The sequence below is a fragment of the Mytilus californianus genome, unplaced genomic scaffold, assembly GCF_021869535.1.
Source record: "Mytilus californianus isolate M0D057914Y unplaced genomic scaffold, xbMytCali1.0.p SCAF_9, whole genome shotgun sequence".
NCBI lineage: Eukaryota > Metazoa > Mollusca > Bivalvia > Mytilida > Mytilidae > Mytilus > Mytilus californianus.
Window position 1 is genome coordinate 93,485,547 of NW_026262745.1, and position 144,179 is coordinate 93,629,725.

Here is a 144,179-nt window from a genome sequence, read left to right on the forward strand (position 1 = left end):
GCGCGTTTTGTCTCCCGAAGACTTCATATCTTCAAATCATTCATATCTGACCATGTACAGCATGTACAATGACTAGTAGACCTTTGTTAGTAATTCTAATAAATTTGAAAACAAATTGTCAAATTCATTTTAAACATAGACCATTATAGTTGTCTTTGTGTTACACGATTATATTTTGATCATCTATTTTTATGTTTGATAGTAGTACATGTATCGATTGAACAGTATTAATAAATGACACTGTAACTCGTTCTGAGTTTCAAGATATGGTCCAAAAAATCATGTCAAAATAATGTTTGTTAAGACCTTGTTACAATCGGATACCATATTAACACTGATATAACTTTACAACGAATATCTAAAGAAAGAAAAATGAAAAATCTATACTTACCCAAAGCTACAATAAATAGAAAGACATTCAAATTTAATTTATTAAACAGTAACTGTCGTAATCAATCAAGTAAAATGTATAAGTAAATACAGTAAAAATACCATGGAAGGGACATTTAATGCTATTTTTGAAGATATAAAATCAATAAATAAAAAATGTAAAGAACGTAAAATTATATTTGAAATACTAACTTCAAAAACATTTCCTCGCACGCTTCAAGGAAAACGTTTGATAAGGATACTCATTTAATATGTTTAAGAACACTTGACCTAAATAAAAAATCAAACTACAAAAATTCGAACGGAAAGCCCTTTACAATTGGCAAAATCAAAAGCTCAAACACATCAAACGAATGGAAAACAACTGTCATATTCCTGACATGGTACATCAACTTTTTTGCTTAGACACTGGTGACGTTTTACAAAGTCTGAGTTGCAGCTGCAAGATCTTGAATACTGAATGAGTTGGGAAAGGTATATCCCATATGCAGGTGCAGTTGGTATATTGCTACTAAGGTGGGGGAAATTGATAATTTCAAAATTAAAATCGTCTCGTTTGTCATAGATTCTGGTACCGAGAAGACCGCTGATGTCAAATTTGAGTTTTAAGTCTAAAAATTACTCTTTATAAATGGTTGTCAGTTAATGGATCATGTTGTCTTTAATACAAACATATGGTATGTTTACACAAAGGTACAACGAAACCAGAAAGATTACACTTGATGAATTTCCGTTCAAATAGTTACATAAAAATCCTTAACATGCTCATTTTTGAACACGATAACACTTAATTTAAAATATATAATTGGTTTAAACTATGAAGTTGTTGTGATTTAATGAGTGTAGTACTTTGGGTCTGTAGTGTTACAATTCTTGCTTTGTTAAGAAGCTATGTTGATAAGCCTCATATCTACAAAGGTTCGTGTAGTTAATTTTACTGTAACAGGATGCACATCGATGTTATGCAGGTATCGTTAATGTTATTGAATTGATATACTTATAATATCACGAATCAACATTCATCTTGATATACGGAGATGCCAGTAAATTATGTTTTGATTGAATCAAATAAAAGAAGTGGAGTAGTTATCTATGTGAGGTTTGATAAGGGCCATTCTGTTTTGTTATTATTTTATATTCGAAACATGGAGCATATCCTTATATACCTGTGAACCAAAAACAGGTTGATTTTGATATTTTCGATACAACCACAGCTCATAGACGTTGATCAATAAACGTTTCAACTAACGAATAAAAATGTATAAGTCAACAATGACCTGAAATGTGATTTATCAAATCATTTTGAGACATTTTTATATTAAAGACTTAGAGCAACTAACGACAAAAATAAAAAAAAATGACAATACAAATAAATGAAAAAGATATACCACAGCTTCACGAATATCCGCAGGCTTAAGAAACCGTATTCCAAACATAAATGCAACTACAGTCAATCGAAATTCGCCTTCTCAAGTCAGCGGTTTTCTTAATTATGACAAAGTAGGCAATGTCTCTCCAGAAAGATTATTTAACAAAAAGCAAGTGGGTATCAACAAATATTCCTGTGCAATGCCAGCAAATGGCAAATCTACTCTCGAGAATTTTCGAATACTACTGTATGGCAATCAGTGAATAAAAGAGCCTTTTCGCTCATTCCCTGTGACATAACTTGAAAACCCAAAACCTCATTTATCTAGTAAATTTAACCAATCAACGTGTGGTTTTTAATATGAAGGACAAACGGGATGGGCATTTTTAAGCGAACGTCTTAACATCTACCAACAACCAAAGAAAGCACAAACACAATATTAGATTCAGAAATATGAACCAATCAAACCGTTCAAAATTATCAAAGACAATAAAATTAAAAATTAAATGATTCCCCTTGAAACTGCGAACTGTCTTATATTAAACTACATACAATAATTTAACTCGGTCTTCACGAATCAATATTGAGGATATTCGAATATCACATTTTGAAAATAATTTAGAAATTAATTAAGTGTTACCTCATACATGTCATACGCCCATTTCTAGAATTAGGAAATAATTCAGAGACTCGAAAATCGTTTTTGTTTGAAACAGCCGAAAAACAAAATGTAACATTGACGTTGACGCATCATTTAAGTTCTTAAGAATAAAATTATTAATAATTTTACATTCAAAACCATGTTCTCCACAGAGAGTAGAACATTGAAAAGGTATAATAAAAGAAACACGAACTCCAAGGCAAACCCAAAAAGGTGAAGTCCATAAAAACTGACAAAATCAAACATTTGACTTTATCAACCAACGGAATGAATGGAAAACAACTGTCATATTCCTGACATTGAACATGCATTTAAAAAAATGGTGGATTACACCTGGTTATATTGCAAGCTAAACCTCCCACGTGTATGATAGTTGTTTATAGTTCCGTTATATTGACAAATATTAATGAACAACCAAATTAGACGTAACAAGTTAATGCGACAATAATTTTGATCCAGTAGCCAAAACCTTGTTAACTGTCCCATCATTAACCACATTTAGTAAAGATCCGCCAAAATTCCAAATAATTGATAAAGTCAGCTACATTTTGTGTTACCTTTATGCTATTTTTTGCGTTAAATAACTGTCCTTTCCTAGATTTAGATATTTCAGTTGCACACAGGAAATCTTATACAAATATTATCGACGGAAGGGACAGTTTTACATTTCCATTTATTATTTTGTTCTTATTTGACGTTGATCTTCCTTTGGCCTTATCTAACGATGATTGTACGTCTTTATTCTTCGCTGGTCACGTGTCTGTAATGACGTTATAGATTTCAATGAAAGTAATATATGTATCACTGGTAAGTTATAATTACGTCAAGGATTTCGTTAAACAAAGTACTGAAAAACTTTACCAAATTCTTTCATCGATACAAATATTAGGTTGAGAAGATTTTCTGTACATGTTATTTATGACAGCATGATACTTTACAACTAACAGGACGGATTGGAGTTGATTTTACATAAGACGAATAAATAATCTCTTGAATCGTTTAATTGAAGTCAAGAGCTGGCATGTGAATAACTGCTAGTAGACCTTTGTAAATATATGTTGATCATTGCCATTTTGCTTTTTTTTTCCTGTTACCTATTCTAACATCTGACTTGGACTTCTTTTAAACTGAGTTTAACTGTGCGTGTTGCTGTGTGTGTGTTTACTGCACATTGTCTAGAAGTATAGGGTAAGAATTAAGATCTCAAAAAGTATGTTCAACTCCGCTGCATTTTTGCGCCTGTCCCAAGTCCTGGAATCTATAGCCTTTGTTAGTCTTTTGTTGTTGTTTTTTTTAATCATTTTGGTTCATTTGTATGTTTCCGAAATACATGTAAGAATGGCGTCCATTTCGTTTATTAGTCAATTTTCTTGTTTTAATTTTATGCTCGATTTGAAATTTGTCAGCCTTTATTCCACGGTTTAATTCACCGTTTTCTACAATATGAAATGCCTGTACCAAGTCATGAATATGACAGTTGTTTTCCTTTCGTTTGATGTGTTTGAGATTTTGATTTGCAATATTATAAAGGACTTTCCGTTTTTTATTGGATTTCGATATTTTTGTTATTTTACTTTTTCACTGGTGGATATTTATCTCATTTACATCTACTTTTTTTTATATTTATATAGAAGGTATATATATACAATTATTTATAATCATAACAATAAGACAACTTGTTTAGGTATAGAGATTATATTTGTCGTATTTACGTAAAGGTGTTTAATTACAAATAGTCATTTAAAAGGTTGAAAGGAGTCTAATATCTGAAATTAGCAACCAAAACACATTGATATAAGAAGATGTGGTATGAGTGCCAATGAGACGACTCTCTATCCAAGTCAAAATTTATAAAAGTAAACCATTATAGGTAAAAGTACGGTCTTCAACACGGAGCCTTGACTCACACCGAACAGCAAGCTATAAAGGTTCCAAAAATTACTAGTGTAAAACCATTCAAACGGGAAAACCAACGGTCTAATCTATATAAAAAACGAGAAACGAGATACACTTATGAACCACATCAACAAACGACAACTACTGAACATCAGATTCCTGACTTAGGACAGGTGCAAACAATTGCAGCGGGTTTAAAGTTTTAATGGTACCCAACCTTCACCCTTATCTATAACAATAGTGTAACATCACAACATAGAAACATGCATGCTTATGTTTTAAAACAACATTGTATACTGTGTAAGCCAATACAAATGTTGCCATATTAAATTGATAATTGTTATAATCAATCTGGATAATATTGATATCAGTTTTATTTATGATAGGCGTTCTTACTCAAAACATAAGCAACATAGATATTCATCAGTGATGGTACAGATAAAAACATATATACTTAAATGAATTAGAAGGCATCCACAACATGAACAATCAGAATGCATTGCTGGATTGCATTAGTTGGTTGGGCTGGTAATGAAATGGAGATTGTTGATGCTTTCATTGACAAGGATTTTTTTATCAATAAAAAAATCAAATGCTAGATGTGCCACAATAACAATTCAACAATACAATTCAAAGTTGTTATTTGCAAAGATTTAGAATGCACACTATTTTATTTTTATATAAAAACGAACACACATTGATTAAGTCTATCGAATTAAATCTTATATTGTGAACGCCCGGTGTTTACATTTGATGCGAGAAGCATACCTATGACACCTTGTTTAGTTGCCATGCAAAGACGATAACATCATTTCGCGGAATTTTCGTTTTATGAAAGTTTACACCGAAAAATAAATTGAAATGGACTGATTTGTTTATATTGCATTAGAATAGAGATAAATATATTGTATCTGAATCTTGGCCTACGTAAACTGTTGGTTTTGATGTCGCAAATTGAGGATACATTGTAGTATAAATAAGTTAGGCGTAACTCGGAACAGCCAGTTTTGTGTATTTATACGCTTGCGCTAAAAGTAGATATACTGTGATTATATTGGTTCACGATATATACGTCGTCATATTAGAATTCAGGATAACAGTTTGTTGATGAAACAAACTAGGTAAGGATTTAACATCTATCTATTTAAACCATGAGTTATGTCGATAAAACTTTACATTAAAATCAAAGTTGTTTGAAATAAGGATATCCTGATTTTTCTAATTAGTATTTACAAATTACTTTATGATTACAGTATGTTGCGAAACCAACAGATGGTGGGATCATTTTAAAGACATGTTTTTTTTTTATTTCCTGATCAATATTTCAAATTGAGATATTAGTAGATATGACAACTGCTCAACTTATGATGCAGGGACCGCGCTAGGCGTCGCCAATGTCGCAAATTGCGATTTTTTTTTCATCTTGCGACAAAATACGGCTGCTGGCGATATTTTTGGAGCCAACATTTTCCTATGCCAAAATTTTCATTTCTTGACTGTAACGGAATATTATCGATCTTGATTTGAATAAATAGTAAAAGCCAAAAAATAAATTGTAGAAAATTTCACCTGGCGACAAGTTTATGACTGTTAACGAACCGAAACTAATCAACACCTACAACATGTGCCATTATCTGTTGTTACAGGTAATCCGTTTATCGGAGGGGCCATTTATGATCACCAACATTAATTCATTCGAATAGATCGGTCAGTAGGCATTTTTCATTACATTCGAAGAAATTTTCCTACGTCAACACAATTTACACCGTTTACCATAGATTCATGAAGAAAACGTAATTGACAGAAAGACGAAATCTATAATAAACTTGTTTAAAAACATTGTATTACTTGTATTCCGTAAAAAAGTGTAAATTCATACGTAATTTGTCTTTGCCTGCCCTTCATTTTTGATACAAAAATAACCAAACCGGCCGCTATTGGTGATCGTATTTACTTCTATTGCACACTGTGTATAATCCTCTGAAGAAGGAGAACACCGGAATAAAGAAAGATAACTCAATTTTAATTTTGCTTAGTATTGAGATACGTACTCAAGATATGTCTACATACTTCTGACTTAATTTATAGGTTTAGGAGGTCTTTTGTGTTATGGGCAAATTTAAGAGGGTCTTGGTAGCAGGATGGGTAGGGTCCTTTGGTCATCATTTTCTGTATTCTTTATTTTTTATACAAATTTTCACAGTTCTGTATGTCTAAACACACATTATTCTCTTGTCGTCATTTAATTGCGGATTTTTTTTCTATTCTTTATTTTTTTATTTAAAAACATTTTCTCTATTATCATAATTATGTAGCATATACATACCATAAGCTAAGTATAAGGACTTGAACATTGATCAATAGTCATTATATAAATCCCATTAGTCACTGTTTGGAGACATAAACATTCAAATAAAAACATGCAATATGCTGTTTTGTGGAAAAAACAGCTGCTTTGTTTCAATCTTTATTGTTATAGTTTTATTGTATTGTAACACTAAATTAATTCATGAGCCAAAAAAAAAATGTTTTTTGGGTAAAGAAAATACAGAGAATCTTCAATGGTTTCATTTCAGAAGGTATAACAAACACATTTCAAGACTAAATATGCGTGACGATCGAGCAAAACAACATACTACAACAAAAAAACTAAATAGAATTGAGAATTTCTTCCATGACCGAAAAGTAAGAGCCATCAAGAGATAAAGTATAAAGCAGCCACAAAAATGTGTTATGGTAATACATAGACTAAAAATTAAATTATAAAGTATTCATCTTTGATTGTTCGCGCCAGAGAGAGTCAAACAGTAAACAATTATTGCTTTAACATATATCAACTTAAGGACCCTTCTGAATAAATAAATAGGGAATCGTATGAACTCAAAAATCAAAAAAGAAGAGAGACCGGGTCCGTTGACAGGGTAAGTGTCTATGCATGCATCACCTACCATGCTACTCTGCAATCAGTCAACATGTTACAATTATATGGCTGTTCCAAAAGAGGGACGAAAGATACCAGAGGGACAGTCAAACTCATAGATCGAAAACAAACTGACAACGCCATGGCAAAAATAAAAAGACAAGCAGACAAATAATAGTACAGATGACACAACATAGAAAACTAAAGACTAAGCAACACGAACCCCACCAAATATTGGGGGTGATCTCAGATGCTCCGGAAGGGTAAGCAAATCCTGCTCCGCATGTGGCACCCGTTGTTTTGCTTATGTTATTACAAATCCAGTGAGTAGTCTAATTCGGTAGGTCACATTCGTGAAAAGGGAAGGGTATTGTAGTTACGACATAAGGAACATATCCGATATCATCTGTGAAACGGTTATTCCATAACGGTCAACCAACTCGTGATGGCGACCGTAAAATTTACAAAGGGATGATTTCAACTTCACCATTTGGAACTCTTGGTTTAATAGCTTCCTTGTGAGCAGCAATCCTCTATCAAGAAAATCATGATAGGGAATATCGTATCAATTGGGAGATATATACTCCGTATGCAGGCGCTGGAAATCATCTCTTGTGTCGTAAAGTTTTGTTTTCAACCGACCATCATTGTCAATTTTTAGATGTAAGTCAAGATATGAGGCAGAGTTAACTGTATCTGTAGTATCCTTTATCTCTAGTTCGATGGGATAGATTCGTTTAACATAGTCACCAAATTTTGTATTATTTAGTGAGAGAACATCATCTATATAGCGGAAGGTAAAGTTAAAGGATATTGCTAACTTTTTATCTTTCTTCCTAAGAAGTTCCTGTATGAAGTCAGCCTCATAATAATAAAGAAACAAGTCGGCAAGAAGAGGGGCACAATTGGTTCCCATTGGAATTCCGACAGTCTGTTGAAAAACACGTCCTTCAAACGTAACAAATATGTTGTCAATCAATAAATCAAGCATCTTGATAATGTCAGTTTCAGAGAATTTTTTGTTTGAATCAGAGTGATTCTTTACAAAGTAGGATTTGTCCCTCCCCAAGACAAGATACTTGTATCTACGTTTGCCATTCTTTTTAATGAAACTTAGTAATGCCAACTCTTTCAATTTGTCTTTTAGTTTGGAATGGGGAATACTTATGTAAAGTGTAGAAAAGTCAAATGTTTTAATACTATTTCAAGATGAGAGAGTCTTAGATTGTATGTACTCTAAAAGATCTTTGGAATTTTTTAGTATCCACATCTGATTCACGCCACCTCTAGAATAGGCAGTTCCACAATAACTTTGGAGCCCGGCTTTGATTGCTGATAAAATAGATGTTGATAATTTAGAAAGAGGTTTCGTGGAGCACTTGGAAAACCCAGCAACATACCGTTGTTTGAAAGGACACTTATGTAGTTTAGGTATCCAATAAAGTGATGGAAGATCCAGTTCTTCATCTTTGGTTGAAATTCCAAAGGAACATAGAACAGACCTATGATTATCCAGGATTTCCTCTTTGGTAAGTGTCGTGAGGGTATATGTTGAGTTTCCAAATGAATTGTCAATACCTAATTTATTTATCAAGCAGTTTATGTAATGATATTTACACACAAAAACGATGTTGTTTGGGGCTTTATCTGTGGGGACAACAACATATTTGTCATGGAGGTAAGAAAAGTGTTTTGCAACATTTGGGTCTTTAAAAATTGACGTAGCGTGGGTAGTGATAGACCCAGTTAGTTTCTTAGTTCGGATTTGTATCAACGATCTCACAGCCTTAATCCATTCGGAAAGATTATCTACGTCTTCTTTCTCGCGTTTAGCCCATTGCCTGGCATAATCCTCGACTGAATCCATCAGTATTTTGAAGTTATGTTTCCAATTGATGGATTTAGGCTCACGATATTTCGGACCTTTGGATAGCAAATTTCACAGGAGTTAGGAGCCTTTATTTCAATAGGTTTCATTAGTTGCTTTCTATCTTTTTAGTTTTTCGATAATGTTTTGCAGTTAAATCAGACTGTTTTCTCTTGCTCAACCTGTCACTCCCGTTGTGTAATTTAAATGAAAGTCCAATCATAAGTCATGCAAGGTAGCATGCGAATAAGATCAGATTCATTCTTAAGTTAAACAATTTCGACTAAACATTGTAGTTTTATTTGTTTAACAAAATTAATAGGTTGTACACAATATGTTTGATTGAGGTCAATGAGACAAGACCGTTACGATTAAAATAAGAATTAAGAAAACAATTAGATATTAACATACATTTTCGGCCGAAATTACACAATATGATAGACAATAAGGTTTATGTGTTGTATATGATATTGCGAGTATAGAAAGAAATCACATTTATAACTTTTAATCCAAAGGTATTTATCATATTTTAAAAGTTCTTTTCGGTTATTTCTTAAAACAAATCAAATGGACATAAGTAAATGAAAGTATAAAAATTGAATATTTTCTTCTATACATTTAGCGCTGTATCCTTATAATAAATGAATAGATACCAATCAATATCCATTATTTATAAAGGTAAGCATTTATGTATCCTTTATAAAATCCCCATGACAAAAGTCGCATGATTGTAAAAAAAATATTTTGTTTGCCAAGTTGCGTTTTGTTTTTGGTTGATTGTTCATGTTCCTTTTGTTATGTTTCATATAAAAAACGATTTATTTAAAGGTTAGACAATACTTAGTCATGTTATATGAATATGTCAAGCCCAAGATTTAGATGATGGTTTTAAATGTTCATAAAACATGACCAAGTATGTTCTGGACAATTTAGAACATATTCGTGCCTTTGAATAACATTAGACATTCATCTTTTTCCCTTGGAATAAACCAAACCCTAGTATGAGTTCACTTTAAAGTATAAACATTGTTAATAATAGGGATGTAAACCATATGTAATGATCGAATAACTCATCAATTATACTAATCTAATTTAATATCAGACGCGCATTTTGTCTCACCAAGACTTCATATCTTCAAAGCATTCATATCTGACCATATACAGCATGTACAATAACTAGTAGACCTTTGTTAGTAATTCCAATAAATTTAAAAACAAATTGTTAAATTCATTTTTAACATAGAGCATTGTAGTTGTCATTGTGTTACACAATTAAAAACGATTATATTTTGATTATCTATTTCTATGTTTGATAGTAGTGCATGTATCGATTGAACAGTATTAATAAATGACACTGTAACTCGTTCTGAGTTTCAACATCAATGTCCAAATAATCATGACAAAATAAAGAACAAAAGAACCTAGTAACAATCAGATACCAGATTAAATCAGATATACTATACAACGACTATCTGAAGAAGAAAAATTAAAAAAAAATGTATATATTAACAGACCATAGCTACTATAAATAGAAAGACATTCAAATTTTATTTATTAAACAGAAACTGTCAATCAAGTAAAATGTAAAAGATAAATGCAAATACAGTAAAAACAACATGGAAGGGACATTTAATGCTATTTCTGAAGAAAAATAAAAACAATAAATAAAAAATGTAGAGAACGTAAAATTATATTTGAAATACTAACTTCAACAACATTTCCTCGCACGCTTCAAGGAATACGTTTGATAAGGAAACTCATTTAATATGGTGAAGAACACTTGACTTAAAATAAAAGTAAAACAACAAAAATACCGAACGGAAAGTCTCTTAACAATTGGCAAACTCAAAAGTTCAAACACATCAAACGAATAGAAAAACAACTGTCATATTCCTGACATGGTACATCAACTTTTTTGCTTAGACACTGGTGACGTTTTACAAAGTCTGAGTTGCAGCTGCAAGATCTTGAATACCGAATGAGTTGGGAAATGTATATCCCAGATGCAGGTGAAGTTGGTATATTGCTACTAAGGTGGGGAAATTGATCATTTCAAATTTAAAATCATCTCGTTTGTCATAGATTCTGGTACTGAGATGACCGCTGATGTCAAATTTGAGGTTTAAGTCTAAAAATTACTATTTGTCAATGGTTGTCAGTTAATGGATCATGTTTTCTTTAATATATGTAATTTATGTATGTAACAGGAAAGTTTTTCTGAAAATGGTATGAGACGGTTTCAAAATGAAATAACGGGAGATCATATTTTTATTTACACAAAGGTACAACGAAACCAGAAAGATTACACTTGATGAATTTCCGTTCAAATAGTTATATAAAAATCCTTAACATGCTCATTTTAAAACACGATAACACTTTATTTAAAAGATATAATCCTTATATACCTGTGAACCAATAACAGGCTGATTTTGATATTTTCGATACAACCACAGCTCACCGTTAGACGTTGATCAACATACGTTTCAACTAACGAATAAAAATGTAAAAGTCAACAATGACCTGAAATGTGATTTATCAAATCATTTTGAGACATTCTTATATTAAAGAATTAAAGCAACTAACGACGAAAATAACAAAGAAGTGACAATACAAATAAATGAAAAAGATATACCACAGCTTCACGAATATCCTCAGACTTAACAAACTTTATTCCAAACATAAATTCAACTACAGGCAATCGAAATTCGCCTTCTTAAGTCAGCGGTTTTCTAAATTATGACAAAGGAGGCAATGTCTCTGCAGAAAGATTATTTAACAAAAAACAAGTGGGTATCAACAAATATTCCCATGCAATACTAGCAAATGGCAAATTTACTCTCGATTTTTTTCGAATACTACTGTATGGCAATCAGTGAATAAAAGAGCCTTTTCGCTCATTCCCTGTGACATAACTTAAAAACCCAAAACTGCATTTATCTAGTAAATTTAACAAATCAACGTGTGGTTTTTAATATGTAGGACAAACGGGATGGGCATTTTTAAGCGAACGTCTTAACATCCACTAACAACCTAAGGAAGCACAAACACAATATTAGATTTAGAAATTCCTACCAATCACACCGTTCAAAATTATGAAAGACAATAAAATTAAAAATTTAAATGATTCCCCTTGAAACTGCGAACTGTTTAATATTAAAATACATACAATAATTTAACTCGGTCTTCACGAATCAATATTGAGGATATTCGAATATCACATTTTGAAAATAATGTAGAAATTAATTAAGAGTTACCTCATACGCCCATTTCTAGAACTAGGAAATAATTCAGAGACTCGAAAATCGTTTTAGCTTGTAACAGCCGACAGAGTTGAAATAAAATGTAACATTGACGTTGATGCATCATTTAAGTTCTTAAAAATAAAAATATGAATAATTTTACATTCAAAACCATGCTATCCACAGAGAGTAGAATATTGAAAAAGTATAATAAAAGAAACACGAACTCCAAGGCAAACCCAAAAAGGGGAAGTCCATACAAACTGACAAAATCAAACATTTGACTTTATCAACCAACGGAACGAATGGAAAACAACTGTCATATTCCTGACTTTGAACAGGCATTTAAAAACAAAATGGTGGATTAAACCTGGTTATATTGCAAGCTAAACCTCCCACGTGTATGATAGTTGTTTATAGTTCCGTTATATTGACAAATATTGATGAACAACCAATGCGACAATAATTTTGATCCAGTAGCCAAAACTTTGTTAACAGTCTCATCATAAACAGTAAAGATCCGCCCAAATTCCAAATAATTGATAAAGTCAGCTACATTTTGTGTTACCTTTATGCTATTTTGTGCGTTAAATAACTGTCCTTTCCTAGATTTAGATATTTCAGTTGCACACAGGAAACTTTATATGAATATTAACGACGGAAGGGACAGTTTTACATTTCCATTTATTGATTTTACTTTTTTGACGGTGATCTACCTTTGGCCTTATCTAACGATGATTGTACGTCTTTATTCTTCGCTAATCACGTGTCTGTAATGACGTTATAGATTTCAATGAAAGTAATATATGTATCACTGGTAAGTTATAATTACGTCAAGGATTTCGTTGAACAAAGTACTTTAAAACTTTACCAAATTCTTTCATCGATACAAATATTAGGTTGAGAAGATTTTCTGTACATGTTATTTATGACAGCATGATACTTTACACCTAAAAGGAGGGATTAGAGTTGATTTAAAATAAGATGAATACATAATCTTTCGTTCAGTTTAATTGAAGTCAAGAGCTGGCATGGGAATAACTGCTAGTAGACCTTTGTTACTATATGTTGATCATTGTCATTTTGCTTATTTTTTTCTGTTACTTATTCTAACATCTGACTCGGACTTCTTTTAAACTGAGTTTAACTGTGCATGTTGCTGTGTGTGTGTTTACTCCACATTGGCTAGAGGTATAGGGTAAGAATTAAGAACTCAAAAAATATGTTCTCAACTCCGCTGCATTTTTGCGCCTGTCAAAAGTCAGCAATCCCTAGCTTTTGTTAGTTTTTTGTGTTTTTTTTAAGCATTTTGGTTCATTTGTATGTTTTGGAGTTTAGAATGGCGTCCATTTCGCGAATTTGTCAATTTTCTTGTTATGATTTAATGCTCGATTTGAAATTTGTCAGCCTTTATTCCACGGTTTAATTCACCGTTTTCTACAATATGAAATGCCTGTACCAAGTCATGAATATGACAGTTGTTTTCCTTTCGTTTGATGTGTTTGAGATTTTGATTTGCGATATTATAAAGGACTTTCCGTTTTGAATTTCATTTCGATTTTGATATTTTTGTTATTTTACTTTTTCACTGATGGATATTTATCTCATTTACATCTACTTTTTTTATATTTATAAAGCATGTATATATGTATCTATGGCAGATTCCTAATCTATGGTAAATGTGACGTCATGCCATCTCCAATCTATGGCAGATTTTTTACAATCCTTATGGCAACTTTTTAGTTTCCGAATCTATGGCAATTTGTTTAGTTTCATAGTCTATGGTGGATTTCTAGTTTTCAAAACTATGACAGATTTTTTGCAAAGGTCGGACCAGTCAGTACATATCTGACCAATGATTTCGATGTTGAAATGTCCAAAGGTAGCGATAGAGCTGCTTTTAAGTAAAAGCCAATATAAGAAAAACGGATTAGGATTATTAATAGGAAGCATATCGATAACTGTTTGTAAAACGATTACATACTTTAGGGTTAAAATCATGTGCCCTGGAAGAATAAGTATTTCCTACTTTGTGCATGGTATCTGTTTGACCCTTCATTTAACCAAGTCCCTTAACGATACAAAAAGCAGTTTGAATTGTTAACTAATGTCGATTTGAGCGCTAAATAATGTAAATCTGTTTTGACTGATGACGATTTATGTCCTGTAATAAACAATGACTGGCCTCAAACACGTGACTCTCTAAAAAGAAATCCTTATTTCTCTACCAGTACAGTTATTCGACATATTTATAGCGGAAAATAATAATATCTATTAGAAATATATGACATAATCATTATTTCCAAATCTCAAGAAAGATTATTTGCTACAATAGTACAGGTAGTCACTGTTGCTACAATAGTACAGGTAGTCACTGTTGCTACAATAGTACAGGTAGTCACTGTTGCTACAATAGTACAGGTAGTCACTGTTGCTACAATAGTACAGGTAGTCACTGTTGCTACAATAATACAGGTAGTCACTGTTATATAGCTGACAAAATACTTTCCGTTGTGTTACTTCTGACAGAAAAATAACAAAAAAGCAAACCAAAATGCAGAGTAAAAGCTCGTACAATTAAGGGTGAGGGCAGCACCAGCAACACGAGAATAAAAAAACAAGGGTAGAAAAAAAAACACTTTATTTATTGATTAGGATCCTTGCAAACTTGCTTTTCTAGCTTTTTATTTTCCTTCTGTATAACAACACCGTCGTTTTCAGCGCCAGCTTCGACGTGACATGACGTCATTTAATTGTGACGGATAATTACGTAATATCCAAATCTGCCACAGATTTGGAGAAAACAAAAAACTGCCATAGATTTGTGATTCTTTTGGCGTTTGTGACATATATTTACCATAGATTAGGAATTTGCAGGCATTTGCCATAGATCTGGAACCCACCATAGATTTGAGTCCTACATATATATATATACAATTATTAGACTTGTTTATATACAATTATTAATATTCATAACAATAAGACAACTTGTTTAGGTATAGAGATTATATTTGTCCTATTTAAGTAAAGGTTTTTAATTACAAATAGTCATTTAAAAGGTTTATAGCAGTCTAATATCTGAAATTAGAAACCAAAACACATGCATGCTTATGTTTTAAAACAACATTGTATACTGTGTAAGCCCAAAATAAAGGCAACAATAGTATACCGCGGTTCGAAATTCATAAATCGATGGAGAAAAAACAAATCCGGGTTACAAAAAATACGTGTAACGTTTAAAAATACTTTTACGACAATATGAACACATGTTACGTAGATTGCTGCCATATTAAATTGATAATTGTTAGAATCAATCTGCATAATATTGTTATCGGTTTTATTTATGATAAGCATCGTTACTCAAAACATAAGCAACATAGCTATTTATCAGTGATGGTATAGATAAAAACATATATACTTAAATGAATGAGAAGGCATCCATAACATGAACAATCATAATGCATTGCTGGATTGCATTAGATGGTTGGGCTGGTAATGAAATGGAGATTGTTGATGTTTTCATTGACAGGGATTTTTTTATCCATAAAAAAATCCAATGCTGGATGAGCCACAATAACAATTCAACCACACAATTTAAAGTGTTATTTGCAAAGATTTAGAATGCACACTATTTTATTTTTATCTAAAAAACATATATACTTAAATGAATGAGAAGGCATCCATAACATGAACAATCATAATGCATTGCTGGATTGCATTAGTTGGTTGGGCTGGTAATGAAATGAAGACTGTTGATGTTTTCATTGACAGGGATTTTTTTATCCATAAAAAAATCCAATGCTGGATGAGCCACAATAACAATTCAACAACACAATTTAAAGTGTTATTTGCAAAGATTTAGAATGCACACTATTTTATTTTTATCTAAAAAACGAACACACATCGATTAAATCTATCGATTTTTTATTTTGATTTGATTTTTGGTGTTTTAACGCCACTTTTAAGCACCGCTTTTGGGCTATTTCATGGCAGCCAGTTTTTATTGGTGGAGGGAGCCGGAGTGCCCGGAGACAAAAAAACGACCTACGATAGGAAAACTGACAATCCTACTCAATTAAGATTGGAGAAGAGTGCACCCGCACGAGCGGGGTTCAAACTCAGTGTTGACTGGCTAGTGATTAGAGTAGTAACTACTTAGACAAACACACATCGATTAAGTCTTATATTGTGAAATAAATGTATACCGATTATTCAAATGCAATGTTGTTGCATCGATAATTCTGATTGAGTGACAATCTTCGTTAAATTCTCATTCTACGTGTGTGTATCTAACAGAATAAACCAGTTTCAATTCCAGAATTTACTGATAAGTGTCTTCATTGATAATAATCAAAAACATTTACAATTTTCTTAAGCTTATATATGATGTCATAGATGCAACAAAAGGGACCATTGTATCGCGTAATGTTTATTTACGCTTGAAGCTTGGCCTACTTCAAACTTCCGTCACCAGGTTAACATTTCACGTAGGCCACGCTTCGCGTAAAACACAGTTATAACTTTATTCTGATACACGCTTGTCGGGTTAATAAAGTAAGAAATAATTCTTTGCTGTCTTAATTCTCAATCCATGGTTAAATGAAAACAAATCTACGGCTGCCATGAATTATTTCGATTCTAATAGGACAAATTCGGTAATTTTGTTAACCGTGAAAACCCTATACACACGATACTGCTTTGGTTGTTCTGTTTTACCCCCGTATGATAATATTAGTAATATTATATTATTCAATAATAAATTTAAAAAAAAACACACAATTTTTACCTAAATAGGTTTTATTAATGTAATTTTATTTCAATCTGAGGCGTACAAGCAGCTTTAAAACGCCCGGTGTTTACATTGGATGCGAGAAGCATACCTATGACGTCACCTTGCTTAGTTGCCATGCAAAGACGATAACATCATCTCGCGGAATTTTCGTTTTATGAAAGTTTACACCGAAAAATAATTTGAAATGGACTGATTTGTTCATATTGCATTGGAATAGAGATAACTATATTGTATCTAAATATTGGCCTACGTAAACTGTGGGTTTTGATGTCGCAAATTGAGAATACCTGGTAGTATAAATAAGTTGGGCGTAATGTGGAACAGCCAGTTTTGTGTATTTATACGCTTGCGCTAAAATTAGATATACTGTGTTTATACTGGTTGACGATATATAGGTCGTCATATTAGAATTCCGGATAACAGTCTGTTGATGAAACAAACTAGGTAAGGATTTAACATCTATCTATTTAAACCATGAGGTATATCGATAAAACGTTACATTGAAATCAAAGTTGTTTGAAATAAGGATATCCTGATTTTTCTAACAAGTATTTACAAATTACTTTATGATTGCAGTTTGTTGCGAAATCAATAGATGGTGGGAACATGTTTTGTTTTCTTAATTTCCTGATCAATATTTCAAATTGAGCTATTAGTGGATATGATAACTCCTCAACTTATGATACAGGGACCGCGCCGGGAGTCGCCAATGTCGCAAATTGCGATTTTTTTTCATCTTGCACCAAAATACGGCTGCTGGTGATATTTCTAAAGCCAACATTTTCCTATGTCAAAATTTTCATTTCTTGACTGTAACGGAATATTATCGATCTTCATTTTAATAAATAGTAAAAGCAAAAAAATAAATTGTAGGAAATTTCACAGGCGACAAGTTTATGACTTTGTTTACGACCCGAAGCTAATCAACAGCTACAATATGTGTCATTATCTGTTGTTTCAGGTAATCCGTTTATCGGATGGGCCGTTAATGATCATCAACATTATTTCATTCGAATAGAATCGGTCAGTCGGCATTTTTCATTATATTCGAAGAAATTTTCCTACGTCAACACAATTTGCAACGTTTACCGTAGATTCATGAAAAACACGTAATTGACAGAAAGACGAAAACTATAGTAAACTTGTTGAAAAACATCGTTTTACTTGTTTTCCCGTAAAAAAGTGTAAATTCATACGTAATGTGTCCTTGCCTGCCCTCACATTCGATACTAAAATTACAAAACCGGCCGCTATTATGGATCGTATTTACTTCTATTGCGCACTGTGTATAATCCTCTGAAGAAGGAGTACACCGGAATCAAGAAAGATAACTCAATTTTAATTTTGATTAGTATTGAGATACCTACTCAAGATATGTCTACATACTTCTGACTTAATTTATAGGTTTAGGAGGTCTTTTGAGTAATGGGCAAATTTAAGAGGGTCTTGGTAGTAGGATGGGTAGGGTCCTTGGATCATCATTTTCTGTATTCTTTATTTTGTATACAAATTTTCACTGTTCTGTATATCAAAACACACATTATTCTCTTGTCGTCATTTAATTGCCGATTTTTTTGTATTCTTTATTTTTTTATTTACAAACATTTTCTCTATTATCATAATTATGTAGCATATACAGACCATAGGTTAATTATAAGGACTGGAACATTGATCAAGAGTCATTAAATAAGTCCCATTAGCCACTGTTTGGAGACATAAACATTCAAATAAAAGCATGCAATATGCTGTTTTGTGGAAAAACAGCTGCTTTGTTTTAATCTTTATTGTACACGTATACTTGTGAAATACTGACAAAAAATAAAAAAGTACACCTTTTTTCCATGTATATAATCCCTATGCTATAACTTCCTTAGTCTATCATGTTAAATGATGTACAGTGCATAAGAAAGAAAGTTAAATTGAAATTGAAAATTATTTCAATTTAGGTACAGGAAATCAAGATGATAGTTGGCTCCAAGTTTATAAAACTGGCGACAAAATGTATCAGCTGGCGATTTTTCTGGCTTCAACTTATTTGGAGCCAGAGCAGCCCCTGTGATGGTTAAGTATGCAGATAAAACTGATTATAAATGCATGCTAAATTGTTCATTTTATAAATATGTACCGATAAAACTAGTAGCATTAGCTCGAATAATTTATTTTGATTTTATAGAAATTCCTTATATAAGTTTTATTTATATGTAAATATTATTACGTGTTTAAATGTTAAAAATAACACGTTTGAAAAAAGGTTTTTTTGTTAACACTAAATTAATTCATGAGCCCCAAAAGAATGTTTTGTGGGTAAAGAAAATACAGAGAATCTTCAATGGTTTCATTTCAGAGGGTAAAACAATCAAATTTCAAGACTAAATATGCGTGACGATCGAGCATAACAATATACAACAACAAAAAACTAAATAGAATTGAAAAGTCCTTCCATGATCGAAGAGTAAGAGGCATCAAGAAAAAAAGTATAAAGCAGCCACAAAAATGTGTTATGGTATTACGTAAAATGGAATTATAAAGTCTTCATCTATGATTGTTTGCGCCACAGAGAGTCAAACAGTAAACAATCTTAGCATTAACATATATCAACTTAAGTACCATTCTGAACAAATAAAAAGGGAATCATATGAATTCAAAAAGCAAAAAAGCAGAGAGACCGGGTCCGTCGACAGGGTAAGTGTCTATGTATGCACCACCTACCATGCTGCTCCACAATCAGTCAACATGTTACAATTATATGGCTGTTCCAAGCCAGGAGCCTTTATTTCAGGAGGTTTCATTAGTTGCTTTCTATCATATTAGTTTTTCGATATTGTTTTGCAGTTAAATCAGACTATTTTCTCTTGCTCAACGTGTCACTCCCGTTGTGTAACTCAAATGAAAGTCCAATTATAGGTCATGCAAGGTAGCATGCGAATAAGATTAGATTCATTCTGAAGTAAAACATTTTCAACTTAAAATTGTAGTTTTATTTGTTTAACAAAATTAATAGGTTGTACAAAATATGTTTGAGTGACGGCAACAAGACAAGACTGCATCGATTAAAATAAGAATTAAAAAAAAGTTTAGATATTAACATACATTTTTGGCCGAAATTATACAATATGTTAGACAATAAGGTTCATGTGTTGTATATGATAATGCGAGTATAGAAAGAAATCACATTTATAACTTTTAATCCAAAGGTATTCATCATATGAGCTGCGTCGGATAGAAATCGACCTTATGCAAGTGCACGTATACATGTACACGTATAAGACTTTGATTGATTTTAGAACATTTAAATACGAAATAAAAGATAAATATTGGTCTGTTTTGTAGATTTTCCTATAACAGCTCAATTTTCAAACAGTAACAGGCTTTCCAAAGAGATTTTTTCAATCCGAAATAGGTTAACAGATGTATTGATAATCATTTGCATAAGGCCGATTTCTATCCGACGCAGCTCATATTTTAAAAGTTCTTTTCAGTTATTTCTTTAAACAAATCAAATTGACATAAGTAAATGAACAGGTAAAACATTTCATAAAAGGGAATTTTATAGTTTCTTCTATACATTTATCGCTGTATCTTTCTAATAAATGAATAGATACCAATCAATATCCATTATTAATAAAGGTAAGCTTTTATGTATCCTTTCAAAATCCTCATGAAAAAAGTCGCCTGATTCTAAAAAAAAATCATTGTGTTAGCCAAGTTGCGTTTTTTGTTGGTTGATTGTTCATGTAACTTTCTTTTTATGTTTCATATAAAAAAAAAGATTTATTTAAAGGTTAGACAATACTTGGTCAAGTTATATGAATATGTCAAGCCCAAGATGTAGCTGATGTTTTTAAATGTTCATAAAACATGATCAAGTATTGTCTGGCCAATTTAGAACATATTCGTGCCTTTGAGTGGCATTAGACATTCATCCTTTTCCCTTGGAATAAATCAAACCCTAGTATGAGTTCACTTTAAAGTATAAAAATGGTTAAACATAGGGATGTTAACCATATGTAATGATCGAATAAAATATAACGGAGATAGTTTTGTGAGCAAAAAAAGATACATTGTTTAAAGCTGTAGATTGTTTGTCTGCTTCGATGAAATTTAATACTATTATATCTTAAACTTTTAAGAAAACCAACACAAATCAGTTTTTTTTTTTTAAATATAAATATTAAAATTAAGATTGTCAAACATCAGATGCTTACGTTTTTTTTTTTTATAAATTAATGTTTAAAATAAATGTATTGTTTTTTTTTCCTTTGCTGTATATATTAACAGTTATTGTATCTTAAAGCAAAATAGCATTGACTCTAGTGTCTGGTATAATCTTAAGATTAAGCATTATTTTACCTTCACCTTTTCGCCTTTTCATTTATTCCCTTCCATATATGTAACATATATAACGTTTGCAATATTCAAAACAAAATGTTTAAATGATTTTCCATTAGACGAAAAGGGGTGGGTATGGTCGTTATGTAAAACTCATTATATTAATTATACTAATCTCATTTATTATCAGACGCACGTTTTGTCTCACCAAGACTTCATATCTTCAAATCATTCATATCTGACCACGTACAGCATGTACAATGACTAGTAGACCTTGTTATTAATTCTAATAAATCTAAATTCATTTTCAACATAGACCATTGTAGTTGTCTTTGTGTAACACGATTATATTTTGATCATCTATTTTTTATGTTTGATAGTAGTACATGTATCGATTGAACAGTATTAATAAATGACACTGTAACTCGTTCTGAGTTTCAACATTATGGTCCAAATGATCATGTCAAAATAATGTTTGTTAAGACCTTGTTACAATCGGATACTATATTAACACAGATATAACTTTACAACGAATATCTAAAGAAAGAAAAATGGAAAATCTATACTTACCCAGCGCTACAATAAATAGAAAGACATTCACATTTAATTTATTAAACAGTACCTGTCGTAATCAATCAAGTAAAATGTATAAGTTAATGCAAATACAGTAAAATACCATGGAAGGGACATTTAATGCTATTTCTGAAGAAAAAAAAAACAATGAATAAAAAGATGTAAAGAACGTAAAATTATATTTGAAATACTTACTTCATGTTTAAGAACACTTGGTTTAAATAAAAAGTAAAACAACAAAAATACCAAACGGAAAGTCATTTAACAATTGGCAAATCAAAAGCTCAAACACATCAAACGAATGGAAAACAACTGTCATATTCCTGACATGGCAGAAAAATTGGTACCGTTTATGTTATGGTACATCAACTTTTTTGCTTAGACACTGGTGACGTTTTACAAAGTCTGAGTTGCAGCTGCAAGATATTGAATACCGAATGAGTTGAAAAATGTATATCCCATATGCAGGTAAAGTTGGTATATTGCTACTTAGGTGGGGGAAATTGATAATTTCAAAATTAAAATCGTCTCGTTTGTCACTGATTCTGGTACTGAGATGACCGCTGATGTCACATTTGAGGTTTAAGTCTAAAATTTACTCTTTATCAATGGTTGTCAGTTCATGGATCATGTTGTCTTTAATACAAACATATGATATGTATGTAACAGAAAATATTTTTTTCTGAAAATGGTATGAGACGGTTTCAAAATGAAATAGCGGGAGATCATACGTTATTATTTACACAAAGGTACAACGAAACCAAAAAGATTACACTTGATGAATTTCCGTTCAAATAGTTACATAAAAATCCTTAACATGCTCATTTTTGAACACAATAACACTTTATTTAAAAGATATCATTAGTTTAAATTATTCAGTTGTTGTGATTAAATGAGTGTAGTACTTTGGGTCTGTAATGTTACAATTCTTGCTTTGATAAGAAGCTATGTTGATAAGCCTCATATCTACAAAGGTTTGTGTAGATAATTTTACTGTAACAGGATGTACATCGATGTTATGCAGGTAATGTTAATGTTATTGCATTGATATTCTTATAATATCACGAATCAACAGTCATCTTGAAATAAGGAGATACCAGTAATTTATATTTTGATTGAATCAAATAAAAGAAGTGGAGTAGTGATCTATGTGAGGTTTGATAAGGGCCATTCTGTTTTGTTATTATTTTTTAAATCGAAATATGGAGCATATCCTTATATACCTGTGAACCAATAACAGGTTGATTTTGATATTTTCGATACAACCACAGCTCGACGTTAGATGTTGATCAACATACGTTTCAATTCGCGACTAAAAATGTAAAAGTTAACATGCAATGACCTGAAATGGACTTATCAAATTATTTGGAGACATTCTTACATTAAAAACTTAAAGCAACAAATGACAAAAATAAAAAGAAGTGACAATACAAATAAATGAAAAAAGATATATAACAGCTTCTACTCAAGATTATTTTCCAATAATACTTTACTCAGAGAATAGAAGAGACTTTTCGCTCTCCATTTCCTATGACATAACATGAAGACATAAAGCCTAATGTGTCTGGTTAATTAAACCAGTCTTTGTGTGGTTAAAAATATGTAGGACAAACGGGCATTTTTAAAGCGAACGTCTTACATTTTGCGGAATACCTAACAAACCACAAACACAATATTAAATTTAGAAATTCCAAACCATTAAGAAATAACAACGCCAATACAATCAATAATTAAAAGATTCCACTTGAAACTTCGAACTGTCTTATATTAAACTACACACAACACGATTCCTCGGTCTACACGAAGAAATATTGGGGATATTCGAATATCACATTTTGAAAATAATTTAGAAATTAATAAAGTGGTTTTTCTTTAGTTTTTTTTTCTTCATGGATTGACAGGCATTAATACATATTCATCTACGATAGCTTATAATTAAGCAATCCAGATAAATAAGCATAGTCAAACAAATGAAAGGAAAAAAATAATACGATACGATATAACAGAAAAAAAATATGGACATTTTCACTAGTATAAAGATACTTGTAGTTACAGTCAAAGCATATTTATACATTAATAATTCATCTCATTAAAATCTAATCAGTGACTTTAACCCATGAGCTCCAGTATATGTTGTGTTCTTTTACACTCATATTTTTTTAGGATATATGCTTTTTTAAAGTAAAATGTTCTTTGATATAATTTTTAAATCCCTCTATATGAGGTTTTTCATCTTGCATCTTTTATCTGTACTTTACTAGTAAAATGACTTTATTTTTTTATAAAATTTAGTTTATAGTTTTCATAGAGGCCAAAAATTACAATATCCACATTTAGAGGAATTTTAATATCTGTTGCTTCATAAACACAAGCATTCAGATAGTGTCAGATGTCTGCTACAATAATACAGCCCCACTGTAAGTGTTCTATAGTTTCTGGTTCTTCCTTGCAAAATGTTTATAAATTTCACTGTACAAGGTTCATTTTAAAAAGTAAAGTATAAGTACCTAAAACCCGGTTAATAATTCGGTATTGAAAGGAACAGAACTTGTTACTTTTTTTGAAAACTTAGTAACACAATCATAATTTTTTTTCCAATCTCCAACATTTTTATTTAATATAATCTCCAGTTTTCGATCAGCTGCAATTACAACTGGTATTGGACCTAGCTTTAAACTTGTAGTATACATGTCTTTTGAACTGACATGAAGAAATGTTAAATATCAAAAGGTAAAACAGCTTTTAGCTTTTCCCCTTCAGTGTTGATTCTTATAGATTGTATGAATTTTTAATGATATTTTATTCCCATAAAATTGTAAAAATGTGGGTTTTAAATCATTCTCATATACCGAGTATTACAATTCCCATCACTGTCTCCGTCATGCAACCGTCTTTGCTTCTATTCACGTATTCAACCAAGACATCAATTAGTTACGGGGAGGGGGGGGTGTAAATTTACCATAAAGATATCAATATAATATCTATGGTACCGTTCACAATATGTCATCCATGGTCATTGGGTTGTTGTTATGTGAGACCTTTTCCAGAAACAACATGATTACGTGTTCTCTTAAGACTTGGTTTACAAGAGGTAAAAACCAATATTTCTAGTGGAACCTTTTGTCAGTTGTATAAAAATTGTGTCTCTTACCTTGGTGCACCACAGTTCGTTTACACCTGGGAAGCGTTTCCCATTATACACAGGCAGGTGAAGGTTTCAGACTGTGACATGTATCATCTTACATGGGTGGAACTCACTTATGAACTCAATAATGAATTGTTGACATTTGTCTTATTTTAGTTATTATCTAAATGTTATAAGAATATGATACTTATAGTTACAGAAAATACCCTTTTCTGAAAAAAGAACAATTACAAAATAATAAGACCAACTGCACAATATCATGAAATATTAAGACACAAGGAACAAAATTAAATAAATATGCTATAGTATTTGCCACAGACATATATCAACTATGAGTAAAATGGACTATATCTTTTGTAATAAATGATAAACTATATCTTGTGAACTATGTTCGGTCCTATGACTCCTTTTACCCTCAAGTCTGAGTGACTTGTTGGCATTGTTTCCACTATAAGAAAAATGAATATATTTTTGTTTATGACAGATACTTAAATATTACATTTTTCATAGTTGTTAACGATTGCATTATCGTTTACAAGTGAATATATATTGTAATGTATGAAGAAAAATTAAACAAGATACAGACATACTAGTATAAACGCCATAAAAATACAATTCATATTATATGTACACATACCAAATATTAATACATAAGTCGAATAACTGGGTTTTGAAAACTTTAATGAAATATGCTGTACTTAGTTGTTCAGCTATCCCGTCTTTGGCGTTTAAAAGTTCACACAATATTATGGCTAACAAATATGTAAACAAATTGTCAATAGGGATGTTATGGGTCAGTGTATCTGAACTGCAATCAAACGACACGAACAGCCAACAGGCATCTAGATTTCGACATGTATTCCTCCTAAATAGACGATGTATCTATATAAAGAGCTCGTAATAGTCCAGCGTAAATAGTAAAAGGTTGTGAATAATTTCAATAGACTACAGTATGAATATCCACAGAGAATTTATAAAAAACAAAATAATAATATACAAGAAAACATAATGCAACCACTACCCAGGTTCCTGATTTAGAACATGTAGGATTAAAAGAAAGACGAAAGATACCAGAGGGACATTCAAACCCAAAGTCCAAAATAAACTGACAACGCCATGGCTAAAAATGAAAAAGACCAACAGACAAACAATAGTACACAAAACACAACATAGAAAACTCAAGATTGAGCAACACGAACCCCACCAAAAACTGGGGGTGATCTCAGATGCTCCGGAAGGGTAAGCAGATCCTGCTCCACATATGACAACAGTTGTGTTACTTATGTTAATACAAACCCGGTAGTAAGTCTTATTTGGTAGTTCACATTCACGAAAAGGGGACGAGATTGTAGATACGACATTAGGAAATAAAGGCAACAGTAGTATACCGCTGTTCGAAATTCATAAATCGATTGAGATATAAACAAATCCGGGTTACAAACTTAATCTGAGGGAAACACATCAAATATAAGTGAACTACGACACAAAAGAAACACAACATTAAAATGTAACACACACAGAAACGAGCTATAATATAACAATGGCCATTTTCCTGACTTGGTACAGGACATTTTAAGAAAAAAATGGTGGGTTGAACCTGGTTTTTGGCTAGCCAAACCTCCCGCTTTTATGGCAATGTTAAATATAACATTAAAATGACAACATTACATGACAGGACTACAATACAAATAAATGGGAGAACATATAGGACAGAGAAACATACGAATAATAGCTAACAAAAGGTACCAGGTTTAAAATTTAAGACGCGCGTTTCGTCCACACAAGACTAATTAGTGACTCTCAGATAAAAAAAGTTCGAAAACCAAAACAAGTACAAAATTGAAGAGCATTGAGGACCGAAAGTTCCAAAAGGTTGTGCCAAATGCGGCTTAGGTTATATGTCTGGGATAAGAAAATCCTTAGTATTTAGAATAATTCATACTAATGCAAACAGTAAATTTATAAAAATGACTGTATAATAGATATACATGATAACACCGAAGTGGTGACTAACTAAAGAAAAAAAAACGGTTACATAAAACAACATAAACCAGCACATTAAAATTCACAGCCGAGTTAGCAAAAGAGATCAACGCAAAAAAAGAAGTGACGTCACTTTTGAATTTCTGAAATTTCCCCCAAAATAGGATAGAATTGGATAGAATTCAAGATTTGGTTTGAAATACTCATATAACATTTATGAAAGTGTCAATACTAATTAATATAAAATGTGTTAGTAATTAGATAATTAATAGTATTATCTAGGTATGTCGGTGTTTCTTCTAAATCAAACTGTAAACCAAATATATCGTATAAATTTAGTTGACCCAAACTAAAATCTAATTAATGAACTGGGTGATTAATTATCTTTACCATAACATCAAGTATACAACAGAAAAACAATAAGATTTACAACAATAAACGATAAGCCATTAGACAAAATCCAATGAGAATAACAAATACAACATCAAAACTAAATACACGAATTTCGGATAGAAAAGTACCGTGACACGTCTTATAGCAAAGCAATTCACACTCAGCAAAACAGTCACAATCGGGAATAAGTCACGTTCGGTAATTAAAAGATCAGACGACGTAATGTCAAACCACAATTTAACACGTGGTAAAAATGTCCTTAATTAGTTTTGACAAAGACACATCGTATGGATCGACCAATTCGTGATGGTGTCCGTAAAATTTACGGAGTGTCATAACTTTGTTGGAGCAGATTCTGGGTTAGGAGCACACTCCTGTATATGAAGTCCGTATAGTGTGAACATGCACGAGCATAACGTATCAACTGAAATATGTAAACACCATACGAAGGGGCAGAGGGTATGTTACTGCTGGGAAATGGGAACTTGATAATTGGGAAGTTGAAATCGTCCTTTTATCATAGATTTTCGTGTGAAGTCGTCCATCTGTGTCAATATTGAGGAAAACATCAATGTATGAAGCAGTCCTTCTAGTATCAGAAGTATCCTTAATTTCAAGTTCACTGGGATATATGAGATGTAAGTATTGGCTGAAATATGGGTTATTCAATGATAGGAGATCATCAATATATCTGAAGGTAAAATTAAAGAATTTCGCGAGGTGCTTTTTCTTTTTGTCTTTTAGAAGGTCCTGAATGAATTCTGCTTCATACGAGTACAAAACCAAATCGGCAAGTAGGGGTGCACAATTAGTACCCATTGGAATACCTGATGGAATATAAATCCTCCAAACTCAACAAATATATTGTCGATCAAAAAGTCCAGCATTTTGATAATATCATCTTCAGTATATTTTCTGGTAGATTCAGTGTGGTTCTTCACAAAATATGAATTATTGTAACCCAAAACAAGAAATTTGTATCTACGATTCCCATTATGGAACATATCCGCTATCATCTGTGAAACGGATATTCCATAACGGTCACCCAACTCGTAAAGGCGTCCTTAAAATTTACGAAGAGATGATTTCAACTTCACCATTAAATAATCTCTGTTATGTCCCACATATTCGAGGTTAAATATTTGCTAAAATAATTTCCGAAATATTAACGTAGTCTATTATTTTCACAACTGTTACAGTAATTTTAACAGTTTAAACAAAGTAAGTTTTAAGTCATTAATTTCAGTATTTAATCCTCCTAATCATAATGGAAATGGTTTTGACTCTACAGTACTCCTCTATGTGTTAATATCGTCTTATAAAATAAAACTTTCCGGTATATTATCAGAACTAATATGTGTCAATGTCATTAGCCGATACAGACAAATAAAAAGTATCCAAGAATGAGACGTTGATTATACGGAAATTGAATCAAAGTGATCATGTTAACCATAAATGTATTGTTTTCGTTTTTATGTCAATTTAGGTTAGGCCATCTAAATGTACACGTACGGGTCGGAAATCCGTAATAATGGGACATATTGAGGTTGCAAGAATTTACTTCCGGAAATTATTTACATTCATAGCATTACAAGTATGTAAAATAAAAAAAATGACCATGACTTCATGTTAAAGTATACTTTCAACGATTTTTTTACTTATAGACCACATTGCCCATTTAAGTAGTGGATAATGCTTCGCGAGTAAATTGAAAAAAAATACACCAAACAAAGGATATTAGTACCTAATAATTTCATTTTCATACTCATCTACAAATACATTTTCCAGTGTGCAAAATCCTCTACAACTAGTTTCTGATCAGAGTGTAATACAATGAGGATTTCATGTCAACGAAAATATGAAATTGGACGACGGAAATGATTTTCCAACCTGCAAATAAATCCGAATTAACTTAGACCACTGATTTTTTTTTTAACAAATCAGTTATGGGAGAGTGACATTTTCAAAAAACCTCTTAGTTAAGGACTTATATGCAGCAACCTAACACAAGGCTGTATTATATATCATTCGAAAACTCATCATCTGTACATTCCGTTTTACCTGGTCGTAAAACAATCGAACGGTGCAATTTCCGTTACATTATGATCAAAGGTCAAGGACGGAAAAAAAACTTTCTTGACCTAAACATTAGACATTTATTTGATTTTTGGACATAGAAATATCGAGATCCCCAAGATATATCTTGCTTTTATAGCATTTATTACATTGGTGGGGATTTTTAAAGAATTGTATTTTTTGTAAACATAGCGCGACTAACCTTTTTATTTTCATTTGATTTGGAATTATTGTATCCTTTTCTATGAGGCTCATTTGATATGTTGGAAAATTTTATCATACAAAAACCCGAAAAATGGCATTTTATTTACTTATAGCTAAAATTTGAATAAATGTCTGGAAAAGGTGCTGTCTATTCAAAACACGCTTTAAAAATCGAAATTTGTGCTTGATAAGCGAATGTTATTCTCTTCTCTTCCTTTTTTGCATACATTATGTTATTGTAGAGAAGGAAGAATATGCAATAATGTTGGTATTTTCAAAAAAATGAGAAACTGTCCATCCTTGGCCTTTGATGATGATTTGACGGAAATTGCACCGTACGATTTGTTTACCACTGTGCAAAAACGGAATGTACAGATGATGAATTTTGAATGATATATAATGAAGCTGTTTGTTAGGTTGGTTCATTAAAATTTAATTTTATGGTTAATGTCACTCCACTATTAACGCAATGGTTATACTTTGTTCCGCTTTTGACAATCTGACTTAGGCGTATTCTAAAAAACGTCTTCCATGTTTAAAGATAAACAAAATGTTAAGAATAATTAAAATTAGGAACTGTCTGTTAAGTTTTTATGTCATGCTGACATACGTTTCGAAGTTCCGCTTGAACTGTATACCATGTTCTTCAGTGAATGTTTAGCATTACATGATGTAGTGTAAACCACAGATATATAGCAACGACTTGCCACTATTGAAATATGGTATACGGAATTTATTTGGTGAAGCATCTTCTTTTCAAAATCATTATACATCATAAATGTTGAATGCGCTTCTGAATGTATGAACTAATAGCATTGATCCTTTCAGATAAAGTATCTAGTTTCGGCTTATCTGGCTTGCATTTTCCCCATTTTCTGCGTAGTCATTACCTGCATCCATAATTAACATGAAGTTGTACTTCCAGATAATGAGCTTTGAAATTCTTGATCCTTTGGCTAGCGACGATCTAACTTGTTCACTCTTTACAATCCAAAAGCCTCCAGCATTACCAGCGGGACTATATTTGTTTGGCAATAATGTACAAATGCAATCAGAAGATTCGATCTTACAAACCTGGGGGCAAAGTACTCTATTACCCTCTTTTGGTTAAAAATAGTGGAAGCAATAGTTTTGGTGTACATTTATGAAATGACAGGTGTTGCTTGATCTGTGAAGTAATCAGGTGTTGTTTTTTGCACAGATTTGTGGTGGAAAATATTGCTAATATTGATGTTATATATTGATGGCATCCAAACCCTTATCAACAATTTCATATTAAAAACTGCTAATTACTACTGTTTTCATCATCATGATCATGTTTGGAAGTGCTGGTTTGAATAGTCTATGGTTAGCAATATCAATAGTTATTGCAACCAATATGTACTTTGAATAATTCGTATAAATCAAGGAAGTGTATTGGGCCTCATGGAATAGTGAATTGAGCTAAGATAAAGGTACAGAAAAAAGTTAAGCTCGAATATAGAGAATTCCTAAAGGTTTATGAACAGAGGATAACAAACTATTTATAGACACGATGTGAACAGTGGGTAGTGAATGTGTTCATATTGCATCGATCAGAGGTGTTAAACATTTTCAATTTGTTGATATAACTCCACCTGGTACTAGACAAAATACCTACACCATCAATTTCTGTATCTACAGTCATAAGGGATAGCTGTTCCCAAATCCAAAAACCTTCTAATTGGTAGCGATATGGTGAACTCAAAATGAAATAATATTTTGAATGACAGATTTTCTCTAAATCTTGACTTTCATAGAAAAAATGGGAATAGTGAGGCTGGTGAAAGTGTTTATAGAGAAATTAATTGTTCTCAGGATCATTAACATTAGACTTGTGATCAATCATTCTTTCGTTAAGTCTTTTGTCGTGTTTCACCGACATTGATCAGTCCACAAAGAGTACAGGTAATATCGTACACAGTATTAGAAGCAGTTTAATGCAGATCCTTATGACTACTTGCATTGTCACATTTGGTGGTCACGTTACTTTGGTGATAGATATCAGTAATGAGTTTATCACAAGTTTACAGTTTTTACGATTACATTCAAAACTATGCTACAAAATGTCGTTGAAAATTAATATACCTGAAAGTTTAACAGAACAGGGCCTTGTCTATTTTTGTAGTACAAAGAAGAATCTGAAGACTGCACAAAGGTCGTTTCCATGGTATCTGTTAAGGTGATCATAGGGAAACGTATTTCATTTGGAGTTGTTGTGTCCGTGTGAGCTGAGATAAAATAAGGCGACGGTAGTTAACTGATGTTCAAATCTCGTAAATCGATTAGGAAGGGACTAGGTAACAAACAGAAACCATGCAAGGGAACAGCCTGAACTCCCAAAAGAGCAAAACCGGTTTGGTAGACAGGATAAGTTTCTCCTGCTTTGCATGCTTCACCCGCCATGCGAATTCATGCTCAGTAAAAATGTCAAAATGTGGAATAGGACACAATCGGTAAAGTTACAGATCAGACTATACGGATATCTAGACATCTAAGTCCACAACAAGTTACAGATCAGACTATACGGATATCTAGACATCTAATTCCACAACAAGTTACAGATCAGACTATACGGATATCTAGACATCTAAGTCCACAACAAGTTACAGATCAGACTCTACGGATATCTAGACATCTAAGTCCACAACAAGTTACAGATCAGACTATACGGATATCTAGACATCTAAGTCCACAAAAACGTGTCGCTACTAAGTTGTGACACCGACATATCGTCATTGTCCACCGATTCGTGATGGTGACCGTAATTTGTTCTTCCTCATTACTCTGTTGGATCAGTGATTGTGTAATGAGCACATCCCTGTCAATGAAGTCCGTATAGTGTGAACATACATGAGCGTTACATATCAACTGAGATATGTAAACGCCATACAATGGAGCAGAGGATATGTTACTGTTGAGAAATAGGACGTCGACAATTGAAAAGTTGAAATCATCACGTTGTCATAGATTGTAGTTTGAAGTCGTATATCTGTGTTAATATCGAGGAAACGATTAAGATATGGAGCACACGTTCTACTTTTCGTAGTATCTTCAATTTCGAGTTCACTGGGATGTATGAGATGTAAGCACTTTTTGAAATTTGGGTTATTTAGTGAAAGAACATCATCAATATATCTGAAAGTGAATTGAAAACTTTGCAAGATGGTTTTACTTTTTTACTTTGAGGAGGTTCTGTATGAACTCTTCTTCATATCGGTACAAAACAAGTCGGCCAGAAATGGTGCATAGTAAGTGCCCATTGGAATACCGACTGTCTGCTGACATATTCCACCAAATCAACAAATAAGTTGAATTTTGAAAAACAGTCCAGCATTTTGATAATTTCATCTTCAGTGTATATCCTGTGGAATCACTGTAGTTCTTTCCAAAGTAAGATCTTTCATGCTGAATAGCAAAGACTTTGTATTTACATTTCCAATTTTTGTAGAAAAAGCTCTGTTTAATGATATGAGGTATTTGATATTTTATTAAGCATGGGGAATAGTAGTGTCAAACGTACAACAATCAAATGTTTTAATAGTACTGCACAATTGTAAACATTGTGATTATAGATTTTGTAGTCGATCCTTAGAATTTTTAAGAATCCACATCTGATTGACACCGCTGATTGAACATACCTCATTACAATATTTCTAAAGGCCATCTTTTACTGTTGCAAGAATGGTGATAAGAACTTTAGAAATATGTTTACTTGAACATCTTGACGAACCGACTATAAATTGTTCTTTGGAGTTTTCAGTTTTTATGGACTTCCCGCTTTTTTTGATTTACCTTAGAGTTGGGTGTTTTTGAAAATAATTTTTTATAAGGATTTTTGTAAAGTTTACGTATCCAGTGTAAAATTGGAAGATTTTTGTCATCCTTTTAATGTTAGTTCCAAAGAAGAGAAGGACGGATTTGTGATATTCCTAAATCTCTTCTTTCGTGAATGATGTAGGGGTACATGTATATGTGGGATTCCCAATGTTGGTGTGATATCCAAATTCCTAATAATGGCTTTGCATACAAAACAATATTGTTGGATGATTTGTCTGCTGCAACAACAACATATTTGTCGGTAAGGAATGATCATGCATCCAGAACCTTGGGTTTCTTAAAAGCGTCATAAACCCGTAACCTCATTGTACATTGTAAACTTAATCTATACAGATAATCAAAGTGTTCAGTTTTGGCTCACCTGGCTGCGTTTTACCCATTTTTTGACATAGTCCTTAACTGCATTAATCAGTTACCTGAAGTTGTTTTTCAAGTTGATTGGTTGCGGAATTCAATAGTATGGACCCTTGGCTAACAACTCTTTACATTGTTTATCATTTATGATACCATGATCTCCAGTAATAACATGACCAACAGGGTTATATATGTATTTGGACGAGGCACAAGAGCAATTTAGGAAGTTTGTTATTAAATGTAACTCGGTTGATTGTACAATTATTGCAACGCTTTTACGTTAGATATTTGCTTATTTGTGATGTAACGTTTAGCCTTGAAACTTTGACATTTAATTTACTGTATGTATACATGGTATACTTTATATCTATATATCAATATGATATCAGTACTTACAAAGGTTCTTTCCTAAAAAAAAACCAGAACAACATTGAATAATAAGAGAGACTGCACATTATCATTAAATATTGAAAAACGAGGAGTAAAAATATATATATAAGTTATATTATTTGCCATAAACCTATATTAACTATAAAATAAGTTAAATCGATATTGTATTAGATGATACAGTAGTTTGTTTGAACCATTTTTTGTGAACTATGATCTATCCTATGACTCCTTTAACTCACAAGTCTTATTTGTTAGGAATGTAAGATAGAATGAATATATTTATGTTATGTCAGATACTCAAATATAATATTATGTACCGTTGTTAATAATGTTATCGTGTCCAAATGAATATACTACACATCAGTATCCATGCAATAAGAAGATTTATTCAGTAAATGTATTTCTTTAAATTATATAAATATGGGTACTTACTCAGAAATTATTTCTGTCCTGAAATTTAGATCAATTAAAGTTAACATTTTTTTTAAATCAATACACATAAAAAGGAATGTAAGACAATATAATAGACAAACCTATTTCCTGTTTTATATAATTATGGTCAATTGCAATTATGCTAAGCGGTGTAATTGTACCATTTGCTGTGTCCATAACAAGTTCCGTGTAAAAGTGTTAAACTACAAAACATTAGGATATTACATTCTTCTCCTCGGAAAATGAATAAATATCTCTAAGTTTTCTCCTCGTGTAAAGCTCTGGTCCTTGTGCGGTTTTGGCTATACGTTTTGTCTGTTTTGGTTTTATCAGTTCTTTAATTTTTTAATAAATTTTTGTTTTTAGAATATTTTGGCCGCGAACATCAATGAAGAGACATTTATTGTCAAAATCCGCTAGTATGGCAGTAAAATTAGTACCGTTTATGTTATTATACAAGTTTTAAATCTCACATCAAATTTAGAATAAAAAAATATACTTTTAGCCCATGTGGAAACATCAAAAACAACTTTGTAATCAATAACAAATAATGGAACATGAAACAAACTATGATATCCTTTGAGTCTACACAAAAACACGTTTTAATGCACACATTTCAAAGTTTAATTCATGTGTAGAAAAATCAGGTTCTAAAACATTGTAGTGAGACGAGATGTATCGCCAAAGTTAGAAAAGCAAGCGTCAACCATCATTTAAAATAAGGAAATGTGGTTTAATTCTTGTCTTTCATTTTTGCTTATGTGCTTTGTCTATATGCCATTTTGTTTTTCTCTGTTCACATAGTTTTGTGCTTTTATAGTGTTTGAGATTGAATCACAATGTTGACTGCTATACCCACATTGTTGATTTTTTTCACTTATTATGTATGTTTGTTTTGCTTACACATTGTTGTCAATATAAGGAATTGCATTCGACTGTCATACAAGTGAAAGGTTTAACTAGCTTTAAAACCGGGTTTAATCCATCATTTTCTACAGAAGGAAATACATGTACCATGTCAGGAATATGACAGTTGTTTTCCTTTTATTTTATGCGTTTGAGCTCTTGATTTTGTCATTTGGTAAGGGACTTTCCATTCTGAATTTTCCTTTGAGTTCGGTATTTTTGTTTTATTACTTTTGATTGCTAATGAAACAACTATCCCTCATAGTTTAAATTAGGAAGATAAAACCCCCTTGTCGTTCAATTATTCTGATTTAAGCCTTTAAACGTTTATATTAATATTTGTGTACTTATTGTCATAAAACAAAATAGAAGCAAACACATTGGACAATAAAAAAGGTCAAAGGGAATATAATGGGTTAAGAAAACTTAAACGGCAACCAAACAACACCAATAACCAACAGGTATCTAGATCCTAATATGTGTTCGTCCTTCAAATTAAGAAGCAGTAGTTTACCGATGCCAAAATCCCTTTAATCGATTAGGACGACAAACCAAAGTAACAAAAAGGTAATCACATTACCTCCATAATGAAGCGTACACTTAGTACCTGTCTCCTGCTATCCTGCATCACCCGCCATGCGAGTCCACACTCAGTAAATATGTCACAATCGGTAAAATTACAGTTTAGACGACTATTCTGGTATCCAAGGATCTAAGACTGCGATAACATGGCGCTATTGAATTGAGACACAGACATATCGAATCAGTCAACCCATTCGTGGTGGTGATTGTAAACTTCTGCAGTGTAGATTTTATAACACAGTTTGTACAGTTTATTGTGTAAAGAAGACGCCCCAGCTAATGAAGGCCTCAAAAAGAGTAAATACACGAGCGTATCAATTGATATATGTCAACGCCATACGATGCGGCAGACAAGTATCGAATTATAAAATGACAAGCTCTTAGTAGTCCCGAGGTTTGAATAAGTTGAAGAAACTACTAGTATCAATAGGAACCCAAAATTGTTAAAAAAACAATGGAATAACAATCTGAAATAATACAACCACTGACTTTGTTCCTGACTTATAGTATGTTTTATATCCCTAATATTAGAGGTTACATATTCACTTAAACAGTGTTCGAAATATTAGATAAGTCTGATATTATCACAACAATACTGTCAAAAGTTAAAAAAAAGAAGTTTCATACACTCTTGATTTATAAATTCACTTATTTCGTCCACCTAATCATGGTGGAAAAGTTTTTGACCCAAGAACAGTCCGAATACATAAGTACATAATACGTATTTCCTTGTATATTACATCAACTAAAATGTGTAAATATTAGAGTCAGACGATAAATCTACTGCCTAAGAATGAGACGTTGTTTTACGAAAGTTGAATCAATGTGTCTGTAATTGACAATGAAGGTCATGCATTGATACTCATCACTTCTTTAACATAAAAACAAATTTTGTTTGAAGCAAATACTTGCTATGTGGTTAACCTTTATCTGTTTTTCAAATTTGAATTTCTTATTTAATGATTAACACAACTTGGTTTTATATACTCGTCCCACAGAAAACTACATAACATAACACTTACCTGCATTGGGCGCATCTGTATCTGTATTGTTTAGCTGTTGTTGTAACTCTATAAAATATCATATTACAAGATTTAAATATTTCAAGGGAGATGTCTAACTTTTATAGCATCAGTTCAAATAACATTTTAACGTAACTTTTTGATTGATTATTCATCTTTAACTTTACTCGGACATTTTACCCTCATGTCAATTTTTTTCACCACAATTGACTAATCTTTCAAGAAAGCCATTTGATGTCTTCAAGCTCTTTCCTGGACAAAGTTTTATCATGAATACTCAATAGCATAATATGTAGGACAGCCACACTGAACGGTATTTATATATACATAAAAGAAGATGTGGTATGATTGCCAATGAGACAACTCTCCACAAGAGACCAAATGACACAGAAATTAACAACATATATTTACATTGTTTATGTATGTCGTGCAACGCATCAGTCCAGTCAATCAAAAGTAAACCATCTATATATTTCAAACCAACTTCGCCTAAATTAGTTGGAACAGTTGATAACGATCAAAAAGAAAACTTATTCATAATTCAATATATTTCACGGTTATGCCAAACCACTGACTAGTTTCAAGGGTATGTCATATAATAATGTCATGTCTACTAGAGAGAAAAAGTCTTCACCATTTGCGTAACTTTGTATACTTTATGCGCGTTTTGATTATATTATACTCATCAGGTCCAATGGAATATAGACCAATTGGACCAACACAAATTACGGAGATGAAGAATAGTACAATTTATCATAAGTTGCGTTAAATTTGACTAAGGAAGACAAACTAAGTGTTTCGATTGATTTTGTCATTGTAGGAAAAGTCAGTTCACATAAGATTTGAACATAGCAATGAGAACAATATAAACAAATGTGTTTTATGTCTATTATAAATACAAACCGGACGTTCTTCCTAGGTTTTAGGTTTGCTTCTATTTTGACATTTTCTCTCAAATAAATAAATTATCTTGTCAAAAAAGTTTCCAAATTTGTATTAAAAGTACTATTTGAAATAGCGGGAACCTTCTCAGTGGTTGTTTTTAGGTATGTCCTGCTGAGTTTTGTTGTCTTATAACGGATATGATAGTATTTTGGTAGTAATTGTAATATTAAGCTTGAACAGCCCTTGGATGGTGTAAACTTCCTAAAAAAAGGCGTATGGTGTAATGGTGTATGGCATATAGTGCAATGGTAGAAGGTGTATGGTGCTATGGTGTATGGTGCTATGGTGTATGATGTAAGGGGAATGGTGTAATGGTGTTACGTGAGATCGGGAATGATATGAATGAATGGTGTACGACATTTAAAACTATGCAAAATATTGATAAGAACTGATTTTTAATTGTATACATTAATTTACAATATTGTGATCAAAATTCGTTTTTCAAAATAAATAAATAATTTTGTAGTCGCACGCTTTCTTTTTAAATAAAATTGCATTATGGTGTAATGTGTAAGGTGTATGGTGCAAAGGTGTAACGTGTATGTTGTAATGGCACAGGGTGTATGGTGTAATGGTGTATGGTGTTAGTGGGAAGTTTACACCATCCAAGGACTGTACTAACACTTATAATTTATATAATCATTAGCTCAGATGAGTTTTTTTTATGTTTTAACAATATTTTAGTGTACATGTATTTCAGAAGATTTGATCAAATTATAGAGACCTATGTATGCATGATTAAACACTTCAATTTTGTAAATGTTTAATATTAATAAGGACAATATTAACTAAAGCAAATCTTTTATTGGAAGTATTTGAAATTTTATCTGTCAGATAAAAATTAATTCATTTGTGATAATGTTGTCTATTTTTGTTCCTTTTTTTTTGTAGTAACGTCCTGGATCCTACCAGAAATTTAGAACAATCCATAATCATTCTAGTACAAATCTGAATATCCAATTTCTGTCAGTAGATATTGGAATTCTGATTTGTACTGGATTTTAATTAGATACCACATCTTCATATATCTAAGTATAACATAGTTCTAATTTGTACTGTAAACATACACTGTTTTCTGCTCTTCTGGACGGATTGTTGTGTCCTTGACACATTTCCCAATTTCCATTCTCAATTTTATATACCGTTGGTTCTATACAGTAAACGTATAAATGAACTAACTGTACAACTATTGATAATGCTGATAGTGTTTATCAACACTTCAATATTGAGAATATAACTAGGCATTGCATTACTACAAGTTTTATTTAATCTGGAAACTTGATAATCTGATATATAAATATAGAATATAATTTGAAAAAAAAGATCCGGAAGATGCCATTCTTATTCAACCCTTTATAGTCGAAGAGAAATTGACAAACCCCAGGGCAAAAAAAACCCGAAATAACACATAAAACCAATAACAGTTTTCAAAACACTTCATAGAAATCAATAACTAAGAACTAACTTACCTAAATGTTAATTCCCCAAACAGTTTCTCTATTTCACTTTCTTCTGCCTTCTTTTTATCATATTTGATGGATGGCATAATTGGAACCTTCGTTTCTTCGATTTGATCGATTTGTGACTTTATTTGTTTTAGTTTTTGTAATATTTTCGTGGTATCTTTTATCCCCTGTGTATCTTGATAGAACTTTTGCTGCTCTTTTGCGTTATCCAAAGCTATTTTGATCTCTTCGCCAAACGACTGTAAGGTTTGAACATTCTTTGTGTCTTTCTCTTTCACCGTATTAATAAGACCTTCAACTTTCTTATCAATCATTTCTTTTAATCCTTTGCCTTCTTCTCTTATAGCCTGGATAACTTCTTTAACATCAGCTTGATATGCATGGGTACCTTGATCAATCTCTGCTATTTTTGACTGAAGCTTTCTAATCTTCGTTTCGATGTCAGTTTTTCCCTCAGCGTTGATACCTTCCAATGATTCCTTGATCTCCGATAGATCATGTTTTCTGTGATTTTTAATAGCACATATCTTACAGACTGGTGTATCACATTCTATGCAATAATATATAAAGTTTTCATCATGTTCTTTACAGTATAGTTTGACTTCCGGGATGATATTTGGGCCACTTAAAAATGTGTGATTCTTGCTCATCTTTGTCCGTAAATGCGATATTTTACATCCATCACAAAACAGCTGGTCACATTGTTCACAGTAGTTATGCCCAGGACTTGATACACATATTTCGCACGTTTTAGAAGCAGCCTGTGCCATTCTGGTTGTTTATAATGTTGGTTGTTAAGTGTATTCCAGGTAGATGTGTAACAGTAAATTATAAATAGATGAACAATACCGAAATGACATCAAAATTACGAATCAAATTAAAAGCATATAACCAATACTTACGTTATTTTTATGTTTCTTATAATTTATATTATTTGCATTAGTATTAGAATTAATATTAACGATTATAATTATTTATATTATTAATAACATATGCTACATGATGCTAGTCTTTAATTTATATATTTCATAGTGTTATCTGAATATTCATTTATTGTTTTCATTAATATTTTTTTATTTGAATGGCATATAATTCCTTTTTAATAAGATATTTGTTTTCAACATTTAGAATTAAAAAAAAACATGCCAAGCGGAAAATGAAAAATTGCAAGTCAAATTAAAACATGTTAAAAAATCGCGAAAAGACAAACGGCTTAGCAACACGAATTTAGAACCATAAAATATAAATATATTTTATTTTTGCTAGTCTATTCTGAATAATAAAACAAAAATTGATGCATTAAAAAATATTCTGAATGAGAAATAAACTCTTTAGATCATGCTTCTTTGGTTTATTTGAGATATGTAGGCTTAATGTGAAAATGCAACAATTATGGTAAATAAAGGCAACAGTAGTATACCGGTGTTTAAAAGTCATAAATCGATTGAGAGAAAACAAATCCGGGTTACAAACCAAAACCGAGGGAAACACATCAACAATAAGAGGAAAACAAATGAACAACAGGAACACCGAAGTGTAAAAGCGGGCAATTTAGCTTTGTAACCGACCGATCACAATAGATCAACCAAAGAACATCTTCCCTTGACTCCATTTATATCTTCAGCTTTATAACCTGTCGTTTGTTTTTTTGCGACCATAGGTTTTTTTTACTTAACTCAACTTCAACCTTTTCCATACAATTTGTGATGTAAGAATATTACTTGAATGAAAAGGGTATATCATCAAAAACTAAATAAATAAAGAACAGTCAGTAAGTTTTTTTTTCGTCCCAATTTTGCCAGTGAGTGCTTAAGTCCTTTCTGTGTTGTGTATACATGTTTGAGCATCAAAAACTGTTTAATTAGAATAAAACCCAAATCCCCTCTCTATTATATGAAATAAAGAATAAGAGATGTAGTATGGTTGTCAATCTATCTATCAGAGACCAAATGACGTTGATGTAATATGTTAAGTCACCTACTTATTTTGTTGGTGAAGGTTACATTCTTCCTCTTAAAAAGAACTGAGTGGCACATAATAGGTTATATTTGTCAACATAAAAACTATATTTACTAAACAAGGAATATATAATGCAAAGTTTTTAAATGGATTTTTCAGTACAAACAAATCGTCGATGTTTCTTTGATGACTTAGTTTACACAACACAGGTTTCTGAAAAGACCTTCATCGGGTATGATTGAGAGTTTTGAACGCCCAAAAATATAAACTTTTAGAGTAAAAATGGAAAAATGACTAATATAGATGCTGGAACATGACCAATTAATATAAAGTTAAAGTAAAAAAGATCTAACTGGTCATCGACAGTATAACATTTCCTTGTAGTTTTGTGAAGGATAAGAGGCTACTTGAAATGCAGTTTGGTGAGGATTTATTAAGCTATATCAAATTGTTAGGGGTGGACAGGAGGGTCCCTGATTCTCACTTACCTTCCCCCTTCTTCCACATCCCTCACTTAACTTACAGACGAAAATCGGTCAAATTTCTTTTTCTAGAATACCCCCATGTACTCCCGCTCTTCCCCCAGTTTACCGTTCACATGTTCCCTTAACCCTGTCCACCCCCTCAATTGACGTTTATTTGATCATAGTAGATGTTTGAAAAATTGTATACCCTTATAAATATCAGAAATGTGAAACAGGAAGACACTTGGAGTTCGGTTATTTTGTTTTAATTTTTTTTAACATTCAACATGCTACTCGTTTCATCCAAAAAACAAATATTTCTTAAATTTGCCGATAAACAAGTTAAGGTTTCATACCGCCAAACAAAGTTGACCATAGAAAGTTTTAGCAATATATTCTATTTTTGTCCTTATATGGTCATCTAGCTCATCGAATATTTATCTTCAGCTTTCATGCATTTTTTTGGTTTTGGGCGTTCCGCTTTGGCATCAATATTTATAATTTTCGTTTTTCTCAACGTAACTCTAGATGGTAACATAAACAACAAATTCTTCAAATATGTTAAATTTGTTTTGTTTTTTTTCTCAATCGATTTATGAACTTCGACTAGCGGTATACTACTGTTGCCTTTATTTTGCATGTCTTACTTCCACACTGGCGTAGGAGCCCAGGGCTAAGGGGGCAATTCATTTATTGACCCCAAAAAATAATTTATACAATTAAAAAAAAGAAAATGATAGGGCACTGTTTAACTACTAGACTATTAAGACTGGAGAAGGTTTTTTTTATTTTTGTTCGTCACTTTCAGAAGTTTGCCTCCCCCTTTTCAGACTACTCCTATGCCACTGTTCCTTATTGAAGATGGCTTTTTTTTATCTCATCTCTGATCAGGCGAAGTTAACTAACTTAACACAACCCTTTGTTTTATAAATTGTGCAACTTTTAACAATTAAGTTTTACAAAACACCACGCAATTAAAATTCGTATATAAATAGAAATATCCGAGGTGTAGGGATAGTTTAATAATTAGGACAACAGGTGAAATTACCTACTTCGAGTAAGAATTAAAACCAACCTGATTTTTTAAATACTAGACTACATATTCACAAATAAACTAAACTTATCCAAACAATAGCTCTTATTGTTTTTACATTAATCTGCAGGGTGTATCAATATACAAATAAGTGACACATTGTCGAAGATACTGCTTTATTAGTCTATCTGATCCAAATTTTAGAATATTTAAAAGGAATAAAAATTATATGTGTCGTGTAGTTCCCACTACTATCAATCTAGCAAATGTCTTGCTTCAAAGTCATAGATAAGATAAACTGTTAACACAGAGATATGTCTCGCCTATTTGTTATTTTGATAATGCAAATGTTGAAATTAAAATAACAATACTTTAACATGTAAGTTATGCAAATATTAAAAGTCAATGAACTATGACTAAAGGTACAGGGCTACACAATCTCCATGGAAATGAGATGTGCAATGTTAATACAACTGCATACCAAATACCATTGACTTTTCATAGGTCATTCCCTTTAAAGAAACCAAAACACAAACATTAACTTGTAAACTAAGCAAAATTTTCAAAGTAAATAGACCATGACTGAAGGGGCGGGGCCAAATAATCTCCATGGAAATGAGATATGCCAATGCTTAAACAACTGCATACCAAATATCATTTACCTACCACTAGTGGTTCCCCATAAACTGATCTAATCACAAACTAATACATGAAAACTAAGCTAAGTTTCAAAGTCAATAAACCATGACTGAGGGGGCGGGGCCAAATAATCTCCATGGTAATGAGATGTGCCAATGCTAATTCAACTGCATACCAAATATCATTGACCAACCACTAGTGATTCACCATAAACTAGACCTAATCACAAACTAATACATTGTTGACACCAACGCCGGAAACAGCATACCTATGTCTCGCTTTTTGACTCCGTCAAGGCGAGACAAAGACTGGTAACAAAATCAGAACAAAAATTACATTACACAAAAGCTAACATTAAAAGTAAGACTATTAATTTTTGAGCTAGTGTACTGTAAAGATACTAATAAACATGGGAGTGATACAATGAAATAGCATATCTACTTGTTGCCTTCTGACTAACCCTGTGCTTGATTTCTCATCTTAAAACAAATTTTTGCCTTGCAACAAAAACATTCAGGAAATAGACTGTTGTGTCAAATCCTATTTCTGCTGGCTTATTCTGTCAACTGTGTAATAAGATTGACAAAAGATTGAGTTAAAAAAAGATCAGAACATGGGAAGTTACTATTAAAGTTCAATCATGCCTTTCTGAATTGCAAGATTTATTGTGTAAATCCAGATAATAGGGGGAAACATGTCATACTTCTGAATAATTTGTAGATATGCTGCTATGTCTTTTTTTATCATGCCAAAGCCTGTACGTATCTTGGGCATATAGTGATACTGTCATTCTGTCATTCAGAAAACAAGCAGTTGTCCAGCCTGTTTCATCATGTCTGCAGAAAGTGATCAGATTTATGTGACTATAATGGGTCATATGTGAAGGCTGACCCTCATCTCTATTAAAGAAGAAAAGTATGAAAGATATTTAAGAATATCTGGAGACATGGTTAGCTGAAGGGCAATCATTAATAGGTTAAGATACAGATTCAATAAATTTTATTGATAAACTATGGTAAAATTACTTTGCTACCTTAGTGTTGTTAACCTTAATTTTTTACATGTTATTTAAAAACATAATGAACATATTTTAAAATAATCTAAGTCATAAAAGTGAAAAATTTTGACTGATTTCATTTTGCCAAAAAACTTAGCAAAGGTCAATACTCAACCATATAAATATATTTATTGCACAGTAAAAAGAAATTCAAAATGTACCTCCATAACAAGACAATGGCCTGTTTCATTTACTGTGGATTCATTCATTTTCCTAGATACCAATTTATGTGGATTCATGGAATACTGGTTTTTTTCGTTTCTATCTAATTTCATTGTTTTGCCAAAGTATACATACAAACCTATAGAAATTGAGCACTTCGTTGGACATTTAAATTGCCATTTACACATACCCACAATATCCACGAAAATTGGTATCCAAGGAATAATGAACACATTTACACAGCATTATGATACAATAGGCTCTCAAGAGCCTGAATCGCTCACCTGTAACTTTTTGCTGAAAATCTTTCATCAATGATTATTTTTGCTTTTCAATATTTATTAATGAGTGGCTTAAAAATGCTATTTAAATGTTCTTTGTATCTGTCATATTTTTTTCAAAGCAAACAAATGCATTTTACCCCTATGTTCCATTATAGCCATAGAGGCTATGTTTCTTGAAATGCAAGGAAATAAAATACAAAATTATACTAGAGACTCTGAAACTCATTCAACCCAAGATTGGCTCAAAATAATTCAGCAATTTCAAGCAGATTTTTTTAAAGTAAGGCAAGCAAACTAGATGAACAAAGTGTGATAAATTGTCTTTAAAGGGCAATAACTCCTTAAGAGGTCAATTGAGAATTTTGGTCATATAAAAACTTTTTTGTAGATCTTACTTCGCTGAACATTTTTTCTGTTAACAGTTTATCTTTATCTTCAATAATATTCAAGATAATCACCAAAAACTGAAAATTTCCTTAAAATGACCAATTTAGTGGCAGAAACCTAACAATGGGTTGTTCCGTTAGGCTGAAAATTTCAGGGCTGATAGATGTTGACTTATTGAACATTTTAATCCCATGTCAGATTTGCTCTAAATGCTTTAGTTTTTGAGATATAAGCCAAAAACTGCATTTGACCCCTATGTTCTATTTTTAGCCATGGCAGCCATGTTTGTTGATGGATCAAACTTCGGATACAATTTATTAACTAGATACCTTAAGGCGAAGTGTACGTAATTGCACGCCTCTAGCGGAATTCAGGATAAAAAACGTGCGTCGTTAGTTACGCGGGTTATCTCCCCTACTCCAAGAAAGGAAAAATGGGCACATGAAAGAAAAATGACTTCATGCGGTCTATCATGAATCCAAACAAGTATTCATGTGCTATCTCAAAACTTCAAAGAAATTTTTATAATGACACCAATCAGAAATCTGAGTATCCTATTGTGAGTTAGTCTGACTCTATTACCACTGTTTTTGTTTTAGACACGCAGAAGCAGGTACACAATACGACTCGTGTTTATTTCAACAGAAGGTAAAAACGCCTAAACAACAAAATTATAACCAAAATAAACAAATAAACCAGTGACAATTCTGCTTCTATTCGTATCAAATTCATTAAAATCAAACCAGAATTGACCCCACAATATTTTTTGAAAAACCATAGTTTTGAAAATGAAATTCAGTGTAGCGTAAAATTGTAGGTAACGAATAATCATATTGCATGTGAATTTGTGTGTTGAACAAGAAAGACGTTGGCATGTCCGATTTTATGCAATTGATGTTTTATATTTTATTATCTATGTTAAAAGTATAAAAGATACTAAGGGTAATCGACCACTAGTACAACATTTATAAGCCGAAGAAAAAGCCAACAGCAAAAAAAAAAACCCATCAGATTCCGTCCACAAAACATTACACACTCAAAAACTAAGAATTGAGCACTATTACTTTTATCTCAGAATAAGTAAAATCTATGTCATCCAAATCTCAGTTTTCAAGGTGCAGAAAATAAACAGGTGTTTTCTATTCCGTCCGCAATTTTTGGGGAAAGTAAAATCTAAATTTAGAACCATGGTTGAAACTGAAACTACACATGTATGATAAAAATAGAACGTGTTATTTTTTCTATATCAAATTCCAATTTCGAAGGGATAGCGAAATTTGTTTTCTTTTGTTGTGGTTTTGTTTATCATTCAGCAGTAGTATAAGGTAGGGGAAGAAGGGGGAGGGGGTGAAGAAAATAGGGTCTATAATGTCGGGGCTTTTTATAACCGACCATACGGTATGGATTTTTCTCATTGTTGAAGGCCGTATGGTTGCCTATAATAATTACATCCACATGATTTAAGGTAGCTGGGGTGTCTAAATATTGGACGATAGATTTTTCTTCAACTTCTGTAAAAGACTTCGGGGTCAATGTAATTTCAAATTTCAATACAAAAACTGGGGATCACGGACCTTGTTTTTTGTAATAACACATTGAAATTAACGAAATTTGGGTTATTTTATATTGTTAATATAGAGGAAACTTAAGTTTTCCTTATTGCGGAAACATTAAACGATAGAATTGGCTAAAATTTGATGAGAGAATTGCTTTTCATTAATAACTCCGAAATATCAAATAAAAATAGGGGCTCACGGGCCTTATTTTCTTGAAAAAATCCCCAAAAATTTTAAATATACTTTACGACACTTAATGTTTTGATAGTTCAATCTTTAAATTTCAAGTTTAAGGTATTTTGTTGTATATTAAATGATACTTGGTAAAATATTTTTAAAACAAAAAAGTATTTTTGCAACATGATCAGAACGGACGCTCAGAAAAAGACACCCGGTCTACCATAAACTGTGGCAGATAGTTGTCTAATTTGCAATCATACCACATCTCCTTATTTTCATATTATATTAAGAAACTGCAATTCATTTGCATTATATACAGGAACAATTTGTATGGCACTACACTAGGTAGACTCGTATAGCATCGCCCTTGGTACATTCTTATAGCATTACACCAGTACATGTATAGTATTACACCAGTACATTTATAATATAACACCAGTACATTTATAGCATATCACCATGCACAAAGCTTTAGCATTACACTATACACAATGCTATAGCATTATACACAATATACACAATGTTAAGGCTAACACTGGGAATGATCTGTGCTACGGGAAGTTATATCAAAAACTCCGATCTGTTTTACTTTGCTAAAATTCATATGCGTGTTCTTCTTTTGACCTTATTACAGCCATAAAAATTCTAAAGATAATATGCAGATGCAGTTTTCTTATTTTTTGGGAGTCATGCATGTGGATATTTAACAAATAATGGTACAAGAAATTATTTCCTTTTTTACTTAAAATCTCCAGCAAACATTATATCATGCTTTGTCGTGTAGTTAAAGAAAAGGGAAAGCGATTGAGACAGGAAATTTTAAAAATAAAATTGCAGAGTTGTGTCACGTGCACGTGTGTGAACCTGACAAATAAAATATGTTTTGTGCGCAATACCTCGAATAGCGCCGGTAATGGTGAGGATGAAAAGAAGCAGCAAATTATATTCACTTTTTTAAAAAACAAACATGCAGAAATAAGATTTTAAAAAGACGTGTATACGCGATAATTATAACCGATTATTTAAATACATATAGAATCATTCTGTCAACGCTGTGTTAACCGGGACAATTTCGAACTTGATATTTGATTCATAAATATTAGAACAATACAATATAAAAATAAGAAGATGTGGTATGATTGCCAATGGGACAACTCTCCACAAGAGTCCAAATGACACAGAAATTAACAACTATAGGTCACCGTACGGCCTTCAACAATGATCAAAGCCCATAGTCAGCTATAAATACAAGCATTTCAAAAAAAGATGTGGAACCCTGTCAAATTAAGAAAAGATTGAGTTAAAGTCTATACAGTAACTTTCTTTCACTTGCAGTATATTTATTTGCCAATTTGCTTTTTTTTTTTTGGCAGCAGAAATATCCTTAAAAAATACTCAGTTTATTTCCTTATCAATTGATTACGCTTGAGCATTTGCAATAATTAGGAAAATGGGTTATAAATCATTCGTAAATATAAATCAACATGTAGACATCTTATACGTTCAGGAATTTCACATCCAATATTTTATGGTAATATTCTTTACAAAGCACAAAAATGTCGGCATTCACCTCAAAAGCTAACCAAACCTTTAAACAGACTTATTCGGAAAGGATATAGTTACGATACTGTTGTCAGGTCATTAAGGATTGCATATTTTGGTATTAATATTGATTCACTCATAGGGTCTCTGCATCGGAAATAAACACTATTATTCTAAAACCAGTTGTTGGCATGATACGGGTTATGTTCTTCTCATATATTTTATGATTGTATGATACTAAACCCCTAACGGGAGGGATTGTTCTTGATTTTCATAAGATGAAGACATAATCTATCAATCAGTTTAACTGAGCTCTGGAGCTGGCATGTCAGTAACTGCTAGTAGTCCTTTGTTAATTTATGTATCATTGTCTTTTTGTTTATTTTCTTTTGTTACCTATTCTGACATCGGACTCGGACTTCTTTTAAACTGAGTTTTACTGTGCGTATTGCTATGTGTTTCTTTATTCTACATTGTTAGAGGTATAGGGGGAGGGTTGAGATCTCACAAAACATGTTTAACCCCGCCGTATGTTTGCGCCTGTCCCAAGTCAGGAGCCTCTGGCCTTTGTTAGTCTTGTATGTTTTTTTTAATTTTAGTTCATTTATATGTTTTGGAGTTTAGTGTGACGTCCATTTTCACTGAACTAGTACACAATTTTATTTAGGGGCCAGCTGAGGACCACCTCCGGGTGCGGGATTTTCTCGCTGCGTTGAAGACCCATTGGTGGCCTTCGGCTGTTGTCTGCTCTTTGGTCGGGTTGTTGTCTCTTTGACATATTCCCCATTTCCATTCTCAATTTTATACACACTCACGATTTTGTTACGACACTACATACGGTATAATAGCGTTATAGAGTAGAAATTGTGATGACGTTACAGTAGACATCAATAACGTCGCCGAATGTTTTTATTTTTTCCGCTAAAAATCAAACTTCCACAGGATATAGCTTGAAAACTAGCACGGTTGCTAAGGACTTTCTTTGCACCAATGGGTTCGTTGTTCATTTTTGAATCGCATATCGATTTTTAAAAAAATTCTGTGGACCAACGAATTAGAAAATCTTGATAAAGCAAAAATATCAGCCGATTTTTATGATTTTCCCTATATATCCTTTGTATTTTTGGCGTATCAAGCTGTTAATTTCAACAGCTTGTATCTGAAAAACGAAAACGGTTACCCCCTTTTTTTATTTTATTGTCTGATGTATTTTTACAAGCAGAATCCACATGTAAAATTTTAAAAAATTCTGTGGAGTAGTTAATTACGTACACTTCGCCTTAAGGAACATTAAGTTAAATTTAGAAGTATTAGGCCCAGTAGTTTCAGAGGAGATTTTAAAATGTAAGCAAACATGATGAACAAATTGTGTAAAATTGTCTTTAAAGGGGAATAACTCCTTAAGGAGTCAATTGACAATTTTGTTCATATAAAAACTTTTTTGTAGATTTTACTTGCTGAACATTGCTGTTTACAGTTTACCTCTATCTTTAATAATATTCAAGATAATAACCCAAAACTGCCAAATTTCCTTAAAATTACCAATTTAGTGGCAGAAACCCAACAATGGGTTGTTCAGTTTGTCTGAAAATTTCATGGCTGATAGATCTTGACCTATTGAACAATTTAACCCTATGTCAGATTTGCTCTAAATGCTTTAGTTTTTGAGATATAAGCCAAAAACTGCACTTGACCCCTATGTTCTTTTTTTGTAGCCATGGCGGCCATGGTTGTTGATGGATCAAAACTTCGGATACAATTTATAAACAAGATACCCTAAGGAACATTCAGTTAAAGTTTATAGGTATTTGGCCCAGTAGTTTCAGAGGAGAAGATTCTTGAAATAGTTTACGTCGACAACGACAGACGACAACAAAAGACGACGACGACGACAAAAAAGTGATGGCACAAGCTCACATGGGGCCCTTCAGGCCAGGTGAGCTAAAACTGAAGAAAGCTTTTCTTATAAGCAGCTGAACCACACAAAATATACTGTGGACTCATTATTGGTCACGAGGTTCTAATTTCTGTTCAAGTCTTAGACATAGGTGAACCACAATTAAAATGTTCATCAACAATACCAATTTCCTAAGTTTCAATGCAGAATGCTTTTGATCCATAAAATTAAGTATAAAGAAAATATACTATTTTACTATAAACATTGGTGTCAATTAAATTAAAATAATATTGCACAATCTTTTTTTCAGTAGAGCTGATTTCTTCTCAGATATCAGACTGCAGCAACCAGTCATTCTTTTTTTTTTCTCTCTCATAAACATGACATAAAAGATAAATATCCTTAGTGATTATAGATAGTCTTTAGTTAACTTTTTTTAATGCCAGACAGATAACTATATGGTAATAATTAATTGTTCGTTGATTACAATAGTCATCTGAATTTCATAAACTGTTAGCGGTAACATAAATGTCTTTTCTTGTCTGTATCAGTCATTCAGTCCGGCATCCAAACCTACATTAAACTAGACAGTGCTGAATAATTGACAAAACAGCATTTTGTGAACTAAATCTACCACCAACATCTGTGTATCCATGAAGCATTGTCTATAAATTCATAACTATAGAGGTTTAAAAAAGCTGTTACTCCCAGTGAGTAGTCTCCTCTTCTTTGTGGCTCCCTCTGTGGATGAGCTTATTTCACTATTATTGTTTGTTCGAGATTTCCTTTTAGGAATCATTGGCTCAATAAATTCATTCGCACTGCTATTTTGTGACAAAATATTTTCTTTCTCCTCTAAATTGTAGGTACTGTTTAGAGTTGTTGAAATCTACAGAAGAAAATAAAAAATACTCCATTTGTATTTAGTGTAAGTTCATCTTATAATAGTGTTTTTTTTTTCTCTTTTGAAAGTTTCACATTTCTGTCATCCAAGTGCCTTTTATGGCTTACTTCATGATATGGATCCTTGCTTATTATAAACGACTGTAGGTTACCCTGTAATTGTTCATTTTTTTGGTCTTTGGACATTATGGATAGCTCTACAACTTTTTAAATTCTTATACATCCTTGGCTTTCAAATATTCGGCTTTTAGCGTTCCTGGAGAAGGTAAATTCAGAAAAGCTCTTCAGACATAGGAAATTTACAACGTGTTGTTTTCATTTTTTTTCTCATTGGCAATCATACCACTTTCTCTTTTTTTTTACAATATGAACACAGACAAAGGAGTAGATCCGGTAAGGGCAGATTTTGGCCTCAAAATTCAGGTTCATCTGATGAAAGATTTTGGACACTTTTTAAACACTTAAGTGTCTACTTCGGTCGATTCAATTAGTTTATGTGAAAGATTTGAACTGATTTAGTCATTAAAGATGCTCAAATTCAAGCTTAAATATGAAAAATTTATCAAATATGCCATAATATGTCACTTTTCAGATGGTTTTTGTGAAAAATAAAAGTGGCCGCATCCGTGTTCATTCTCAACCTTTATATATGTTATGTATTATCATCAAATACAACTTACATTTAAATAATAAGAATGAACACAAATGCGGCCATTTCCATTTCAGACGGAAACTGTCTAAAAATTAACCAAAATGCTAAAATTTCGAAGATTTCAGTAATTTAGCATGACTTAATGATGCTAGTACCTGATACATGCGCATTGTATTGTCAAAAACAGCCCATATTTATGTAACAGAAGTATTCTTCTTTCCAATAAATAGCTAAAAATTTACATTTTAACAATTTTGTAAAACTGCTATATTTTTGGGCCAAAAAGGGCCTACTCCTTTCGACTGGGCCTACTCCTTTCTAAATTGAATCTTGGTTGTTGATCGTCTGGATTAGTTGTTGATCCTGGCTGTTCTATGTTATGATATTACCCCCTTGTACTTACACTATCATCTTCTGGATTGGTTGTTGATCCTGGCTGTTCTATGTTATGATATTACCCCCTAGTACTTACACTATCATCTTCTGGATTGGTTGTTGATCCTGGCTGTTCTATGTTATGATATTACCCCCTTGTACTTACACTATCATCGTCTGGATTGGTTGTTGATCCTGGCTGTTCTATGTTCCTACACTGACTGGAACATTTACAATGGTCAGAGCACACAATGCCTTGTTTTCGACAGCCACAGATTTTCTTCAGGCAGTTTCCTTTACAGTTACATTTTGTTATAGAATTTCTTGATGGATCTTTTTTTGGCTACAAGAAAAAAAAAAAATACTGAATATTTATAGATTACGATTAAGAGTGCATTTATTTTTTTTTTGGTAGAAACCAATTTTACTGGATGAAGGAAAAATTAGGTTTTCAGGATATTTAGATTTCATTGTTTTGTCAAACTCTGCATACAAGGCTATAGAAAATTTGTACATTATTGAACATTTATATATGAATCCACTGTATATCAAATTGCATACATTTTTGTTTTTTTTCTTTACGGCTGATTTTTAGCAATTATTTAAGAAGTCAATTGGAATAAGGGCCTTATTTATCATTACTTCATGTAAAGATATACCTTATGTCCCTTTAGTTGTCCTCTAGTGTGGAAGGTCGTGGGTTAGAATTGTATTTTCCCTGATTGGAAATAATTTTATAAATAATCTTCTTTTCAAAATTTTTAGACTAAGTCTTTAATTATACTGTAAATTCAGAAATTATTGCGATGTTTTTATTATTGCGAATTATGCGACAGGTTTAAAATGGCAATAATTTAAACTCGCATTTTGAAATTTTTTATATGAATTAACAAGGATTTTTCTCAATATCGCAAAAATTTAAATCACATTTTAGTCTAAAATGACAAAATCACAATAATAAATGCATGCAATAATTTGTGAATTTACAGTACACAGTATATATTTTAAATCTTAATCTCCTAATCCTAACCTTGAATTCTAAAAATATATTTACTGATTTCATTTTAATATGAGTATGCAGGTCAGCATTTTCACTTAAGCTTTAACCTGTACAACCATACATGAAGACAGATATAGAAAATCAATAAGAATTACCTTACCTGAACTATCTTTGAACTTTGCTGAAAAGAAAAAAAAATCAGAGTTAGAATTTTACACAATTTTGCTGTTTTCCAAAAGAAAATGTCTCTGCCTACATTAGAATTATTAAATAGTGATAAATACTTATTCACTGGAAAGGGAGAGACACAATCCTAGTTTCCAAACAGATCAGTCAAACATTAAATATTTAGGTATCTTTTGCCCCTCCTTTAATTTTGTCGAAGTACTGTTAGACTGACAATATATGTAAATAGACTATTCAAGCTGGGTGGCAAATATCCATTAAATTTTCAATTACCTACATCTAACAATCAAATGCTTGAGAGTACTGAAGGGTAAAAATTTATTTCATTTTGCAATGGGAACATTTAATTGTATTACTGGTAAACTGAATGTAACACATTCAAATTGTGTAGATCTTCCTTTGTTCATAATTGTAGTTTTTTTAAACAAATAGATTCACACATCATGCACAGCTAATGTTATTTTTCAACAAAAAGTTTTCTGGACAAGTATGTTTATACACATTATTTGCATTTGTGACTTAAATATCTCAGTACAAATACTTTTATCAAATTGCTTAACATAGGCTAGATAGGATCTAAAAAATGTTAGACTCATTTCACTATATCGTTTAAGCCCTCAAAGGTATAGATTATGCCTGGAAGATATTGAGCTATCAAGCCAGTGAAATAAGGATTCCCCCTCCCCCACTCAAATTCTAGCAATCAGAAACCAATCAATTGATCTTCCCTGCGGTCTTGGACTTACACAACCACTAAGACACCCCCCCCCCCCATGTTTTTAAACTTACTTTTCGTTTATATTTTGGTGTCCTCCACCATTCCTCATCACTGTTAACATCCTCCTCCTCCTCTTCCACGCCATCCTCCTCATCACTAATAGCAGCAAAGTATTCACCCTCACTCATAAACGACTCATCTTTTTCCACAGTTTTCCTCTTGGCCTGTAAAGTCAATAATATTAATTGTCATTTATAGCAGCCCAATTTTATTTTAGATTTAATCATAAATGTGTACAATTTGAACTCGCTTCTATTTGTGCAGACCAAATTTCAAGGATTGAGGAAAAATAGAATTTTTCATGGATATTTGATTCGTAATTTTGCTATACCAACAAAATCCTTGAAAACTGGTATCCCATGAATAAGATTGAAGACTTAGAGCAAGACCAGTCAGCTTGGGAGATCAGGTAAGATGACATGTCTTCAAGTAGGACTGTCACCTTGTTTTATAAGCTAGTTCAAATTTAAACTTGGTGTCGGGATGGTCTAAGTAGTTCATCTACTGTATCACTAGCCTGTAAACACTGAAGTTGTAAGTTCAAACCCAGCATTTATTTCCAATCTTAATTGAAAATTGAAAATTGTTAATCAATAGCGCTGTGTTGTGATTGGATACCGCTGCGGTCTGTCGCAATACCACTGCGCTGACAAGCTATAGCGCTGAATACTGCAGCGCTAAATCAGCCTGGGGAGAACACTGGAACATGATTGTATATAAAAACTATATCAGTCAAAATAATAACAATTGTTTTCATCATATGTTTTCTTAGTGAAATTATTTTTGTATGTTTATAAAATAGATCTGTTTTAATTATTAGAACAAAGTATAAGTATTAAAAATAGATGAAGAAAATCATAAGTTTTACAACAGTTCAAAGTTACACTTTTTGTTAATCATTTAACTAGACATTGATTTGTTTTTAATTTTCCTATTTAAAAAAAACAGAAGGTACTTATTATCCCTGATATTTGTAACAATAAATAGGACTTAGTTTCAATCAATATACATTGTACTTATGAAAATTGATTGTGGATTTAATAAGTAGTGCTATGTAATGCAATGTAATACCAAAATTGAGGCATTACACATTATGTGCTTGCATTACTTGGGAAAATGTAATGAATTACAGGGCATTAGAATTACAAATTAGCATAACCCCATGCCTGGATGCAACCTCATGATTATATTTACCTTAGCTTTGGATTTGGGTGTGAGGAATGGTGACGCAACCTCATGATTATATTTACCTTAGCTTTGGATTTAGGTGTAAGGAATGGTGATGCCACCTCATGATTATATTTACCTTAGCTTTGGATTTAGGTGTAAGGAATGGTGATGCCACCTCATGATTATATTTACCTTAGCTTTGGATTTAGGTGTAAGGAATGCTGAAGCCCCTTAATGGTTAAATTTACCTAAGCTTTTGGTTTAGGTGTAAGGAATGGTGATGCTGCCTCATGATTATATTAACCTAAGCTTTGGGCTTAGGTGTAAGGAATGGTGAAGCCCCCTCATGGTTATATTTACCTAAGCTTTTGGTTTAGGTGTAAGGAAGGGGGATGCCACCTCATGATTATATTTACCTTAGCTTTGGATTTAGGTATAAGGAATGGTGATGCCGCCTCATGATTATATTTACCTTAGCTTTGGATTTAGGTGTAAGTAATGGTGATGCCACCTCATGATTATATTTACCTTAGCTTTGGATTTAGGTGTAAGGAATGGTGATGCTAACTAATGGTTTTATTTACCTAAGCTTTTGGTTTAGGTTTAAGGAATGGTGATGCCACCTCATGGTTATATTTACCTTAGCTTTGGATTTAGGTGTAAGGAATGGTGATGCCACCTCATGATTATATTTACCTTAGCTTTGGATTTAGGTATAAGGAATGGTGATGCCGCCTCATGATTATATTTACCTAAGCTTTAGGTTTAGGTGTAAGGAATGGTGATGCCACCTCATGGTTATATTTACCTTAGCTTTAGGTTTTGGCGTAAGGAATGGTGAAGCCACCTCATGGTCAGCATCTATACTTGGCATCAAAGCAAAACTTTTCCCTTGATACATGGCCTTGGTCAGATGCTGCTTCAGTGATTCACATTCGTCATTTTTTTTCTGAACCTCCTCGTGTAGTTTACTCAGTTTATCAATCTCTTCTTGCTGTAATATATCAAAGGGATTATTTCATTATTTCACAATCCACTATCTCTGTTTAATAACATACAAAATTACATGAACAAGAATGCTCTAATTGTTGAGCTAAGCATACCCCCACTTGTAACTTAAGGATGTACTTCAGTGATATTAAAAAAGTTTAGAATTTAAAATTGATACCATAAGCCGGAAGAGCATAAGTTAAGGAACAAAAAAAAGCCAAAAATATTGATAGTTTATGAGACAGCAACCTGACACATCATTCAGATGTTCATATAAAGAAATTAGTCTGCCATATGCTCTGCTCACACTTTCCATGTTCAGTCAACTGTTAAATCTAGGTCAAAATCTAATTGCTACAAGAATTTTTTATAAAGTCCACATAATAATGAACATGTGTACAAAGTTTCATGTTGATGTGACCACATCTTCATGGTTAAATTCTTTGAACTGAGCTTTAACCTGATGAAGGACAGACGGACAGACTGAGAGAACAAAAACAAAATCTATACCTGGAATTTGATTCTCTGTCTAACGTCTTCATCTAATGTCACACTACTATCTACAGCCTTCATCTGTCTCAACAGAAACAAAACCTGAAAACAAAACGAAAAACAGAATTTCTTCATTAAATCAGCACCAGAACCTTTTTTGTAACATTAAGGTAGCACTACAATCTAATGAAGATTTTTTAGTGAAATTTTTTTTATCACATTATTTTTAAGTATTTATCCATCTGAACATTTTGTAAAAGTCTTTATGATGTCACATCAGGGAGTAAATTAATAATTAAATTATGTAAATAAAAGCACATGGTAAATACTGTATATATAAAGAGCATATGGGAGGAGCTAACCATTCAATCATCTGTTGATAGCAAGTTTCCAGCTGTTAATCTCTGACCACAAGAAAAATAATGTGGTCTTATCTTATTATGTTGCAATCGAACTTAATTTACATAATAATTGAGGTAAACAAACAAAAAAATAAAAGAGAAAAAAATGTAGGGAGAATAAAATCTAAAGTGAAGACATGTATGTCATATATAGATAGATATAAATGTGTAAAAGCAGCTTAAACAAAATTTTGAATGCCTCTGACAATTTAAAATTCTTACTAAGGCAAAATAATATGTATCTGAATCTGACACCAGCAACAATCCTTATTCTAGACAAATTACCTTGATCAAAGTTTTTTTAACTTGTACTATTAGAAGTATCAGTTCTATTTATGAAGAGGACAGTAGGTAGTATGAAAGTATTTTTTTTTTTTGGCATGGATTTATTAAAGTTTCTAGATAATTTCACAGAACCATGTATTTCTTTTTAAATATGAATAATAAATATTATTTCAAAGTGAGAATTATGTTAAAAATTTACTATATGCAACTGATCACTATTAATATTATCTTATCTTATACAGTCTGGACAGGGGAGGAGCTTTGGCCATATTTAATTACTACATTACAGATGTTGGTCAAATCTGTGATGGCAAACTCCCGCCATATGCTAAATTAGTGTTGATGAGGGATGGACAGTGCACAAATAATGCAAAATTTACAGTTCAAGTGTACAAAAGACAGAGGGATGTTTATATTTATGTTGCATTTATAGGGGTTCAAAGGGAGATATTCAGTTTTATGGTGATTTTTCAAAACATTTTTTTCATGGGAATTGTCATAAAAAAATAGAAATAGAATCTCTATGGGTGCCCCCTTTGGTTTGGCTTTGATATATATGATTAAAGGGAGTATTTTCTACAAAACCATGTCCCAGTTTTTGGATAATTTGTTTCTGAATGAATTTATAGGTCTTCAAAGATGAAAGGTGAATTGAGGTTTGGCACCCAGCAGTTGAATCAATATATCTTCTAACTGGAGGCATATATCAAAAATCTGAGACACGGTTTTGTTCATGGTCAATCAAAGGGATGAAAACCAAATTTTTACCACCAATTGAAATGAATGTGCTATTTTCATCCAAGTTGGGAGAGCACTTTTTTGGCAGTTAATGAGCTTTATTTTTTAATTGATCATACCAAAAAACAAAATTGTCCTTACATTAAGAAAGTATATTATGTCAGCTTTAAAATGAGTTAAAGATTGTAAAAATCCATTAAGTAGTTTTTAAGAAATTAATCTTTAAAGACTGTTGGTTGGAGTCAGAAAAGTCTGACTGTATTGCTATCTTAAAGAAGTTGGTACACTTATAATTTTGGCCAAAAAATCTGAAATTTTCACTGCCAAAATGTGGTGAAAATTTGAAAAAAGCATATGCTAAAATGTCCAATAGTTTTGCAGCTGAAAAAGATTTACATCAATTACGTCATAAGTGACGTATTTGAGACATAATAATGTAGGTGAATTTCGTAAAATCCTAATTTTTGGCAGAATTCTGCAAAATTTATAACAGTTTTCCGAATAATTTAACAAGGCCACCCTTAGCCAACTAAAATGTTTTCTGAAATATTCTTTATATACCATATTCTTTACTTTTCACAAATTTCAATGCGCGAGGGGGAGGGCCACATATAAAATCATGAAAAGAGGTGGAAAAGTTGAAAAATTCTAGGAAAATGGATGAAAATGAAATATTTACCTTTTTTTATGATTATACCTTTATAGATATGAAGCAGATGTACAATTTTTCTTATCATACTTTCAAATATCATACATTTAGCAATACATACACATTAGATTTACATTGATAATTAAAGTTAAAAATAATCACCTTTACAAGGCTGTTTATTGGGGTTCATGGCTCTACTCCTTTTCGCATGTATATATGAAAATCAGTTAATATAGATAGAAAAAATTGTGTGTGTTGGGGGTAATTTAATTGTTGGAGGGTGTCATTTTCTGTACGATACAACCTTTACAATTCTCAGCTCTCACAACATGCACAAATATGTCAGATTCTAATGACTTAAAATCAAACGTATTACCTTATCTTCATGTTGTTTCTGTATCCTGGTTACATTGTCTTCATGTTTGTGTTTTAAATTCTCTATTTCTTTCTGAAGTTCTTCCATTTCACCATGTCTGTCTATGTGATGCAGTTTAGAATCTTGTAATTCACCCTGGGCTTTACTACTATCTGCCCTAGATGATACTGCCTGTTAAAATAGAAAATCACTTGGAATAAATATAGACAATGGTTAACTAGCTATATATTGGGTTGTAATGTAAAATTCAATATACTCCACATAAATTTAGGACTTAATCTAATTAAAAGTGGACACCGTGAAATGTGTCGTCTGCTTTATTTATGATTGAATACAAATATAGCACTTCTTCTCCCCCTTCTGTGTTAATAAGTTGTCTTGACAATCATACGAATCAACTTATTTTTTTTAAGGATAGTTATATAATTGATTGAACAATAGTTGGTCTTCACTGCCACTTTCAGGGACATGTCGCTATATCATCGCGGCCTGTTTTATTGATGAAAAACCCAGAGTACCAAAAGAGAGAACCAAGACCTTTGGCAGGAACTGGCAATACCGGTCAATTAAGATCGGATTTAAGGATGTACTTAGGTGAGATTTAGGAATTTGTGACAGATGTTCGGACTCCTTGGTCTTTTCCCTACAGTACAAGGTGAAAAATTTTGCCCCATAACACCCATTTTTCTTTTCAAATTCTAGATTTCTTTTCTTTCAATTTGAGACCCAAATAATATCAATGCAAACCTAAGGTAAAAGTCTGAGTCAGCCTTTTCCTGCCATTTAAAAAAAACCGAACATCTTGAAAAGGAACTCCATAACCTATCAATATTTTTAGCTTATTTTGTTCCTTAACTAATAGTCTTCAGACTTATAGTATCAATTTTAAATTCTAGATTTTTTAATTTCACCTAAGTACATCCTTAAATACACCTTGTTGAAACAGGGTTCAACCTCACAACTTCAATGTTGACATGGTAGTTATCACTGTAGACAGACAAATTAAACCCTTCAGCAACTGAGGAAGGTTATATCATTGATTATTACATTGGTTGCAATGAATTACATTGATTTCCCAGTGAAATAAAAACCGATAATTTCACATGTCAAATGAACGTGGTTATTTCACTCCTCTGACATATAAAAATAGGCTTTGTCAAGACGTTGTCGATTACATCAGATCAAAACAAATTGTGAATGCGTAGAAAAAGATATAGTTCCTCACATTTTCTACTTTAATTTCATAAAAAAAAGCCATTTGCCAATTAATAAAAAGAATAACTAATCAAAGAATTCAAATATCGAAAAATATTCAACTCGTGACTGAACAACATTGATAATTAACTCATGCGGTCACTCGTTGAATATTTTTTACTATTTGAATACTTCGATTAGTTATTCTATAAATAATTACGAATTCACAAAATGTGCTTCGATAAATAAAATAACAAAAAAAGGCATTTAATTGTTAATTGTTAATTCTTACCTGTTCAAGTAACCACTTCAATGCACACTTTGCCTATACCATTGTGTGTAAACTCTCCCCTATAGATCTTACCTGTTCTAGTAACCATTTCAATGCACACTTTGCCTCTACCATCGTGTGTAAACTCTCCCCTATAGATCTTACCTGTTCTAGTAACCATTTCAATGCACACTTTGCCTCTACCATCTTGTGTAAACTCTCCCCTATAGATCTTACCTGTTCTAGTAACCATTTCAAAGCTCACTTTGCTTCTACCATCGTGTGTAAACTCTCCCCTATAGATCTTACCTGTTCTAGTAACCATTTCAATGCACACTTTGCATCGTGTGTAAACTCTCCCCTATAGATCTTACCTGTTCTAGTAACCATTTCAATGCACACTTTGCCTCTACCATCGTGTGTAAACTCTCCCATATAGATTTCCCTTTACATTCTGTAAGTAGGACAGTGAAAATATATGATTTTTTTTATATTTGTTATGCAAGCTCTCTTGAAACATTAATTTTATAGCTTACTGGAAAGATGATCAGTTTCCATAAATTTTCATTATCTTATAAGACTTTACAGACCAGGTTTTGGGGACAATAAAGCATTGAAAAAAAAACTGGGCTCTCTATAGCCTCAACTCTCTTGTTGCATCCCCTTTCTTCTCATGTCGTGCAAGAGGGTGTTTTGGACTTGAGAAAAAAGTCAATTCTCCCTGATGTCCTTACAAACTAAGTTTTGAAAAAAAAATCAATAAAATAACATTTTGTTGGTATCAAATTACATCTATATCCATATTTCATAATATCTTTACATGCTTAATAATATAAAACTATTTTAACAAGTGATATATTTTTCGAATATGAATAATAAAAATGTTCATTTAAAGAATGATATATTGACCATAAACACAATTTGAGAATTGTTTTCATTGTAATCAGAATGTAATCAAAAAGTAATCAGGATTACAAGGTATATTGAAAAGTATTTGATTAAATCAAATAACAAGTAATACTTTTGGCTGATTAATGATTACTTGAAAAATTGTAACTGAATACTACTGATCACCATTACAATAACCCAAAACCTGTTAAGCTATAATAAACATGTTTAACCACACCACACATTTTGTCATGCTGAGTAAATCATAGCTATTACTCTTTCAGTTTTGCAATTACAGGAAACGCTGCATACAAATAATGCTTTCAAAATCTGAAATGAAAGTTATTATTTCTGTGAAACCTATCTCGTCACAATTTTCGCAATAATAAAAACAACACAAATATTTAAAATTAACATTACACAGCATCCTCCAATTTTATACTACTCCCATAGCCATAGACCTTTTGACCGCTTATAATTCTTACCTTGATCAGCATCAACAACCTTTTGTTGGAGGTCAGTTATCTGAGCATTCCTAAAAATATAGAATGATGGACAAATAGAAAATTCATTTCAAAACCTTCATAGTAACTATAAAACCATAGAAAATTCTGAAAAAAAAAAATTTATGGAATAATAAGTTCATATAATAATAAGATAAGATTTATCAGAATTACTAATTTGACAATTCAAATATTGAAAAATATTCAACAAGTGACCAAATAACACATTAATTATCAAATGTATGTAGCACATGAATGAATCAGTACTGATGTTCGGTCACAAGATGAACATATCTTATTATCTTACCTCCTATACATAACTAGGAATATGATTTGTTAAAACCATCTTGTGGAGACCGTGTATATTTCATATTAGGTTAGTAGGCAGGGCTTATTTCAATACATGGTTATTAGTGGTGTTACATCCATTTATAAAAACAACTAATTGAGGAAAAATCTGAAAGGTTTCACCGACGAAAAAAATGATGATGAACGATTGAAATAAATTCATAAAACACACTTAAAGCTAAGAAGTTGTTATTGTTGGCACTTGTTTTTGTAGAGACAAATGGAAGTAGGTTCTTAACACTAAGTATTGAAGACTTAATCACTTTGATAGGCCACTTGTCTAAATACCACAAGTTAAGATAATCGGTAAGATAAATTCGTTACACAGTGTGCTAGTGACCTAATACGATATATATGGGGTCAGTAAATTTGCTCTCACCCCATATGGAATTTACTGACCCCATATATATCATATAAGGTCACTAGCAAACTGTGTAACTTATAATATTTGAAATGTTGGATTAGTTATTCTTTTTATTACATTGACTTTGAATGTTATACAAAGTAGAAAATGCGTTTTTTTTTTCTAACTGCAATCCAATGTATTAATTCTCATTATTCATAAAAAAAAATCTATGATTACAAGTATTAAGCTAAGTTTATTGATAGAATTTTGATCAATTAAAACTTAGCTATAAGTATTGTCATGATATCCTTGATAGAGAATTGCTACTTGCAGGAAAGCTATTGAAACAGGGGTTCCTTTTTCTTAAGTTGAAGTTGTCCCTTCAAAATATTTAGACACCATCATGATTTGGTTGACCCTTATGGAATGTCTGTGTCACAGCTGACCGTATGTATGTTCCAATTTTCGTAGCCACAAACCTGTCCTCTTTTTCTTGATTATGTCATCTTCTTACATGACATAACATCAGATTTTTACTTACCATGAGCAATCCAATTGATGCCACTAGTGAAATAGGATCTGCTTTAATACCCTGAGACCACCCTTGTTTTTTGGAAGATCAGTGTTGCTGAGTTTTTAGTTTTAGGTGATTTGGTTTGTCAGTTCTTAATCAAATTATGGTTTTTGATTGTCTGCCTCCTTTTAAATAAAGACTGCTGCCAGCCAATATAATAACATTGTTATCTTCCTTCTAATGTCAAATTGTCCTTTTTTTTCTACAAAGTTTGTTTTAAAATAACAGCTGTAAATAGGAAACCAACACAACAATTTTGTTGTTCAATTTATTTTAAGGTATTGTGAAATGTTACTAAATTGTGACTTTTTAAAAGTTCTAACATAAAATTCTTGGAAATTAGAAACCAATGAAAAATAGCGATTTCTAGTCATGTTTACCTCTCATCAATCTGTTGTTGTACTTCCTCTATCTGTTTCTTTACATGTTCAACCTCAAAACTTGACGAGTCTAACTTCCCGTCTTTTATCCAGGCCAACTTCTGTAATGCAGTATATATAGTTGTTAAGGGTCGGATATAAAAAAAATAATTTTGTACAACGAAATTTTCCTGCTCCTATTGAATACTTCACTCTTCTTTCATTTACTGTGGTTTCTTTATTTTTCATTGGATACAAATCTTCGTGGATTTTGTGGGTATAGGTGAACTACGAAATTAAATTTTCAACGAATGACAAATTTCCTATAGGCTTGTATGCAGACTTCGTCAAAATCACGAAATTAAATATCCACGAACAGGTAGGTGTTCCTTAATCCACGAAAATTGGTACCCACGAAAATGAATGAATCCACAGTATGTCTTTTGTGTTTAATAGACAATATCATCAGACTACAAATAATTCCTGCATATTACACTAGGGCTATTAAGTGCCAATCTGACTAAGAACCAGACAGTAGTGAAAACATGACAAACAAAATCCCACTCAAGTTTACATTCATTTATGATCCAAATGTATAATGGTGCATGAATATAACATAAGTTTCCTTGTCCTGTTCTGGTAATTCAAGATATAATTTGGTTGAAATGCACTAGAAATTAACAATTAAGGGGAGCTAACTCCGTAATTTGCTATCATTGCTCAAAATTTATCTAAAGATTTCTCGAATTACCAGACACGCAGAAAAGAAAGACTCAGGATGAGGGTAACTCCAAAATAGAATGGTAAGGTCGGTGGTTTTTTTCTGCCATGTTTTGATTTTTTTCAAAATTGCCTGATTCTTTCAAAGACTAGCTCTTAAAATAAATTGAATGAGGAAGGGTTGCAGGGACTTAGGGCTTTTCCATTAAATTGTATGTGGGAGGGTAGGAAGGGAAGTTTAATTATTGAATGTGGGTCATGGGTCTTTTTTCAGTATGCGGCTATTACCATTATGCAAAATTATCTAAATAATGGTTCTTGGTTGTAGTGATATTTTGAAAGTCCCTTCCTACCCTCCCACATACATTTTTATGATGGAATAGCCCTTATAAATAACAGCACAAAGAATATACTTTTTGGGAATAATATTCTTGAATTACTATTATTTATCTTGCTCTAAGGCCCAAATAAAATGGTCAGCTAACCCTCCCTAATTTACAGGTTCTAAACCTAACATTTTTTTTTCTAAAAAATGAAGGAAATAAAAATAAATGATAAATATGCTAGATTCATCTAATTGCAGATTTTGGTATGTTATCACTTCAGGAATCACTTAAATTTGAAAATTGATCATACTGGACAATTACCGGTGTATCCTGTCACTTAAAAGATTGCAAAGGAACATTCAACCTTAGAAGGTGGAGCATCCTCATGTCTGTCACTTGTTACTAACCTTAGAAGGTGGAGCATCCTCATGTCTGTCACTTGTTACTAACCTTGGTGGGTGGAGCATCCTCATCTATCCTGTCCTTCAAGTCTTTCAAATTCATAACCATTTCCTTACGATCAGACAGCAGCCTGTTCAAATGATATTTGGCCTCCCTGATGCTGACTCTGACCTCCAGCTCGTGACTCAACCAGGACTACAATGATCATTTACATTTTGTGTCATTCTAATGCAAAGTTGTTTGCATCGTTCATTTCGTTTCAAAGTATCAATTCAACAATTGATGGTCTCATATTTTTGAGTGCAAGCGTAGTCTTCTAGTGATTTGATTTCAATATGAAAGATTTTGTGATGTTTTCTCTTACTCGCATTATAATGGAGATAACAATATTGTTTTTTTTTTTTTAAAGAATTGTAGGCATCAATTTTTTATTGGATGGGCAAATATCTAATTACTGGTGATTAATTCACTTATCAGATAAAGTGTCATTATTCATATCTAAATAAAAAGCTGCGCAAAGAGCAAAATGATGCACCTGTTTTGAGCATATCGAAATTGTTGCCAGAATAAAATGAAATATTTAGAAGGTATTTTATTGGAAGTTAGTAAAATGGCACTGTAAAAAAAATTACATGATGATATCCTCTGTAAAACATGATGATGTCCTCTGTAAAAACAACTACAGTCAAACCTTGCTATGTCGAAGTAGAAGGGACCAGACCAAAGTATTTGACATATCCAAGGTTCGACTCATCCGAGGTCGAGTGTGTCATCATAAAATTGAAATGCATGAAATACGGTATGAGATTTGTGTAAACTAGATACTTTTAACAGTGTGACCCTTTATGATTGTGTATTCAATCTCCACATTTTTTGGTCCTTCATAATAATTAAACACACAGGTACAGATACAAATCATGGGCAAAGAAAAATCAATAGTATACACAAATATTTACAAAGGTCAGTCACTATAAATTATAAAATCACTCGCGGAACAAAACAAGTACTAAAAGGTCTCTGATGAGGTCGTCTGCTTTACATTAAATTATAATAAATTTATCGTAATTGTCTTAACTTTATTTAATCTCGGTTTGGGTCAATTAAATTCATTTCAATTTTATATCAGGTGAAATATGTTCAACACACTAGCGTTCCGCTTGGATGATCAACAAAGGTGTTAATTACCGGTCACCATAAACATGTCAATTTAACTGTTATACAAACAAGAGTGTTTACTCAGCTTTAATCCCTTTTGAAAATGATTAGATTACATAAGGAATACATCTGATTTGAGTTTTTATCATTAGGTCTGAATCTTTCGAAAATTTTTACTTTCGAAATTCGAGACATCGGGGTCAATTTACATTAATTATACATCGGCGGGACTATAAAATTTACTCAACTGAGTATTCGAAACAACCGAGTTCGACTCATCAGAGGTAATTATGCAATGTTCAAACAGGAATTTTACCGGGACAGAGAATTACTTCGACTCATCCGAGTTTTCAACACAACCGAGTTCGACACAACGAGGTTCGACTGTATTAAAAAGACCCATAACTCTGAAAAACAAACCAGAAAAGTGTCAGAACCAAAAGCAAACCTGCATTCACAAATCCCAACAACAGTGCAGATATATAATCCAAGCATTCAAGAGCTAAATTTTTACTTAACTCTTTGTTTAACAAAAACATCTTATGTTCACCTGACAAAGACTCTCTGCTTTACAACATTAAGTTATTGTAATTTGACCTACCCTAACCCTATTTCCTATACTGGTTGTGTCATATTTTTCAAATTTTTCATTTCTCTCTTTCTGAACTTGTTTTTGTTTGACTAAAGCTTCCTTCAATCTCTTGTTTGCTGCAGCAGCCTAAAAATAAGTAAATACAGTCATAAACTAAATAGAACAAATAACAAGTAAATTTAACTTGGGGAAGATTAACTTACTGGTAGTAAGACCTGTCACAGCCAGGCTGGGGAACTGGGTAGGCATATGTTTGCAATAATCTGTGATGATACAGCGTGTTTAATGCTCTCCTTTACACCATTACTCATGGTGGTGCTCTTAAGACGGGAGGCTTATACAGATCATACATACAAAATATAACAAAAGGAAATTAAAAACTATGATTTAACAGAACATAAAATGATGAAATTTGAATAAAAAGTGAAGTAAACAGATTTCTTTAAGATATCCCTTTAATAACACTATCAGTCATAAAAGATAAGCAGACCAACTTTCTGTAAATAATTTCATGAGGCAAAAATGTACAACCAGAAACACCTCTGTGGTTAAATGGTCAACCAGGTGGTAAAAACATTAGAACAACATGAGGGTACATTCTTAATTTATGTCCTTTCCTTATTAAAATGCAGTATATTTCCCCCTCTATGAACCTCTATAGATCTTGTTTATTATTCCTTTCTGTTTAAAACATTCTATTGTTTCCCCTTCCCCCTGTGAACCTCTATAGATCTTGTTTATTAGTCTTCCTTTCTGTTTAAAACATTCTATTGTTTCCCCCTCCCCCTGTGAACCTCTATAAATCTTGTTTATTAGTCTTCCTTTCTGTTTAAAACATTCTATTGTTTCCCCCTCCCCCTGTGAACCTCTATACATCTTGTTTATTAAGTCTTCCTTTCTGTTTAAAACATTCTATTGTTTCCCCCTCCCCCTGTGAACCTCTATAAATATTGTTTATTAGTCTTCCTTTCTGTTTAAAACATTCTATTGTTTCTTGTTTATTAGTCTTCCTTTCTGTTTAAAATGTTCTATTGTTTCCCCCTCCCCCTGTGAACCTCTATAAATCTTGTTTATTAGTCTTCCTTTCTGTTTAAAACATTCTATTGTTTCCTCCTCCCCCTGTGAACCTCTATAGATCTTGTTTATTAGTCTTCCTTTCTGTTTAAAACATTCTATTGTTTCCCCCTCCCCCTGTGAACCTCTATAAATCTTGTTTATTAGTCTTCCTTTCTGTTTAAAACATTCTATTGTTTCCTCCTCCCCCTGTGAACCTCTATAGATCTTGTTTATTAGTCTTCCTTTCTGTTTAAAACATTCTATTGTTTCCCCCTCCCCCTGTCAACCTCTATAAATCTTGTTTATTAGTCTTCCTTTCTGTTTAAAACATTCTATTGTTTCCTCCTCCCCCTGTGAACCTCTATAGATCTTGTTTATTAGTCTTCCTTTCTGTTTAAAACATTCTATTGTTTCCCCCTCCCCCTGTGAACCTCTATAAATCTTGTTCATTAGTCTTCCTTTCTGTTTAAAACATTCTATTGTTTCCCCCCCCCCCCCCCCTGTGAACCTCTATAAATCTTGTTTATTAGTCTTCCTTTCTGTTTAAAATGTTCTATTGTTCCCTCCTCACCCTGTGAACCTCTATAGATCTTGTTTATTAGTCTTCCTTTCTGTTTAAAACATTCTATTGTTTCCTCCTCCCCCTGTGAACCTCTATAAATCTTGTTTATTAGTCTTCCTTTCTGTTTAAAACATTCTATTGTTTCCCCCCCCCCCCTGTGAACCTCTATAAATCTTGTTTATTAGTCTTCCTTTCTGTTTAAAATGTTCTATTGTTCCCTCCTCACCCTGTGAACCTCTATAAATCTTGTTTATTAGTCTTCCTTTCTGTTTAAAACATTCTATTGTTTCCCCCTCCCCCTGTGAACCTCTATAAATCTTGTTTATTAGTCTTCCTTTCTGTTTAAAACATTCTATTGTTTCCTCCTCCCCCTGTGAACCTCTATAGATCTTGTTTATTAGTCTTCCTTTCTGTTTAAAACATTCTATTGTTTCCCCCTCCCCCTGTGAACCTCTATAAATCTTGTTTATTAGTCTTCCTTTCTGTTTAAAACATTCTATTGTTTCCCCCTCCCCCTGTGAACCTCTATAAATCTTGTTTATTAGTCTTCCTTTCTGTTTAAAATGTTCTATTGTTTCCCCCTCCCCCTGTGAACCTCTATAAATCTTGTTTATTAGTCTTCCTTTCTGTTTAAAACATTCTATTGTTTCCCCCTCCCCCTGTGAACCTCTATAAATCTTGTTTATTAGTCTTCCTTTCTGTTTAAAACATTCTATTGTTTCCTCCTCCCCTCTGTGAACCTCTATAGATCTTGTTTATTAGTCTTCCTTTCTGTTTAAAACATTCTATTGTTCCCTCCTCCCCTTTGTGAACCTCTATAGATCTTGTTTATTAGTCTTCCTTTCTGTTTAAAATATTCTATTGTTCCCTCCTCCCCTCTGTGAACCTCTATAGATCTTGTTTATTAGTCTTCCTTTCTGTTTAAAACATTCTATTGTTTCCCCCTCCCCCTGTGAACCTCTCTAAATCTTGTTTATTAGTCTTCCTTTCTGTTTAAAACATTCTATTGTTTCCTCCTCCCCCTGTGAACCTCTATAAATATTGTTTTTTAGTCTTCCTTTCTGTTTAAAACATTCTATTGTTTCCTCCTCCCCCTGTGAACCTCTATAAATATTGTTTATTAGTCTTCCTTTCTGTTTAAAACATTCTATTGTTTCTTGTTTATTAGTCTTCCTTTCTGTTTAAAATGTTCTATTGTTTCCCCCTCCCCCTGTGAACCTCTATAAATCTTGTTTATTAGTCTTCCTTTCTGTTTAAAACATTCTATTGTTTCCCCCTCCCCCTGTGAACCTCTATAGATCTTGTTTATTAGTCTTCCTTTCTGTTTAAAACATTCTATTGTTTCCCCCTCCCCCTGTGAACCTCTATAAATCTTGTTTATTAGTCTTCCTTTCTGTTTAAAACATTCTATTGTTTCCCCCTCCCCCTGTGAACCTCTATAAATCTTGTTTATTAGTCTTCCTTTCTGTTTAAAACATTCTATTGTTCCCTCCTCCCCTCTGTGAACCTCTATAGATCTTGTTTATTAGTCTTCCTTTCTGTTTAAAACATTCTATTGTTTCCTCCTCCCCCTGTGAACCTCTATAAATATTGTTTATTAGTCTTCCTTTCTGTTTAAAACATTCTATTGTTTCTTGTTTATTAGTCTTCCTTTCTGTTTAAAATGTTCTATTGTTTCCCCCTCCCCCTGTGAACCTCTATAAATCTTGTTTATTAGTCTTCCTTTCTGTTTAAAACATTCTATTGTTTCCTCCTCCCCCTGTGAACCTCTATAGATCTTGTTTATTAGTCTTCCTTTCTGTTTAAAACATTCTATTGTTTCCCCCTCCCCCTGTGAACCTCTATAGATCTTGTTTATTAGTCTTCCTTTCTGTTTAAAACATTCTATTGTTTCCCCCTCCCCCTGTGAACCTCTATAAATCTTGTTTATTAGTCTTCCTTTCTGTTTAAAACATTCTATTGTTCCCTCCTCCCCTCTGTGAACCTCTATAGATCTTGTTTATTAGTCTTCCTTTCTGTTTAAAACATTCTATTGTTTCCTCCTCCCCCTGTGAACCTCTATAAAAATTGTTTATTAGTCTTCCTTTCTGTTTAAAACATTCTATTGTTTCTTGTTTATTAGTCTTCCTTTCTGTTTAAAATGTTCTATTGTTTCCCCCTCCCCCTGTGAACCTCTATAAATCTTGTTTATTAGTCTTCCTTTCTGTTTAAAACATTCTATTGTTTCCTCCTCCCCCTGTGAACCTCTATAGATCTTGTTTATTAGTCTTCCTTTCTGTTTAAAACATTCTATTGTTTCCCCCTCCCCCTGTCAACCTCTATAAATCTTGTTTATTAGTCTTCCTTTCTGTTTAAAACATTCTATTGTTTCCTCCTCCCCCTGTGAACCTCTATAGATCTTGTTTATTAGTCTTCCTTTCTGTTTAAAACATTCAATTGTTTCCCCCTCCCCCTGTGAACCTCTATAGATCTTGTTTATTAGTCTTCCTTTCTGTTTAAAACATTCTATTGTTTCCCCCTCCCCCTGTGAACCTCTATAAATCTTGTTTATTAGTCTTCCTTTCTGTTTAAAACATTCTATTGTTTCCTCCTCCCCTCTGTGAACCTCTATAGATCTTGTTTATTAGTCTTCCTTTCTGTTTAAAATATTCTATTGTTCCCTCCTCCCCTCTGTGAACCTCTATAGATCTTGTTTATTAGTCTTCCTTTCTGTTTAAAATATTCTATTGTTCCCTCCTCCCCTCTGTGAACCTCTATAGATCTTGTTTATTAGTCTTCCTTTCTGTTTAAAACATTCTATTGTTTCCCCCTCCCCCTGTGAACCTCTATAAATCTTGTTTATTAGTCTTCCTTTCTGTTTAAAACATTCTATTGTTTCCTCCTCCCCCTGTGAACCTCTATAAAAATTGTTTATTAGTCTTCCTTTCTGTTTAAAACATTCTATTGTTTCTTGTTTATTAGTCTTCCTTTCTGTTTAAAATGTTCTATTGTTTCCCCCTCCCCCTGTGAACCTCTATAAATCTTGTTTATTAGTCTTCCTTTCTGTTTAAAACATTCTATTGTTTCCCCCTCCCCCTGTGAACCTCTATAAATCTTGTTTATTAGTCTTCCTTTCTGTTTAAAACATTCTATTGTTTCCCCCTCCCCCTGTGAACCTCTATAAATCTTGTTTATTAGTCTTCCTTTCTGTTTAAAACATTCTATTGTTTCCTCCTCCCCTGTGAACCTCTATAAATATTGTTTATTAGTCTTCCTTTCTGTTTAAAACATTCTATTGTTTCTTGTTTATTAGTCTTCCTTTCTGTTTAAAATGTTCTATTGTTTCCCCCTCCCCCTGTGAACCTCTATAAATCTTGTTTATTAGTCTTCCTTTCTGTTTAAAACATTCTATTGTTTCCTCCTCCCCCTGTGAACCTCTATAAATCTTGTTTATTAGTCTTCCTTTCTGTTTAAAACATTCTATTGTTTCCCCCTCCCCCTGTGAACCTCTATAAATCTTGTTTATTAGTCTTCCTTTCTGTTTAAAACATTCTATTGTTTCCTCCTCCCCCTGGAACCTCTATAGATCTTGTTTATTAGTCTTCCTTTCTGTTTAAAACATTCTATTGTTCCCTCCTCCCCTCTGTGAACCTCTATAGATCTTGTTTATTAGTCTTCCTTTCTGTTTAAAATGTTCTATTGTTTCCCCCTCCCCCTGTGAACCTCTATAAATCTTGTTTATTAGTCTTCCTTTCTGTTTAAAACATTCTATTGTTTCCTCCTCCCCCTGTGAACCTCTATAAATCTTGTTTATTAGTCTTCCTTTCTGTTTAAAACATTCTATTGTTTCCCCCTCCCCCTGTGAACCTCTATAAATCTTGTTTATTAGTCTTCCTTTCTGTTTAAAACATTCTATTGTTTCCTCCTCCCCCTGTGAACCTCTATAAATCTTGTTTATTAGTCTTCCTTTCTGTTTAAAACATTCTATTGTTTTCCCCTCCCCCTGTGAACCTCTATAAATCTTGTTTATTAGTCTTCCTTTCTGTTTAAAACATTCTATTGTTTCCTCCTCCCCCTGTGAACCTCTATAGATCTTGTTTTTAGTCTTCCTTTCTGTTTAAAACATTCTATTGTTCCCTCCTCCCCCTGGAACCTCTATAGATCTTGTTTATTAGTCTTCCTTTCTGTTTAAAACATTCTATTGTTTCCTCCTCCTCCTCCTGTGAACCTCTATAAATCTTACCTCTTCTCCCTTTCTTTTCAGAATGCTTTGTTGTTTCTGGTTTTCTCTCTGTAATTTGGCAATCTCACAATCCCTTTTTCTTCCCTATTAAATCACATTAATATTTCATAGTCACTATATAAATGTAAATAATTTTCATCAGTCTATCAGAAATACTACATCTTATGTGGAATTTGCTTTTCCCGTCCTTTCATAGTGTGCATCCTACCAATGTCCACCCAAGTTTATATATTGAATACTAACATTTATCTACTGATATTATAGACTGATTGATGTTTGCTTAATGCCACCTTAGTACAAACAGCTTTATTACCGCAAAACAAAAATAAGGAAATGCGGTCTCATTGCCAATGAGACAACTATCGATTTAAGTCCAAAGAATAAAATGTAAACAATTACAATATAATTGTATGAATATTTGGACAAAATAAGTGTTCAAAACATTCAGAGAAAAGGTCCTTAATCATGATAAATCGGGCATTGAAATGAAATTTCATGCTTTGTGGAGGCTGTGAAAAGTTTCTCCATGCATGAAATATTTGCCCCCAATATCCTGACTACTATGGTGTGTTTTATATTCTTGAGATTAAACTTCTGTTGTACAATTTTTCTCTATGGTCTGTTTGTTTATCAAATTGTTTTGCAGTTCACCTGAATATGTGCTCTATTCATACATTATTTCCAACCAAATTAGCTTGATGTTCCCCGATATATTGTTTGTATTATTTCTATATTTCAGTACAATAAAATTGATCAGGCAAACAATGAGAGTATTTATCAAATTTCATTGCTTATAAGTCTGTAATTTGATAAAAGTTGCCCTAATCTATGTTCTTCAATACAGATGTTGTTTTATCAATAACTAGCAAAGAATTCCACTCACTGTGACTTTGAGATGAAGAACGGTAAAAAAACACTGGTCCTTTGCTTTTCGTTTTTGAAGTTGGAGTACGAATTTTAAAGTGTCATGAAAAAATAAACCATATTCCTTTTTTTTTATCTTTTTTAGTTCCTTCTTTTCTCCTCACATGTATTCAGTTTTCACGCTGAGTGGCAGCCCAGGCAGCCCAGGCTTGTAATATTGCTCTCGGGCCTGTAAAAATCATATCTACAAGCCAACAGAATATAACTAAAAATTTTCAAAAATTGAGCTCCGGGCCTGTAGATTTAGCAGTTCATCGTGAAGACTGTGTATTTAAATAAAAACAAGAATGTGTCCATAGTAAAAGGATGCCCCACTCGCACTATCATTTTCTAATTTCAGTGAACCATGAAATTGGGGTCAAAACTCTAATTTGGCATTAAAATAAAAAAGATCATATCATAGGAAACATGTGTACTAAGTTTCAAGTTGATTGGACTTCAACTTCATCAAAAACTTTAACCTGCAGTGGGATGGATGGACGGACGAACGAACAGAAAAACGAATGGACACACAGACCAGAAAACATAATGCCCCTACTACTATCGTAGGTGGTGCATAAAAATTCCAAAGAAAAACCTTTTGTTGTAACTGCATGACTTCTTTTTCTTTTTTCATCTTCCATCGTCTAAATTCATCTGCATCTTCTTTCATCTGTTTCATCAACTTAACTCTTTGTTGTTTCATACCCTAAAATCATACACATATTTCTAATATTTGTAAATTATACAAGAACATGTTCTTATTTAAAACAAAAACTAGACATCATAATTGAATTTGTAACACCATATGATCAATATGGACATTTACAAGGGAGTGAATTGAATATAAACCTTTTAAAAAGTAAGTCTACCGTAGAAACTCGCCTAATAGTCGATCCTACTATAAGTCGGGGGCCCTTTTCAGCTCCAAATTCTAAGGATTTAGTCTTGACCCTCGTATAAGTCGGACAAAATTTGGGCATTTTTTTTCAGCTGACAGTAACTGAACGCCGGTAAAACCAATGCAAATCCAGGAATAATATTCATTTCTGCATTAATGTTTGTTTGGTTTGAATTAAGTTGATGCTCATCATGATAATTTATATTGCTGTTAATAATAAAGATGTATTCATTTCTCTTGTTTTGTTCACTGTTCAAATGTTAGATTAGCCATGTGTTGTTTACGTAATGCATCAATGATTTTGAAGGGTATGACTAACAACCTATTGTTTGAGAAAAGCGAATATAAACCAATATGAACCTGAAAAATTTAAAGTCAATCAACACTTGATGAAAATATTTTTCACAGCATACATAACTCGGTGTTAAATGAGCATGTACACTTCATAATTCTTATTATATTGTGATGATTAAAGGATTAAAAAAATTAAGTGAAGCTAATCAATATATTAGAATAACTAACTCCAACTCATTAGTGTCATCTGTTTACCTATCACTGATAGTTTTCACACCTTTAGTAAATACAACTCTTTGTCTCTTAATTGGGGTTATCAATGGATTATATTGGCTTGTCAATCAATTTTGTAATTTTTGTTTACTTGAGACACTTTAATGAATGATATTTTGATTTTGGGAATGAATCTTAAAATTATTTTTTGATTATTATATGATTTATAAGCATTGAATTGATATCATGATATCACAATAATGACACAATAACTCCGCTGAAAACATCCTTTCACATATTTGGTACATTGTTATCTCCTTTTCATTTTTGGTTCTTGGCTCTTCTTTTGGGTTTATAGGAAAACCATGTGACCATGAAAATCAATACACAAATTGGAAACAGTAGAATTTCAACACGAATTTGCAGAAAATGTTTACCAAAGAACAAATAAAACACAAAGACAGTATTATAGTCATTTATTTTCAACAAAAACTTTTTATTTATTGATTTATGTAGGTTTGGCAATCAAAAACCGAGTTTTGACCAGGAAATTCACTCCTGACCACTTTTCTCAAGCTTGGATTTTTCCTCTGTTCGCTAGATCTCGTCTATTAGTCGGTCCCCCTCTCTGGATTATGAATTTTACTCCCAATTTTCCGACTTATAAGCGAGTAGGAACGGTATATGTGTTTGCACACTTTAAATCATGATAAACATTTTTTTTTATAGTTTTAGCGAAAATGACTGCCTAATGAACATGTCTTATAGGTAACCTTCCAAACATAAAAAGTTTTGAATATTCCTATGAGAAGAACAACATTCTATCATGTCATGCTATATGCTTATATTAACATGGATAGGCAAGATATTAGTCAATATTTACACCAAGGCTTCCAAAACGGTCATATATTCCGGACATTTCTATAATGTCCGGTAAAAGTCCGGCTGGGCAAAGCACGAAACGGTCATCTACTTTTTAGTTTTCAAGGCTTTTGTAAGAGACGGTCATAATAATTTTTAACATAATTCGCGATCTTTTTGACCCAACCTTTTGCCTTTAACAGCCACACATTTCCGGTCATAAAAGTGACATGATCATTAAGTATTATCAAAACAACCCCTACTTTAATACCTTCTCATTTTAATCAAGGTTAATTAGTTGTCAAACAGCTGAAATTGACCTGTTCAGGTGACAGGTAAACTATTTTGAACCGGACATTGATCGGTCTATTCAAAGTTATTTTCTTACATTTCACCGTTTTGCATCTAATTTATTTAGTTAAAAAGATTTAAACTATCAGAAATACATTTACAAATATGATTTGATGAAAAAATTAAAAAGTTGAAAATGAAAAATCGTCGTAACCACATTGTTTGAACCAGAGACATGTCTCTGTTTGAACTAGTACACGTGTGCGCATGTGCGCAGGTGTGAAATTTAATTATGCATCCTAATTTCTTCAAAAAATGCTTGAATTGTCATAGATACCTTTATCTCACGTTTATTTCGAAAATTTTCTTGAAGAAATAACGTAGAATGAGCTACTTATACACTCATTCATGCTTTGCAAATGTACACGGAATTTACGTATCCGTCCCAGGTCCATGTTTTACCATTGTCAAGATAACATCCGGTAGATTAAAAACGAAAGTAAAGTTTTTGACAACGTTATTTTGCACAAATAAAAAGTCTAAGGCAGATATAAGTACGGTGATGTTGCACACTTCGAATGATGCACTGCCAATTTAACAGTTTACGTCAGAACTTCGAATTTGAATCAAAGAAAGTTTAATATCGTTTTTTTTTAATGTCAATCATTGGGATTGCCAACTCGGCAACTGATTACCATAATTGCCTTTTCTTTATTTATTCTTAAGGGATTAAAATCGGGATAATATATAAAATGTCCGGCTGGCTAAAAATAATTTTGAAAGCCCTGATTTACACCATACTAAAGCTCAGGACTAAGATATTGACAAATATAATGCCAAATATTTGTTAAAAATGAGTAGATATAAAAATAAGATGAACTGGTATGATTGCAAATGAGACAACTCTCCGCAAAAGACCTAATGACACAGAAATTAACAACTATAGGTCCCCATACAGCCTTCAACAATGAGTAAAACCCATACCGCATAGTCAGCTATAAAAGGCCCTGAAATGACAAATTTAAACAATTCAAACGAGAAAACTAACAGCCTGAATACGTGGTGTCCATTTTTTTCTGGAATAGCCTTTTCAATAGAGACAAAAATCTAGATATAAACTGTATGAAACACTGGCCCTACCTGTATATCCACATTCATTTTAGAAAATTGTTTTTCTGACTGTTCCTACCTGTATATCCACATTCATTTTAGAAACTTGTTATTCTGACTGTCCCTACCTGTATATCCACATTCATTTTAGAAACTTGTTTTTCTGACTGTCCCTACCTGTATATCCACATTCATTTTTAGAAACTTGTTTTTCTGACTGTCCCTACCTGTATATCCACATTCATTTTAGAAACTTGTTTTTCTGACTGTTCCTTCATTTTTAACAGTTTTGTTTGATCGTTGACTTTTCTCTTAAGTTGTGACATCTGTTGTTCTAACTCTTTTAATCTTTGTCTTCTCTGCTCTGCCACTCTATACAAGTACAAATAGTTCAACAGTTTGAATGAGATAAATTGCCTACATCGGATGATATGTACCGATTATCAGGTTGTCTGCATATTGATATCGTAAAACATCAGCTTCGAGTCACAATATGAAGCTTTTTATTGAGTGAGCGCAGCAAACTACATCAAAAAGGCTCCATATTGTGTCAAACAGCTGATATTTTACAATATAAATATGAAGACATTCAGATAATCCATTTATCAGGTTGTATTTGCGTATTATGCATGATAGAAACAAGTGTTTTGTTTGTTTCAGCTGCAAACTGGTGATAAGTTCTGGTCAAACTTATCAACGTCATTTCATATATTATGACGTCGACAATATGTCCAGGTCAAAGTTATTAAGGCCAGGTTGACGTATTTGACGTTACAAAGCCAGGGGCAGATCCAGCCATTTTAAAAAGGGGATTTCCCAACCCAGGAGAAAGGGGGGGGGCTCCAACCATATGTCCCCATTCAAATGCATTGATCGGCCAAAAAAAAGGGGGGGTTCCAACCCCCAGAACCCCCCCCCCCCCTGGATCTGCCACTGACAAAGCCGTGATATGCAACTTTATTAACAGCTGAGCAGAGTGATACAGACAGATGGACGACCGATAATACTTTGGGAATCTCCAGAAAGATTGTAATAATAACTAGATGTGTAGGTATGACATAAATCATCACATCTGCAATTCTAACTTTCAAATATACCTTGAACCGTAATACAAATACACTACAGATTTGTATTTTTAATTCTGTAAGAGTTGAAATTTATTTGGCATAATTTATTTGTATTACAGCCGATTTCATTGAGTGTGTAGGAAAAGGTAAAATCTTTGGTTAGCTTGCTTGCTAGCTGAACCACGAAGTCATTATTAGGTTAGGTAAACTACCCTCCTTTATGAGTAGACTAGTCCGACAGACAGATAGAATTGGTTATCTGTGGGACTAGTCTACTCATAAAGGAGGGTAGTTTACCTGACCTAATAATGACTTCACAGTTCAGCTAACAAGCAAGCTAACCAAAGATAATACCTATTCCTACACACTCAATAAAATCGGCTGTAAACTGCAGTTTATTATAGACATTCTGTAACTATTATTGGTGTATTTTCTCTAAAGTTTCTAGTTTCAGCTATGTTTGGAATTCTGTAGGATTTGAAATTTATTTGGCACAATGTACTGACTAGACTGTTCATCTCTGTATAGTTGCAAATTGTATTAATATTCTACAGATTGCAGTTTTAATTCTTTACTTACTATTACTAGTTATTGTGGATTAATTATCCTTCGTGGGATACCAATTTTTGAACAACAAATTTAAATGTTCAACAAAGTAGAAATTTTCTATAGGCTTGTGTCAAGACTTTGGCAAAAAAACGAAATAAAATATCTAGAAAAATACAATTTTTCCTCAATTCACAAAATTGGTATCAAAGAAAATAAATGAATCCACGGAAGTTGATATTTTGTTATTTACAAATTCTTACTTGCTAGTTGCCGAGTTATATTTCGCATTTTCTAAAGCCTGTGCTAATTCCTCTTTCTCTTTCTGTAGACTTTCTATCTCAGAATTCATCCCACTGATGGCATGCTGAAATGGAGAGAAAAATGGAAAAATAATCATTAAAAATGCTAAAATGGACAAAAAATCAATTAAACAAGTGAATCTGTGAGCTACTGCTCACTAATGATACCCCCACCCCGTTAAAAGTATAAGGCAAACAGGAAGTTGTTGAGTGATGAATCTGAAAACGCATCACACGGTATAGCTGACTCATATAAACCCTGAAACCAAATTTCAGAAATCCTTGTAATGTAGTTCCTGAGAAAGATGCGACGAAAAATATTCATGGGACGGACAGATGGGCGGACTGATGGACAGACAGAGGTAGAACAGTATATCCCCACTTTTTTAAAGCGGGGGTATAATGAACTAAAACTTGGGGGAAAATCAATGAAAAAGCGGAAATGTAGGGAAATCAATGGAAAAAGCTAAAATGGACAAAAAATCAATCAGAAGCCATAATGGACGGAAAATTAATGGAAAAATTCGTAAGGGTTCAGCGGAACCCAGTGTCTCGCCTACTTTTTCTGTTAATCGCAGGCTCAACAAAAATGAGGAAGTAAATCAATAAAAATATTCCTCTTGATACTATCTTTTGATTGTAAGAACTTTCTGTCCAAGTTTGGTAAAAATCCAGGATAGTTTATGAATCTAATAAATGTTTAAAAACTTTATCTGCAGACTGAATGTAATGTTAACTTGAAGAAAACAAAATTTCCTTCTAGATACTAGCATTTGATCATAAACAAGCTTCTGTTAAAGTTTGGTGCAAATCCAAAATAGTATAAGAAATTTATTAAAATTTAAAAAACTTTAACCACAGAGTGAATGTGTTGTTTCCTGACAGGAAATCTAAGTCCATTTAAAAGTAAAATACGGAAAAAATGGATTTATTATTTTACAAAATTTCCTTCTAGATACTAGCTTTTGATCATAAACAAGCTTCTGTCCAAGTTTGGTACAAATCCAAAATAGTATAAGAAAGTTATTAAAATTTTAAAAACTTTAACCACAGAGTGAATGTGTTGTTTCCTGGCAGAAAATCTAAGTCCATTTAAAAGTAAAATACGGAAAAAATGGATTTATTATTTTACAAAATTTCCTTCTGGATACTATCTTATGATCATAAACAAGCTTCTGTCCAAGTTTGGTAGAAACCCAGGATAGTTTAAGAAAGTTATTAAAATTTTAAAAACTTTAACCACAGAGTGAATGTAATATTTCCCGGCAGAAAAACTAAGTCCATTTATAAGTAAAATACGGAAAAAATGGAATTTTATTTTTACAAAATTTACTTCTGGATACTATCTTATGATCATAAACAAGCTTCTGTCCAAGTTTGGTAGAAATCCAAGGTAGTTTAAGAAAGTTATTAAAATTTCAAAAACTTTAACCACAGAGTGAATATTTGTGGACGCCGACGACGACGACGACGCCGACGGAATATAGGATCGCTATGTCTCGCTTTTTCGACTAAAGTCGAACGCTCGACAAAAATATAAAATGGTGAAAAATCAAGCCCATATAGTCCCCTTCCCTCTTAAGTTAACCTACATCATATTGGCCTTTCATTGCCTTCATCTGATCATCATTTTGAGTCATTTGTTTAGCAAGCAGTTCCTTTTTCTCCAGCAGTTTGTTCAGTTCTTGTAATTCATTTGTCATCTTGGCTTGCCTGAAGGCATATTCTTTAGACATAGCCCTACTGTCTGGGGTTCCTGGAAGGGACTCAGCCTGGTCCATATCCTCATCTTGTTCTGGTATACTGTCTTCTGGTTCCTCCTATAATTGATTAAAAAAACGATCACAACTTAAGCCAAATAAAAATATATGTGTGGTTCCAGTTACCCTACCTACCCTACTTTTTAGTCTTAATAATAGCCTATCCTAAAGATTTTTTTGTCATTTTTCATTAAGCACTGTTGAAGTCAGAATGTGGCTCCCATAGACTCAATGTAAAAAAAAACATAAAATAAAAAAAAATCCCTACCTACCTAAACTTTTTTTTAAGATGCAACTGGAACCACACATACTATTTTATTCTGCCATAGAAGCATCAAAACAAGAAGAGTTTTCAGACTGCTTTTACATTTTAGAGTAAACAAGTATTCTGACAGTATTGCATGGCATTACATAGTCCCCTACAGGTTAAAAATTCATTGTACTGGGACAAAAAGCTAAGGTAATCAGTAATTTGTAATATATTCTATTAGAAAAGCTGTTGATTCGAAAGAAATTTATGAAACCAAAACTTTCTAATATTACCAAATCTTTGCTAAAAAACAGATAACTAAGATCAGGGACCATAACTCCGAAAAATATAATTGAACCAAAACAAAATTCCAACTTGAACTGTAACTGGTCATGATAAAAACTATATACCAAATATCAAAACACTATCTTCAAGCAGGAGGAAAAAAAGGTGGAAAACTGATTTGCTGGATTGACAGATGGACAGACAGACAGACGTAATGCAAACCTTAAGCCCCTCTTCGACTTTATTGGTAGGAGACTAATAAAGTTTGGTCTGATGCATCATTTAAAAGCCATAATACTATGTCAAAATGTGCATCAGAATTCTTTCATGACAGCATTTCAATTTAGGGTGTATAAATGTTGTATAAAATTGAGAATGAAATAGAATGTATAGTATGTCTTATGGCACAATAAGAAAAAATTCGTAACGGTTCCGCGGAACCCAGTGTCTCGCCAACTTTTGCTGTTAATCGCAGGCTCAACAAAAATGAGGAAAAAAGTTAATAAAAATATTCCTCTCTATACTATCTTTTGATTGTAAGTAGCTTCTGTCCAAGTTTGGTAAAAATCCAGGATAGTTAATGAATCTAATAAATGTTTTAAAAACTTAACTGCAGACTGTATGTAATGTTAACTGGAAGAAAAACTAAGTCCATTTATAAGTAAAATACAGAAAAAATGGAACAAAATTTTAACAAAATTTCCTTCTAGATACTAGCTTTTAATCATAAACAAGCTTCTGTCCAAGTTTGGTAGAAATCCAGGATAGTTTAAGAAAGTTGTTAAAAGTTAAAAACTTTAACCACAGAGTGAATGTAATGTTAACTGGCAGAAAAACTAAGTCCATTTATAAGTAAAATACGGAAAAATGGAATTTTTTTTTTACAAAATTTACTTTTGAATATTATCTTATGATCATAAACAAGCTTCTTTCCAAGTTTGGTAGAAATCCAGGATAGTTTAAGAAAGTTATTAAAATTTCAAAAACTTTAACCACAGAGTGAATATTTGTGGACGCCGCCGACGACGCCGCCGACGCCGACGGAATGTAGGATCGCTTTGTCTCGCTTTTTCGACAAAAGTCGAAGGCTCGACAAAAATCCAATTGAACAACTGTGAACTGCTGTATAAATGGGATGGATAGATAGACGTATAAAGTCCAGATTCAAGTATTACATATGTATTTATAATGTAAATTTAGAAATAATTGCGAGGTTTATATTAATGTGAATAATGCAACTTGATTAGTATCACAATAAAAAGAACTCACATTCTGAAAACTTAAAATATAGATCTGTTTGCGTGTTGTTTTTTTTTTAGAAATTGTAATTATTAAACTGGCAATTTATTTCCATTCTTGAAAAATCGCAAAAATAAAGGCATGCAATAATTTCTGAATTTACAGTAATAAGATTTTTTTCAACTCTTTTAATTCAGTGTGATATACATGTATGAACCTTGTTTTGTACTGGACTTACACATTCTTATCAAACATGCTAGATCACTACGTGTCTGCAAGAAGATACCATCATGATATGGTTGTCTGTTATGGAATAAAAGTGTCACATGAAACTACACATCCTGTCCTATTTCCATGGATTGTGATATCGCCTAACTTGTACTTGCTTTTGCAACACAGAAGTAAAGTGTTGTCCAACTTTTTTTTCTTTTCCTTTTTTGCCATTAATTTTTGGTTTCTTATCCCATTTGTTATCTTCCACTTTCAACCAGAGAAGTATCATCTCATAGACAATTAATTTAAGGTTTAAGCAAAGATCTCTTCACTTGTCAAATTAATTGATTGATTTGTTGGTGTTTAAGGCCACTTTCAACACTATTGTGCTATTTCGTAGCAGTCAGTTTTTATTGGTGTCAAAATGCTAAACTTTGTAGTTAAACTTCAAATAGTGCAGGAAAACAAACTTGTAATGACGACTGCTAAATGATGACAGTTGCCCATGATGTACACAAGGTGTATTAGCGAAAAAACAACAAAAAACAAGAATGTATCCATAGTACACGGATGACCCACTCACACTATCATTTTCAATGTTCAGTGGACCGTGAAATTGGGGTCAAAACTCTAATTTGGCATTAAAATAAGAAAGATCATATCATAGGCAACATATGTACTAAGTTTCAAGTTGATTGGATTCATGAAAAACTACCTTGACCAAAAACTTTAATAAAAAACTTTAACCTGAAGCAGAAAAGACGGACGAACCAACCAACGTACGGATGAACGGACGCACAGACCTAAAAACATAATGCCCCTAGGTGGGGCATAAACTACTATAATTGATTTCTGTCAAATTAATTACCTTATCGTCATTAACTCGCTCAGCAAGATGTCTCAATTTGTCCATCTGTTCTTTCAACTCTGGATGAGAGTTCACATCTAAACTTGAACTTAATACATTGAAATCCAACCTGAAAATAGTCATATAATTTCCCATTTAATATTTGCATTATCAAGTTTTCTGCATGCTCACCGGTATAATACATCAGACAAAAGTCCCATTATGATGAATTTTTGGCTAATATTCAAGGGTGGCATTCAAATAGCACAAAACTGGAATAATTGGTAAAAATAAAGAAACAAGTAGTTAAACTCGCTATAAACCTGAAGATGAGATACAACTTTTTGCTGCTGCAAAATGCTCATTTTCTTACTCTTTTCAGTCTTCAGTATGAAAGTAAAATTTTCCTTTAATAAAAAAATTATAAAAAACAAAAAATCTAATTTTGTCAGGCAAAGTTGATCATTGATGGTTTTGGCTATTGTTTTTAGGTCCCTTTTTGTCGTATATCAACCTTAAGTATTTAAAGACATGTATTAAAATTAGACCTATTATCAGTGCAAATTACTGACAAACAATAAAAATGCATGATTAATCAATGATTTTTAGGTTCATTAGTTATAGAGATAAAAAAAAATATATCATAATGGTCGTCCCGTAACATTACCAATGCTTTATTTTCTATATACTGTGGATTCATTTATTTTCGTGGGTACCAATTTTCGTGGTTTGAGGAAAAATCGTATTTTCGTGGATATTTGATTTCATGGTTTTTCCAAAGTCTGCATAGAAGCCAATAGAATTTTGTACTTCGTTGAACATTTAAATTCATGGTTCACACGTAACCATGAAATCCACGAAAATTGGTATCCCACGAATATTAATGAATCCACAGTAGACTAAAGACAAAACTCTAGATGTAATTTATTTATACCCAGTGTCCTTTTTGAAATCATCCAGTCTGTTTTTCAATCGTTCACATTTCAGGTCTAACTTGATAACTTTCTCACATAGATTAGCACTGTTATCAACAGCTCTCTGTAGTTCATCTGACAACTTCTCATTTTCTTCCTGAAATAACAAAACACATCAAGACATAAATCAACTGTGCCAAAGGTACAGAGGCAAATGGTCCTTATATAAATAGTAAAAACATCAAAATTATAGGAAGTTGTAGGACAATTTGATTCCATCAAACTCTTAAGGTAGATTCATGGTATACCGCCATCTTGAATTGTACAATCCCAGTACAAAATCGGTCAAGTTATTTGCCCAAATCTGCAAATGTGGAGACAGATTTGCAATTTATTGGTTAGACTGTTAATTTATATAAAGAAAACTTGGTGATTTATTGTATAACTCAAAATATTTAAACAAATATTAAATTTTGTGTTTTTAGAATCAATTTTTTTTAAATAAGCCATTTTAGGGGATATAACTCTTTAAGTAAAAAATATATACTGGACTGATAGGGAAATTTTTTATTTTTACTTGTAGCAAGAAAACAAGTTCCATTTTTTCTTTTTATTTTCTTAAAATATATTATAAAACCTGTCTTCTCACAATTTATTTCAAAATTCTATCTCATAGATTTTTTTTTTATGCACACAAATGTGTTTTTTCATGAACAATCTAACCAAATTTAGGCAATTTTCAACGACTCATAGCTTTGAAAATAGCACTGTGACCCATACTTTTTATTATTCTTTTGAAAAAAGCATAGTAAAATCTTCATTTTGGAAAAGTATAAGAAAATTCTATCTCAAGAATTATATACCTTTGATCCACCTTAAAAAATCAATAATGCATCTTTAATATTATTCATACTAAAATTCACGTATAATAGATTTTCCACCAGTAGTGTATTGTTCTTTTTATTCCGTTTAAAAGCATGAAATTACCAATAGTAGTATGAGATGCTTTGACCCTACTAATATGATATGTGTGATAAACACATTGAAGATTACCTCTAGCTGTTTGTTTTTCTCTGCCAATTCTTTGACTTTGTCCATAATAGAGTCCTGATCTCTGAAAAAATATAAAAATATAAAATTTTAGTTCTAAATGTACGGAAATATAAACTGATATTATTAAAGTTTTTTAAATGTACATGTAGTATATAATTGTGAGTATTTTCAAATGAGATGTTTAACTTTTCTATTTTTTTCATGTTCTTTTTCCTGCATAATTTTTAAAGGAATTCTTCTGTTTGAGATAAACCATTGTAGACTATTAAAGTAGAAATCTATAATTGAAGGTTCATTGAGTAATTGGAAGATTAACATACATTTAGAGAGTACTTTTGAGACAAAAATTTCAAATTAAAATTGTCCAATTAGTCGTTTTCTATGAAATAATCAAAATATTTCTGTAACACAACTGTAAATCATTCAATCTAAGCAAGAAGAAATTCAAAACTGACCAATTCCAGGTCTTGACCTGTGTCCCTGCATGAAATTGATCGAGGTAACATGTATTCTAAAGCATACTGTAAACCAACTTATTTTCGCAGATACTTTATTTTGTGTTTAGCCCTTTGTATGCCACATCGTGGCGATTTACTTTTCGCGATTTTCAAATTTACTTGATACTTTTAAATAAGGGAAGATCCCAGTTTTAAATATTCGTGACGATTAATTTTTGCGTTACTTTTTTCTTTGAAAACACGCGAAAATAAATCACTTGCGAAAATTAGTTGGTTTACAGTAATTGATCATTTCCTTTTGTTGAAGCAAAGAAAACTTTATCGAAATTTTCCTTGTATGTGTCATATATATCTAACCTATAGGCAAGCCAGTAATGGCTGCATGGCAGATGTGAAAATTGATTTCATGCTACAACTCAACATTATCAAGTTGCAGACCAAATATAAAATCATTCCTTTTTTTAAAAGCCAAGAAACTTTTACAAAAGTTTTCTACCAAAGGTCTTTTGGACAGACAAGAATGAAAGACAGAGTCCAGTGGTTACCTGACAGGCTCTTGCTGTTGGTGACAAAGGTAAAAATAGAGACAGAATATCTCATCATCTCCTTGATAAATATACATACGCGTATGACATGGATGTAGATGCTGTAGTAGATGTTGTAGATGAAAATACTGATGTATATGTAGCTACTGAACTCTCACACTTAATTGTTAAACCCCCAGACTGAAGTCTTGTCTCTAATTCTATTACCTGCAAATATATAAATAGTATTATGTTTAAACGTTCTGGTGACTGATAATTTATAGGCATATTACTCAATGTTTATATGAACCCTAAGATAAGTTTATTTTCATGGAGTTAATATAAATCAAGCCAGACTTTAATATTACTTTTCAGTTTTTGCCTTTTATATTCAATGATTTTAAAACAATTTCTTTTTATAATATACATTTTGTAAATGTGAAAATGGAATAGAATATTTTATGTAGATCAATGTAGATCAAGGATGATAACCCTGAGTATCGATGAATTAAGGCTTTCTCAGAAGATAATATGTCTGCCTACATGAAGTCACTAGTGACAACTATAAATTATACCTTGTTCATCAGATTTCCTATAATTAAGAAATACCAGGCATTAGAATATTTGGTAAGTGCCTAGAACATCAACCTAACAGTGTTAAAGTAGATCTGATTCTTTACTTCCTCCTAAACTTGGGTAAGATGCTGAACTTTTCACTTCATACTTCTATGACAAGTTTCAACACCGCCTAGCATTGCACAAATACTTTATAATATCCCCTCCTTTCACTATAGCTGATCTTGAAAAATATAGATCGATGTGTATGTTTTTCGGATAAAACATTTGAAAAACTAAATTTTTGGAGAGAATACGATGTCTCTGGATTTTTCCAAAAAATAATCTACAGTAATTTTGCATAAATTAAATAAACAGACAACAATAAATGACCCATGATCAATGTCCACAAATTAAACTTTCCTTCCCCACCCACTACATTTCAATGGACTAGCCTAAGTCCCTCATAACTGATCCTTACCAACTGTTTCAGTCTTATGATCTCTGCCGTCTGTGGATCACGGTTAATTATAGGTTTGTTCTTGATCTTTCTGGCTCTGTCAGCATAGCGTAATGTGTTCAATGTCTCTTCCATGTTAGTATCTGCTGGGCTGATACATGCTACCATGAGAGTATAGGAATTCCCTCCTAATGAATCTAGAAATTATGAAATTAAGAGTGAAAATTATAGATAGGATTATCTTACTTTAATCAAATGAAACATTTATAACTTATTTAAAAAGTTACAGTTTGAAGACAAAGTTATCATAAAGAGTTTATTTCACATGTCAGAATTTTTTTTTTTAAATCACTAAAAAATTACCAGAGTTCTTTAATGTAAAGATTGAGAGTGAAATTGTAAGTTTACACATCAATAATCCCAGGAAAAAAGTAATTAATACTATATTTGCTCCTGAATATTTGGGCAGTTGAAGGTCATTATCAGTCTAGCATAATAGCATAATTGTATAATTTCTCAAACTGTCCACTATATTTAAAGAAAGTCTGCAGTGAAATATTGGGTATTCCCCTATTCATGACCTGTCACAATAAAATACCATGACCAGTAACCATCCACAGAAAGGATTAAACTGATGTTACCCTTACCCACAAGGTCAGCTAAGAAACAATTCTTTCACTTTGTGCTTTATGCTTATTTTAACATGGGTAGGTATAAAATTTGTCAATATCTGTATATTGAGTTTTGACACTAAAAGATAAACCATTTTGAAAAATGAGGTAAAGACATTTTAGATAACCAAGTGTTAAACTGTTCCTCAAAAAAATTTCTTGAATTTCAAAGTGATCATCTCCTACAGAAATATTCATTTTGATCTCCAGCATTGTTCAAAATACAACTGTAAAGTCTATTACAATGGTAAGCATGTTTTCCCCATGTTTTATTGGAATTATATATATATATATTAGATAGAACATGTCTTTGTTTATAAAGCAAAACAGGAGCTTCATATTAGAAAACAGAATATCAATAATTTCCTTCTATAGTATTACCTTGAAGAAGTCTTGTTAACTTGGAGTCTCTATATGGAATATAGGACCTTTTCTCTTTGTCATCACCCAGTGCACTGATGACATTGCCTAAACATAAAAGTCCTCTATTGATGTTCACCCCTTCCTTAAATCTTTCTCCCTCTGCCTGCGTCTTTTTTGCTCTCTCAGATCCTGCTAGATCTACTAAGTGGAACTTGGCACTACAGGTGTCATTTCTATAATAGAAAATTAGACTTTAAGGTGGTACCTTACACTACAGGGAGATAACTCTGTAAAATCACCTATGTTTTAATCACGTTCTATTAAGGAAATATCAAGCTTCTCAATGATCAAAATTAGTCTTTGTCAAACTGCTATATATGCAATGAAATTTTCCGTGAAAGTGATTGGTTCAAGTTTTTTGAAATTTTTATACTTTTTTTCAAAGGGTCAAAGTAAATATTTTGTCAAAATTTTATGAAAATTAAACGAGCCAAATTAATTAAGTCAAAGTGTTGGGTACCACCTTAACATAGAATCAGTTTCTTTTGTTCCTAGGACTACTTTTAGAGATAATTTTCAAGACATTCTTTGTTTATAAAGACAAATCAGTCCAACTATATTTACAAGTTAAATGATTAACACAATTGAAAAAACTTCATAATAAATATCAACAAAAAAACAATTTGTACAAAATCCACAATATTGATGCAAAGGACATACTTTTTATTCGATGTGTAAATTAAAGCCCACCACAGAAAAGTTATGCATTGAAATTAACGACAAGTGAGATATCGACATTTAGTGTCCTTTGTCTATAAACTAATATTGGACATACTCATCATCTTTTTTCTTCATTTCCACATGTATTGTAAAGATAGCATGACTTCTACTGGACGTGCTATTCATAGCAGTGGCTCCAGTTGTTCTGACTTGACCTCCCATGCTAAGGCAGGTCAATGTTTCTTCGTAGGACGTCACTGTTTTCTCTCTTAAACCTGGTAACTAAAGTACAAAGAGAAGTTTGGTTGGAAATTTATCTCAATTACTCCATTTAAAATCTACATGTTTCTTTGAATGAGACTTTTATCAGTAAGTCTTACTTCTAGTAATATGATGTGTTTCATTGTCTTTATTGGTCATTGAAGTTTGATTTGGTTTGTTACAAGTATTGTAAGATATCTGACGTGAATCCAGTCACCCTTTTCATGAGTTTTGTTGTCTTTAATTGTTTCTTATTTTTCTGTGTTGGTCAGTTGTACTATCCAGTGTTTTTGGTGAATCCGGTCATCTTTTTTATTCATTTCATTGTCTTTATTCATATTATTTGGGTGTTGGTGGTTGAATTGGTCTGAACTATTAAGTATTTTAGGTGAATCCCCTAATCTATTTTTTATGAGTTCTATAATTAGATATTCAGTGTTTACACGACAATGTTTACCCTGATTCCTCCAGTAGCATCTTCTCTGATAGCCAACGGCTCTCTCTTAGACATTGGGCACAGTAAGTCATTTATATCCTCATTGTATATCTGAAAGAAAAAAAAGAAAATTTATATTGTATTCTTTATCAGGGACCAAACTAGATGATGTGGCTAAGAAATAAAATTCAGAATGGAAATATGCCAAAGAGACAACATCTTTAAGCCAAATGTAGTGGTATCAGAACAGTGAAGCAAAGAAGATAGTTTTTCAATTTAGAAACAGTGTGGAAAATGTTTGATGAAGTCAGACCTTATACCCTTGGGTGTCATATAATAGCTATACAAAGATTGAAGTACATATGAAAGAAACACAATCTTCCTGTTTGATTAGGAGTAAAAAAAATTCTCATCTCTTAACATTTGAACATACTCACAATCCTGAATATAGAATTATCAATAATTTAATCACAACAGTGTTAAAATCTATAAACATCTCTGTTAGCATTATATTTTTCTTTTTAATTTTATGTCCTTACAACTATATAAATTGCTGCTGCTTGCATCACAAGCAAATATTTGTTTTGTTTTTACCTCCAAATATGAAACTTTAACAGTGAACGAATACTCTGGTCTATCTTCCATTCCATTGAACAGTTCCTGCATAACACGCGGAATGACACCTTTTTCTATTTCACCAACCATGTCATAACATCCTCCCATAGTGTAAGTCTTCCCACTTCCTGTTTGTCCATACGCTAAAACTGTTGCATTGTACCCTGAAACATACACATCAATTGTTAACAAACATATTATTCAGTCCATACACCAAAACTGTTGCATTGTACCCTGAAACATGCACATCAATTGTTTACAAATATATTATTCAGTCCATAAGCTAAAACCTTGCATTGTACCCTGAAACATACACATCAATTGTTAACACATATATTAATCAAACTTATGTGAAAGAGGTGTAACAAGTATATATTTTCCCTAGAGTATTTTTACATGTACTGTGCAGTATTAATTTAAAATTTGAAATCCAATCCTTCAATCTTCGAGAAGATCATCCTTTCAGGCAAACATCAATTCTCCAGAACAATGCCTAATCATAAAGTCATTTTATTTTAAAACAATTGAATTCCATGTAACTTGCTCTATACACCATGTATACCTTATCTAAATATGTACAGTATATGTTTCAATACATTGCAATAATAAAATGACTTTGCCACCCAAATAACTATACCCTTTTAGTTACTGTTCATTTTGCCAGGAAGTGGAAAAGAATATATATGTTCATTTGGTCTCTTGTGATGAGTTGTCTCATTGGCAATCATACCACATCTTTTTTATATTAAATAAAGAATATATATGTTACACTCAGAAACGTGTCCTTCCCCCCAAACGTGCCCGATTCCCCCAAATGTGTCCACATCGACGTCACTGAACTGCAAAAACATGTCTAGTTTTTAAAGTGCTCCAAAGCTTGTCATTTGTATAAACGCCCAAACGTGTCCATTTTTTTTTAATAAACACCCAAACGTGTCCAATTCATCAAATATCAAAGCTTTTTTTATCTTTAATAGGAACTATCATTCGTGTCCATATTATAAATATGTATGTTATTTGGTTATTGCTTTTTCACTAACGTATACTCAGTTTACTATTTCATTAAAAAATTAAAAAAATAAATTACTGTAAGTCTTTTTAAACAAACAGTATAACCTGGATTAAAGCAGGGTGGCCGTTTGGCTATGTTGGATGTAAATGTAAGCAGCCATGCTCAGTTATTTTTAATTTAGATAACTCGCGTAGGGAGAATGTCACTTTCTCTGCGCATTAAAACCTTTATAGCATTTCACTCTTTCATGGTACCATAGGTTGTATTTTTGAAGGCAACATTTTTTATAAATTTCCGCACATTTTATTTAAATCGGCATCGTATTACATAATGGAGATTGAAGTAGTTTCTTACTGAAGTCATAACAAAATTGGTCTTTACTCGCTCTTAAACTTTTTACATGAAAATCCCAACTAGTGCATTGTTAACATGATGTCGTTCAAATAATGCATGAAATATTTGTCACTGGACGTTATGTCTTTTGATCGTGTGCCTTTAGTGATGCTGGAAACCTGAAATTTATTAAAAAAAAACCCTGATAGCCCGTCTACGATTTGAAGAGCTTTTAAAGTATTAGAACTGTTGACAAAAATTAAAGAAAGTCAGTTCTGCTGAAAGCCCGCCGTGCAATATTCAGATTAATATAAAAGGCATCGGTGACCTATACTTGTAAATTTCTGTGTCATTTTGGTCTCTTGTTATAATCATCAGAATTTATTAGTACAAAATAACTTACATAGTAAACAATTAATTCAACTCTAGAATTATGTGTATGTTCGCTCTAAATGAGTATGAAATACTTGCAACTGGACAATAAGCAAATTCAGTCAAAAGTTAATTTATATGTTAAAAATTAAATTTGCAATTATGATAATCATTAAAAACTGGCATTGAACTAACAAGATCTAACTAACGTTAATAAATGACAACATCAACACCTGTGTCCCCAATCATAGAATGCCGTAAACGTTATCGATTTCATTTAAGGCATACATGTATTAGCGCTAAAAGATGTGAGACGTTCTGGTGTTAAATAGTGGACACGTGTTGGCGAATAACAATTATTGGACACATTTGGGGGTTATGAAATCGGACATGTCTGGGGAATATTGAATATTACGGACACCTTTTGGGAGAATAGACACGTTTGGGGAATCTGACACATTTGGGGGGAAGGACACGTTTGGGAGTGTTACATATATAGTTTTCTTTTATATAATATATAGCTTTGTCTATCAAAGTCTATTGCTCAAATCTGTTTATAATGCATTCAGAAAAAGTGGCAAGCTGACAATTTGTTGTCAGTTTCTTCTTAATTTCAAATGGACAAAATATAAAATTTAAGGAATCAGTCCAGCATGCATTAGAATTTTCAAAATTATATGTATCTGTGTATAGAGAACAATTTCTTAAAAACCCTATCTTGTGTGTGTGTACTTAACTTCACCTACCTTTAAAAATGTTTTACAACAGAATCATTTCCCAAATCAAGAGCCTGTTATCAATGGTTGTCAATCTTTACAGTACAACATGCTGTACATCATAATTGTTTTTCATTTGATGTTTGGTATATAAATTAGGCTGTTGGTTTTCTCACTTGAATTGATTGACAATTTTATTATGTCAGGGGCTTTCAAAGAAAGATTGCTATACAGTATTGGTTCTGCTCATTATTGAAGGCTGTAATGTTTTTCTAAAATTTGTCACTTTATATCTTGGTCGGTTAGTTAGCCATTATACCACATCTCGTTATTCTATATCATCTTTCCGGCTATTCCATTAAAATGTATGTGGGAGGGTAGGAAGTAAACTTTGATTATTGAATGTGGGTCATGGGTCTTTTTTCAGTATGCGCCTAATACCATAATGCAAAATTATCTAAAAATGGTTCTTGGTTGTAGGGATATTTTGAAGGTCCCTTCCTACCCTCCCACAAACATTTTAATGGAATAACCCTTAAAATGATCAGAATGAAGATGACTTATCCTAGACCATACATGTGCTAGTCTAAGACAAGATGTTTGATAGTAGAATCGTAAACCTCATGCTGGGAAAGATCACCACTGTATGTGACTTACCCTTGACCATAGATAAGATGCTTAACACTTACAGAGGAATCGTAAACCTCATGCTAGGAGTGATCACAATTGTAAGTATCCTACCTTTGAAGATGTGCTTGACCAGATGTTTGACTGCAGTATCGTAAACCTTAAGCTGGGAATGATCAGGACTGTAAACATAATCGTAAGTAAAAGATCTATTGGAACCTAGGACAAGCTGGGGTTCATTGTCGATAAAACGTACACACTTCTGACATCCTTCATTCAATTCCTTTGCGATCAGGGGTCGACAACGTATCGCAACACGTACTGGAATAACTTTGTCCTCCGACATGGTAAACCTGCATAGGCAAAAATAAAATGACCAATTATAGAAATAAATTTCCATAAAATTATGAACATGACATTGTTTTATCTGCATGTAAGACCTTGATCTGTATAACAAAAACAAATGTTCTTTCAATTGCAAGGTATTAGATATTTGTAAAACTTCCCTTGTTCTATTTTAAGCCGTGAGGTCATAGTAGTCAAAGGGGGGATAACAATTTGCATGAAGTTGCGTACCCATTTTGTAAAACGTTGACGGAAGATTTGGAGGGCTAATGTTTACAACTTAAATGGATTTAACAATTCTAAATTGCAAATTTTATGGTTATAGATTATGCAACAATATTACATGCATCTTTTGGTAATGTATGTAAACCGGATGTTTTGATTTTATTGTAAACTCTGAAATGAATTCAGAATTAGGATATGTAATTTCTTCAGATTATCAAGTTGCAGTTAATATTCATGTAATTACTTTTTAACCTGTAAAGTGATAGAATATTATCAGCAATTGTAGCTATTGTATAATTTGACATTAAATTATGTTCTATTTTGTACTCGTTTAAAAAGAGGCATGCTGATTGCTTTAGTCAAAATATAAGCACAAGTTTAGATTTTTTAAAACTTTTTTCATCGTTACTGAATTATCTTTATTATAATATGCATGTAAACTGAAATGTAATCAAATAATGCAATTAATCGTCTATCTTTATCCTGTCAGGTGTGTCAATCTACCTGTACAAGTGATTAGCTATCTTCAGCCAGATATACCTCAGAGCTTCTTTAAAGATGAGAACACTTTGATGATGGCGGGAGATAATTAAACAATGGCAAAGCGCCATCATAATACAAGTTGTCAAGTACCATAAATCAAGTGTTCTAATCAAAAATATGTTAATGCTTGTGGAATGTGTTTTTCTTTTTTTAGGATCAATATTTTTCTGTCAGCTGTGCCATTCATGTGTTCGTAGTCTTTATTGTCAAAATACGGATTTCATTCATAGCTGGTCCGTTAACCGACTCTGATCCTTACTTCGCACAATATTTCAATGACGGACGAAGAAAATTTACAAAAATAAACCATGTTTGGCACCCATTTTGGAAAGGAATGTGACATTTTTTTTGCAATAAATGGATTACAAATTTACTTCCACAATTTTCATCACGTTCTAATAAAGTAACACACTTATTTTGCTGAAACTAAGAATGATTTGATGTATGCTCTCAATTCTCGAGGAAGTGATCATGAAATAACATGCTACACATGTACCAACTTTAGTCAATGATTGTCGCCCTTTGATCAGCTAAAAACCCAACCTTGATCCAAATAAAGATAAAGGGCACATGGCATTAGAAAAAAGGGCATGGCACTGTGCCATGCTAAATTGCTTTAGATCATTTAGATAAAACACTAACAATCACACGTCACAATCAAAGATTTTTTTTTTTATAAGGATTTGCAAAATAGAAACATCTCAAATGGACATCCTTACAACACAGAAGGAAAGAAACAAGACTAACCATGCTATACAAAATAGAAAACAACAAAGTGGCCATGTTGAATTAAATTCAAAAATATGGGGGGAGGTCTCATATGCGCACCAAAACCATGGCAGTATAATCAGTTTGTTGATTGTGGCCATTATCTGGCAGAAGCAGATGTAACATTAATTTATCTACGTGCTGCCAGGCTTTAAAACTTTTCAAATTGTACAGAATGACTCATTGACTGATTTGGAACCCAACCCCCTTTTTTAAGGTTCATCATAACAAATGAGCAAATATGGCCATATTTTCACCTCAAAAACTACTCTGTGTACAGACTTACCTGTGCAGTTTGGAAAGTTTTAAGGCCTGGCATCCACTAGATATATAAAAGTTAAATGCATTTTGTGTTTCAGAAAGATAAAATCGTTTTTAGAATTTGATGGGCATGTCTTTTCCTTCCTGCAAAAGGTGTAAAAATAAACAAACACCTGAATTGCATTTGATACTGTCCACTCAATTTAATACTACCTTTAACTCACCTATAGATGTGTAGATATCTATTGTCCATGCCAATCAAGGACAATCAATACAATAGAAACCAGTTGTTACCTGAGAGGGAGCATCTCAAAGTAGTATCCAAACTTAGTTTATTTTTACACCTTCTGCAGGAACGAAAAAAAATGCCCATTAAAATCCAAAAAAGATTTTATCTTTCTGATATGCAAAATACATTTAACTTTTATACATCTAGTGGATGCCAGGCCTTAAAACTTTCCAAACTGCACAGGTAAGTCTGTACACAGAGTAGTTTTTGAGGTGAAAATACGGCCATATTTGTCCATTTGATATGATGAACCTTAATCTTCTTCTTCTTCTCTTCTTCTTCTTCTTCCAATTAAGCGGCCGCAATCAACTGTCTGATTATTCTGCCACTGTGTGTTGCGCATGAAGTCCAAAGAAAATTGAATTTTTACAATATTTACATTTTGTGAAGGTTAAAATCCTATATACAGGTGCTCTTTAAAAACAGTGTTTTTGTCTATTTTGTTAGCCGAGCCTTGAAGCATTCAAGACTCGGGCGGAGGTAGTGGAAAGTGGTAAGGCATTCCATTCCCGTATGGATTTTGGATAGAATGACATGTTCCTTATATCGGTTCTACAAAGGGGAACCTGGTAACATCCAGTACCAGTTGTTCTTGATGCTCGGCTTATTGGAATAAGCCTAGATGTTGCATCTATATTAACTAGGCAATTAGTAATTTTGTACATCATGCACATCCTTGTTGTTGATCTCCTCTCTTCTAATTGTTGCCACTCCAGTTGTTGTATCATGGCGTCTACTGATGATGTGTTACGGTATTTGTTAGTAACATACACCTAGCCCCTCTGCGTTGTACCATCTCAATTTTTTTCTTGTTTTGTTGATGGGGGTCCCAAACTGCACTTGCATATTCTAGTGTTGGTCTTACTAATGACTTGTATGCGTTTTCTTTCAGTTGTTTGTTGTTGATGTTTAAATTTCTTTTTAAGAACCCAATAGTTTTATTTGCTTTTTGGCAGATGTTATGTACATGGGTGCTCCAATTTAAATCTGAGCTGATGGTAACTCCAAGATATTTTGCAGCCGATACTCTCTCCAGTACATGGCTGTGTAGGATGTAGTCTTTTGTGATTGGATTTCTTTTCTTGCTGATGGTCATGACATTGCATTTGTCTGCGTTGAACTTCATGAGCCATCGTTGTTCCTAGTCTGATAATTTGTTCAGGTCCTCATGCAGTGTTGTGGTATCTGCATCTGATGTTATTGTTAGGTAAATGATCGTACCCCCTCTGGCATATCATTGATGTAGTAGAGGAAAAGTGCTGGACCTAGGACTGAACCCTGTGGTACTCCTGATTCTACATCAATGAGGCTAGAGCTTACTCCTTCAACCACTACTGACTGTTGTCTACCACTTAGGAAACTGAGAATCCATCTGTTGGTTTTACCATCAATCCTGTATCGCCTTAGTTTATGGATCAGTAGTGAATGGCTTACTTTGTCGAAAGCCTTGGAGAAGTCCATGATTAAGCAATCTGTTTGCTTTCCTTCATCCAGGTTTTGTGTGATATCATCTATGAACTTGATGAGTTGAGTTTCGCATGATAATTTTTTGCGGAACCCATGCTGCATAGGATGTAGGATATTATGTTTGTCTGAGTGAGCCATGATGTTGCTGGTAATTATGTGATCCATTATTTTGCAGGCTATACACGTTATAACTTAAAGATACTGGGCGGTAATTTTCTGCTTCGTACTTTTGACCTTTTTCAAAGATAGGACAGACGTTGGCCAATTTCCAGTCTATTGGTAATTCTCCAGATTCATATGACTTTTGAAAGATGATACTGAATATGGTGCTAATTTGGTGGCTAGTTCGTTTAGAACCTTAGATGTACATTGTAATTTGGTCTGGACCAGCTGCCTTGTGTGGATTTAGGTTTTTAGTATTTTCAATATTCCATTATCTGTGATGTTAATTTCTGGCATAGATGGATAACTTTTGTTTGAAGATCCACATCGGTCTTGGAATTCCTGGTTAGAAAAGCTTGTTTTTTCAGTAAAAGCAGACTGGAACTGTTGGTTAAGTATATTTGCTTTATCCAAAGGATCTGAACAGGTCAGGAATAACCACCAATTGGTGGATTATACCTCAATTGACGTATAATCCACCAATTGGCATATAATGGTATCTAGACCAATTGACGTATAATTCTTTGTTTTTCAAAGCAAATTATTCAACCAAAATGGAGCATTGTTTTCTTAAAACCATAGTATTGTATGAAAACATGTTAAACATTCCTAGTTTAGTATAGTGACATAACATATTGCATTTAATCAATAATTGTATTTGCAGTTTCTTCTATTGTTATCTTGTCAATCACTAATCACCTGTCAATGGACATCAATACTGTCTGCAGTCATGTGATTATGAGTACAACTCCACAGGTGAATGGAGCTCTTTGTTAATACTTGACTTTCATTATTAAAAGTCAATCATGGTCAATAGTACAGATGTTTCAACAAAAGAATTGTTGTACACATGCATTTTCAAGAGATGCAGCAGGCTTTGACAAAACTGAAACATTCGGAGGACTCAATAATGGTCATAAAATAGGTTGTAAGTTGCAAAATGATGCTCCTATCTCACACTAGCATTTTATTACAAAAAAACTTGCATTATACGTCAATTGGTCTATAGGTGTAATACCACCAAATCATAGTACGTCACATCCGGTTGCATACGAAAATAGGTCGAAAAAAAATATTCCCTTGAATTTGACAGTTGTAGGTAATTGATCCTACATTTCATTGCAGTAAAACATTTCTGGGTCATAAACATATATCTTGGGTATTTCAAAGCACCATTATTTTTTTATTTGGGGTTTCTATAGAATATTTTGGAAACTTGAGGTTACATGGTTACTAAAGCTTGTACACAGGTTAAAAAGGGGGAACATTTGATTGGTTTACTTCCAGTGATGGTTATTTTCTTATATGCAATGAAATGTTATGTGAAATTTTTTCTATAGTACTGGACAGGATAAAACTTTACTCATGCCAAGTATTTCTTTATTTGAAACAAAGATAGATTCTGCACAATTTTTTGAAAAGTGCAAATTTAACAAAGACTAATAGGGGAAAATCAATGGTGGTATTACACCTATACCAATATATGTCAATTGGTGGATTATACGTCAATTGAGGTATAATCCACCAATTGGTGCTTATTCCTGACCTGCTGAATGTAGTAGGCCATCTTTTTTCAGTGGTGAGACTTCATTTCCATCACTTCTTTTGTGCTTTATGAATGTCTAGAAATCTCTTCATACAGCCACAGGGGTTTGTTACAATTTGCCGGGTTTACTATCCATACGAACCCCGAAAACATTTTTTCGGGGTTCGTATGGATAGTAAACCCGGCAAATTGTAACAAACCCCTGTGATACAGCCACGATTTTCGATGATGTTATCTTCTGGTGGTGTTACAATAGATTCCACATACTTCCAGTATGACCTCCTCAGACCTTGCTGTTTTTTTTCGGGGTTCGTATGGATAGTAAACCCGGCAAATTGTAACAAACCCCTGTGTACATGGTGTACAGCCGATCTCTCTTTCTAATTTAAATAAATAGCTTTTGAAAAACGTTCATCTGAAAGTTGTGACCTCGTGTTAAGCTGATGCAATTTTATGAACCATGTAATATTAACGGATACAAATAATTCATAGTGTCCTGATTTTCAGATTTGCGTGGAAAATGCATTTGTTTATATATTTACCTTCCCGCTCGCCTTTAAATTCCAGGTGGCGCTTCAATATTCTGAACCGAATCGAAATTTAGAACTTTTATCGGTTTTCTCATTTCCGGACTTGTTTGGGAAAAAATAAAAAGGGGTGGCTGAAACGGTTTATAACATGAATAACTATACGTGTAATAAGGGATCACGAAAGGTATTTCAAACATGCCAAAGAAAAGAAAATTACCAAAAAATACGACCAAACTTTTTTTTTTTTAACATAATCTATATTGAAAATATTTTCTATGAAATTTATATAAATGATGCTAACTTGCCTTATTATGGGAGCATGCAAACCTACATCCATGAAAAATTATGGCTTTATTGAAAATTTAACAAAATCATTAGATAAATTTTTGTGTCAAATGAGAATAATTTTTGGTTTATACCTAAAATTTGCTATGTTGTCTGATGAAAAATCTCAGACTTTACTTGATATTTAAATCAAATCAATTTTTTTTTTATTCTAATCAAGGACCCATAGGGGGCATTTACAATTAATAATTATGATAGTATAAGCAACAAACACGAGGCATTGTACAGTATATAACATGACAGATATTATAATAGACAAATGAAAATAGCATAATAACAAAAATACATTAAAAGTACTCTTGACTATTTTTTTTTCTCCCTTCCTCATGTTACTTTCTTATTACCATTAATATTTCTATGTCCAGCAGTGCACAAATAAAAATATAAATAATAAAGTTTGAGCAAACTTAAATTATTATCATATATAAAAGATGGAAAATTTGTTCATCTGCAGGAGACACCAAGGGACAGTGTGTCACGGTTATTTTCAACTTGTCACAACTGGTTAAATGTCTTTTTGGATTTATTATTACAAGTATAAAGAATATGTGTTTTAAAACAACAAATAGTTTAAATGGTGTTAGTGACGGTCACAAATATTATTTCTATGTTGTGGTTGGATTTTACCTGCACAAAAACGTAGGAACATAACATATAGAATTTAAAAAACTTTTGATATTGACCAATTTACAAACGATTTACAGAAAATAAAGATTTAAGAAAATTGTACTGAGAAAGATCTAAATAGTATATATATACGATGATTATGAAAAAGACTGATCTCAAAAATACATTAAATAAACATGTACTTAGTGTCTTTTTGTTGTCAGTGCCCGGCCACGTCCACTTGTATTTGTAGTATTTTCATTTTTATCCATCTGATGAGTTAAGCCTTTTTCAACTAATTTTTATAGTTCGTTTCGTTCTTATGTTGTACTGTTACACCACTGTCCCGGGTTATGTGGGGGTGGGGGGGGGGGGATCCCGCTAACATGTTTAATCCCGCCACATTATGTATGTATGTGCCTGTCCCAAGTCAGGAGCCTGTAATTCAGGGGTCACAAGTGTCGTTTGTTTATGTGTAACATATTTATTTTTCGTTCATTTTTTGTATACATAAATAAGGCCGTTAGTTTTCTCGTTTGAATTGTTTAACATTGTCATTTTTGGGCCTTTTATAGCTGACTATCCGGTATTGGCTTTGCTCATTGTTGAAGGCCGTATTTTGACCTATAGTTGTTAATTTCTGTGTCATTTGGTCTTTTTTGGAGAGTTGTCCCATTGGTAATCATACCACATCTTCTTTTTTATATTGCATACAGTCACCGGAATATTAGTTTCTGTATATATGTTGTTAGTGTTACCATATAGCACAACTCGTTCTGTATATAACAGGCTATTATTTGAACTTGGAATTATTTTTAATTATGGAATTTGCATAATTTCTTGTGCTTGAATTTTTTGATAAAATCCTTGTTTATTTGTTATTATAATGTTTTGAGTGGTTCATAACACTTTCCATATAATGTATTTTGTATAGATAGTGTTGTGCGCGGCACAATACATTCTATTGAAAATGTACTATCTTCTTTGTAATAGAAAGTGTTGTGCACAGCACAGAACATTGAAGTACAGAATAAACATGGAATTTATTAAAAATTTCCAGCACAAGAAATTATGCAAATTCCATAATTAAAAATAATTCCAAGTACAAATAATAGCCTGTTATATGTTGTCTTAGTGTTACCATTCTCTATGTATGTGTCTGTTCCAAGTTAGGAGCCTGTAATTCAGTGGTTGTCGTTTGTTTATATGTTGTCTTAGTGTTACCATGGCATTGAGAATTGTCTTGTTTTCTATACACGATTAAGCACGATTAAGTAATTACATTAACGATCCGATCGCAAGGTTTGACCACTGTTTGGAATTACCGGTATTTCACGATAATTTTTTATAACGTGGGCGTTGGATAAAAGAAGTATTCAAAGTTATTCAAAATCAGGTTTTCCAAAGACGACCAATGAACTTTTACATGTGGTTTTCAGAAAATTAAAGGTTCTAAAATTTATATGACCCCAAACGATCGTTTTTAAAACCGGTTTCTTTCAACTCATAGAAGTTTATTTCTATTAGAATCGTCGTCAGTATAACATATTGCTTTCTTATTGAAATTTCCGTGGCACCAACATGTTTGAATTTGGAGATGCTTACGATCTGGTTATATTGGTTCTTACTTATTGCCTGGACAAGGCTTTGAGTCGTTGTAAATCTAAGCGTCGTATTCATTATCTTCACATTGTAATGATTCGTTTTCTCATCAGCTACCTAATATCTGCAACTGAATTTTATATTATGATGGAGTCTTATGGATTTTGGGAAAACATTTTCAAATCGTGGAAGCAAGGAAATATCTTTTCATTTTACACTGATTTGTCTTATGGAGGGTTACAAGGGTCTAACCTTATCAAAATATACACAGCCTTCTTAGTGTTTTTTACACTTTGGTCTGCTTTTATAGGCTTTTGTTCTATGGTATCATGTCATTCGCGTTTGTTCCACTCCTTATTTAGATGTTCAAGAAATACCTCCGCAGATGTCAGCATACCGATGTTCGTTATGATATGCGTAGGAAATGTACTGATGTTATGTAGCGATGTACTGCTTCTGTTATATACAACTTATCTTGGTTTAGAATATGAAGAAAATGAAAGAGTGATTGATTTTTCAGACAACGTAAACACTTTCAGGTCAGTTTTGTTTTTTCTCAGCATATTCGATATATTACAAGCTTTATTTGGACTGATCAGGATTTTTGTGAAAAGGGGGAACATCATGTCGAGAATTACCAAGTTACCCGGATGCATCTGTTACCGTAACACATGACTTTGAGAGAATATTATCAATCATATTAACATTTACCAAGTATATGAATATAATAGAGGTAGCAGTATTTCCTTCTTAATTTGTTCTAAACATAAGGATTTGAACACTACTTTTGGAGGAGGCTTGTTGCCACGTATTTTATTTTTTATCTAGTATGTAATCTTTTTGTATTGTTTGTTTTTTTGTTATATAGTAACATTCCTTAAATTCTTATCTTATCTTATCTTAAATCTTATCTTATCTTATCTTAAATCTTATCTTTATCTTTAATTTTATCTTTATCTTTAATTTTATCTTTATCTTATCTTATCTTACCTTATCTTATCTTATCTTTATATTTGTCTTTATCTTTATTTTTATCTTTAATTTTATCTTATCTTATCTTATCTTATCTTATCTTATCTTATCTTATCTTATCTTATCTTATCTTATCTTATCTTATCTTATCTTATCTTATCTTATCTTATCTTATCTTATCTTATCTTATCTATGAACACGCGAAATTCTTATTAACATATAACGTTTTTGTAATATACGGATGTCATTACTTCAAAAAAAATATATGAGAGAAAAACAATTGCTACAGTTATAGAGATATGTTGAGATACTATTATTGAACGAGTTGTGTATAGTCACTGAGAATACAAAAAGAACAGTTCCTACAAAAACCGTAGTGATAAGAGAAGTTAATTTTGAACATTCAGTTCGTAGCTCCTACCAAGGGCCACCGAATGACAGAAAGCAAGGACACACTTATCGTGATTATTAAAATAGTTTGGGTTTTGATCATCAGACTTTAACAGCGAGTGTTTTTCGTCATTATTAATGTAAGCATAATATGTAATATTTGTTGTTTCTATTTATAAGACTTAATATTAAACAATTATAGCTTTTGTATGAGGTCGATACAAGGACATATTGACCTGAATGATGTATATTGACTGAGAACGAAATCTGAGGTCGATATACTTCTTTGGGTCGATTTATCCTGTATTAACCTCTTACAAAGGCTATTATTATTATACTATTAATTTACAACCATATTTGTATCAAAATCGTCAATATTCTCTTTTTTCGATCTTTTAATTTTGTTGTAATTTTATAGATATTATACAATTACTGTCTTTTGATGAGGTAAATATGTAGTTTTTCAAAAGTCAATTAAACCACATATTTCGCGAAACAAAAGACAGTAATTGTATTATTCCATATTCCGAGAGAAATGTGGCAATTATTTACCAAAACCAATTTTACATCAAACGTTTTTTACCAAAATTATGCACGTAAAAGCATGCGACGTTTTGCGCGGTGAATATACTTTTTCCGCAGGTGAATATGCTTATTTATTTAAAATCCCTTTCATATAGAAAAACCTACTAACTGTTTATCAATATATTTGTAATAATATATTGTCTCTTTGACAGTAACAACATATTTATTTTTTTAATTTTAGTTCATTTATATGTTTTGGAGTTTAGTGTGACGTCCATTTTCACTGAACTTGTACACAATTTTATTTTGGGGCCAGTTGAGGACCTCCTCCGGGTGCGGGATTTTCTCGCTGCGTTGAAGACCCGTTGGTGGCCTTTGGCTGTTGTCTGCTCTTTGGTCGGGTTGTTGTCTCTTTCAGAGGCGGATTTAGAGGGTTTTTCAGGGGGCCCGGGCCCCCCCTTTTGTGGGAAAAATTTGGTTGCTTATATAGGGAATCACTGAAGCATGACTGGAGCGGACCCCTTCTTAGGCAGTCAGTGGGCCCCCTCTTATGAAAATTTCAGGATCCGCCACTGTCTTTGACATATTCCCCATTGCAATTTTCAATTTTATTAATTGTTATTTCAATTAGTTTTACGATCTTTTTTTGTGTACAAATCAAACAGTATGTGAAGATTTTTTTCCCCTTTCAAATAATCGATCATAGATCTACACGTTTTAAAAACTTTTAACAATATCATGCAATTCCTTACATGATGTCACAATTAAAGTATATCGGTTTTTAGATATTATAAAAATAACCGTGCAATACCTCTTTTGCTGTCCGCCGTTTTCTATCTACCTTCGAAAATATAGTTTAACATATGTAACTATCCCTGAACGAATCAAATTAGTTAAAATATACAAATTAATAATACATGTATATATACTATTGTTAACTTTTTTCTAATCAAAAGATGTATTTGTATATATTTAGAGTTCGTCATGCATTTTTGTCCCCCGCGAAACGCGTTGCAGGGGACATGAAAATACCGTGCGGCCATCCGTCCGTCCGTCTATCCATCTGTTCGTCTGTCCGTCTGTCCGTTTGTATGTCCGTCCGTCTGCTCTCACAGGTACAATATTTGACATATTTTTACAAAACTCAGACTATAGGTTAATATTAGCAATATCTCGGACAAGTTCTATAATGGTGGACGATCGACTTTTGAAAACAAGAGATATGCCCTTGGAAATATATGGAAAATGGCCTCGTTAGCGCTACAAAAAGATGTTTTATTTAGTTAATGCCCTTATATCATTGAAAGATAAAATATGTGCAACGCGGGGACATTGGAATTCTGTTCTTTTATAATCATTAAATTATCTCTGGATAAACTTAGGCTTGTTAAAAAAAATTGTTTGAATTTACATGTTTATTGAAGAAAGTAAGCAAAAAAGGATTTGAAATACTCAAAGAAGTTATAGTTTGTTGAAATATTAAGTATATTTTAGGCTTGTAGAAATCAATATAAAAAAAAGATGTCGTACGATTGCCAATGAGACAACTCTTCACAAGAAACCAAATGACTATAGGAATTTAACAAATATAGGTCACCGTACGACCTTCAACAATAAGTAAAGCCCATACTTAGAAAACCAAGGTTTAAAATATCCCCGTTTTTACAGGACTACCAACGGCAGATTGCTCTCTGACATTTCAATGACATAAAAAATGTAAACATGCAAGCATTATTTTTTTTCATAATATGAACTCTGAGAATATGGATGCCTTAAATTAATAATATCTGAAAAATGTCGTTGCGTCAATCTCGGACCCTCTAGTTGATAAGAATATAAAACTTGGCAAACCGCGAGGCAATTTAGTGCATATAGCTCACTTGCATCTATAAACCGTCGGTGAAAAGTAAAATAACAAAAATACCGAACTCCGAGGAAAGTCCCTAATAAAATGGCACAAAAAAAACTCGAATTGATAACAACTGTTAATATTCCTCTGTTGTTGTTTTCTTATTGACTCCATTTTTGTGTTGATGTTTAATGACATTTATTCCATTGTCTAGTTCCTGTTTATTGGCATGAGTTTCGTTGTCTGGTTGCTGTTTGTTGACCTTGACTTCATTTTCCGATTGCTATTTATCGTCATTAACTCCGTTGTTGGGTTCTTGTTTATTGAAATTGAATCCATTGTCTGGTTGGTGTTTTATTGACATTTACTCCATTGTTGGGTTGCAGTTTTCTTGACATTTACTCCATTGTTGGGTTGGTGTTTTATTGACATTTACTCCATTGTTGGGTTGGTGTTTTATTGACATTTACTCCATTGTCGGGTTGGTGTTTTATTGACATTTACTCCATCGTTGGGTTGCTGTTTTATTGACATTTACTCCATTGTTGGGTCGGTGTTTTATTGAAATTTACTCCTTTGATGGGTTGCTGTTTTATTGGCATTTAGTCCATTGTTGCGTTGCTGTTTTATTGACATTTACTCCATTGTTGGGTTCTTGTTTAATTGACATTTACTCCATTGTTGGGTTGCTGTTTTATTGACATTTACTCCATTGTTCGGTTGCTGTTTTGTCGACATTAACTTCGTTGTTGGGTTCTTGTTTATTGAAATTGAATCCATTGTCGGGTTGCTGTTTTATTGACATTTACTCCATTGTTGGGTTGGTGTTTTATTGACATTTACTCCATTGTTTGGTTGCTGTTTTATTGACATTTGCTCCATTGTTGGGTTGCTGTTTTATTGACATTTACTCCATTGTTGGGTTGGTGTTTTATTGACATTTACTCCATTGTTGGGTTGGTGTTTTATTGACATTTACTCGATTGTTGGGTTGGTGTTTTATTGACATTTACTCCATTGTTCGGTTGCTGTTTTATTGACATTTACTCCATTGTTGGGTTGGTGTTTTATTGACATTAACTCCATTGTTGGGTTGCTGTTTTATTGACATTTACTCCATTGTTGGGTTGGTGTTTTATTGACATTTACTCCTTTGATGGGTTGCTGTTTTATTGACATTTACTCCATTGTCGGGTTGGTGTTTTATTGACATTTACTCCATTGTTTTGTTGCTGATTAATTGACATTTACTCCATTGTTGGGTTGGTGTTTTATTGACATTTACTCCATTGTTGGGTTGCTGATTAATTGACATTTACTCCATTGTTGGGTTGCTGTTTTATTGACATTTACTCCATTGTTGGGTTGCTTTTTTATTGACATTTACTCCATCGTTGGGTCTGTGTTTTATTGACATTTACTCCATCGTTGGGTCGGTGTTTTATTGACATTTACTCCATTGGTGAGTTGCTGTTTTATTGACATTTACTCCATTGTTGGGTTGCTGTTTTATTGACATTTACTCCATTGTTGGGTTGCTGTTTTATTGACATTTACTCCATTGTCGGGTTGCTGTTTTATTGACATTTACTCCATTGTTGGGTTGCTGTTTTATTGACATTTACTCCATTGTTGGGTTGCTGTTTTATTGACATTTACTGCATTGTTGGGTTGCTGATTATTTGAATTTACTCCATTGTTGGGTTGCTGTTTTATTGACATTAACTCCATTGTTGGGGTTGCTGTTTTATTGACATTTACTCTATTGTTGGGTTGCTGTTTTATTGACATTTACTCCATTGTTGGGTCGGTGTTTTATTGACATTTACTCCATTGTCGGGTTGGTGTTTTATTGACATTTACTCCATTGTTGGGTTGCTGTTTTATTGACATTTACTCCTTTGATAGATTGGTGTTTTATTGACATTTACTCCATTGTTGGGTTGCTGATTAATTGAAATTTACCCCATTGTTGGGTTGCTGTTTTATTGACATTTACTCCATTTTTCGGTTGCTGTTTTATCGACATTAACTCCGTTGTTCGGTTCTTGTTTATTGAAATTGAATCCATTGTCGGTTGCTGTTTTATTGACATTTACTCCATTGTTGGGTTGCTGTTTTATTGACATTTACTCGATTATTTGGTTGCTGTTTTATTGAAATTTGCTCCATTGTTGGATTGGTGTTTTATTGACATTTACTCCATTGTTGGGTTTGTGTTTTATTGACATTTACTCCATTGTTGGGTTGGTGTTTTATTGACATTTACTCCATTGTTGGGTTGCTATTTTATTGACATTTACTCCATTGTTGGGTTGGTGTTTTATTGACATTTACTCCATTGTTGGGTTGCTGTTTTATTGACATTTACTCCATTGTTGGGTTGGTGTTTTATTGACATTCACTCCTTGACATTTACTCTATTGTTGGGTTGCTGTTTTATTGACATTTACTCCATTGTTCGGTTGCTGTTTTATTGACATTTACTCCATTGTTGGGTTGCTGTTTTATTGACATTTACTCCATTGTTGGGTTGCTGTTTTATTGACATTTACTACATTGTTTGGTTTCTGTTTTATTGATATTTACTCCATTGATGGGTTGCTGTTTTATTGACATTTACTCCATTGTTGGGTAATATATATATTGTTTTATTTTCATTCACTCACAAATTGTTTTCCCAACTTATAAGACGTAGAAATGAATCCTTCAGAAATATGTAATAAAAAAACAAAGCTGAAAAAAAACAATTATGCATCTTGTTTTTTATGATACAAATAGGTTTCAAATGACAATTGAATGTTAGATTATCTCCCCTGCTACCTCAGTAATTTTAATTCCCTATTATATTAAAATGCTACGCTGTGCACAGCTTGATACGAACACATAGGTCGATTCCTGAACAGTTGGGGCAAGTATGGACACACCATTTAAGTTTAAAACAGCTCTGAATTTAGATTGTGATTGAATAATTATATTTGATACAGTATAGGTTTGAGACACAAAACGAATGTGGTCAAAGAAGTGAAAAATTTAGAATTGGACATTTACCTATTAAGGTCCAATATCCAAAATCTAAATCCATGATTAGAATCAGCATAAGAAAGAACCCAAATAATTTAATTTTGATGAAATCGAACAAAAGTATATTTAAGGACCCTTTCGAAATCTCTGTGGACCAATTTGATAACAGAACCCAAAATCCAAAATCAAAATAAACGGTAAGATTCAGTATGTCAAAAACCCTAAATATTCATCTATTTTTGTTGAAATCAAACAAAGTTTAAATTTGGACCCCGATTTTGACCCACTCAAAAACTGGGTCCAAAATCATCAATTTAAATTTTTGTTTATTAATTATATCGAACTAGGGCCGCCAACCAAAGAAGAAATAACAAAGGCTATTCATAAGTTGAAGAACAACAAGTCACCAGGCATTGAGAATATTGAAAGTGAAATGTTGAAAACAGACACTAAACTTGCAACAGAACAACTTCATAAACTATTCAAAAAGGTATGGATTAAAAAGATTCTCCCAAATTACTGGTGTAAAGGGCTAATTGTAAAACTACAGAAGAAGGGAAATAAGATGGACTGCACACACTGGCGTGGAATCACACTTCTATCGGTACCTAGTAAAGTTTTCTGCAAAATTATCTGCATGAGACTCACCTCTGCAATAGATGAAATTATAAGAAAGGAACAAGCAGGGTTTAGACCTGGGGTTGGATGCATGAATCATATATTCACTTTAAGAAACTTCTTGGAACAGTGTATAGAATGGAACACCAAATTACATATCAACTTCGTCGATTTTGAAAGGGCTTTTGATAGCATCCACAGGGAAAGTCTATGGCAGATCCTCAAATCATATGGATGCCCAGAAAAACTCATCCAAATAATCAAGAGCTTCTACAACAACTTCTCATGTAGCGTTATCCACAACAACAAAACAAGCAATTGGTTCAATATCACCAGTGGAGTACGACAAGGATGTATCATGTCACCTATGCTTTTCCTTGTCGCTATTGATTGGGTAATGAGGCAAGCAATAGGGAATAAAAATAGAGGAATTAGGTGGAACTTAACATCAATGCTGGAAGATCTTGAATTTGCAGATGATATAGCTCTACTTTCAAGCAATGCTGACCATCTATAAAAGAAAACCCAAGATCTAGCCAAATATGCACACCAAATTGGATTGAACATCAGCAAGAAGAAAAACAAAAAAATGCAACTTACGCCTACCTTCACTGCAATCAAACTAGAGGGTGAACCACTAAAAGAAGTAGACGACTTTACCTATTTGGGCAGTATTCTTAGCAAAAACAACGCAACAGAAAAAGACATCTCAAACAGACTCCAGAAGACCAGAACATCTTTTCACCAACTAAATAAAATATGGCGGACAGGCAACATAAGTGGAAGAACAAAAATAAAGATCTACCAGAGTAATAGCGCGCTGAAGTACGTCCATTATTCATTTTTCATTATTCAAAATTCAATAATGAATAATGAAATAGTTCACTATTCACTATTCGATGTTAAGTGATGAATAATGAATAATGAAATAGTTTATGTTTCATTATTCAAGTTGAAACGGTGAATAGTGAAATAAAAAAATAAAAAAATTGACTGTGACACTATAGCTCTATCCCGTATTTCTAAATTAGTCTCTTTGGTGTTATCTAACAAATATTCAAATTGATATCAGAAAAAATAAATAAAAACACTCTTTAAATTCTAATTTGATTTATTTATCTGGTTCCTAGTTTCGGAGGATAAACTAGTGGGTTTTCCTAACTATTTTTAACAGAAATTCCATGGTTCAATGTATGGACGACCTGAATACTAAAACATATCTTTATAAAGTAAAATACTCTACGTGGTCCTTTTTTTATTTTCACTGGACCTTTGCTATTCTTCATCCTCTAATTATAGATATAACAAGTCGATTGTTCAGCAATGACCATTAGAGGGGTTACGGAGGACCTAAATGCCAAAATACGCGTGAAAATTAAGAAATAGCCAATTTTGAATAATGAAATGGATATTTTGAATAATGGAATGGACTGCTACGACCCTTTAGCCCCTAATAATAGATATACCTTATACCTCATTCGAAAGCTTATTAAGAGAGAAACAAAAGGTATATAGTCAATATGTTCTGCAACGCATATTAGAGGAGTAACGAAGGACCTAAATATCGAAATACGCGTGAACAATAAGAAATAGCTTATTTTGAATAATGGAATGGACTGCTGCAACCCGTCAGCCCCTAATCAAGGAAAAATTTATACACCAAATTAAAGCTTATTGATTAAGGAATAAACTGAGTATAAACGATATGTGCCGCAATGACCATTAGAGGGGTTACGGAGGACCTAAATGCCAAAATACGCGTGAAAATTAAGAAATAGCCAATTTTGAATAATGAAATGGATATTTTGAATAATGGAATGGACTGCTACGACCCTTTAGCCCCTAATAATAGATATACCTTATACCTCATTCGAAAGCTTATTAAGAGAGAAACAAAAGGTATATAGTCAATATGTTCTGCAACGCATATTAGAGGAGTAACGAAGGACCTAAATATCGAAATACGCGTGAACAATAAGAAATAGCTTATTTTGAATAATGGAATGGACTGCTGCAACCCGTCAGCCCCTAATCAAGGAAAAATTTATACACCAAATTAAAGCTTATTGATTAAGGAATAAACTGAGTATAAACGATATGTGCCGCAATGACCATTAGAGGGGTTACGGAGGACCTAAATGCCAAAATACGCGTGAAAATTAAGAAATAGCCAATTTTGAATAATGAAATGGATATTTTGAATAATGGAATGGACTGCTACGACCCTTTAGCCCCTAATAATAGATATACCTTATACCTCATTCGAAAGCTTATTAAGAGAGAAACAAAAGGTATATAGTCAATATGTTCTGCAACGCATATTAGAGGAGTAACGAAGGACCTAAATATCGAAATACGCGTGAACAATAAGAAATAGCTTATTTTGAATAATGGAATGGACTGCTGCAACCCGTCAGCCCCTAATCAAGGAAAAATTTATACACCAAATTAAAGCTTATTGATTAAGGAATAAACTGAGTATAAACGATATGTGCCGCAATGACCATTAGAGGGGTTACGGAGGACCTAAATGCCAAAATACGCGTGAAAATTAAGAAATAGCCAATTTTGAATAATGAAATGGATATTTTGAATAATGGAATGGACTGCTACGACCCTTTAGCCCCTAATAATAGATATACCTTATACCTCATTCGAAAGCTTATTAAGAGAGAAACAAAAGGTATATAGTCAATATGTTCTGCAACGCATATTAGAGGAGTAACGAAGGACCTAAATATCGAAATACGCGTGAACAATAAGAAATAGCTTATTTTGAATAATGGAATGGACTGCTGCAACCCGTCAGCCCCTAATCAAGGAAAAATTTATACACCAAATTAAAGCTTATTGATTAAGGAATAAACTGAGTATAAACGATATGTGCCGCAATGACCATTAGAGGGGTTACGGAGGACCTAAATGCCAAAATACGCGTGAAAATTAAGAAATAGCCAATTTTGAATAATGAAATGGATATTTTGAATAATGGAATGGACTGCTACGACCCTTTAGCCCCTAATAATAGATATACCTTATACCTCATTCGAAAGCTTATTAAGAGAGAAACAAAAGGTATATAGTCAATATGTTCTGCAACGCATATTAGAGGAGTAACGAAGGACCTAAATATCGAAATACGCGTGAACAATAAGAAATAGCTTATTTTGAATAATGGAATGGACTGCTGCAACCCGTCAGCCCCTAATCAAGGAAAAATTTATACACCAAATTAAAGCTTATTGATTAAGGAATAAACTGAGTATAAACGATATGTGCCGCAATGACCATTAGAGGGGTTACGGAGGACCTAAATGCCAAAATACGCGTGAAAATTAAGAAATAGCCAATTTTGAATAATGAAATGGATATTTTGAATAATGGAATGGACTGCTACGACCCTTTAGCCCCTAATAATAGATATACCTTATACCTCATTCGAAAGCTTATTAAGAGAGAAACAAAAGGTATATAGTCAATATGTTCTGCAACGCATATTAGAGGAGTAACGAAGGACCTAAATATCGAAATACGCGTGAACAATAAGAAATAGCTTATTTTGAATAATGGAATGGACTGCTGCAACCCGTCAGCCCCTAATCAAGGAAAAATTTATACACCAAATTAAAGCTTATTGATTAAGGAATAAACTGAGTATAAACGATATGTGCCGCAATGACCATTAGAGGGGTTACGGAGGACCTAAATGCCAAAATACGCGTGAAAATTAAGAAATAGCCAATTTTGAATAATGAAATGGATATTTTGAATAATGGAATGGACTGCTACGACCCTTTAGCCCCTAATAATAGATATACCTTATACCTCATTCGAAAGCTTATTAAGAGAGAAACAAAAGGTATATAGTCAATATGTTCTGCAACGCATATTAGAGGAGTAACGAAGGACCTAAATATCGAAATACGCGTGAACAATAAGAAATAGCTTATTTTGAATAATGGAATGGACTGCTGCAACCCGTCAGCCCCTAATCAAGGAAAAATTTATACACCAAATTAAAGCTTATTGATTAAGGAATAAACTGAGTATAAACGATATGTGCCGCAATGACCATTAGAGGGGTTACGGAGGACCTAAATGCCAAAATACGCGTGAAAATTAAGAAATAGCCAATTTTGAATAATGAAATGGATATTTTGAATAATGGAATGGACTGCTACGACCCTTTAGCCCCTAATAATAGATATACCTTATACCTCATTCGAAAGCTTATTAAGAGAGAAACAAAAGGTATATAGTCAATATGTTCTGCAACGCATATTAGAGGAGTAACGAAGGACCTAAATATCGAAATACGCGTGAACAATAAGAAATAGCTTATTTTGAATAATGGAATGGACTGCTGCAACCCGTCAGCCCCTAATCAAGGAAAAATTTATACACCAAATTAAAGCTTATTGATTAAGGAATAAACTGAGTATAAACGATATGTGCCGCAATGACCATTAGAGGGGTTACGGAGGACCTAAATGCCAAAATACGCGTGAAAATTAAGAAATAGCCAATTTTGAATAATGAAATGGATATTTTGAATAATGGAATGGACTGCTACGACCCTTTAGCCCCTAATAATAGATATACCTTATACCTCATTCGAAAGCTTATTAAGAGAGAAACAAAAGGTATATAGTCAATATGTTCTGCAACGCATATTAGAGGAGTAACGAAGGACCTAAATATCGAAATACGCGTGAACAATAAGAAATAGCTTATTTTGAATAATGGAATGGACTGCTGCAACCCGTCAGCCCCTAATCAAGGAAAAATTTATACACCAAATTAAAGCTTATTGATTAAGGAATAAACTGAGTATAAACGATATGTGCCGCAATGACCATTAGAGGGGTTACGGAGGACCTAAATGCCAAAATACGCGTGAAAATTAAGAAATAGCCAATTTTGAATAATGAAATGGATATTTTGAATAATGGAATGGACTGCTACGACCCTTTAGCCCCTAATAATAGATATACCTTATACCTCATTCGAAAGCTTATTAAGAGAGAAACAAAAGGTATATAGTCAATATGTTCTGCAACGCATATTAGAGGAGTAACGAAGGACCTAAATATCGAAATACGCGTGAACAATAAGAAATAGCTTATTTTGAATAATGGAATGGACTGCTGCAACCCGTCAGCCCCTAATCAAGGAAAAATTTATACACCAAATTAAAGCTTATTGATTAAGGAATAAACTGAGTATAAACGATATGTGCCGCAATGACCATTAGAGGGGTTACGGAGGACCTAAATGCCAAAATACGCGTGAAAATTAAGAAAAAGCCAATTTTGAATAATGAAATGGATATTTTGAATAATGGAATGGACTGCTACGACCCTTTAGCCCCTAATAATAGATATACCTTATACCTTATTCGAAAGCTTATTAAGAGAGAAACAAAAGGTATATAGTCAATATGTTCTGCAACGCATATTAGAGGAGTAACGAAGGACCTAAATATCGAAATACGCGTGAACAATAAGAAATAGCTTATTTTGAATAATGGAATGGACTGCTGCAACCCGTCAGCCCCTAATCAAGGAAAAATTTATACACCAAATTAAAGCTTATTGATTAAGGAATAAACTGAGTATAAACGATATGTGCCGCAATGACCATTAGAGGGGTTACGGAGGACCTAAATGCCAAAATACGCGTGAAAATTAAGAAATAGCCAATTTTGAATAATGAAATGGATATTTTGAATAATGGAATGGACTGCTACGACCCTTTAGCCCCTAATAATAGATATACCTTATACCTCATTCGAAAGCTTATTAAGAGAGAAACAAAAGGTATATAGTCAATATGTTCTGCAACGCATATTAGAGGAGTAACGAAGGACCTAAATATCGAAATACGCGTGAACAATAAGAAATAGCTTATTTTGAATAATGGAATGGACTGCTGCAACCCGTCAGCCCCTAATCAAGGAAAAATTTATACACCAAATTAAAGCTTATTGATTAAGGAATAAACTGAGTATAAACGATATGTGCCGCAATGACCATTAGAGGGGTTACGGAGGACCTAAATGCCAAAATACGCGTGAAAATTAAGAAATAGCCAATTTTGAATAATGAAATGGATATTTTGAATAATGGAATGGACTGCTACGACCCTTTAGCCCCTAATAATAGATATACCTTATACCTCATTCGAAAGCTTATTAAGAGAGAAACAAAAGGTATATAGTCAATATGTTCTGCAACGCATATTAGAGGAGTAACGAAGGACCTAAATATCGAAATACGCGTGAACAATAAGAAATAGCTTATTTTGAATAATGGAATGGACTGCTGCAACCCGTCAGCCCCTAATCAAGGAAAAATTTATACACCAAATTAAAGCTTATTGATTAAGGAATAAACTGAGTATAAACGATATGTGCCGCAATGACCATTAGAGGGGTTACGGAGGACCTAAATGCCAAAATACGCGTGAAAATTAAGAAATAGCCAATTTTGAATAATGAAATGGATATTTTGAATAATGGAATGGACTGCTACGACCCTTTAGCCCCTAATAATAGATATACCTTATACCTCATTCGAAAGCTTATTAAGAGAGAAACAAAAGGTATATAGTCAATATGTTCTGCAACGCATATTAGAGGAGTAACGAAGGACCTAAATATCGAAATACGCGTGAACAATAAGAAATAGCTTATTTTGAATAATGGAATGGACTGCTGCAACCCGTCAGCCCCTAATCAAGGAAAAATTTATACACCAAATTAAAGCTTATTGATTAAGGAATAAACTGAGTATAAACGATATGTGCCGCAATGACCATTAGAGGGGTTACGGAGGACCTAAATGCCAAAATACGCGTGAAAATTAAGAAATAGCCAATTTTGAATAATGAAATGGATATTTTGAATAATGGAATGGACTGCTACGACCCTTTAGCCCCTAATAATAGATATACCTTATACCTCATTCGAAAGCTTATTAAGAGAGAAACAAAAGGTATATAGTCAATATGTTCTGCAACGCATATTAGAGGAGTAACGAAGGACCTAAATATCGAAATACGCGTGAACAATAAGAAATAGCTTATTTTGAATAATGGAATGGACTGCTGCAACCCGTCAGCCCCTAATCAAGGAAAAATTTATACACCAAATTAAAGCTTATTGATTAAGGAATAAACTGAGTATAAACGATATGTGCCGCAATGACCATTAGAGGGGTTACGGAGGACCTAAATGCCAAAATACGCGTGAAAATTAAGAAATAGCCAATTTTGAATAATGAAATGGATATTTTGAATAATGGAATGGACTGCTACGACCCTTTAGCCCCTAATAATAGATATACCTTATACCTCATTCGAAAGCTTATTAAGAGAGAAACAAAAGGTATATAGTCAATATGTTCTGCAACGCATATTAGAGGAGTAACGAAGGACCTAAATATCGAAATACGCGTGAACAATAAGAAATAGCTTATTTTGAATAATGGAATGGACTGCTGCAACCCGTCAGCCCCTAATCAAGGAAAAATTTATACACCAAATTAAAGCTTATTGATTAAGGAATAAACTGAGTATAAACGATATGTGCCGCAATGACCATTAGAGGGGTTACGGAGGACCTAAATGCCAAAATACGCGTGAAAATTAAGAAATAGCCAATTTTGAATAATGAAATGGATATTTTGAATAATGGAATGGACTGCTACGACCCTTTAGCCCCTAATAATAGATATACCTTATACCTCATTCGAAAGCTTATTAAGAGAGAAACAAAAGGTATATAGTCAATATGTTCTGCAACGCATATTAGAGGAGTAACGAAGGACCTAAATATCGAAATACGCGTGAACAATAAGAAATAGCTTATTTTGAATAATGGAATGGACTGCTGCAACCCGTCAGCCCCTAATCAAGGAAAAATTTATACACCAAATTAAAGCTTATTGATTAAGGAATAAACTGAGTATAAACGATATGTGCCGCAATGACCATTAGAGGGGTTACGGAGGACCTAAATGCCAAAATACGCGTGAAAATTAAGAAAAAGCCAATTTTGAATAATGAAATGGATATTTTGAATAATGGAATGGACTGCTACGACCCTTTAGCCCCTAATAATAGATATACCTTATACCTCATTCGAAAGCTTATTAAGAGAGAAACAAAAGGTATATAGTCAATATGTTCTGCAACGCATATTAGAGGAGTAACGAAGGACCTAAATATCGAAATACGCGTGAACAATAAGAAATAGCTTATTTTGAATAATGGAATGGACTGCTGCAACCCGTCAGCCCCTAATCAAGGAAAAATTTATACACCAAATTAAAGCTTATTGATTAAGGAATAAACTGAGTATAAACGATATGTGCCGCAATGACCATTAGAGGGGTTACGGAGGACCTAAATGCCAAAATACGCGTGAAAATTAAGAAATAGCCAATTTTGAATAATGAAATGGATATTTTGAATAATGGAATGGACTGCTACGACCCTTTAGCCCCTAATAATAGATATACCTTATACCTCATTCGAAAGCTTATTAAGAGAGAAACAAAAGGTATATAGTCAATATGTTCTGCAACGCATATTAGAGGAGTAACGAAGGACCTAAATATCGAAATACGCGTGAACAATAAGAAATAGCTTATTTTGAATAATGGAATGGACTGCTGCAACCCGTCAGCCCCTAATCAAGGAAAAATTTATACACCAAATTAAAGCTTATTGATTAAGGAATAAACTGAGTATAAACGATATGTGCCGCAATGACCATTAGAGGGGTTACGGAGGACCTAAATGCCAAAATACGCGTGAAAATTAAGAAATAGCCAATTTTGAATAATGAAATGGATATTTTGAATAATGGAATGGACTGCTACGACCCTTTAGCCCCTAATAATAGATATACCTTATACCTCATTCGAAAGCTTATTAAGAGAGAAACAAAAGGTATATAGTCAATATGTTCTGCAACGCATATTAGAGGAGTAACGAAGGACCTAAATATCGAAATACGCGTGAACAATAAGAAATAGCTTATTTTGAATAATGGAATGGACTGCTGCAACCCGTCAGCCCCTAATCAAGGAAAAATTTATACACCAAATTAAAGCTTATTGATTAAGGAATAAACTGAGTATAAACGATATGTGCCGCAATGACCATTAGAGGGGTTACGGAGGACCTAAATGCCAAAATACGCGTGAAAATTAAGAAATAGCCAATTTTGAATAATGAAATGGATATTTTGAATAATGGAATGGACTGCTACGACCCTTTAGCCCCTAATAATAGATATACCTTATACCTCATTCGAAAGCTTATTAAGAGAGAAACAAAAGGTATATAGTCAATATGTTCTGCAACGCATATTAGAGGAGTAACGAAGGACCTAAATATCGAAATACGCGTGAACAATAAGAAATAGCTTATTTTGAATAATGGAATGGACTGCTGCAACCCGTCAGCCCCTAATCAAGGAAAAATTTATACACCAAATTAAAGCTTATTGATTAAGGAATAAACTGAGTATAAACGATATGTGCCGCAATGACCATTAGAGGGGTTACGGAGGACCTAAATGCCAAAATACGCGTGAAAATTAAGAAATAGCCAATTTTGAATAATGAAATGGATATTTTGAATAATGGAATGGACTGCTACGACCCTTTAGCCCCTAATAATAGATATACCTTATACCTCATTCGAAAGCTTATTAAGAGAGAAACAAAAGGTATATAGTCAATATGTTCTGCAACGCATATTAGAGGAGTAACGAAGGACCTAAATATCGAAATACGCGTGAACAATAAGAAATAGCTTATTTTGAATAATGGAATGGACTGCTGCAACCCGTCAGCCCCTAATCAAGGAAAAATTTATACACCAAATTAAAGCTTATTGATTAAGGAATAAACTGAGTATAAACGATATGTGCCGCAATGACCATTAGAGGGGTTACGGAGGACCTAAATGCCAAAATACGCGTGAAAATTAAGAAATAGCCAATTTTGAATAATGAAATGGATATTTTGAATAATGGAATGGACTGCTACGACCCTTTAGCCCCTAATAATAGATATACCTTATACCTCATTCGAAAGCTTATTAAGAGAGAAACAAAAGGTATATAGTCAATATGTTCTGCAACGCATATTAGAGGAGTAACGAAGGACCTAAATATCGAAATACGCGTGAACAATAAGAAATAGCTTATTTTGAATAATGGAATGGACTGCTGCAACCCGTCAGCCCCTAATCAAGGAAAAATTTATACACCAAATTAAAGCTTATTGATTAAGGAATAAACTGAGTATAAACGATATGTGCCGCAATGACCATTAGAGGGGTTACGGAGGACCTAAATGCCAAAATACGCGTGAAAATTAAGAAAAAGCCAATTTTGAATAATGAAATGGATATTTTGAATAATGGAATGGACTGCTACGACCCTTTAGCCCCTAATAATAGATATACCTTATACCTCATTCGAAAGCTTATTAAGAGAGAAACAAAAGGTATATAGTCAATATGTTCTGCAACGCATATTAGAGGAGTAACGAAGGACCTAAATATCGAAATACGCGTGAACAATAAGAAATAGCTTATTTTGAATAATGGAATGGACTGCTGCAACCCGTCAGCCCCTAATCAAGGAAAAATTTATACACCAAATTAAAGCTTATTGATTAAGGAATAAACTGAGTATAAACGATATGTGCCGCAATGACCATTAGAGGGGTTACGGAGGACCTAAATGCCAAAATACGCGTGAAAATTAAGAAATAGCCAATTTTGAATAATGAAATGGATATTTTGAATAATGGAATGGACTGCTACGACCCTTTAGCCCCTAATAATAGATATACCTTATACCTCATTCGAAAGCTTATTAAGAGAGAAACAAAAGGTATATAGTCAATATGTTCTGCAACGCATATTAGAGGAGTAACGAAGGACCTAAATATCGAAATACGCGTGAACAATAAGAAATAGCTTATTTTGAATAATGGAATGGACTGCTGCAACCCGTCAGCCCCTAATCAAGGAAAAATTTATACACCAAATTAAAGCTTATTGATTAAGGAATAAACTGAGTATAAACGATATGTGCCGCAATGACCATTAGAGGGGTTACGGAGGACCTAAATGCCAAAATACGCGTGAAAATTAAGAAATAGCCAATTTTGAATAATGAAATGGATATTTTGAATAATGGAATGGACTGCTACGACCCTTTAGCCCCTAATAATAGATATACCTTATACCTCATTCGAAAGCTTATTAAGAGAGAAACAAAAGGTATATAGTCAATATGTTCTGCAACGCATATTAGAGGAGTAACGAAGGACCTAAATATCGAAATACGCGTGAACAATAAGAAATAGCTTATTTTGAATAATGGAATGGACTGCTGCAACCCGTCAGCCCCTAATCAAGGAAAAATTTATACACCAAATTAAAGCTTATTGATTAAGGAATAAACTGAGTATAAACGATATGTGCCGCAATGACCATTAGAGGGGTTACGGAGGACCTAAATGCCAAAATACGCGTGAAAATTAAGAAATAGCCAATTTTGAATAATGAAATGGATATTTTGAATAATGGAATGGACTGCTACGACCCTTTAGCCCCTAATAATAGATATACCTTATACCTCATTCGAAAGCTTATTAAGAGAGAAACAAAAGGTATATAGTCAATATGTTCTGCAACGCATATTAGAGGAGTAACGAAGGACCTAAATATCGAAATACGCGTGAACAATAAGAAATAGCTTATTTTGAATAATGGAATGGACTGCTGCAACCCGTCAGCCCCTAATCAAGGAAAAATTTATACACCAAATTAAAGCTTATTGATTAAGGAATAAACTGAGTATAAACGATATGTGCCGCAATGACCATTAGAGGGGTTACGGAGGACCTAAATGCCAAAATACGCGTGAAAATTAAGAAAAAGCCAATTTTGAATAATGAAATGGATATTTTGAATAATGGAATGGACTGCTACGACCCTTTAGCCCCTAATAATAGATATACCTTATACCTCATTCGAAAGCTTATTAAGAGAGAAACAAAAGGTATATAGTCAATATGTTCTGCAACGCATATTAGAGGAGTAACGAAGGACCTAAATATCGAAATACGCGTGAACAATAAGAAATAGCTTATTTTGAATAATGGAATGGACTGCTGCAACCCGTCAGCCCCTAATCAAGGAAAAATTTATACACCAAATTAAAGCTTATTGATTAAGGAATAAACTGAGTATAAACGATATGTGCCGCAATGACCATTAGAGGGGTTACGGAGGACCTAAATGCCAAAATACGCGTGAAAATTAAGAAAAAGCCAATTTTGAATAATGAAATGGATATTTTGAATAATGGAATGGACTGCTACGACCCTTTAGCCCCTAATAATAGATATACCTTATACCTCATTCGAAAGCTTATTAAGAGAGAAACAAAAGGTATATAGTCAATATGTTCTGCAACGCATATTAGAGGAGTAACGAAGGACCTAAATATCGAAATACGCGTGAACAATAAGAAATAGCTTATTTTGAATAATGGAATGGACTGCTGCAACCCGTCAGCCCCTAATCAAGGAAAAATTTATACACCAAATTAAAGCTTATTGATTAAGGAATAAACTGAGTATAAACGATATGTGCCGCAATGACCATTAGAGGGGTTACGGAGGACCTAAATGCCAAAATACGCGTGAAAATTAAGAAATAGCCAATTTTGAATAATGAAATGGATATTTTGAATAATGGAATGGACTGCTACGACCCTTTAGCCCCTAATAATAGATATACCTTATACCTCATTCGAAAGCTTATTAAGAGAGAAACAAAAGGTATATAGTCAATATGTTCTGCAACGCATATTAGAGGAGTAACGAAGGACCTAAATATCGAAATACGCGTGAACAATAAGAAATAGCTTATTTTGAATAATGGAATGGACTGCTGCAACCCGTCAGCCCCTAATCAAGGAAAAATTTATACACCAAATTAAAGCTTATTGATTAAGGAATAAACTGAGTATAAACGATATGTGCCGCAATGACCATTAGAGGGGTTACGGAGGACCTAAATGCCAAAATACGCGTGAAAATTAAGAAATAGCCAATTTTGAATAATGAAATGGATATTTTGAATAATGGAATGGACTGCTACGACCCTTTAGCCCCTAATAATAGATATACCTTATACCTCATTCGAAAGCTTATTAAGAGAGAAACAAAAGGTATATAGTCAATATGTTCTGCAACGCATATTAGAGGAGTAACGAAGGACCTAAATATCGAAATACGCGTGAACAATAAGAAATAGCTTATTTTGAATAATGGAATGGACTGCTGCAACCCGTCAGCCCCTAATCAAGGAAAAATTTATACACCAAATTAAAGCTTATTGATTAAGGAATAAACTGAGTATAAACGATATGTGCCGCAATGACCATTAGAGGGGTTACGGAGGACCTAAATGCCAAAATACGCGTGAAAATTAAGAAATAGCCAATTTTGAATAATGAAATGGATATTTTGAATAATGGAATGGACTGCTACGACCCTTTAGCCCCTAATAATAGATATACCTTATACCTCATTCGAAAGCTTATTAAGAGAGAAACAAAAGGTATATAGTCAATATGTTCTGCAACGCATATTAGAGGAGTAACGAAGGACCTAAATATCGAAATACGCGTGAACAATAAGAAATAGCTTATTTTGAATAATGGAATGGACTGCTGCAACCCGTCAGCCCCTAATCAAGGAAAAATTTATACACCAAATTAAAGCTTATTGATTAAGGAATAAACTGAGTATAAACGATATGTGCCGCAATGACCATTAGAGGGGTTACGGAGGACCTAAATGCCAAAATACGCGTGAAAATTAAGAAATAGCCAATTTTGAATAATGAAATGGATATTTTGAATAATGGAATGGACTGCTACGACCCTTTAGCCCCTAATAATAGATATACCTTATACCTCATTCGAAAGCTTATTAAGAGAGAAACAAAAGGTATATAGTCAATATGTTCTGCAACGCATATTAGAGGAGTAACGAAGGACCTAAATATCGAAATACGCGTGAACAATAAGAAATAGCTTATTTTGAATAATGGAATGGACTGCTGCAACCCGTCAGCCCCTAATCAAGGAAAAATTTATACACCAAATTAAAGCTTATTGATTAAGGAATAAACTGAGTATAAACGATATGTGCCGCAATGACCATTAGAGGGGTTACGGAGGACCTAAATGCCAAAATACGCGTGAAAATTAAGAAATAGCCAATTTTGAATAATGAAATGGATATTTTGAATAATGGAATGGACTGCTACGACCCTTTAGCCCCTAATAATAGATATACCTTATACCTCATTCGAAAGCTTATTAAGAGAGAAACAAAAGGTATATAGTCAATATGTTCTGCAACGCATATTAGAGGAGTAACGAAGGACCTAAATATCGAAATACGCGTGAACAATAAGAAATAGCTTATTTTGAATAATGGAATGGACTGCTGCAACCCGTCAGCCCCTAATCAAGGAAAAATTTATACACCAAATTAAAGCTTATTGATTAAGGAATAAACTGAGTATAAACGATATGTGCCGCAATGACCATTAGAGGGGTTACGGAGGACCTAAATGCCAAAATACGCGTGAAAATTAAGAAATAGCCAATTTTGAATAATGAAATGGATATTTTGAATAATGGAATGGACTGCTACGACCCTTTAGCCCCTAATAATAGATATACCTTATACCTCATTCGAAAGCTTATTAAGAGAGAAACAAAAGGTATATAGTCAATATGTTCTGCAACGCATATTAGAGGAGTAACGAAGGACCTAAATATCGAAATACGCGTGAACAATAAGAAATAGCTTATTTTGAATAATGGAATGGACTGCTGCAACCCGTCAGCCCCTAATCAAGGAAAAATTTATACACCAAATTAAAGCTTATTGATTAAGGAATAAACTGAGTATAAACGATATGTGCCGCAATGACCATTAGAGGGGTTACGGAGGACCTAAATGCCAAAATACGCGTGAAAATTAAGAAAAAGCCAATTTTGAATAATGAAATGGATATTTTGAATAATGGAATGGACTGCTACGACCCTTTAGCCCCTAATAATAGATATACCTTATACCTCATTCGAAAGCTTATTAAGAGAGAAACAAAAGGTATATAGTCAATATGTTCTGCAACGCATATTAGAGGAGTAACGAAGGACCTAAATATCGAAATACGCGTGAACAATAAGAAATAGCTTATTTTGAATAATGGAATGGACTGCTGCAACCCGTCAGCCCCTAATCAAGGAAAAATTTATACACCAAATTAAAGCTTATTGATTAAGGAATAAACTGAGTATAAACGATATGTGCCGCAATGACCATTAGAGGGGTTACGGAGGACCTAAATGCCAAAATACGCGTGAAAATTAAGAAATAGCCAATTTTGAATAATGAAATGGATATTTTGAATAATGGAATGGACTGCTACGACCCTTTAGCCCCTAATAATAGATATACCTTATACCTCATTCGAAAGCTTATTAAGAGAGAAACAAAAGGTATATAGTCAATATGTTCTGCAACGCATATTAGAGGAGTAACGAAGGACCTAAATATCGAAATACGCGTGAACAATAAGAAATAGCTTATTTTGAATAATGGAATGGACTGCTGCAACCCGTCAGCCCCTAATCAAGGAAAAATTTATACACCAAATTAAAGCTTATTGATTAAGGAATAAACTGAGTATAAACGATATGTGCCGCAATGACCATTAGAGGGGTTACGGAGGACCTAAATGCCAAAATACGCGTGAAAATTAAGAAATAGCCAATTTTGAATAATGAAATGGATATTTTGAATAATGGAATGGACTGCTACGACCCTTTAGCCCCTAATAATAGATATACCTTATACCTCATTCGAAAGCTTATTAAGAGAGAAACAAAAGGTATATAGTCAATATGTTCTGCAACGCATATTAGAGGAGTAACGAAGGACCTAAATATCGAAATACGCGTGAACAATAAGAAATAGCTTATTTTGAATAATGGAATGGACTGCTGCAACCCGTCAGCCCCTAATCAAGGAAAAATTTATACACCAAATTAAAGCTTATTGATTAAGGAATAAACTGAGTATAAACGATATGTGCCGCAATGACCATTAGAGGGGTTACGGAGGACCTAAATGCCAAAATACGCGTGAAAATTAAGAAAAAGCCAATTTTGAATAATGAAATGGATATTTTGAATAATGGAATGGACTGCTACGACCCTTTAGCCCCTAATAATAGATATACCTTATACCTCATTCGAAAGCTTATTAAGAGAGAAACAAAAGGTATATAGTCAATATGTTCTGCAACGCATATTAGAGGAGTAACGAAGGACCTAAATATCGAAATACGCGTGAACAATAAGAAATAGCTTATTTTGAATAATGGAATGGACTGCTGCAACCCGTCAGCCCCTAATCAAGGAAAAATTTATACACCAAATTAAAGCTTATTGATTAAGGAATAAACTGAGTATAAACGATATGTGCCGCAATGACCATTAGAGGGGTTACGGAGGACCTAAATGCCAAAATACGCGTGAAAATTAAGAAAAAGCCAATTTTGAATAATGAAATGGATATTTTGAATAATGGAATGGACTGCTACGACCCTTTAGCCCCTAATAATAGATATACCTTATACCTCATTCGAAAGCTTATTAAGAGAGAAACAAAAGGTATATAGTCAATATGTTCTGCAACGCATATTAGAGGAGTAACGAAGGACCTAAATATCGAAATACGCGTGAACAATAAGAAATAGCTTATTTTGAATAATGGAATGGACTGCTGCAACCCGTCAGCCCCTAATCAAGGAAAAATTTATACACCAAATTAAAGCTTATTGATTAAGGAATAAACTGAGTATAAACGATATGTGCCGCAATGACCATTAGAGGGGTTACGGAGGACCTAAATGCCAAAATACGCGTGAAAATTAAGAAATAGCCAATTTTGAATAATGAAATGGATATTTTGAATAATGGAATGGACTGCTACGACCCTTTAGCCCCTAATAATAGATATACCTTATACCTCATTCGAAAGCTTATTAAGAGAGAAACAAAAGGTATATAGTCAATATGTTCTGCAACGCATATTAGAGGAGTAACGAAGGACCTAAATATCGAAATACGCGTGAACAATAAGAAATAGCTTATTTTGAATAATGGAATGGACTGCTGCAACCCGTCAGCCCCTAATCAAGGAAAAATTTATACACCAAATTAAAGCTTATTGATTAAGGAATAAACTGAGTATAAACGATATGTGCCGCAATGACCATTAGAGGGGTTACGGAGGACCTAAATGCCAAAATACGCGTGAAAATTAAGAAATAGCCAATTTTGAATAATGAAATGGATATTTTGAATAATGGAATGGACTGCTACGACCCTTTAGCCCCTAATAATAGATATACCTTATACCTCATTCGAAAGCTTATTAAGAGAGAAACAAAAGGTATATAGTCAATATGTTCTGCAACGCATATTAGAGGAGTAACGAAGGACCTAAATATCGAAATACGCGTGAACAATAAGAAATAGCTTATTTTGAATAATGGAATGGACTGCTGCAACCCGTCAGCCCCTAATCAAGGAAAAATTTATACACCAAATTAAAGCTTATTGATTAAGGAATAAACTGAGTATAAACGATATGTGCCGCAATGACCATTAGAGGGGTTACGGAGGACCTAAATGCCAAAATACGCGTGAAAATTAAGAAAAAGCCAATTTTGAATAATGAAATGGATATTTTGAATAATGGAATGGACTGCTACGACCCTTTAGCCCCTAATAATAGATATACCTTATACCTCATTCGAAAGCTTATTAAGAGAGAAACAAAAGGTATATAGTCAATATGTTCTGCAACGCATATTAGAGGAGTAACGAAGGACCTAAATATCGAAATACGCGTGAACAATAAGAAATAGCTTATTTTGAATAATGGAATGGACTGCTGCAACCCGTCAGCCCCTAATCAAGGAAAAATTTATACACCAAATTAAAGCTTATTGATTAAGGAATAAACTGAGTATAAACGATATGTGCCGCAATGACCATTAGAGGGGTTACGGAGGACCTAAATGCCAAAATACGCGTGAAAATTAAGAAATAGCCAATTTTGAATAATGAAATGGATATTTTGAATAATGGAATGGACTGCTACGACCCTTTAGCCCCTAATAATAGATATACCTTATACCTCATTCGAAAGCTTATTAAGAGAGAAACAAAAGGTATATAGTCAATATGTTCTGCAACGCATATTAGAGGAGTAACGAAGGACCTAAATATCGAAATACGCGTGAACAATAAGAAATAGCTTATTTTGAATAATGGAATGGACTGCTGCAACCCGTCAGCCCCTAATCAAGGAAAAATTTATACACCAAATTAAAGCTTATTGATTAAGGAATAAACTGAGTATAAACGATATGTGCCGCAATGACCATTAGAGGGGTTACGGAGGACCTAAATGCCAAAATACGCGTGAAAATTAAGAAATAGCCAATTTTGAATAATGAAATGGATATTTTGAATAATGGAATGGACTGCTACGACCCTTTAGCCCCTAATAATAGATATACCTTATACCTCATTCGAAAGCTTATTAAGAGAGAAACAAAAGGTATATAGTCAATATGTTCTGCAACGCATATTAGAGGAGTAACGAAGGACCTAAATATCGAAATACGCGTGAACAATAAGAAATAGCTTATTTTGAATAATGGAATGGACTGCTGCAACCCGTCAGCCCCTAATCAAGGAAAAATTTATACACCAAATTAAAGCTTATTGATTAAGGAATAAACTGAGTATAAACGATATGTGCCGCAATGACCATTAGAGGGGTTACGGAGGACCTAAATGCCAAAATACGCGTGAAAATTAAGAAATAGCCAATTTTGAATAATGAAATGGATATTTTGAATAATGGAATGGACTGCTACGACCCTTTAGCCCCTAATAATAGATATACCTTATACCTCATTCGAAAGCTTATTAAGAGAGAAACAAAAGGTATATAGTCAATATGTTCTGCAACGCATATTAGAGGAGTAACGAAGGACCTAAATATCGAAATACGCGTGAACAATAAGAAATAGCTTATTTTGAATAATGGAATGGACTGCTGCAACCCGTCAGCCCCTAATCAAGGAAAAATTTATACACCAAATTAAAGCTTATTGATTAAGGAATAAACTGAGTATAAACGATATGTGCCGCAATGACCATTAGAGGGGTTACGGAGGACCTAAATGCCAAAATACGCGTGAAAATTAAGAAATAGCCAATTTTGAATAATGAAATGGATATTTTGAATAATGGAATGGACTGCTACGACCCTTTAGCCCCTAATAATAGATATACCTTATACCTCATTCGAAAGCTTATTAAGAGAGAAACAAAAGGTATATAGTCAATATGTTCTGCAACGCATATTAGAGGAGTAACGAAGGACCTAAATATCGAAATACGCGTGAACAATAAGAAATAGCTTATTTTGAATAATGGAATGGACTGCTGCAACCCGTCAGCCCCTAATCAAGGAAAAATTTATACACCAAATTAAAGCTTATTGATTAAGGAATAAACTGAGTATAAACGATATGTGCCGCAATGACCATTAGAGGGGTTACGGAGGACCTAAATGCCAAAATACGCGTGAAAATTAAGAAAAAGCCAATTTTGAATAATGAAATGGATATTTTGAATAATGGAATGGACTGCTACGACCCTTTAGCCCCTAATAATAGATATACCTTATACCTCATTCGAAAGCTTATTAAGAGAGAAACAAAAGGTATATAGTCAATATGTTCTGCAACGCATATTAGAGGAGTAACGAAGGACCTAAATATCGAAATACGCGTGAACAATAAGAAATAGCTTATTTTGAATAATGGAATGGACTGCTGCAACCCGTCAGCCCCTAATCAAGGAAAAATTTATACACCAAATTAAAGCTTATTGATTAAGGAATAAACTGAGTATAAACGATATGTGCCGCAATGACCATTAGAGGGGTTACGGAGGACCTAAATGCCAAAATACGCGTGAAAATTAAGAAATAGCCAATTTTGAATAATGAAATGGATATTTTGAATAATGGAATGGACTGCTACGACCCTTTAGCCCCTAATAATAGATATACCTTATACCTCATTCGAAAGCTTATTAAGAGAGAAACAAAAGGTATATAGTCAATATGTTCTGCAACGCATATTAGAGGAGTAACGAAGGACCTAAATATCGAAATACGCGTGAACAATAAGAAATAGCTTATTTTGAATAATGGAATGGACTGCTGCAACCCGTCAGCCCCTAATCAAGGAAAAATTTATACACCAAATTAAAGCTTATTGATTAAGGAATAAACTGAGTATAAACGATATGTGCCGCAATGACCATTAGAGGGGTTACGGAGGACCTAAATGCCAAAATACGCGTGAAAATTAAGAAATAGCCAATTTTGAATAATGAAATGGATATTTTGAATAATGGAATGGACTGCTACGACCCTTTAGCCCCTAATAATAGATATACCTTATACCTCATTCGAAAGCTTATTAAGAGAGAAACAAAAGGTATATAGTCAATATGTTCTGCAACGCATATTAGAGGAGTAACGAAGGACCTAAATATCGAAATACGCGTGAACAATAAGAAATAGCTTATTTTGAATAATGGAATGGACTGCTGCAACCCGTCAGCCCCTAATCAAGGAACAATTTATACACCAAATTAAAGCTTATTGATTAAGGAATAAACTGAGTATAAACGATATGTGCCGCAATGACCATTAGAGGGGTTACGGAGGACCTAAATGCCAAAATACGCGTGAAAATTAAGAAATAGCCAATTTTGAATAATGAAATGGATATTTTGAATAATGGAATGGACTGCTGCGACCCTTTAGCCCCTAATAATAGATATACCTTATACCTCATTCGAAAGCTTATTAAGAGAGAAACAAAAGGTATATAGTCAATATGTTCTGCAACGCATATTAGAGGAGTAACGAAGGACCTAAATATCGAAATACGCGTGAACAATAAGAAATAGCTTATTTTGAATAATGGAATGGACTGCTGCAACCCGTCAGCCCCTAATCAAGGAAAAATTTATACACCAAATTAAAGCTTATTGATTAAGGAATAAACTGAGTATAAACGATATGTGCCGCAATGACCATTAGAGGGGTTACGGAGGACCTAAATGCCAAAATACGCGTGAAAATTAAGAAATAGCCAATTTTGAATAATGAAATGGATATTTTGAATAATGGAATGGACTGCTGCGACCCTTTAGCCCCTAATAATAGATATACCTTATACCTCATTCGAAAGCTTATTAAGAGAGAAACAAAAGGTATATAGTCAATATGTTCTGCAACGCATATTAGAGGAGTAACGAAGGACCTAAATGTCAAAATACGCGTCAACAACAAGAAATAGCTTATTTTGAATAATGGAATGGACTGCTACGACCCTTCAGCCCATGTGTATAGAGAAACCTTATACACCTTTCGAAAGCTTATTAACAGAGGATAAAATTGGTTATAATCAATATGTGCCGCAATGCCCGTTAGAGGGGTTACTTAGGTCCTTAATGTCAAAATACGCGTCAACAATAAGAAATAGCTTATTTTGAATAATGGAATGGACTGTAACGACCCTTCAGTCCCTAATTACAGAGAAACCTTAAACCTCATTCGAATGCTTATCAATAGAGGAACAAAAGGTATATAGTCAATATGTCCCGCAACGCCTATTAGAGGAGTTCCGGAGGACCTAAATTTCAAAATACGCATCAACAATAAGAAATAACCAATTTTGAATAATGGAAAAACTATTTTGAATAATGGAATGGACTGCTTCGCTGCTGCGACCCTTAGGTTCGCCAATTTTTTTTACTTATTACTTAAATTATTCGTTACTTATTCTTTATTCCTTATTCCGTATTTCTTACCTATTCGTCACTGAATCATTATTCCTTATTCGTTACTTGTTTTTCCTTATAATCTTTTCATATGTTGCCCCCTTTAATGCTTTCTTTTCTTTCCTTAACTCTGGTTTGAGGAGGTAAAAATAACCCCTAAGCGCGTATGTACCCGTTTCAGCGCTCGAATGATACCCTATTACTTGTTTGCTACTTATTCGTTCCTTATTCCTTTTGATACGCTACCCCTTTTTGATGCTTTTTTTCTTGTCTTTGGTGTTAGCTATGGTTTCGGTGAGATGATATTTCCTGTTAAAGCGGATGTCTCCGTCATTGCGCTCGACTGATACCCTGTTACTTATTCGCTACTTATTTGTTCCTTTTTCGATTTTTATACGTTGCACCTTGTTAATGCTTTATTTCCTTTTCTTTTCTTGGTTTTTGTTCTTGGTTCGTAGAGGTGAAATTGCCCTATTAGCGCGTATGTATCTGTTTTTGCGCTCGACTGATACCATGTTACTTATTCGTTCCTTATTCGCTTATTATACATTGCCCCTTTTAATGATTTCGTCTTATTTCTTTTCATGTCTTTGGTGTTGATATAAAAAAGAAGATGTGGTATGATTGCCAATAAGACAAATCTTCACAAGAGACCAAATGACACAGAAATTAACTATAGGTCACCGTACGGCCTTCAACAATGAGCAAAGCCCATACCGCATAGTCAGCTATAAAAGGCCCCGAGGTGACAAATGTAAAACAATTCAAACGAGAAAACTAACGGCCTAATTTATGTACAAAAAATGAACGAAAAACAAATATGTAACACAGCAACAAACGACAACCACTGAATTACAGGATCATGGCTTTGGACAGGCACATACATACAGAATGTGGCGGGGTTAAACATGTTAGCGCCCCCCCCCCCCCCCCCTAAACCTGGGACAGTGGTGTAACAGTACAACATAAGAACGAACTATAAAAATCAGTTGAAAAAGGCTTAACTCATCAGATGGATACAAATAGAAATACATCTAACAAAAACACAGAGTGGACGTGGCCGGGTACTTGTACATCCCTTTTATTTCTTTTCATGTCTTTGGTGTTAGTTCTGTTTTTGCAGAGTTAGAATAAGCCCGTTAGCGCATATGTACCAGTTTCAACGCTCGACTGATACCTTGTTACTTATTCGCTAGTTATTTGTTCCTTATTTGCCTTGTATACGCTGCACCTGTTTAATGCTTTCTTTTCTGTTCTTCTCTCCGGTGTTAGTTCTTAGTTCGTAGCGTTGAAATTGTCCTATTAGCGCATATGTACCCGTTTCCGCGCTTGACTGATGCCCTGTTACTTATTCGTTCCTTATTCGCTTACCCTTATTCTTTTTCTTAAATGGTTGTAGGATTGTTCTAACTTGATTTTTTTGCATGCTTGGAATGAAACATTTACACAAGCAATATATTGAACTGGGAAGGGAAGTTATATAAAAATAAGGAAATGTGGTATGATTGCTAATGAGACAACTATCCTTCAAAGTTCAAACTAAGTGGATGTAAGCAATCATAGGCAACTGTACGGCCTACAACAATGAGGGGAAAAAACATATCATGTAGTCGGCTATAAAAGGCCCCGACATGCAAAAATGTGAAACAATTCAATCTAGAAAATTAACGGCCTATTTTATAACAAAACAGTTTACAATAAAACAAATATGACAGACATGAACAAACGACAACAACTGAAACAAAAACCCTGACTTGGGACAAGTACATAAAGAATATGACGGGTTAAAACATGTTTGTAAGCGCTCAATCTCCCCTAACCTGGGTAAGTGGTGTTACATCACAACATAAATCATCGAAATAAGAGTACTCGCAGTTACTCAAACCCAATTACCAGTAAAAGATAAATTATGTTATCCCAGACTTATATATCAATCTTTACACATCCAACATATTTGATGTGAAGACGTCATAAACAGTCTGAGAAATGCATTACCATGTGCAATGCCCAAATATATGTTAACAGTATCGACAGGATGTAGGAATATATATATATAGCAATATATATTTAGTTTTCATGGTTCAATTTTATCAAAAACTAACTCAATGTTAAAACCAATAAAAACAATCTTTAAAGATTTTTCTGCTGTGGTAAGTTTATAATCTTTAATGATAAGTTTCTATATAGGATCAATTGGTTTACATTGATCGTATTTAAATTTACGGGCTTTATCATCAACGTTGTCGTAAAAATTAGGATGTGGTATTACACTTGTAATAAGAACTCTTCAGGTACAGCCAAACTTCTAAACTAAATATTGAATTTGGATAAGGTTTTAATTGATTTTTGATAACGAAATCCCTGACTTAATAATCTATCAGTTAAACATGAATTACGTTCATTGAAATCTAAAACATGACTACAGACATGGGCAAAGAGAACATATTGTGAAAAATACACATCGTAAGTAGGGGCGAAAGGAACGCCACCATTCTAAAGGCGAAAATTAACATTAAATCGTCTCTTTTGTCGTAAATTTTTGTATAGAGTTACCGTGTGGAACTGAAATATCCGAATCTAGATAAAGAAAAATATTGCTGTATGTATTAGATTTATTCAAACTAATTACCTTTGGGTGAATTCCCACAGTAAAATTAGGAAATTCTGGATTATTTTAAAGCAAAACGGATTTTTACTGATTTTGGCCATAAATTGTGATTCATAACAATACAACAACAAGTCTACTATTAAAGGGGCGCAATTGGTACCCATCGGAATACCTACATAATTTCGTTAACCTTTATTGCCGAAACGTACATATATGTTGTCAAGACGAAAATTTAAAGCTCTAATCATCTCATCACAGTTCCAGTAAGCATATTTGATAGAAAAGCAAAGGATATGGGTTATCCATCCATGACACAAAATCGGTACATGCACAACAAAAAAAAAAAAACCAAACACACAAAAAGCAAAGGAACAGCGCTTTCATTGCTGTTCTTCATCTCTTCAAATCACAGTGAGGCATTCAACACGGAGTAAAAGATAAACTCTCACCTTACTGCAAGAATAAGACGGTCCCCAACACCGGTTTGAATGAAATTCTTTGTAAAATACTTCGGGTAGACTTTGTAAGATGCAACACCACTAAATCTGGGACGGTAAAAAGACATACTGAAAAGTAGCATATTTCCCGTTTTCATTACAGAAGAACCTTATATGATTTGAAGCAATTAAATCTGCGACCATATTGTAATATAGTGTATAGAGTCGAAAATATCCTAACTGTCAACCGAATTGAACGGACCATCAAAAGCACGCAATTTATCCAAAACACTCCAAAATAGTTAATTCAATTATTTTCATATGCTTTATAACAGAAATTAATAACAAGTTTTGTAATAAAAGTAAGGGGACCAGTTAACAGCCAAGTAAGATTAGAAGTAGAACATTTACTAAAACCCGAGAGGAAACGAAATATTCACGTTTTTGTTGTGTAGTTTATGATGCCAATACATAGTAGGGACTTTCAAATTTTCAGAGGAGTCCTTTAGCTGTGCTGTGGTAGCGACAAGGTTATTTACTATTTGACTCTGTATGGAGCGCACGGCCTTGAATGTAGTTGAATGAGTTATTTCATTCTTAAGGACTTCCGTGTAGTATTTACGTCATACCACACCACATCGTTGGCTGCTTTGTCGGCCGGTACGAACACAAAATGCTTTGCGATTATTTAAATTGTGTTTTTAGTCCTATAATTGGAAGTATTACTTACTTTTGTTTATTTCTAAATTATTTTCAAAATGTGATATGCGGATATCTACAATATTCAGACATTTTAATATTGAAATAGGAATCAAGTGACTTTTTGTGAGATTTCTCTTGTTTATACCAATTTTCACGATAGGATGAAAGATAATCTTAAATGACCTGACGACACACTTTCCAATTTATTTTCGACGGAGAACAATATTTCTATCTTTTTAATCAGAATGTTTATACCTTTTAGGAGCATTATTTTCTTAACTGACGTTTTATGTAACTGACTTATAATTAAAAATTAAACTTGTACTGGATTTTTGTATAAGTATGAGAAATTTTAGGTGGTTCAACATATGGAGGTATAATGTTTTGAATGGTAGAGTCATTAAAAAAACTAGAAAAAATAATGTAAATGTATTTTTTTTTAGAAAATACCTTTTATGATCTGCGGGTTTGTTTATTCGAGGGAACAGTCTATGGTGACAAAAAGCTGTAATGAACACATATATTTTGGACTAAAAAACGATTTTTTTCATACTCGTCATAAACGGCTACCATTGTTTTTAAACATATATACGGGATCATTTATCGTAGAATTAGAACGATGTTTATTTCGTTGATTGTGGTTAATGCAATTGGCATGAGACCCATGATTGCGTTGTCTTTTATCAAAAATAGTAATGATATCAATGAAGTTTTCGATATGTTTCCTTGGTCAATGATATTGTCTTTAAGACCTAGGGAATACGCTGTCTGTAGTCGTTTAATCCAAGACAGTTTTCAACTTTTACGGGAATCTTTTAATTGTTAAGGTGAGTGGCTTGGTTGTTTCTGGACAGTTTGAAGTGGTTATAATTTTGATAATTTATTTTTGTTTTTCTATTGTGGTAAATTAAACTTTTTAATTTGTTAGGTCTGCGGAAGGGATATAGATGTTTTTTCGTGTTCGTTTGAAAAACTCACGTTTTGCCCTTCATGTTGAATACCACATTTCGGTTTTGACCATGTTACAAGATATATGAGGCTTTGGGTTTTCAAGTTATGTCATGTGAAAAGGAGAGAGAAACAATTCTTCTGTTCACTGATGACCGAACAATATTATCTGAGGATAATCTGGAGCAGGTTTGTCATTTTTCTGGCATTGCACGGTAATATTTGTGGATGTCGACGTGCCTTTTTGTTGAATAATCTAGCTGCAGAGGCATCGCCTCTTTTAAAACAACCGTGTAAGCCTGTTCATTTTTGGGTCTATAGAATAAAGGTATGGTTACCGTCTTATGTTAATCAAAGAAGAATACTATTTAACGAGTGGTTCTAAAGAGCCTGTGTCGCTCATCTAGGTCTATGAGCATCTTCAACAAAGTTCTAAAATAGAATTCATGACAATTTTGTTTTATCTTGTATTGCTGATCAATTTTTTTGTTTAAAGTTTCTCTGTTTTTCTTTAGTTTTAGCCCAAAACACAAAAAAAAAAGATGAAAAAATAACATTTAAGGAAATCACTTCTGTATAGAGTAAACCAACGATTTCGGCAAAATTTGACTTATTTGCAGATCTTGTCTTGGTGATCATTTTCAGTGTATATAAAGTGCGAATCCAGTTAGTTCATTTTCACTGTCGTATGCGAGTATGTCTATTGTAGAAAAAAAGTTGATGGGAAAAACTGCGTTTGTTTACTTTTTGAAAATACAAAATAATTGATTTGAAAGTATGTTTTAACACAATTCCATTAGAATATAACTTTTTAATGTATAAAAACAGGATTAAAGTCCAAAAAAGTGTAACTAAAGCAGCTGAATCCATAATATCGATTACTGAATGCGATTCATTTTAACTATAAATGCGCATTATCACTGTAAGTGCGATCATTTCTGATGTGGATTTTTTGGAGGTGCGATGAATTTTCATTGTTGTTTTATATGATAATTCGACATGTAACAACTGAAAATAGTCTTTTAATGACTTTAATATTGATGATATTTACAATTTGAAATGCAAGCTATTTGCAGATGCTTACTTAAATATACACGGGTATAACCAACGTATGGTTGATTCCGGACGTTGTGCGTTGTATACCGTTCGTCAATTTTTTTTCAGTACGTTCGTTGCGTGTGTTCGTCAAAGGTCTGTACCGTTCTTTAGTAAAACATCGAGAACAAAATTAGCTGTTTCTGTTGAAATACCTATCTTTTATTTTTTCTTAGCAAGCATTTGAAACTACTAAAACTATTTGACATTTCTAACATTTCATATTGAAGATTAAAACAACCTGAATTTTGTATTTGTTTGACGTGAAACAGAACTTACTGGAGCTAGAGAAGACCACTCATCGGCAGCGCCTGATTGCAATCCAGTTTTTTTAGAAATCCAGTATTTTGATCTTGAGTTCAAAGGTCAAGCTCATACGAAGGTCAGGGTAATATGCGTCACATCGCCTTAAGATGATACACGTTCATATCATGCATATTCAAATATTTTTGGTGAGTTTGCTATTAGTGTGTCATGGATCCGGAAATATACTGGAGTAGAACACCAATGACTGTAACGTTTTTTTAAAGCTTTGTATGCTTTGAAAATTTGTCACGCCGTTTCATACATATTTCCTCCATATTGATAGGCTTTTGCACAACGAACAGTACAAGAATGTACAACGAACGGTTCTAAAGAAAGCAAACAAACTACAAAGAGAATAAATCGTACAGTGCCAAAATTCTGAGGTCAGTTTTTCAAATAAATGTCTGCAAATAGAATAAAACAACGGGTTTCTCATTCGCATAATGTATTTTAATCAACAACAAATCACAAAATACACGGTCGCATTTAGTGTAAGAGCCAACCAACTATGCTATATTTGTAGTTGAATCAAGTTTGAGTTACACAGAGTGTTTGTTTTTATCGATGTTTACAAGTAATTCACAGACCTGTCTATTTAAAATAGTCACATGGTGTTCATGTAATATAAATAATATATAATGCTGTCAGGGACAGTAAACTTTGATTTCATAAACATCGAATACTTAACTGAACAGTATGTCAATTAGTCTTTGGTGAAAATATTAGGACGGTCTATCTACCAATATCGCTTTGCGATGAAGCGATTAACGTCCGGAATCAACTGTACGGCGGTTATACCCCGAACAATTTAAACATGTAATAATAAACTGTATTCAATATATCCTTGTATTCTTACAATTGCGTATTTGCTTATTTGTAAAAACGATTTATAAGAAATTCAAACATAAATTAAAAACCAATTGTTCAGAGAACAATTGAAGGTCTTTCCTCCAGTAAGGATCTATTTTGATATGAAAAATATTAAAATTAGATTTTAAATGTCAATTCAAGCGTCAAATGATAGCTTAATGTACGCTGATTCCAAAAATATATGGTTTCTTTACAAAAAAAATATAAATAAGGGAGATAATTTTTTACTTCCGGATTGAAAAATGTCACTTCCGGTATTATTTGAAAGTTTACTTGACACTGATTCCAAAACTATATAGTTCTATATACTTTTACATTAATTTAGTACAATAAATAGCTACTTCCGGTTTACAAAAGGTCACTTCCGGTTGACTTTTTCAAGGTCAAATGGCTTGCAACCTAATGCAAAAAGTCCCATGGCTTTATCATGTATATATATGAGGTAAAAGCAAAGGTCAAAATATAGAACGTCGAATCAACCTTTGACCAGACCCAAATTTTAAGGTCATGAAACAAGGGCTTCAAATAAAAAGACCCTAGGTCTCAAATATATATGATGAATGAGTTATATCACCATACGTGTAATTTTGAATATTATATGGGAGAAAACTCCCATTAAATGTCTCTGTACCCTTTCAACTCAAATTTACGTGTTACGACATGTCGCAACTAACAATTCTGTAAAAAAATTTGTCGATATCTTATAAGATTTCTGAAAATTAGTGATAACAAGCCAAAATCAAAATTTTTACTATGACCTTGACCTTTGACCTTGACCTCATTTTCATTTTTATGGACCAAGGACCTCAAATCAAAAGACCCTAGGCCTCTATCACTTATGGTTTTCCAGTTACAAATACATTTCACATATATCAAATACAAAAGGGGAAATAACTCTCATATGGAGTCTTCGTAAAGCTTCGGTCTAAATAAAACCTAACATCCTGAGGATATAACGAGCAATTTGGAAAAATAAATTTGTCGCTTTCTTTTACGGTTGCGGAGGAGATCTCATAACAAGAAAAACAGTGTTTGGGGAGATAACTCTTACAAAGAAAAGTGTTCGGTTAAGCAGGGTCAGTTTCAAAAGCGTATAGACTGTATGATATCATATACCAAAAAACTAAGCGACATCTTTTGAAACAAAAATACACCGCAAGAAAAAAATTAGGCGGAAGAAAAAAAAAATAATCAGAAGAAAACCAATAGGTCTTTCCACGGAAAGGTGGAAAGACCTAATTAAGGTGACTCAACTGTAGCTCGAACTTTCTTTACTGTATAAGATGTATACACAATTGCATGAGAAATAAATATCAATTACCCAGTCATCCAAGCGTCAAATGTAAAGCAATTGTTTGTGCGAGATGAAAACGTTACCACTCATTCAATCGTGAAATGAAGATCGTCTTTTGAATGCTCTTTGTTATCTAAGATGCATCCATTAGAGCTATTTTCCTAATGCTTGTAGTTTAAAGGTTTGGTTGGCTTGATTGCTTTGTTTGTATAAATGTTTGCTCAACTTAATTTCAATGCCTAAGCAAACATTTATACAAACAAAGCAAGCAAGCCAACTGCACCTTTAAACTACAAGCATTTGAAAAATAGCTCTAATGACGTTTTATTTGTATGTGATGTAGATTTAGACCGAAACCGAAAACTTTGCTTTTTCGGTGACGTGGATTGCCTTAACTGTCCAAGATATATGTATTCAATGATGGCGTGTCATATGAAGGATAAATTTTATCCTACATATAGATTTGAATCTGGACAAATTATTACAAAAAATAGAATGGACAATATTAGCAATAAATGCTATTTTTTGGAATTTATTGATATATTACCCCAGACTATCACTCACAAAGTATGCATATATAATCAATCCTTCTGACTTCACAAATTTTGCTAGAAAGTCGGCTGAATTAAGACTTTATATGATGAAAATTAATTAATTTCCTTCTGTGAAAATGCATCGCATGTACAATAGAAATGAATCGCCCCTACAGTGAAAATGAAAGTCTAGTATCATTATTCGACAGTTAACATGAATCGCATAACGAAAACCGAATAGTGGAATTTAATTCAATATCAACAAGCTGAATAACAAAACCTGTTTTAAGTTATACAACATTTATAATTATGTTAAAAGCTACATTTTTCTGCAAATGAACCTTAACTGCTGCGTTTCAATCTCTTGTACGCTCTGTTCGTGAACTATTCTTAATATTTATCTATTTGTGTATCAATTTTACACCTGGATGGCTGTAGGCGCGATGAAAACCCGTCCGCATCTCATACCTATATTGTGAATTTATAAAAACAGTACACATTATGTATTATTTCTTATTTTATTCAAAAATCATCTGTTTATTTATCATTCTATATTAGAAATTCATAACGGATACAGCAAACATAGTATTTCAGGATTTGCACATTATATACACTGATTTTTGCTTTTTAAGTGTCTATCTATTTTTTTTTTAATAGTTTTCAAGATAGTAGGCAAAGACGTAAAATATTGGTAAAAATCGACAGTAAATTCTACAAAAACTTATTTGTGGTACTTGACTTGCTGATTATTTTTGCTTTCTTATGTTTTTATCTATCTGATTACAGTTTTTCAAATTGATAGAAAAGAAAAAAGTCATTAGAGGACAATAACTCGAGAGTCGTCTGACGATTTCGACTATGTGCTTTGATCATTTGAATATTAGCCAAAAGTTTTGAAATAATAGATAATAAGTAGACCTGATCATTTTGTACATTTCAACCTCTTTCTATTTGTCTAATTTTCTCTATTGCCTCAATTAGTAGCAGTTTTCAAGATAATAGACAAAACCTGCATTTTATTCCTGTGTTCTATTTTAAGCCATGTCGGCCATGTTGGTTGGCAAGCGGGGTCATCAGACATATTTCTAAACTAGATACTCTAATTATGATTATGGCCAATTTTGGTTAAATTGCCCAGTAGTTTTAGAGGAGAAGATTTCTGTATAAGTTAACGACGACGGACGACGACGGCCAAGTGATGATAAAAGCTCACTTGGCCTTTTTGGCCAGTAGAGCTAAAAAATGATATACAGATAGAAGCACAGATTTATCTTGCTTGGTGGAAAGAAACTTATACAGATGGTTGATATAGGGAATAGGTTAAAATTACTATTAGTTCAAATACAGGTTCGGTAAAGTATCCCATTATCAATTATTAATTGCAAAACATGTATACAGACAAAATATTTTCAATGAAGGTTCCTGCTTCTTTCTCACTATAATTGCAAGCATATGTACATAAAATGTAGTTCGGGGAGCATCAGTTGGCAGTGAAGTTTTTACTGGTATTTTTTTACAAACATATTTGTAAGATTCTGGTGCTTACTATAATTTGAATACGTCATTGCAGCTCATATTGATAATATCTTTTCTTCCTCAATAATTAGGGGCTAAAGGGTCGCAGCAGTCCATTCCATTATTCAAAATATCCATTTCATTATTCAAAATTGGCTATTTCTTAATTTTCACGCGTATTATGGCATTTAGGTCCTCCGTAACCCCTCTAATGGTCATTGCGGCACATATCGTTTATACTCAGTTTATTCCTCTATCAATAAGCTTTAATTTGGTGTATAAATTTTTCCTTGATAAGGGGCTGACGGGTTACTGCAGTCCATTCCATTATTCAAAATAAGCTATTTCTTATTGTTCACGCGTATTTCGATATTTAGGTCCTTCTTTACTCCTCTAATATGCGTTGCAGAACATATTGACTATATACCTTTTGTTTCTCTCTCAATAAGCTTTCGAATGAGGTATAAGGAATATCTATAATTAGGGACTAAAGGGTCGCATCAGTCCATTCCATTATTCAAAATATCCATTTCATTATTCAAAATTGGCTATTTCTTAATTTTCACGCGTATTTTGGCATTTAGGTTCTCCGTAACCCCTCTAATGGTCATTGCGGCACATATCGTTTATACTCAGTTTATTCCTCTATCAATAAGCTTTAATTTGGTGTATAAATTTTTCCTTGATAAGGCGCTGACGGGTTACTGCAGTCCATTCCATTATTCAAAATAAGCTATTTCTTATTGTTCACGCGTATTTCGATATTTAGGTCCTTCGTTACTCCTCTAATATGCGTTGCAGAACATATTGACTATATACCTTTTGTTTCTCTCTTAATAAGCTTTCGAATGAGGTATAAGGTATATCTATGATTAGGGGCTAAAGGGTCGCAACAGTCCATTCCATTATTCAAAATATCCATTTCATTATTCAAAATTGGATATTTCTTAATTTTCACGCGTATTTTGGCATTTAGGTCCTCCGTATCCCCTCTAATGGTCATTGCGGCACATATCGTTTATACTCAGTTTATTCCTCTATCAATAAGCTTTAATTTGGTGTATAAATTTTTCTGTGATAAGGGGCTGACGGGTTACT

At 32.9% G+C, this 144,179-nt stretch overlaps 2 protein-coding genes across 4 annotated transcripts; both read right to left on the reverse strand.

The window, feature by feature from the left end:
• Positions 1-34,846: 34,846 nt before the first annotated feature.
• LOC127714361 (E3 ubiquitin-protein ligase TRIM9-like) lies at positions 34,847-40,638 on the reverse strand. 2 transcript variants are annotated; one of them, XM_052220426.1, is made up of 4 exons: positions 39,796-40,638; positions 38,285-38,332; positions 37,382-37,429; positions 34,848-34,889 (listed from the first exon to the last, which is right to left on the reverse strand). In XM_052220426.1, exons 1-4 carry the CDS (start codon positions 40,560-40,562, stop codon positions 34,868-34,870), a joined length of 885 nt encoding a protein of 294 aa, XP_052076386.1. In that variant the 5' UTR covers positions 40,563-40,638; the 3' UTR covers positions 34,848-34,867. The 2 variants fall into 2 exon arrangements, with proteins under 2 accessions (XP_052076387.1, XP_052076386.1); XM_052220427.1 differs by lacking the exon at positions 38,285-38,332 and having other exon boundaries at positions 34,847-34,889; positions 39,796-40,636.
• A 10,548-nt stretch (positions 40,639-51,186) lies between these two features.
• On the reverse strand, positions 51,187-100,821 carry LOC127714195 (chromosome-associated kinesin KIF4A-like). 2 transcript variants are annotated; one of them, XM_052220213.1, is made up of 28 exons: positions 100,786-100,821; positions 94,752-94,990; positions 91,557-91,741; positions 90,984-91,073; positions 90,381-90,547; positions 89,564-89,778; positions 88,533-88,708; positions 87,597-87,724; positions 86,515-86,575; positions 85,482-85,618; positions 84,569-84,677; positions 81,546-81,773; positions 79,915-80,018; positions 78,266-78,410; positions 74,967-75,077; positions 73,466-73,549; positions 67,635-67,751; positions 65,927-66,073; positions 64,452-64,552; positions 62,786-62,835; positions 61,787-61,866; positions 59,948-60,118; positions 57,517-57,600; positions 56,825-57,010; positions 54,858-55,010; positions 54,043-54,063; positions 53,049-53,225; positions 51,187-51,841 (listed from the first exon to the last, which is right to left on the reverse strand). In XM_052220213.1, the coding sequence occupies exons 2-28, from the start codon at positions 94,981-94,983 to the stop codon at positions 51,632-51,634; spliced, it is 3,669 nt and encodes a 1,222-aa protein (XP_052076173.1). In that variant the 5' UTR covers positions 94,984-94,990; positions 100,786-100,821; the 3' UTR covers positions 51,187-51,631. The 2 variants fall into 2 exon arrangements, with proteins under 2 accessions (XP_052076173.1, XP_052076174.1); XM_052220214.1 differs by lacking the exons at positions 51,187-51,841; positions 53,049-53,225; positions 54,043-54,063 and adding an exon at positions 56,769-56,807 and having other exon boundaries at positions 54,927-55,010; positions 56,864-57,010.
• Positions 100,822-144,179: the final 43,358 nt, after the last annotated feature.

Coding starts and splice junctions, on each gene's coding strand:
- LOC127714361 (XM_052220426.1), bottom strand. CDS start 40,562: ATGGCACAGGCTGCTTCTAAAACGTGCGAAATATGTGTATCAAGTCCT. Junction 38,333..39,795: donor TTTGGGGAATTAACATTTAG/GTAAGTTAGTTC, acceptor TATTTATTTGAG/AGAAAATGTCAAAATAGAAG. Junction 34,890..37,381: donor TACAGATGCGCCCAATGCAG/GTAAGTGTTATG, acceptor TCTAAATTTCAG/GACAGAAATAATTTCTGAGT.
- LOC127714195 (XM_052220213.1), bottom strand. CDS start 94,983: ATGTCGGAGGACAAAGTTATTCCAGTACGTGTTGCGATACGTTGTCGA. Junction 66,074..67,634: donor GTATAGGAAATAGGGTTAGG/GTAGGTCAAATT, acceptor TGATCATTGTAG/TCCTGGTTGAGTCACGAGCT. Junction 57,601..59,947: donor AGAAACAACATGAAGATAAG/GTAATACGTTTG, acceptor TTTTGTTTTCAG/GTTTTGTTTCTGTTGAGACA.